Source organism: Oryctolagus cuniculus, chromosome 14 (genome assembly GCF_964237555.1).
Source record: "Oryctolagus cuniculus chromosome 14, mOryCun1.1, whole genome shotgun sequence".
Classification (NCBI taxonomy): domain Eukaryota; kingdom Metazoa; phylum Chordata; class Mammalia; order Lagomorpha; family Leporidae; genus Oryctolagus; species Oryctolagus cuniculus.
In genome coordinates, this window is record NC_091445.1 from 20746675 (window position 1) to 20890853 (window position 144179).

The 144179-nt window shown below is 40.2% G+C and overlaps 1 long non-coding RNA gene across 3 annotated transcripts; it reads right to left on the reverse strand.

The window, feature by feature from the left end:
• Positions 1-4591: 4591 nt before the first annotated feature.
• Positions 4592-78436, reverse strand: LOC127492781 (uncharacterized). Of its 3 annotated transcripts, none has more exons than XR_011381943.1 (4): positions 77835-78436; positions 76420-76539; positions 67253-76070; positions 4592-9048 (listed from the first exon to the last, which is right to left on the reverse strand). It is a non-coding gene; the product is annotated as an uncharacterized lncRNA (long non-coding RNA). The 3 variants fall into 3 exon arrangements; XR_011381944.1 differs by having other exon boundaries at positions 67253-67392; positions 77835-78425; XR_007922539.2 differs by having other exon boundaries at positions 67253-76539.
• Positions 78437-144179: the final 65743 nt, after the last annotated feature.

A 144179-nucleotide genomic window follows, 5' to 3' on the forward strand; every position in this document is an offset into this window, starting at 1 on the left:
CTGGAGCAACAATTTTCCATAATCTGGGGGAACAAGGAAGATACAAGAGGCTACCATGGTCATGTAAATATGACAACAACTAAAATGAAGAGGCTCCAACGGCCAGCATGAGACAATGTGCGCATCAATAAGGGTAATAGCTGCAACGCATCAAATATGTCTAAGTCCCTGAGTGCAAAATGAAATAAAAAACAAAAGAAAATTAAAAATGAATCAATCATCTTTGAATGGTGATAGGAATCAACTGTTTGATGACTGAAAAATAAAAGTAGAGAAGGAAGCATTTATCCTGTATTTCCTATTCAAACTCTACCTCTAGATAACAAAGAACAAAGTGAAACTCTCTTCTGATAAGTATTCCAACCAACATATCAAGAACAAATGCTTAAATTAGAATATCACCATTTTCAACTCCTCATAAATTAGAGATCAAATCAACACCATTAGTGTTTGCTAAAATTGTAAAAAACAGAAAACAAAATTGGGCAGTAGTCTGGCCAAAAAAAAAAAAAAATAAGTCAAAATTGACAAGTAGAAAACGCAGAGTAGCACTTTAAATGACACCATGCCCATGTGAACACAATCAACAATGTCGAAACTATGGGAAACTCTGAGACCAGTGACTTATTTTCTTCAACAAATAAACTACAACACAAATCAAGAGGATAAGAGGGAGAGTAAGTTAGATCATATTGAATGATGCACATAAAGGAAAATAAAGAAGGGTCTACAGGGGCCAGCGCTGTGGCATAGTGGGTAAAGCTGCCGCCTGCAGTGCTGGCATCCTTTATGGGCGCCAGTTTGAGACCTGTTGCTCCACTTCTGATCCAGCTCTCTGCTATGGCCTGGGAAAGAAGTAGAAGATGGCCCAAGTCCTTGGGTCCCTGCACCCATGTGGAGGACCTGGAAGAAGCTCCTGGCTCCTGGCTTCGCATTGGCCCAGCTCTGGCCGTTGCGGCCAACTGGGGAGCGAACCAGTAGATGAAGACTTCTCTCTGTCTCTCTCTGCCTCTGTCTCTCTATAACTCTGCCTTTCAAATATATAAATAAATCTTTTTTTTTTAAAAAAAAGGGGGGGGTCTACAAAACCTACCCTATTGAAATGGGAATTGTAGTTACAGAGGTATTCAAATTATGCTAATTGATTTAGCCGAATATGTGTTTAAGTGTTGTATTTTTTTTTTTGACAGGCAGAGTGGACAGTGAGAGACCGAGAGACAGAGAGAAAGGTCTTCCTTTACCACTGGTTCACCCTCCAATGGCCGCTGCGGCCAGCACGCTGCGGCCGGCACGCTGCGGCCGGCACACTGTGCTGATCCAAAGCCAGGAGCCAGGTGCTTCTCCTGGTCTCCCATGGGGTGCAGGGGCCCAAGCACTTGGGCCATCCTCCACTGCAATCCTGGGCCACAGCAGAGAGCTGGACTGGAAGAGGGGCAACTGGGACAGAATCTGGCGCCCTGACCAGGACTAGAACCCGGTGTGCTGGCACTGCAGGTGGAGGATTAGCCTATTGAGCCATGGCGCCGGCCTGTATTATTTGTTTTTAAGAGCAAGAATCCTGTTTTTTATTTATTTATTTATTTACCTATTTATGAGTTAGAGAGATGGAGAAACTCTGATACGGGATGCAACCATCTTTTTAAATTTATGATTATGTTTTAGTAACAAAGGTACTTCTTATAAATCAAATTCAGATACTCTCTAGCGTATTCAAATATACTGTCTCCTCCATTTGATGTAGGCATCTTAACCACAACACTAAACACCTTCCCCAAGATGTTCTGTTTTTCTATATTTGTATGTAATTAAACAATAGAGGAGGTTTGGTTTGGTTTTGTTTGTTTCAGAAACTCGTGTTTATTTTCCGGCAACCTCATTTCCACTTTTGCTTCAGAGCCTGGGAAGAGCAGCTTAGGGACACTCAGCGGTTGTTGCTACCCATTCGGTGGTCTGAGCAGTAGGTGCTGCAGCCCGGTCTTCAGTGGGGAACTGCTGAAGAGGCACAGAGGACACCTGCACACCTTCAGACCAGTCTGCAACCTCAGGTTCAGTAGCAGCAAACTCAGGAGCTGGAGCAGCCTGTGCACCCTGAAATGCCTCCTTGGTCACTCTTCTTTTTCAGTCTCTTCAGGATCTCTGCAGAAGTAGAGCTCAGGCATGACATGACCTTCCATGAGTGTTCACAGGAGATGATAGCATGCACGCACAGAAACTTCCGGACCAGCATCCACCACATCAGACCCACTGAGTAGGCACCCTTGTTTGCATGGGATGGCAATGTCCACATAGCACAGAGGAGGGTTTGTGTTACACAGTGCAATGGCAGGCAAGCTTACATAAGATGCCTCTGAGGCTGCAGGTAAGCCCTAGGATCAGTAACCACCAGAAGATGTGGCTCCCAGAAGGCTGCTTGGCTCTAGTTGGTGAATGTGCTGGGTGTGAAGTGGACAGGAATAGTAGTAGCTCCAACGGCAGCAGCAAGCTTCAGTACGGCCCTCCGTCAGTGTTCTTGGAGGATAGCACGCTGACATCAACAGGGTTTTCAATGGCAACTATGGCACCAGTTGCCACCAGTAGCTTCTCCTAAGTCCTCCGCTATGATTTCCACCTCTGTTTTACCATGGAATAGCAGGTAGTGAAACACTTTGTATTATGAACAAGTAGAAAAAGTGAATTCCAAAAAAAAACCCAGCATACTGCTTGAGATCACCACAGAGGCTGAGGCTGTCGGGACCGGAGGACTCAGACCCAGACCCGGGAGTCACAGGAAGAGCATGAAGTTCAACCCAAGCTCTGGACACTGCCTTGCCCTGGGGCACTTGCAATTGAGCCGGACACCAAGTAACATAGAGGTAAGCAGGAAAACCACAGCAATTGGAATTGAAGTCACAGGTGTGTTGTTTTTTAAAGGGTATTACAAAAATCAAAAGAGAAATCACATAGTAAATCAGAAAACATTTTTAAGGAGATGAAATATCAACTCAGACATGGAGCAAGCCTGCACATCAGTGCAACCCTGAGCTATGCCCTGACAATCTGCACACATCAGACCTGCCTGCCAAGGACCACTGCTTCCCAAAGGCTGAGGGTCTGGCTGATGTCCTCCTGCAGAGCAGGATCGTTTCCAGACCACAAAGCAAGTGTAATGACACATCTGAATTTAATGAGGAGAGTTTTCCTGGCTGTACAGGATATTTTTTAAAAGCTGCTTTAGGATATAAATGGACAAAAAAATATCTCCCAGTCTTGTCCTATAATTGTTAAGCACATGCTATGGGCCAGTTGACATCTAAAATATTTCACATTTTTCCCATTCATGTTCTTGTGACTCCAAGAAAAGAGATGATGATTGATTTTCATGCAACAAATATTTTTATTATTCTGAATAATCATTGTCTTTAAAAATCTCTTAAGGAGGCTGCAAAACCTCATTTGGTTCATAAACACTATTATTTCTTTGTAAGGATATTCTATATTAAAATCAGAGGGCACTATATAGGATCTCAAAAAGGATGACATTATTTCATTCCTTAAATATGTATTGAATCTGAACTTGGAGTCCTAGAATAAACATTTTCTTTTCCTGAATGAGGGCTGTCATCAACGAAACCTAATAATCAAAGCCTTAATCTCATAATATTATTTGTCATTATGTCATTATCAAGTCTTCTTGGTGCCCTTCAGCAGAAATAATTAAATCTTTATTACTCCTTAATGAGCTCTGAAAGTTAGCTCTATTTTGAGTGTGGGATGTGCTTTGGAGCACAAAATACTGTGAGGAGCAAGAGCCAACAAGACCAAATGGGGAGCTTTCTTAGAGGCATAGAGAATACACTGGTATTTCCAAAGTAAAAGTTTCATTTTCATTTTACATGGAGGAGCCCAAGAAGTAGACAAAATTTCCACTGATGGACAAAATTACACAGGAGCATCAGTTGCCTTCTCATGGCACTCCCGGTGAACTTTCTGAACTCATTACAGCATTAACAGGAAGAAAAAAATATTAATCTTATATAATTATAATAATGATAATTTAATTTTTCTGCCATCTGGATGCAAAATTGGGAATTCTGGGCATGGTTTTAATTAAAATGAAAATGATTGTTTAACATGGCAAATGGCAATTCCCTCATGTTAGGCTGGATTATAAAATGAAACCCAGCTATAATACGGACATTGAAATGAAGTTAAAAGGAAGGTGGAATATAAACTGCCATACAAATCTATAACAGGAAGAGAGAAACATAGAGAGAGACATATTAATATCAGATAAGACAGCATTCGAAGCCAAAGAATAAAACTGAAGATGTAGATTATATCTTTAAAATGTAATCTATACTAGATTTAAGATAATTCTAATTAGAAACCCAATATGGGTACATTTGCTGTTACCATATCAATATTTTTTGAATAATTTTGCAAAGTAAATGACTGAAAATTACAAAAAAGGAAATAAAAAAGAATCATAAATGATAAACAGAGTCCAAAAGTAAATTCAGAATATATGGAAAATATAATATATGATTAAAGAATCATGTTAATTTAGATGGAAATAGAAATAGATTATTTGTTTAATGAACATACTGGCAAAATTAGCTATTCATTTAGATAGACAGATTTTTACTGGTTAAAGTGTTCACATCCCAGATCAAAGTGACTGCATTCAATTCCTAGCTCCAAATCCTAACTTCTGCTTCCTGTCAATGCAAAATGTGGGAAGCAGCAGTGAGGGCCCAAGTACCTGGATTCCTGCCACCGCTGTGGGAAACCTCGGTTTCGTTCTCAGCTCCTGGCTTTGGCTCCAGTCCAACCCCAGTCATTGTAGGCATTTGAAGAATGACCCGGTCAGCGGGAGCTTGTTCTCTCTCTCTCTTCCTCTCAAATACATAAGTAAATAATTTTAAATAAATGAATAAATACAAAAGGAAATATAAATTTAGAAATAATATGTAAAAATATTTGAAAATCTTTGAATCAAGATTACTTTAGCAAGATACTAAATCTAAAAGGAAACACTCATAGATTGGACAACTGAAATATTTTTTATTACAATATGATATCATAGACAAAATCTAGAGAAACTGTAGGGAAACTTTTTTTACAACATATAAGATTAATTTTCTGTCTACAAGATATAAAGGTAACAATAGCTTGATACAAAAATAGCTAGAAGGAAATGCAACTCAATAAAATTTTTAAAAACATGCTCAACCTCATTAATAGTCAATAAAATGCAAATAAAACAACACAGGCATCACTTTATATTCATTTATGGAAAAAATAACTTTACCTACAAACATCCAATATTGCTGAGCTTGTTCAGAACCTTGGTCTGATTAATGGAACTGAAATCTTTATGAATATCAAGAAATGACTTAGGAACTCTTTCAAAAATGAATAAGGGTGAAAAAACATAACTAAATTCTGAATGTAATTTGCAACTGGATCTCTTTGCTAAGAAGGAAAGTTATTATGACATCTGGCAAAGTTTGAATCAAGATTAGATAGTATCATAGTACTATTTATTAATATCAGTTGTGTGATTCAATGTTAATTTCTTGATACCAATAGTTGCATTTGGTTAGATAAGGAGAATGACTTTATCTGTAGCAAATAGTCAGAGTATTTGGGAAATAGTGATGCTATTTCAGAACCTCCTCTATGTTCCTTGGATTTGCAACTTTCTCTAAATTTCAAATTGTTTCGCATATTCTTGGAGGGGTAAACGAATTAAAAATCTAACCCACAAAAACATAAAAGCAGACCTGTCAGGCTGTTCTTTACCAATGGAGGTTTTTTCAAGAAGTATATATGCATCGATAAGGTAAGAAATAATTAAATTATCACACATCTGTAATATATAGTGCTTCTTCACTATGAGAATTAATTAAAGCTGCATGTGTTGAAAGAGTGGGTGTTTGGTCTAGCAGTTAACACTGCTGCATTCGGTGTTAGAGTGCCGGGTTCAGTTCCCAACTCTGGCTCCTGACTGTAGCTTTCCACCAGTGTAGATTCTGGGAGGCAGCAATGATGGCTCAGATAGCTGCTCTCTTGCCACCCACGTAGGAGACATGGGCTGAGTTCCTGGCTCCTGGCCCCAGCTCTGTCCTTGGCAGACATTTAGAAGTTGAACTAGTGGATGGAAAGTCTCTCTCGCTCTCTCGCTCTCTCCCTCTCTCTCTCTCTCACTCTGGCTCTCTCACTGTAGCTCTGGCTCCCACTTTCCATCTCTTTCTGTCTCCCTGCCATTCGGATTAAAAAACGAAAACCCTGGCCGGCGCCTTGGCTCAATAGGCTAATCCTCCACCTTGCGGCGCCAGCACACCGGGTTCTAGTCCCGGTCGGGGCACTGGATTCTGTTCCGGCTGCCCCTCTTCCAGGCCAGCTCTCTGCTGTGGCCCGGGAGTGCAGTGGAGGATGGCCCAAGTGCTTGGGCCCTGCACCAGCATGGGAGGCCAGGAGAAGCACCTGGCTCCTGCCTTAGGATCAGCGTGATGCGCCGGCCACAGCGCGCCGGCCGCAGCGGCCATTGGAGGGTGAACCAACAGCAAAAGGAAGACCTTTCTCAATGTCTCTCTCTCTCTCACTGTCTACTCTGCCTGTAAAAAATTAAAAAAACAAAAAACAAAAAACACCTAAACCCTATTTGTGCTTCATTTCCACATTTGAACATGCTTGGTCTCATAAATGATCAATGCAGGGAGAAGACCCTGCTAAGTGCAGTAGCACTCCAATGAGCACCTTATCAAACCTATCTGGTGATTAGGTAAGCAAAGAGGAAGATACTAACCGTTTATGTAATTAGGTGCAAAAACACTTGAAGAGGCAAGTCATGATTTTCATTCATATGAAACGATTTCCCTTTTTGTTTAACAAACTAAACCCACCACTATAATGTAGTTTTGTTTAATATGTCGAAAATTTCCAAACTGCCACAATGTAACTGTGTGTTCCCATTCTTCATTCATTCCAATGAGGTCAGCCACATCCTAACTGTGTTTGGTTTAGACATTAACTTCCTACTGTTGTCTCCATGGGACAAATGGCAATGATGAACTGAAGTTCACTCCAACCAGAAAGTGTAAATAACAAGCTTATTATCCCTGAAAGAGTTATGAGTCCACCCTTCTTAACAAGCTGCTATTCTCTAGGGAACGTTCTGGTTAAATATCTGTCAATTTCAAGATTCAGATTGCTGACTCTGGTGTCACTGCAATTCAGACCCTAATGAACAGAAAAGCTCTGCTTCCCAGGCAGACTGCTGACCTGCTCATGTGGCACTATTTTCACCAGGAACATGCTGGCAACAGGACAACATCTGACATTCCGACAGTACCCAATATTGGTCAACTCACAAGGATCAGAAATTAATTCAGGGGGGCCAGCACGGTGGTGCAGTAGGTTAATTCTCCAGTTTGAGTCCCAGCTGTTCCTCTTCCAATCCAGCTCTCTGCTTATGGCCTGGGAAAGCAGTGAGAAGATGGCTCAGGTCCGTGGGCCCCTGCACCCATGTAGGTGACCTGGAAGAAGCTCCTGGCTTCAGATCGGTGCAGCTCTGGCCATTGCAGCCATTTGGGGAGTGAACCAACGGACGGAAGACCTTTCTCTCTATCTCTCCCTCTCACTGTCTGTAACTCTACCTCTCAAATAAATAAATAAAATACTAAAAAAAAAAGAAATTAATTCATGCTAACCTGAACAACTTCAGTTGTTTAGTCAATTGACTAATATGTAAGCAAATGAGGACATTCCATCTCCTCTTCTGTGCCCTTCTCTACCCAAATCGGTTTTGGCTTCTGTGCACTTGAATGCACATGGGAATTTGAATCCAAGCAGGAGAAATGCTAGTCTGAGTAGACATGCCAAAGCCCTAAGAGCCACTTCAGCTTTGTTTACATTCACTCTAGATTGATCATCATCCCCATCGCTCACGTTTTTCCTATAGTATACACTCTTGACAATAGCTTATTTGGCCACTTTGAAAAATAGTATTGCCGTTTGTCTAAGGCTCACCATTTGGATCTGTGATTCAAGGGCCTCAGAGCACACTCTTTTACTGGGATATGCTAAGCATTGATCACCAGCTGTGTGAGGGGAGACAAGAAGAAACTTTTCCAATTCTCCGTGAACATCAAGGGAAGGCACTCTGCATCACCACCAACTCTGAGCCTTGAGCTTTCTGCCCTAGGGGATGAACAGCTAGTTTTCTTGCATGGTCTGTGATAAGACACAATATTTGTAGTTTTCTGCTCAAGCGGCCTAATATAGGTAATGTTTTAATTTTCATTTTTCTCTTCATATCACATCATAAACAACTCATACACAGGCCTTATCCAATATTGCTATATCCCATCCAACACACACAAATACACTCATTAGTCCCTGTTCTGATGTACCGATCATCACAGATATAAAGTGATTTCTCATTAACTGTGCCTTAAAGTTTTCACACCTTTCTGATGCAAGTTTTCTTTATTTGTAAAATCAAATCCATGTTTGTGTTTGATATGTTTCTAGCAAATGCCGATTTCATGGAAACGAAACTCTTAAATAGTAATTATTAGAAGTGATAAAATAGCTACTCCTGTTCCATGAAGAGCAGACCCAACACACAATAAACAGCAAAGCTTTATAAAGGAGAGGATTCACCTAATCTGCTCTCCCACCCTTCAAGCAACCTCCCTCCAAGCCATGCAGGTTGTGTTAAGTGGTCAGTAAATATATACATAGAGTTAGGACAGGTTTAAGACAGTGGTGCCTTCTTTCTACATCACAGAATTCTACCTGATTAAAAACATAAAAATTTGTTGGATACCTTATAAGTATGTTTGTGGAGGCTCTCATAACAAAACAAAAACAAAAACAAAACACAGATGCAGGTGTGAAATGTACAGGTTTCTGTTCTCACAGCCTGGAGGGTGGAAGTCCAAGGACAAGAGGTGACAATGTGGCGATCTTCTGAGGACTTGCCTAGGACTGTCCTTTTGCTGCATCTTCATATTTTTGCTGCTATGTACACACATGCTCTTGATGCCTCCCTGTGGGTCTCTTCATAGAAAGACAACAATCAGAATTGATTAGGGCTCATCCTAAGGACCTCCTTTTATCTTAATTAGTCCTTAAAGGCCTGTCTCTCAATATAGGCACATTTTGAGGTATTGGGGGCTTAGGGTTTTATTCTTATGTATTGATGGCAGGGGTGGCAGTGACTCAATTCAGCTCCAACACATTCCTGCTATCTAGCAATTTGAAGGCAATGAAGATGATACAGTCCCCGTGTCAAGGAGGAGAGCGTGCATCCCATTAGAGAGAAGTTGGTAAACAAACTATAAGAATGTAAGTACTGCAAAATGGAACCTGAATATTGTTGTTAAGATTCAAAGAGAATAAAAGGTTTACTGGTCTGGCTCTGTGGTGCAGTAGGTTAATCCTCCACCTGCAGTACTGGCATCCCATATGGGTGCTAGTTCTAGTCCTGGCTGCCCCACTTCCAATCCAGCTCTCTGCTATGGGCTGGGAAAGCAGTGGAAGATGGCCCAAATCCTTGGGCCCCTGAACCCATGTGGGAGACCGGAAGAAGCTCCTGGCTCCAGGTTTTGAATCAGTGTGGCTCTGGCTGTTGCAGCCATTTAGGCAGTGAACCAGCAGATGGAAGACCTTTCTCTCTGTTTCTCCCTCTCACTGTCTGTAACACTACCTCTCAAAGAAATAAAGAAAATCTTAAAAAAAAAAAAAAAGAAGGTTTGCATACATTGGGTAAGAGTTCATGGAGCAGATGGGATTTAAGGATGTACTTTGCGAGTTCTTTGGGACAGGAAACGAATATCTAGACGTTAATGAAATGCCCTATGGGGCTTTAATCTTCAACATAGCCTTTAGGTGGTAGCTTTGTTCTTATTTTGAAAAGAGGAAAAATTGAGATTTAGAGCGTTCGGTTATAACATTGTATTATAATAGCAAACATCTTGAAAATGAAATGTCCGAATCTGTCTTATTCTACTTTGCCAGATGCAGAATTAGAAAATTCAGGTTTCAATAGAAAAGGATAGTATAAAAAAAACCTCCATAATGAGTTTTTCTAAGTCTTGCAAAAATTGTTTAGTATGAAAAAATCTATAAATAAAAAATATTCAAAAATACACTAAAAGACAAAAATATACTCATTTTAAGTATATCTAGACAAAATTACATTATAAAATTCAACATTATTTTTAATTAAAACCTTGAAAATAGGAAATTTCTTAACCTAACAAAAGACATCTACCAAAACTCTATACCAAAAATCTATCTAAATGATTAAGAATTAAAAGTATTCTGGGGCCAGCACCATGGCTCACTTGGCTAATCCTCCGCCCTCGACGCCGGCATCCCATATGGGCACTGGGTTCTAGTCCCAGTTGCTCCTCTTCCAGTCCAGCTCTCTGCTGTGAAGGAAAGGCAGTGGAGGATGGCCCAAGTGCTTGGGCCCCTGCACCCGCATGGGAGATCAGGAGGAAGCACCTGGCTCCTGACTTCAGATCAGTGCAGCGCCGACCATAGTGGCCATTTGGGGAGTGAACCAATAGAAGAAAGACTTTTCTCTCTGTCTCTCTCTTACAACTCTATCTGTCAAAAAAAAAAAAAAAAGTATTCTGTTTAAAATCTAAAGACAAGCAAGTGTCTACTCAGAATTTTACTGGATGTGGTGATCAAAGCTGTTAGAAAAAAAAGAAATAAACAGCATAAATATTGGAAAGCAAGGTAGGATCATCTGGTTTAAAACTTCAGTGTACATTTTACTAGAGGAGAATAGGTAGAGATTAGCAATGATGATAGAATATAGAGGTGGATGTAGCTGTTTGGTTGAGATGTTGGATTATAGATTAGCTGGAGAAGTATGGGATTTTGCTTTGTAACTTTGTATCATATTATCTACATATACTGAATATATTTTGCATATATTAAACATTAGAAGATAATAGTCTTTAAAATATGGTAAAAGTATGAATACTTACTCAAAAACAGTGAATTAATGTTTAACTTTTTTTCTCCTAACTGATCTCCACACATTTTCAATTTAGGCCTACACACGAAAACAAATCTACTGAATTCAACTTTGTCTTTTTCCAGCACTTGGATCTCTTGGAAACAAGCAAGCAGTAGCTAGGTAAACATAAACTATTGAAATAATCTTAGGTATTAGTAGTATTTCACATATATCAGAATATCTGTTCTGTACAGTTTTTCATTGTGAATCTTTTGGACCTCCCCACCTGTTTTGTTCCTCTCCTTATCTTGGTCTTTAAAGAATTCTTGAACTTTCCATCTGTTCTAAGGAAACACCATAGCGGATAAGTGCTTTTGTCTGGCTCATTTGAATAAGTATGTTCTGTGTGCCTGAATGGAACAGGGACCAAGGGAAGGAAGGAAAAGTGCCCTAACAACAGCCCATCTGGCTACTTTTCTTCAGTCATGCATAATTTGTAGATGTTGCTCTCTAGATAAGAATTCTCTAGATACCAGACGCTGATCTGGTGTACATTGCTGAATAATGCATAGTGCTAGCAGGACAAGTAAACAAACCAGCAATAACACATTACAGAAGGCTGAGTGCTGGATAGAAGTGCTAGGGGAGCACAAGTGAGAGGCACCTCTCTTAACGTGCGAGAGTTAAAGGAAAAGCACTTAGACCATTAATGGGTTGTTCACTGGAGGGATTTTATGTACACCTGTCTGTGGTCAGCAGAACACTGTCAGCCAAATTTGCCTACACCTAATCCCTGAACTCTGTGGATATTCTACATTCTATGGCAAGGGGGGATTGAGATTGTCAATGTAATTAGTATTGCTCATCAACTGACCCTAATAGGAATACAAAGATTATCTTGAAGTATCCAAGTCCTTTAAAGATAGAAGATGGAGAGAAAGGGGTCAGCGTCAGAGTGATGCAGTCTGAGACAGACTCACCTGTTGTCAATGGCTTTGAAGGTGGAAAGGGACCACAAGCCACAAGAAGAGGCAAACTTTAAAAGCTAAAGCTTTTCTAAAAAATCCATTCTAGACTCTCCAAAAAAGCTGCAACCCAATAATTCCTTGATTTTAGCCTAGTAATACCCACTTTTGAATTCTAAATTTCCCTAACTATAAGCTAATATAATTGTTTTAAGGCACGACCTTTGTGGGCTTTGTTAAGGCAGTCACAGACAATGAATATGATGACTTTTATCAAGGAAACCTGGGGTAATTCCTAGTTTTATGAACCATTAAATGAGAATGAATTCTTTAATTTGGGTTTCTGTAACTATTGGTATGATCATAATTTACTTTTCTGTTTCAGTCTTTAAATGACGAGTAATATTGATTGATTTTCGAATTTTAAACTAGCCTGGCATCCCTGAAAATAACCATACTTGGTCATTATTTCTTTTATATACTACTGTATTTAATTTACTATTATCTTTTTTTAAAGATTTATTTATTTTTTTAAAGGCAGAGTTACAGAGAGGCAGGGGGAGAGAGAGAGAGAGAGGGAGAGAGAGAGAGAGTCATCCATCCGCTGGTTCACTCCCCAGATGGCCACACTGCCAGAGCTGCACAGATACGAAGCTTCCTCTGGGTCTCCCACATGGGTGCAGAGGTGCAAAAACTTGAGCCATTTTCTACTGCTTTCCCAGGCCATAACAGAGAGCTGGATTGGAAGTGGAACAGCTGGGACTGGAACCGGCACTGCAGGAGGTGGCTTTACCCACTATGCCACAGCGCCAGCCCCCTACCATTATCTTGCTGCAAACATTTGCATCAGTGTTTATAGAAACTACTCAATCTATACTTCTTTTTTCCTTCAATATTTATTTATTTAGTTATTTGGTATCAAGAGAACGAGACATAATGAGAAATCCAAAAGATGTTACAGAACTGATGGAATTCCCCTGGAAACCAACTGTGCCTAGAGTTTTCTGAGCCCTGAGATAGGGGTATTTGTATTTTGTCTGGGAGTTCTAGTTGCAATTAGTGTGAATAATGTAGTTGTGCCCTAATTGGCATAATATTTGCTGGCACAAGAAGGCTTTGTGTAGTATTTGCTTCATTCTCTTTCTGCTAGAGTCAATATTTCTAACACCTGGCGTGTATGTCTTTCATTATTTATGGAAACTTTCCAGTCATTATTTCTGCAAACTTTATCCCCCCTTCATTCTTCTTCTTGATTTTTTTTTCTGGTGCTCCAATTAAACATATATTAGGACTTTTCTATTCTGTCCCTATTCTTAACTACTTTCCTATTTTCTTATACATCTAGGTAATTTCTTCAGATACATTTTCCTTTACAATAATTCTCAACTCTGTCTACTCTGCCATTAAATAATAACTTTAAAATTAATTTTTTATTTGAACATTTATAATTTTATTAGTCATTATTCATTTGTCAACATGGCTAGGCTATGGTATCCAGTTGTTTCATCAAACACTAGCCTATCTACATGTGCTGTGAAGCTATTTTGAAGACATAATTAACATTTACAACCAATGGCTCACAATAAAGGAGATTACCCTCACTAACATGGTTGGGACTTCCTCAGTTAGTTTAACACCCTCTGAGAAAATCTGGTTATCTAAAAAGGGATTCCTGCCCCAACTGTAAAAGAGAAACTCTGTCTGAGTTTGCATTCTTCCAACCTGCCTTACAGTTTTGAACCAACTCTGCAACAGTTTTTGTCTGTAAGCTGTCTTATGATTTTCAAACTTGCAAGCCTCCCCAATTATGTGAGCTATATAAGACTAGATAAATGGCAGACAGATACATAGGTAAATAGAAATTCAGATGATTACATCAATTTTGTTAGTTCTGTTTCTTTGAAGAATCCTAAGTAACTCAATTATCGAATTGGTGTGGACATTTTTAGTTTTTTCATGAATTACTGCTTTTATTTTGGTAAACAGTTCCAACAGAGTAATTTTGGAGTTTATATTTAATACTTCAAATTTTTTAATCATTTGAAAAACTAAATCTATTTTTGATTATTCTGGTGACTATTTTCCTTGGTGATTTGGTCACGTGTATATTTGTGACCTCATATTTAAATCTCATATTTATAATATTAAATCTCATATTTAAATAATGTGATCTCATATTTAAATAATGCACTTACCAAAGTTGAAGGTATTTTCTACCTAACAGAATTTTGCATTGGTTTCTGCTGGGAGCCAGGTAGTATTGTCTAACTGGAACCACTTCTACCTCCTTTCCTCTTCTCAGATTGTCTGAAAGCCACACATGCAGCTATCCCTACCTTAGGCTATTGGTCCAAGACCTAATTTTGGGATCATTGGGCTAATATCACATCTGAACTTAGATCATCAAACTCTGTGTTTTCTGATTACATTTTTGGCTGCGTGAGGACCCCCTACGCCCTGTGATGATTCTCACACACATATACACATATGTGCTTATCCATGAGCTTGTTATATCACAGCAGGAAAGCCCCCTCATAATTACTGGTTTGAATACTACCAGTAGTTCATTGCCAGTTCTGTGTATTTTCCTAACAGCTATACAGATATTTAACAGATAACTGGGTGGTTATGAAATGCAATTTCATGATCACTGAAAACATACAGAATTTGCTTGAAAGGGATATTTCAATACACTAAATTATTTTCTTTAATGCTTTGAGTTTGTTTCTAATAGAATGTCAGAGAATGTTGAACTTGACTGTAAAATAGTTAGAGGCCAAATAAAATGTATCTGTGGAATTATATAAATTCAACTGCAGGTGATGGATCATTTCAAACAGCAATGTTGAGGGTTGTATTTATCACCAGGACCTTACAGAGCCAAAAAGTCTGCTTGAAACATTTTTATACCTGGAAGAATCTTATTTTTGGTGACAGGGTGGGGATGGGGTACAGGGTAGGGGCAGAATAGTGATTGGGAGGACCATTAGCCAGAAAATAAAACAATTTTTCTTGTGTATGAATCACAGAACCATGGAAACTGAAGCCTGAAAATGACCCAATAAGTCATTTAATCCATCCTTCTTTCAAAAGAAAATGACTTCCTCAAGAATTTAAAGGAAAGGATCTTGTTTCATTTATTTTGAAAACAATTCCTTTAGGCCTATCTTCACTCTTTTAAACTATCCCAATTATATTATAATTTGAATGGCATAACAGTCATTCAAGATGCCAGGAGATAGAATGGTAGCATTCTGTTAAAACGTTTATAGAATGAAATATAGTTCAAGGAAAAAAGGTCCTATTACATAAAATTTAAAAATTTCATAATAGCCAATATTATAGACATCTTGTCTCAAATAAAAGAACGAGTAGCAAGTGTTCCAAATAGATTTAGATAATAAATCAATCATCCAAATCCTGCCTAAGCACACATAAGATATTTGAAACTTACAATAGACATTGTTAACTGCAGAGTAACCACAAGTAAGTGTAGACACTATCTTACCAGGCCACAGCCAAAACAAGAGTTAGTTGCTCATTTTCTCTTAGGATTGAATTGGCCTCCCTGCACCTGTCCCAAACCAGTAGTCATGTCCTCGGACTGCGAGTCCTTGTGACACGTCAGTCTGATATTGTCACATTAACTTGCAAAAATTTGGATAATTCTAATTCTCTCTGGAATTAATTCTTTTTTAACAGGCAGAGTGGACAGTGAGAGAGAGAGAGACAGAGAGAAAGGTCTTCCTTTTGCCGTTGGTTCACCCTCCAATGGCTGCTGCGGCCAGTGCGCTGCGGCCGGCATACCGCACTGATCCGAAGGCAGGAGCCAGGTACTTCTCCTGGTCTCCCATGGGGTGCAGGGCCCAAGGACTTGGGCCATCCTCCACTGCACTCCCTGGCCATAGCAGAGAGCTGGCCTGGAAGAGAGACAACCGGGACAGAATCCGGCGCCCCAACCGGGACTAGAACCTGGTGTGCTGGCGCTGCAAGGCGGAGGATTAGCCTAGTGAGCCGCGGCGTCAGCCTATGTCTCTTTTAACAGTTTTTGTGTTAAAGTCCACGGCGCTGGCTCTGGAATTAAATTTAAATAATTCTGCTTAGAATTCATTTTAAATCTGGCTTTCCAGTTTCATTTCCCATGTATCACTGTCCTTTCACATGTCTGGTCCCTGTGATTTGTTTATCTCAACCACCTGCTGTTTTCTAACCAAGCGCTTCCTTCTCCAGATTACTGGTCTTTGAATGTTTGCCAGTTGTTGGTCTCCTCCCCTACTCACAACTCTGTAACCACCTGTGAGGCTTTAAATATTCCCTAATGCTCATTTCAGCTCATACTATCTTTGAAAATTATCTAGGAGTCGTCCAGCTGAAAACAATCTCTCCTCTAAAGACTTCATGAATATTAATTTTGACCAGTTTTATAGCCTTCAGATAAGCATTGTATTTGAGACACTAGTGAAAATATGGTAACTTACTAACTTATGTGCTGTTGATTGTAGGAATCCACATAATAGCCATCTGTCTCTTCTATAGACTTTGCCTTGCCTGACTTCATTAAGTATCATCGTTAAGACACAGTTAGCTAATTTCTTATGGCATAGATATATTACATGAGCTACATAGGTATAGCTTCTGGAGTTGGAAAAATGGAGAGCAGAATCTTGGTTTATAACTAGCCCCTGACAATGTACTTAACTGCTTATCCTGAGTGTCATTATTATTAGCAAAATGTATTCACAGTTACATAAAGCTCAAAAGGGTTTTTTTGAGGATTAAATGGTATAATTCTATGTGAAACAATTAGGAAAGTGCCTAACTTACACATATTAACTATTATTATTAATATTAATTTTACATGATTTAGTTTTAAAATAAATCACTCTAAAACAGAATCAAACAGTGTACTAATATCCAGATATTTGCTAGAACTTGGAGACCATAATTGGATGTCAGAGATACCTAAATCTTTTCCATGTAACAAGATTTTAGGTGCTTAAATTTATGCTGATGGAAAACAATAGAAAGTCTTAAAATGATGCAAGAATACATCGCTATGGAATGGAAAAGGGAGCGGGAGTTGGGAGGGTTGCGGGAGGAAGGGAAGCTATGGGGTGGGGGAGCCATTGTAATCCATAAGCTGTACTTTGGAAATTTATATTTGCTAAACAAAAGTTAAAAAAAAAAAAAAAAGAATGCATCACTAACATACAGTCCACCTCATTCCCCTTCAATCTGTGGTCAGTCAACAAACTTTCCTTTCTACTAATTTTGTGTAAAATAATATTTAACTCAGGCAACCAAGAAATGGGAATTGGTTCCAAATTCCAAGATTTTATTTATTTGGAGGGAACAACACAATATATATCTCTATCATAAATATAATTTCTCCAGGGAAACCCCGCTCCATTATACTAAAGGCTTATACAAGTTTTACATTGTATGGGAGACCAAATTTGTTATTCTGATATTACAAGTAGCTAAACCCTGTTGGATTTGCTTCAGAGAGCCTCCCATAGCAACAGCCTGTGACATCTTATCTACCCTTAATTGGTTAAAAACCCTAGCCTAGCCTTCAAAGCCCTGCCCAATGTTTTTCCACAATGAATCATTCTAGGTCATTTCCACTGCTGCCAGAATAAGGAATGGTTTTTTGCCTAAGAGGGTTGCTTGGCACAAAGTAACCAAATGGAAATAACACTGTCATAGAGATAAGAACTACTTGATCTGTAGAAATTCACCTGAGCTGGGGCCAGTGCTGTGGCAAAGCGGGTAAAGCTGCCCCTGCAGGGCCAGTATCCTGTATGGGCGCCAGTATAAGTCCCAGTTGCTGCACTTCCAATTCAATTCTCTGCTAATGCACCTGGGAAATCTGAGGAAGATGGCCCAAGTCTTTGGACCTTGCACCCACGTGGGAAACCCGGAAGAAACTCCTGGATTCATATTGGCCCAGCTCCAGTTGTTGTGGCTATTTGCAAAATGAGCCAGCAGATGGAATATCAATCTCTCTCATCCTCTCTCTCTCTTTTTCTTTTTTTTTTTTACAGGCACAGTTAGACAGTGAGATAGAGAGACAGAGAGAAGGTCTTCCTTCCATTGGTTCACCCCCCCAAACGGCTGCTGGTACTGCGCCAATCCGAAGCCAGGAGCCAGGTGCTTCCTCCTGGTCTCCCATGCACACACACACACTCAACTAGATCTTCCTAAATAGGCTTTTCCAGCTATTTTACTAAGTGACTCTAGTATATTTTGAGTAGAGCTATCATTGCAAAGGGCAAATATACTGATTTAGCATGCACTTCTTACTACCTCATGTAGTTTATTTGTTAAATATGTATAAATCTAATGGAAAAGAGATCTTATATTCAGAAAAGGCTCTCCACTTAGTTCTCCTGACATGGACAGGAATCAACCCCTTTCCTCCTGGTTCACCTGGGATGTGACTGGAATTTTTCAAAAGGAGCATTTCTAGGTAGTTAAAGGTGTTGCAAGGACAGTGGCAAAATAAGAAGTAATACCTGAAAGTGAATGCTTTACAATCTACGGAAGTTCAAGGCTTTAACTCACTAAACAGTGGTTGACCCTTATTATATTTGCCCCAGGACCTTACAAAATAAAAATTCACGACATTTTGTCTTATTCATAACCAGTTTAAGATCCTAGACACAGAATGCAATGCAAAGGCATTTGCAATATAGACTGTACTCCTACCTTGATAGTAGCCCACAAACTACAAAGGATGTGATAGAGTCTTCCCACCAGCCACCAACCCAAAATAGAAAACAGAGAAGGCCACGTGCTAACTCAGGAACAACGGAAACATGCACAGTATAGGAGCAAACATGCCAGCCCACTTCAAAGATGTAAATTAGTTCTTTTGAAGAAGCAGATATTTGAGGCTCTAAATTACAATGTCAAATTAGATAGAAATCTTCAATGTAGCTCAGTCACAAAGTCACGCAGGCTCTTTTGGACTCAATACTAAGAGAGATCATATCACTGTGTCATAGAACAGAGAGATGTGATGTGATAGCACTTTCCAAATGGATGATGTGCCTGCACCTGGAATATAGCGTTCAATTTTGTGCTTGTTGATGCCCAAAAGATCTAGATAAATTGAAAGGAGCTCAGAGGAAGCGAAGTAAAAAAAAATGATTAGTGGAATGAAAAATTTGATGGATGGACTGTAGACAGAATGTGCTAAGCAAAGACCTTGAGGGAGAATATGTTGGGGAAATGCTACAGACACAAGTAAGTTTTATGCTTTGGATTGAACAAAGAATAAGGACATGGAGATAAATTAATCTGTAATATTTCGGAAATTTGTCAAATTAATGAGATGAAAGTATGAGTAAATCTATTATCTTTTAAAGCTTTCTAATTCCAAATTAGTGATCCTAAAATGCTACTCAAAGTGTGGTCCAGACAACCACAGTCTCAATATCTCTCAGATATATAGAATCTCAGGTCCCTACCCTGAATCCTGAGTTTAGATCTGAATTTTAGCTAGATTCCCAGGCAGTTTGTGGAGGCACATTAAATTTTGAAATGCACTGGTACCTTAACAAAAAATAAACTTCAGATAGAATTTATTTAAATTTTGGCTTTACTACTCATTATCTGTGGGACCATGAACAAGTTTCTTAATCTCTGCATACATGAAATTCCTCATCTATATAAGGGGTGTAATGAATTCCACAGCTGAGCAATGTAGTGAAGAATTTGAAACAATTCGTGTGAAATGTATATCAGCATATCCAGGGACCTGTACACTGGAGCACTCATAAATGGTCTGGTTGGCCTTCTCTGAAGGAAGAGAAATGAAAAGTAGAAGCAGTAGGAAAAGGAAAAGGAAGCAGGAAAGGTAAGACTGAACATGAAGTAAAAGATGACGTTCCAAAGAGCAACACAAGTGCTTTCCCAACTTTCATTTATGAAATTCAGTCTCCAAACCCTGAATAGTTTTTCTGCTTAATAATTCAATCTTTTTCTGCCCTCTCTCTCTTTCTTTGGAATAATTAAATGCTCTTTTGAAAGAACATTTTGGAATTTAAGCATTCTCCCAATGTCTCACATTTTAGAAAATTCACAAAAGGAGTGATTGGAGCCCTCCTTAACCTTTGGAGTTTGAGAGGTGGGAAAATAGCTCATTCATTCTCCTTCCTGCATATGCTGAATACACGTGCAAACTCTGCATGCAAACTGATGGATAAGATATACAGCAGCCATCAGAAGACAATAAAGTATGAAAATTCTATGAGATCAAATGCAGTTCTACTTGACACTTTGTTGTGGGGACCAGAACTAAGCTAAAGGATGTATGATGGAATATGAAGGAAAAGAATATCTATGGCCGCTGTTACAATAATAAGAAAGACCATTCAGGACTTTGGGGATGATGTGAAGACTAGCTCAATAGGGGAGACAGATAGAGCTCACATCATGTGCAGAAAAGATGGCTGGGGATTTGCAGCCAATGGGTAGAAGGAGGTGGTCAGTGCCTACAAAGTTATTAAGAAGAGATAGTAAGTTTACAGGATTCTCACTAACCTAATTTAGGATTTTTACTGAACCCAAGTCAGAGTCATCAGAGATCATGGGAGAGGGACTGAAAAGTTTGATCAGATATCAAGGCTGAGAGGTTCTCTCAAAATTCACAGAAGTATTTTTGCTAAAACTGAATCATGAAGGCCAAAGACAGGACCAAGGATGAGCTGTAGTTGAAAAGAGAACTCAGAGGAGCCTGACTATGGTTTGATAAAGGAAAGAATCTTTGTCAGAGTTAAGAGGCTAAAATGAACACACACACACACACACACACACATCCTGCATGGAAATTCAACTCTCTAAGCTACCACTGAACAAACTTTATTCTCTGAGGACATCTTAGCCACAAATGTAAGTAGATAAGGAGAAAGACCTTTTGGAATTCCTTCTGTTGAAGAAACTAAAAAAAAAAAAAATCAGGAAAAACCATATGAGCACAGATTAATTTTAAGATAAGAGGAATGCTTTGCTTTTGATGGAATTAACCAAAACAACACACAATAAAATAAACACACAAAAAAAGCACAAAACATCATTATGTCTTAGGGAATCTGGGGAGAATCAATATTTGTGTGTGTATGTGTGTGTGTGCATGTTTGTGTATATTAGAGAGACAAAGTGAGCAAGAGAGATTGAAAAGCTCTTAAACAATTCCAGAGAATGCACTTTAGATAGTCAATTCATTCAGGGTTTCAAGTTCCAAAAAAGTTGAGAAAGCAAAATGACACATTGATTTGCAATTATTTTGTACTCCATTTCTACTAAGATCACATACATAGTTAAGCGTGATCCTAAGGTCAATACTCTCGCGGTATATATGCAATCCTGATATTGGTAGGGCAATGATTATTGTCACAATTCAGAACACTCTAAGTTCATTATAAAATAGAAAATTTATTCTCATGTATTAAACATCCTTTATCATATAAACACTTTTTGCTACTAAAATGTGGGCCGGCGCCGCAGCTTAATAGGCTAATCTTCTGCCTGCGGCACCGGCACACCGGGTTCTAGTCCCGGTCGGGGCGCCGGATTCTGTCCTGGTTGCCCCTCTTCCAGGCCAGCTCTCTGCTGTGGCCCAGGAGTGCAGTGGAGGATGGCCCAAGTCCTTGGGTCCTGCACCCCATGGGAGACCAGGAGAGGCACGCAGCACTCCGGCCGTACTGGCCATTGGAGGGTGAACCAACAGCAAAGGAAGACCTTTCTCTCTGTCTCTCTCTCTCACTGTCCACTCTGCCTGTCAAAAAAAAAAAAAAAATAGTAAACTGTATTCCAAAGCACATCTTTTTGCCGACAGTTTGTAATTAGTGTGTGATCTAAGATGCATTCCCTTAAACTAATCCACATTGTTACTTTAATGCTTCTATGATGCTAAAGAACTCCTGAGACATAATTCTCAAATATTAGGCAGCCTCTCAAAACAAATACTTCATTTGAACACTCTAACAGTGAGATAACTTTGCTAAATCACTTCTTTTTTAAAAGACTTATTTGTTTGTTTTAAAGTCAGAGTTACACAGGGAGAGAAGGAGAGGTAGAGAGAGAGAGAGGTCTTCCATCCACTGGTTTACTTCCCAATTGGCCACAACAGCCGGAGCTGCACCGATCCGTATCCAAAGCCAGGAGCCAGGTGCTTCTTCTGGGTCTCCCACACGGGGGCAGGGACCCAAGCACTTGGGCCATCTTCTACTGCTTTCCCAGGCCACAGCAGAGAGCTGGATTGGAAGTGGAGCAGCCAGGTCTTGAACTGGTGCTCACATGGGATGCCGGCACTGCTTGTGGTGCTTTACCCGCTATGCCACAGAGCCAGCCCCAATAAATCACTTCTTAAGTCAGGGAGACGGTGGCAGCTGATTAAGATCTTGCATAGATTTTCTCACCACGGAGACACAAATTTGCATAGCTATTCATGTACTTTGAGTGAGAGCTGGTTGAGAAATTGTAGAATTTACAGTATTATATAAAGGTAAGGATCACGGAAAAAGGAAGGAAAGACTTGCCCACACAAATCCTCCCCCAAGTTCCAAGCAGTGCGGCTTGGAGAGAGACACCTCTTGCTCAGGAGAGGGAGAGGGATTGGGATTTGGATGCAGACCCAGCACCAGGCTCAGTACCAGACCTGCCATAGTAAACCTGTCGCCAAGCAGAGCCACACGGCCTGTGCCCCCAAGCCAGGAACTGTTTCCTGAGCGTCTGTAGTGAGTTAGCCAGGTGGCCAAAAGACTATTTCCATCACCTCTCCCCCAACCTTGGGCAGCACAGTGTGGAGGCAGAACTTACTCACAGGGGAATGGGACAGGAAAGTGAGCACAACACACATCCCAGAACAAGGAGATACATGGTGGCCTTTCACAGAAGGACACTAGGCACACAGCATCTGATGTTCCATTTCTCAAAACCAACCCTCAATCCAGAGGAAATTTACTCAATAGGTAAAGGGTAAGCAGGATGTCCCTAGCACTACCCTCACACCACAGACAACTGATGCAATTCCTATGGACAACTCCAGGGCCCTCACAGGTTCTGAGCCCAGTTAAAGGAGCTCCTAGGTTACCACACTGTCAGAATGTCCCAAAGAACTTAGCCACATTGTGTCCTTCTCCACCCAGGTTGTCGCTATACAGAGCCATCTCCATACCTCATTCACCCAGGGCTCTTTGAAATACCCTCTGCCTTAGCAACTCACTGAATAACAAGCCCTGAGTGACTTAACCCACAGAGGCCTGAAGAAGCAGATGAGCAGCTTTGCCCACCTACCTATACCCCTAGGAAGCAGCCAGGTAGCCTTTTCTGCCAGGTTCACCTGAATGAACTTAGCAACCTTGTTCATCTTCCTGTAGACCCAAGAAACAGTTAAGCAGATTGTTCTCTGAAACTTGGCCCACTGAGGCCCTAAGAAGTAGATACTCAAGCCTTGTCTACCCACCCTCAGTCCAGAACAACTGGGAAGACCTACCTAAACAGTTGGTACCCAAAGGTACTGACAGGTTACATTGTTGTAACCTGGCTCCTGTACAACCCTCAGACACTCACAGATACCTTGCTGCCAAGCATGTTGCATTAATTTACCTGGGCCTAGCAGGGTGGTCTCACACTTACAAGACTGACAGAAGCTGACAAGAGTCATGACACACATAACCCAGTGCACCACAAATAGAGCTACCAGAGAACCTGTCTCAGCTAAGGGAATTGCAGGGTTCCACAAACCCTGTAGCTGGGGCCTCCAAGACACCTACAGATATCACTAAGGCTCTAGATAGATGCAGAAGCAACGCAGATAATACATAAAGCACTCACCTTGAACCAAAGCTGGTACAGCATATCGAACTAACGTGCTAAGATACATTTCCAACATAAAGTCTTTTACTACAACAGCCACTCTATAAAATAAGAAGAAATTGATTCATCAAATGCCCAAAACTCAATGTAAGCACAAACTAAGCAGGAAAAACAAGACAATGTGATGCCTCTATAGAAACACAACTCTTTAGCAAAAACTTCAAAGAAACAGACATTCATGCAGTGCCAAAGAATTCAAAAGAATAATTTTAAGTAAACAATGAGATACAGGAGAATATAGACAGACAGTTAACAATATTAGGAAGACAATTCCAAGAGGAATGAGTGATACAGCAAAGAGATAAAGATAGTAAAAATGAACCAATCAGAAATCTTGGAGCTAAGCAACAATAAATGAAAAATACAGTCTCAGCAACAAACATGAGCAGATGGAAGAAATCACTTCTGAACTTGAAGACACATCTTGTAAAATAACCCAGTAAGACAAAACAATTGAAAACAAAACAAAAACACACAAATAAACATGACAAAAGAATGAAGACAGCCTTTGAGACTTACAAGATATCAGTGAGCAGCAAACATTTACATCATAGGTGTCCCAGAAGGAGAAGAGAAGAGATAAGGCACAAAAAAAAAATCATTCAATGAAATAATAGATGAAAATTTCCCAAGTCTTTGGAAATAAATGCATAATTAGGTCCAGGAAGCCTAAAGGACTCCCAACTGATTTGATCAAAAAAGATCTTCTCTGCCAAATTAGGAGAGAGAGAGGGAGAGAATTCTGAATACATTCACCGTTCCCTAAGAAAAAGATTCCCAGCCAAAAATATCAGCATACCCAGCAAAGCTCTGCTTCATAAGTGAAGGAGAAATGAAGATTCCACATCAAGCAAAAAGTGAAAGCATTCATCACTGCCGGATTGGTCCTGGAAGAAATGCTTGAACCAGTCCTCCAGTAGAATGAAAGAATGAGAACTGCTGTCATGAAAGCACTCAACAGGTACAGTTATAGACAGTGAGAGAGAGGGAGAGATGAGAGAAAGGTTTTGCTTCCGTTGGTTCACTCTCCAAACACAAAGGAGAAAGAGAAGAAAAATCAAATGAGTCATATTTTAATTTTATCTGGATTCTATTTGCTATATATTTAGTTAAGGTTAGAACTATTGTTTGTAACTTTTTTTCTGTTACTCACTAGATTTTAATATTATGATTATGTTGATCTCTTAAATAAGTTGGAGAGCATTTGTTCTCTATTTTCTGAAATAAGATATTATCATGCTAATATTTCCTCTTCAAATGTTTAGTAGAATTTACCAGTAGAGGCATTGTTTAAATCTCAGGAGAAGATTTTTAAATTAAATTTAATTTCTTAAATATAGATGTAGCTATTAAAAATGTATTTTCCTATGTCAGTTTTCTAAATTTGTATTTCTCAAGAAATATGCTCGTGTCACATAAGTTGTCAAGACTATTGACATAAAATTATTTAATATCCTTGCAAAAATAAAAATAGAGCTATCCTATTATGCAGAAGTCCCCTTACTGGGTATACATCCAAAATAAATGAAATCAGCTTATCAAAGAGACATCTGCATTCCCCTGTTTATTGAAGCACTATCCACAACAGCCAAGATGTGTCATCAACCTAGGCTTTCATCAACAGATATATGGAAAAAGAAAATGTGACATTTATGCAAAATAAAATACTATTTGACAGTAAAAATGTTGAAATCCTGTCATTTGAGACCACATGTATGGACCTAGAGAACAATATTAGGTGAAATAAATGATGCACAGAAAGATAAATACCACATGTCCTCACATTTATGTAGACTCTAAAAATGTTTGTCTCATAGAAGTTGAGAATCGGCTGGCGCTGTGGCTCAATAGGCTAATCCTCCACCTGCAGCGCTGGCACACCGGGTTCTAGTCCAGGTCGGAGCGCCGGATTCTGTCCCGGTTGTCCCTCTTCCAGTCCAGCTCTCTGCTGTGGCCCAGGAGTGCAGTGGAGGATGGCCCAAGTCCTTGGGTCCTGCACCCCATGGGAGACCAGGATAAGTACCTGGCTCCTGCCATCGGATCAGCACGGTGCACCGACTGCAGCACTGGCTGTGGAGGCCATTGGAGGGTGAACCAACGGCAAAAGGAAGACCTTTCTCTCTCTCTCACTGTCCACTCTGCCTGTCAAAAATAAAATGAAAAAAAAAAAAAAAAAGGAAGCTGAGAATCAAAGAGTGATTACCAGAGGCTAGGAAAGGAAAGGTTGTCAGGTGAATAGGGAGAGTTCGTCAAAGGATATAGAGTACTACAGTCAGATAGAAGGAACAAGCTCTGGTCGTCTACTGTATGGTTAACAATTGTGCACTGTATATTTAAAATTGACTAAGAAAAGATTTTTAACAGTCTTACTGCATAGAAATGGTAAATATTTAAGGAGATAAATTCTTGTAATTTTTTCATTACACAGTGTATATATGTATCAAAACATCACATTGTGCCTCATAAATATGTATGCAAAATCATGTCAATTGATCAATGAATTAGTTAATAAAATTGTTTACTCAGCTATAAAAACATTATTCCTTACTGAACCAAAATGTACTGTGAAAATAGCTTCAATTTACATTAAAATAAAATTAAGAAACACACATTTCATCAGCATAGAACCTAATACTCCACAGACACAAGGGAGATTTATACATCTCATAGGGAAATGGAATTGAGATAAATGTATTATAGTGGGAAAAATCTTGAAATGCATGCAGTTATTTTATAATATTCATTTTCCATGAACATCTGAAGACCCCTTTTGTGTCCTGGAGTTATACTTTCTTTTACAAGAAATTGATAAATGAAAGCTGCTTATTTCAGATAGAGTAAACTCTAATAGAAGAAATAAGCTATGCCTAGCATCTGTAGAATAATTAAAATCTGTAGAATAATTAAAATAATTACCTGAGATATAATAAATGTAAAATAATGTAAATGATGACAGTAAAGAAATTGAGTGCTAACAGTTCAGTACTTGATTTCCTATTGACAATCAATGGAATACAACCTTGATGTTCACTTGAGTATTTGATATATGTGTCATAAATAACATCATTTAATATTTCAATTTGTATATTAGCATTCAAGCTAATGGTAGGAAAGATAGCCTCATTTGTAAGTAAGAACTTCCTGCTTTGATGTTTTTTTCCCACTTGCACCTGTTGCAGTGAAAAATTCAATAAACATGGTGACAGTGTATCCAAGCATTTGTCTAATTCTTAGTGAAAGAAGGAAAACAATGACTTTTCCCAGATTTTAAGTGAGTTGATTACTTAATTTATCAAATACAAAACACATGCTCCTAAACGACTTGTACTTCAGCTCCCAGAATCCTGAAAAGCTAAAACTTTACATGCAAAAAAGATTAGAAAGATATTTGAAAAATTAAAGTCCTCAAGATGCATACTTTCACATGCACTTGAATTCCATTGTTTCTGTACTCTTTTTCATTGGGACTATTGCTGGGAAAAGCAGTTACTCTACCAAGCATTAGCAGGTCTTCGGGAATTAATTTCTCTGCTGCCATCACATTGGACACTGTTGTGATGTGGTCAGGTCAGTATAAGTGTAATGGGAGATGGGGATGTGGGGAGGAACCAGCGTGAAGTCCTTGCCTGACAGTGGATGCAGGAGCAACTGGATACAGGATCCAAGAAAACAGGAGATGCTCTATGGAGAATATTAAAGACAAGCCAGCCATGCTTCCAAATGAGGCTAGTATCTGCCCAGCAGGGAAAAAGACTTAAAGCAAAATATATCTTTCCTACCAGAGTGGCACTTGTTTACGTTCATCTGTAAGACCATTACTGTCTACTTCCAGCTTCCCGAAGAGCTCTCAAAACTAAATTGCTCATCAATCAACAAGCTCATTGTTTACTATGGTAAGAAATTCACCTTCTTAAAAGAGTCTTAGGAGTACCTTGGATGGACATTGCAAAGTCTAATATAACAGTGGCCATATGGGGGTCAGTTAAAGCCATGATAGTTTAAGACTGGTGAACATGGAGATGTAAGGGTATGAAAGCAAAGTTGCAGAGTACAGAGCAATTTTATGCCAACAGAGAAAACTGCTGAAGAGTAGCTCATTCACATGAATTTTCAAGAAAAACTTGAAATAAACAATATGGTATTTGCAACTTTATATTCAGGGACAAAAAGCTCTTGAAATAAAGTTTTTTTTAAGATTTATTTATTTGAAAGTCAGGGTTACACAGAGAGAAGGAGAGGCAGAGAGAGAGAGAGAGAGAGAGAGAGAGAGAGAGAGAGATCCTCCATCTGCTAGTCCACTCCCCAGTTGGCTGCAACTGCTGGAGCTGGCACCAATCTGTATCCGAAGCCAGAGCCAGGAGGCTCCTCCAGGTCTCCCACGCGGGTGCAGGGGCCCAAGCTTGGGCCCTCTTCTACTGCTTTCCCAGACCATAGCAGAGAGCTGAATCGGAAGTGGAGCAGCAGGGTCTTCAACTGGTGCCCATGTGGGATGCCGGCACTGCCTACAGCGCTTTACCCACTACGCCACAGGGCAGGCCCTGTAAAGTCATGTTAATGTATATCCTTCAGTTCTTACTGTCCTACGCCACAGGGCAGGCCCTGTAAAGTCATGTTAATGTATATCCTTCAGTTCTTACTGTCCTAAAGGAGTTAAGAGACTGACAGTCTTGCTCTTAAATATGTAACTGTAAGATCTTTGATTTGTTGTAGATCCGTAATATTCTTATATTTACAAGCTTCCAGAAGTTACTTACCATTGTCTATAGCCCTTGACAAAAAGTAAAATACATACTACTTCTTTGATGCTGGTCATAAATATTAGGAGAAAATTCATAATAAGTGGCCAGAAATTACCCATCAACAATGCCTCTGACAACATTGTAACCCCCAACTCACTATCTGAGCAAGAATGAGATTGCAGAGAATATGCTTGGTGTTGATTAATAGAGTTGTGTCTTGGTCTGTTTTCTTTTGCTTTAACTGAATACCAGCAAAATTTATAAAGGAAATATTATTCATTTATTATATTATTATTATATTATATTATTTATTATAAAGGAAATATTATTTCTTACAATTGTGAGGAAGGAACAACCAAAGTCAAGGAGCTGCATCTAGGGGAAGCCATCTTGCTCGTGGGGCTTCTGCAGAGTCTCAGGAATAACAGAGCATCACATGGTGGCACAGGATGTCCTGGCCTTGGCCACTCTTCCTCCTCGTTGTTGCATTAGAGGCCGCCTTTATGGCCTCACTGAACCTTAATTACCATCCAAAAATGCCATCTCCAAATGCAATAGTGTGGGGAGCAATCCGGACTGGACTGAGTTACTGGAATTAAGACTTATTCTATGCATCTGCTCTCCCACAATATGGCGCTGGGAGAGAAGTAAACAGCTTCCGCACAGCTGCCTCCAGTTCAACTAATAAACTGTAGGACTTGCTCCTGATTGGAGGAGAGCAGCGTACTCGGCGTGTGGGCAGCCGAGTTAGGATTGGCGGAGGAGGACTATAAAGGAGGAGAGAGACGGCATGCACGAGGAACATCTAAGGGGAACATCTAGCTGAAGGAACACCTGTGCAGCCCCCAGAGAGCCGGCCGGCGGTGTGCCGCTCCCCTGCGGAAGTGGGGAAAGCGGCCAGGGGGAACCGCCCTTCCACGGAGGTGGAAGGGACAGTAGCCAACCTGGGAAGAACCAGCAGCAAACCCGGGGAGGGCCGAGCAGACAGAAAGAACAGTGCAGGGTCCTGTGTCGTTCCTCCACGAAGAGGGGGAGCGACATAATGGTGCCGTGACTTGGATGTGAAGCCTAGGCAGGGTTTAGTGTCGTTCCTCCACGAAGAGGGGGAGCGACATAGTGGTGCCGTGACTCGGATGGGAAACCTAGGACGGATTAGGAAACCTAGGACGGATAGGAAACTTAGGAGGGAAGAAACGGGAAGAACTGGGAAAATATCGGAGAGAGAGACTAGCAAACAGCCTAGGGAAAAGCCGGACGAAAAAGGTGCCGGAAGAAGCTATTGAAAGCCTAGGCATAGACTCAGATACGGACTACGGGGGGAAGCTGGGAGAAATCTCTAAGGTCGAAAGCGAAAGCGAAAGCTAGAACAAACAGACTCGGATGCGGACTGTGGGGAGAGGCCAGGAGAAATGAGGGAGGAGTATTGTTGGAGGAAAGCTTGGGGAAACATACCGGGTAGAGAAAAATGTTAGGGAAATTGAAGCCGCGGGGGGCAGGCCGAGGCGGATACGAAAGCCACTTTGGGGTTCTCAAGTTAGCCCGGGAATAGGGGGCGAAAAGTTGAAACCAGAAGCTGAAACGTAAGCCAGATTGGGATCCGTCTGATTAGCCCGGGGAGCAAAGGACGGGAAGCCAAACCGTGGGGCGGAGACGTAAGCTGGGTTGAATTCGCCAGGCTAGCCCGGGGAACTTAGATTGAATGCTAGTGGCGGACACGTAAGCTACGCTGTGTGACTCGCGGAGGCTGCCGTGCGCAGAGAGAGCGTGCGGGGCACAAGTAGATAGGGAACGGGGCTGGCGCGAGGCCGTGGTTCAGACGCGAAAGGGTTAAGTGCGAGACCGCGGAGTGTGTGCACGCAAAGCCGAGCCGCGCAGATGAGGCGCGGGCTGAAGCGGCGCAGAGCCGGGAACCCGCCGGCGGGGCGAGGCGCCGGAAAGCCGCAGGGATAAGAGAAACAGAAGTTTAGAAGTAAAAGAGAAATAGGAATGCTGGAAGATAGAAGTAAAATGGGAGAAATAGGAATGCCCGGAGATAGAGAAATAGAGAAATAGAAAGGCCTCCCCTCAACATGGCGAAGAGAGGACCCGGATTCGGTTTGCCTGATTGATAGGACTTGTAAGAGCCTGTGACAACTCTAGCAAGTAGAGCAGAGTGTGTGCCACGGGACACCGAAGACAGGCGCGTATCAACGCCAAAAAATAAAAAGAAAGGGGGATCTGTGGGGAGCAATCCGGACTGGACTGAGTTACTGGAATTAAGACTTATTCTATGCATCTGCTCTCCCACAATATGGTGCTGGGAGAGAAGTAAACAGCTTCCGCACAGCTGCCTCCAGTTCAACTAATAAACTGTAGGACTTGCTCCTGATTGGAGGAGAGCAGCGTACTCGGCGTGTGGGCAGCCGAGTTAGGATTGGCGGAGGAGGACTATAAAGGAGGAGAGAGACGGCATGCACGAGGAACATCTAAGGGGAACATCTAGCTGAAGGAACACCTGTGCAGCCCCCAGAGAGCCGGCCGGCGGTGTGCCGCTCCCCTGCGGAAGTGGGGAAAGCGGCCAGGGGGAACCGCCCTTCCACGGAGGTGGAAGGGACAGTAGCCAACCTGGGAAGAACCAGCAGCAAACCCGGGGAGGGCCGAGCAGACAGAAAGAACAGCGCAGGGTCCTGTGTCGTTCCTCCACGAAGAGGGGGAGCGACACAATAGCTGGGTTAAAGTTTCTGTCCTCGTAACACTTCACAATGGAATTAAATTTCAACATGAACTTTGATGAGGACATTCAAACCTTAACAAGGTGATATTTATTACAACTGTTACATGTTGAGTTCAATTCTGGCACACAGGGATCACCAATGGTTTTAAACAAAGAAGGAAGATTCTTTTATTAAATGATAATCTGCATGATTGGAAGGCTTTTGAAAGGAAAAATCAAGAAAAATATCACAAGATACTTTTGATATTATAATGTCTCTCTTAATTAACCAAATATTTATTTTGTCCAAATAAGACACAAATACCTCTGCATAGACATGCCTGTGAATCAGTACATCTTATAACACATGCTGATATATCTAAACTGGTATCTACAGAGAGGCAGCTCCACGTTATACAAACGAAACAAAAGATCTATGAGTCCCAACTCCAGACGAGGAAATTTGGGGAAGGCTTTTAATAGTTCTAGCTTCTGTTCACTTGCTTCAAGATAGGAAAAATTAGAAACAGAACATATTTCACAAATTAGTTACGGTGATTTAAAGAATACTGCAACGCTATTTGAAAGTTATTTGGATGAAACTATATTAAGTAGTGTTATGATTAGTTTTGGGGGCAGGTATGTGCCCTAGTGGTAGACACCCACTTTGGAGTGTCTGGGTTCAAATCCTAGCTCCACTCCTGATTCCAGCTTCTTGCTAACTCATTCTTAGAGACAGTGTGGTCGCTCAAGTGCTTGGAATCCTGCCACCGGTGAGGGAGACCTGGGTCCAAGCTTTGGCACCTGCCCAGCCCCAATAATTATAGGCAATTGGAGACTGAATTAGCAGATGAGAGTTTCTCTCTCTCTCTCTCTTTCTCTCTCTTTATTCCTTTTCCTCTTCTTCCTCCTTCTCCTCCTTCTTCCCTCTCTTTCTGCTTCTCAAATAAATACATGAATAATTTTTTAAAAAAAGTTGATTCTATATAATTAGTCAACTTCTAGGAAGGTGGTAGGGATTCTCTTTCTTTACCTAGAGAATTTGATCCAAAATGAAATTCTAGGGTAATTGAGCTTAGTTTCATACTTACATTAAAAATAACAAAGAGTTATGAGTGGGCATTCAGTCCAGCACTTAAGAAACTACATCCTACATCAGAATACTCAGGTATTTCCAGATCTGGCTTCTGAGTCCAGTTTCATGTCCAGTGTAGATCCTGGCAGGAAGGAGTGATGGCTCAATTAATCGGATTCCTGTCACCCATGTGGGAACTCTGGATTGCATCCTCGGTTTCTTGCTCCAGTCCCATCCCAGCCCCAGCTATTGCAGGTATTTAGGGAGCAAACCAATTAATGGAAGCTCTCTGTCTTTAGCCTTGCTCTCAAGTGTAAAAAGAAGCGAAGTTTTAAAGTAATAATTAACCAAACATTAAAAAATAGTGTGTCAAAATAATAATCACATGAAGGATCAATAAAATATTAACGTCAAAAGTTTGAATTCAAATGCGTTAAATCAGCTGCATCATCTCCTTTTTTGGTAAGCAGGTTAGAAAAGATAGTTTTGTGTATGTAGTTCCTACTTCTTAAATACAATTTTTCTATTGTGAAATATGATTTTTACTGACATTTTCCTCACCTAAAACAGCACAATTGAAAATGTAATTGTCATTTTTCAGAGGAACTTGAGGTTTCAGCTTTCTCTGACATATCAAGGAAAAGAAATTGAATGCACAAGATAGCAATGATTGAAAGCAAGTGGAAGTAGGACTCTGTTTTTCAGTCTGGAAACAAGGTCACTCAAATTTCTGTATTTTGTCAGCCTCCAGACGATGAATTCATCCTTATAAATCAGACACTGAATTCTTCCTTCAAATTCCAAATTAGGCAGAGGTTGGTACCATGGTCAGCACTATGCAAGCTAAATGCAGCCAAAAGTTTTGGGGGAACACATTCTAAGAGCCTTACTCTCGACGCTGGTGAGGGGAAGAGCAAAGGAGAGGTTCACAGATGGCAGGGACTTACAGCAAGGAAAGTCAGCCCTCCTGAGTTGGACTGTGCAAGCTCACATTTCGAAATTCTTTTCCCTTTTTTATTCTCTTAAGATGTTTGATTAGCATGTACTATCGAACACTTTTATAAGGCACAGTGCCTCATTTCAGTACATATATATATATATATATATACAGTGTAAAGTAAGGAAACGGGCAATTAGCTTTTCCACTTCCTTTTCTCTCTTCTCTTCCAGTCTTTGCTAATACGTGGCTGTGAACGTCAGTTGTCCCCCTTCTGTGTGGAACACTACAACCACCCCAGCTACCACCAGATCATGGTTAGATGGAAGTTCTGAATTTCCTTCCCATCCCAGAGGTCTACCTTTGTCTCCTTTCCCCATTCTGGGTGCTCAGATTTGTCTGAACTTCAGCTTGCCTTCATCTTGCTGTTGCCAAAGGCCTTAGATCCCTATGAATTTGAAATAATGATAATGTCATCTCTGAAATGCAAACTAGTACAAAATGGACAAGTTCACTGGCTCAAGAAATGCCACATCCATGGAGATAACGGAGAATCTTCTATATAGCTTTGGTGTCTTTTTTCAGCTATAAGAATCTATGACAATAGAGTAACAGAAGAATTGCAATATTTGTTTGAATGGCCTTTTTCATGTGCCCAATCGCTTTCAGGAGTACTAGATCATGAGATCCTCTTCATTCCAATGCATAGTTGAGAATGAAACATTATTTTAATTTCCAAAATTTAAAAAATTGATATTCATAAAAATTAAATCTATTATCCAAATTCTGACAAAGACAAAATGAGAACTCATATCTGTTGCTCAAAGAAATCTTATGGTGAAGAAAATTCTATATTTGTGTAAAAATGTTAGCAATAAATTAAGAACATTTATTAAATAATAGTCAACCTTACTTCATGCAATATTTGTCTCTGGGGTAACTCATTCCTTCTGTGTGTCTCACTCTATCCATCTAGGCTGATCTGAAGCATCATGACCCAGTACAGTCTGGGGTGTGGGTATTAGATGTAGAGCATTCTATTAGATGAAGGAAGAGGATGTGAGTCCTTTGAGACTATATTGTTTATGTTCTTGGGAATCCACTCTTCTCACCTATCTCTTTTGTTCCTCCCTCTCTTGACCAGCATATCTTCCACAGCAAAAGAGGCTTAGACCTTTGCCCATTTCAGGAGAGGTCTCTTTTCCTTGCCTTCCTCTGCAAGGAGGATTTAATAAACAACTAAATGAGGTTTCCAGGATGTAGTGCACTGAAAGAAATGCTGCTATCATCCTTACACAGAGTCAAATCATCATAGAATCTATATTTTATTTATTTATTTGGAAGGCAAAGCAAGGGGAGGAGAGAGAGAGAGAGAGGTCTTCTACCCATTGGTTCACTCCCCAAATGGCTGCAACAGTTCTAAGCCAGGCTGAAGTCAGGAGTCCATCCCAGTCTTCTATATGTTTATGGCATGGTTTCAAATATCTGGGCCATCTTCTTCTGCCTTCCCACACACATTAGCAAGGAGCTGGATGGAAAACTGAGCAGCTGAGACTCGAAAGCAGCATTTAGACATGCCAGTTTGCAAGTGGCAGCTTAACCTGCTGTGCCAAAACATTGGCCCCACATATTGTTTTGTTTTGTTTGACACGTCAGAAAACTGAATTTACAGTGCAAACCAATGTCCTAAATCTGAGACGGGAAACTGCAAGAATAAAGCACTAACACTCGTTTTTATAAATTAGACACAACCCACAATCAGACCCCTGAAAGATGATTTTGTGAACACTAAGAGTGGGCTGGTGAGACTGTGGGAAGCCTAGCAAAGAAAACTAGGGCTGAGGGCACATTTTTGTAGATTTTCTTCCAGGAATCCCAACAGATGCTCACAGAAAAATCCAAAGAAGTCTTAGGAAAACACATATTGTTCCGGGGAACAGAAGCCATGAAAGAAGGAAAAGAGGCCGGTGCCTCGGCTCACTAGGCTAATCCTCCGCCTGCAGTGCTGGAACATCAGGTTCTAGTCCCGGTTGGGGCACAGGATTCTGTCCCAGTTGCTCCACTTCCTGTCCAGCTCTCTGCTGTGGCCCGGGAGTGCAGTGGAGGATGGCCCAAGTGCTTGGGCTCTGCACCCGCATGGGAGACCAGGAGAGGCACCTGGCTCCTGCCTTCGGATCAGCGTGTTGTGCCGGCTGCAGCACACCGGCTGCAGTGGCCATTAGGGGGTGAATCAACAGAAAAAGGAAGACCTTTCTCTCTTGTCTCTCTCTCTCACTGTCCACTCTGCCTATCAAAAAAAAAAAAAAGAAGGAGGAGGAGGAGGAGGAGGAGAAAAAGAAGAAGAAGAAGAAAAAGAAAAAGAAGCTTTCACTCTGGAGAAAACTCAGGTCAACCCGAGGAAAGGAATAGAGGGGGAAAACACCCGCTCCTGAAAAGGACCTGGATCCTGCACTGGGCTCACAGCTGTGTGCAGGGGCTGGGGAAGAGAACTGAGAAGACCACACTTTGGAGACCCAAGATTCAGTCCCTGCTTAAGTCTGAGGCTTACTCAGAACAACAGAGAATTCCCTGCCATAAAACTAGCAAACTAACATCCTTCAAATTACAAACCGTGACAGGGAGAGAATGGAAGTGGAACGTGAGCAGGCAAAGGGATCTTTTCTGAGGATAGGTGAAGTGCAGCACAGCATGGAGACGAGACATGGCTCAGGCATAGACATTCCCATGCCAGGCACAAACTGTGACTGCACAGGTCTGAAGCCATGGAACAAGAAGAGTAACTATAGGAGCGACAAACCTCAAACACAGTCTAACAGATTACTGTATTAACAGATAACTATATTAACCCATTGGAATTAATATAGAAATCAACAACAAAAAAATTTTGAAGCCTCCAAATATTTTGTAAAAGATTTATTTTTGCTTATTTGAAAGGTAGAATTACAGAGAGAGAGAGAGAGAGAGAGAAATCTTCCATCTGCAGGTTCACTTCCCAAAGGGGCACGACAGCTGGGCCTGGGCCAGAATGAAGCCAAGAGCTTGGAATTCCATCTGGATCTCCCATGTGGGCGGCAGGGGCCCAAGTAGTTGGGTTATCTTCCACTGCCTTCCCAGGCACATTAACAGAGAATTGGGACCTGAACCAATGCTCATATGTGATGATGCATTGCAGGCAGCAGTTTAACCCAGAGCACCACTACAGCAGCTCCCTAATCTCCAAGTATTTGAAAACTGAACAACATAATTCTAAATTACCCATGAATCAAAGAAGAAATCTCAAAGGAACCCCGAGTTTCTACTTAACAAAGCTAGAAGAAAAAGACAAACTGATGCTAAAGCAAACAGAAGAAAGAAATAAGAGCAGAAATCAGAAAACATCTTTATATCCATTTATTAACTGTCATTCAAGAGTTTGAAAAATGTTTTAAAATTAACATATACAATTGATCAGTTCAATCAAAAATAACTGACTGGGGAGAAAGGCTGTAGGAATTTTTTTATTATTTTTGCTATCACAATAATTAGAGCAAAATACATATGCTTGTCACCCTGAAAATGTACAAGTATTACATGACATATATATATATATATGTAGCAATTAGTATGAGCTTATTGATAGTTGCAAAGATCACAGATATGTTTTGTAATCTAATATGAACATTAGGCAACTTGATTATAGCAGCACACTCATGCCAATATTTTTAAGCACCTTCCTAATTTTCTGCTTGCATTTCTCTGGAAAGATTAGAATAATCTTGAGTTCAAGGACTACACATGCAGTTTCTTTTGACTGAGGCACAGAAACCTGTGATGTTTAAGCACACAATGATCTCTCAATATACATTTGTGATTGAGTTAGAGAAGTGATTATGTAAAGGTTATCTTATGAGAAAGGTATGCCTGAGCAGTTCTGGGAGCTGAAGAGGCACTGAAACTTTAGTACAAACATGACTGAAACTGGCTCAGTAGGGGAGGAAAGAAAGACAATTTCTTCCATTAAATGATATATGTAGAAATGAGTTATGCCTTAATCACTTTCTTATTCTAGGATCCATCCTCCAAAATTTTTAGTATCTCCTCTCTATGTGTTTTATCAGTCTCCTTCACTGCATACTCAATCATCTGAATCAGTAGCCATCTATTCCTTCTGGTTCTGCCCTAGCCTAGTGATTTGCAAATAATGAACACACTATCACTGAGTCTGATTAGATTTTGGTAATGATTCCGATTTTCCTTTCTTTTTTATTTTTTTAAAGATTCATTTTTATTTACTTGAAAGTCAGAGTTACACAGAGAGAGAAGGCGAGGCCGTGGGGGGGAGGTTTTCATCGTTGGTTTACTCCCCAATTGGCCGCAACTACCAGAGTTGCGCTGATCTGAAGCCAGGAGCCAGGAGCTTCTTCCAGGTCTCCCACATGGGAGCAGGGGCCCAAGGACTTGGGCCCTCTTCTACTGCTTTCCCAGGCCATAGCAGAGAGCTGGATTGGAAGTGGGGCAGCCAGGACTTGAACCGGCACCCATATGGGATGCCGGCACTGCAGGCGGCAGCTTTACCCACTAAACAATAGCTCCAGCCCCTCCGATTTTCTTTTCATACCTGGTATCTTCTCAAAAAAAAAAGTCCCTAAACATGTTTTTTTCTTTTTTTCATTAGCTTCTTCCCAGTATTTTTGCTCAGTGCTCTGGTGTTCTGGTGACAGCTTCCAGTTGACTAATTTGGCTATGGGAGTTGCAAAACGTCTCCAAGGCAAAATTAGTTCAAGTTGTGCAATGGATGAAATACTACTTTGGTACAGAGCAAGTCAGAAACAATTTTATTCTGAGCTCATAGGAGCCTTCAGGTAACAGCCTCTGGCTCACCTCCTCCTCTGCTTTTGGCTTTTCTTCATCTCTTCTGAGGAGATGTTTTCCTTTGGCTACAGGTGGGATTTAGCCCACATGTGTTCTTTTGGTTCTCGTCTCTGTCTTCTGTCTACCTAGAGCTTCGCAGGGAAGCCTCAGCAAACTGCCTTCTCAAGGATTTCTTTGGATTTGTATGGCTATGGGCTATTTCTCCTTTTTCCATCCTCTTGGGAGGGATTTGGGTGATGGCATTTCAGTTCCATAGCTAACCCAGTTGTTACTTGGACAAAGCTTCAAGAGATGCAGAGCTGATCTCCAGCTGCTACAAGGCTGTGGAGGCCCCGGGTTCCACTGAACTAAGCCCCTGGGGCCATCAGAGAGAGCCCCACAAAGCCAGCAGTGAACCCTGAGCAGATGGCTCTTGTTGCCTGTTTATACCTTACAGAGTTGGCTTCTGTAGTTCTCCTTTTAAGCTACATTTTGTCATAGACATTGAAGAGTTGAGAGAATGAATCAAGAATAAAGAGTTGGAGAGTCTGGGTACAAGGGAACAAAGCAGCTTGAGTGTAGGGCTAGCAAGTTTTCTAACAAGAATCACCATGCTTCTTTAAATCCCTGCTCAGTTGAAGATGAATAGCACAGATCAAATAAAAGTATAAGAATGATAGTCAATCAAAGAAAACAGAAGTTATGTATCCCAGAGGTCACCATTCTGAGGTTACTTTTGACTGGGGTCCTAGACATGGGGAGAACCCCTGCTCGAGGAAAGTAGAGGAAAAGCAGAAACTCCGTGTGGTCTCGTGGATTCTTGGCTTACTCTTCCATCTCAGCATGACACAAAACAGGACTTCTTTGGAGTTCATTTTTGTTACTGCTTCAGCCAGAGCTGTGTGATCCAGAGTAAGGCAAGTCCATCTCAGAATCAACGCCTCCGTTTAATCTGAATTTTACAAAGGAGACCAGTGGCAAGGGCCCTTTGGGAGGTCTGCTCTCAGCACACATTATTTCTCAGTAGTAGAAAACCACAGAGGGACTTGCTGGAAATAGGATTCTTGCCTTACTTACATGGCCTGATTGCCACCACATCTGACCAGATCCCAGGAAGGCAACATGTGATCAAGAAGCATCTTCTAAGAGCCCATGTTGTGGTGCAGCAGGTTGAGCTGCAATCTGCAACTTGGGCATCCCATATAAGTGCAGGTTCAAGTCTTGGTTCAAGTCATTTCCCATTCAACTTCCTGTGATGCTCCTAGGAAAGCAGCAAGTAATGACCCAAGCAGATGGCACCATGATACTTGTGTGGAAGACCCAGATGGAGTTTCTGCCTCCTGGATTCAGTGTGGTTCAGTGCCAGCTGTTGCAACCATTTAGGGAGTGAACCAGTGGATGGTAGATGTCTTTCTCTATGTCACTCTACTTTTCAAATAAATAAATCTTTTAAAAAAGAAAATAAAACTCTTCTATTACTAGCTCATGTTTGATTTGATCTCACTGAATCTTACCAATTTAGCAATCAAGCACAGAAAATATTCAGAAATTATAAAACAACTTTACTGGGTTGGTGTTGTGGGCTAAGTAAAGCTGCCACCTACAATGCCGGCATCCCATATAAATTCTAATCCATGTCCCAGTTGCTTCAGCTCCCTGATAATGGTGTGGGAAAAGCAGCAGAAGATGGCCCAAGCACTTGGACTCTGGCACTCATGTGGTAGACCTGGATGAAGCTCCTGGCTGTTGACTTCAGTCTGGCTCCATTCTGGCCATTGCAGCCATCTGGGGAGTGGACCAGCAACTGGAAGATCTCTCTCTCTCCCTCTCTGTCCCTCACTCTCTCTCTGTAATCCTGACTTTGAAGTAAATAAACAATTTTTTTTTTGACAGGCAGAGTGGACAGTGAGAGAGAGACAGAGAGAAAGGTCTTCCTTTTTGCCATTGGTTCACCCTCCAATGGCCGCTGCGGCCGGTGCACTGCGGCCGGCGCACCGCGCTGATCCGATGGCAGGAGCCAGGTATTTATCCTGGTCTCCCATGGGGTGCAGGGCCCAAGTACTTGGGCCATCCTCCACTGCACTCCCTGGCCACAGCAGAGAGCTTGCCTGGAAAAGGGGCAACCAGGACAGAATCCGGCGCCCCGACCAGGACTAGAACCCGGTGTGCCGGCGCTGCAAGGTGGAGGATTAGCCTAGTGAGCCGCAGCGCCGGCCACAAATCTTTTTTAAAAAGTCAAGTTTCCCATCAAGGTGATATGTACCAATGCCATCTCACTAGTCAAAATGATGTTTCAGTTCATAATTGATCATAATGATAGGATTAAGAGCCAAAGGGATCACATAAACAAGACTAGATAGACTGATAGAATTAAAAAGGAGAGAACGATCCAACATAGGAAACAGGATACACAGCAGACTCATAGAATGCAGATGTCCTAAAGAGCACTCTGGCCTCAGAATCAGGCCTTAAGGCATTTGGATCTGGCTAAAAAGCCCATGAGAGTATTTCAGGCATGGAAAACCAAGACACCCTGGCAAAACAAAACAAAACAAAACAAAACAGAAACCTAAATGAAAGATCTCTGTGAGTGAGAGAGTGAGATCCCAGCAGAAAGAATGGGCCATCAAAGAAGGAGGTACCTTTCTTTGAAGGGAGGAGAGAACTTCCACTTTGACTATGACCTTGTCTAAATAAGATCAGAGTTGGCAAACTCAAAAGGCTTCCATAGCCTAGGCAACTCATGACAAGAGCCTAGGGTGATTACTGACGCCAGAAAGAAGAGTGTCAATTGTTAAATCAACAACAGGAGTCACTGTGCATTTACTCCCCATGTAGGATCTCTGTCCTTAATGTGTTGTACAATGTGAATTAATGCTATAACTAGTACTCACACAGTACTTTACACTTTGTGTTTCTGTGTGGGTGCAAACTGTTGAAATCTTTACTTAATATATACTAAACTGATCTTCTGTATATAAAGAGAATTGAAAATGAATCTTGATGTGAATGGGATGGGAGAGGGAGCAGGAGATGGGAGGGTTGTGGGTGGGAGGGAAGTTATGGGGAGAAAAAGCCATTGTAATCCAAAAACTGTATTTTGGAAATTTATATTTATTAAATAAAAGTTTAAAAAAAGAAATCAGACAAAAAAAAATAAAAAGCCAAGTTTACTATCTATGATGGTAGCAGAAGGCACTATTAACTAAAGAAAAAATTCCAAGTTGCTTGGCCCTATTCCCCCAGCTGTAACAGTGTCCTGGAACTGTGAAACTTCCTCTTACACTACATTGTAGTTAGGAATAATGAAAAGAAAAAGCTACTTATTTGAGAAATAACTAATAAGGGAAACACATAAAGCAACAAAAAAAAAGGAAATTAGATTATTTTCTTACTTTGAGTAAGGGACTGTTCCAGATGTTTTCACAAATCCCAGGACACGTGCTGTTCATCAATTCTAGCAAATGTGTGGTGTCAGTAGAAAACCAAAGCTTTACCTTACATTTACTGCCTGGGGTTTCCATTTTTTCTCTGGCTTGGCTTCTACAATGTACAATCCATAAGGAATTTGTTTTTCTAGGTATCTTTGTTTTGCTGTAGTGGCACCTTACCCCCTTATTTCAGGGAATCAGAAAAAAAAATTCATGCTCTGTAATGAGCAGAAGTGGAAGAGGATAATCTATTTTTGGTAACCATATATTTTGTTTTCTTCTCTTGTTTTTTAAAATCTGAAATTTATTTCTCTAAAACCAATTAAGCACTAAGCAATTAACCTGGACTACATAACCATTCATTACAGGAAACAATTTGTGAGATCAAGAAGTGTGTGTTAAATCAATCATCAAGTTCTATCAAAACTGCTTAGGATGTCTCTTTATAATAATTCCATCTTTTGAATTGCTTAATGCCAGACATGAGAGAAATGTTTTACATAGAAGATATTTTAGATAGAAAAAAATAAATTCTCAGATCCTGGAAAATTATATAAGCAGTTAATTATAATTAAGTGGCTTATATTTGATTTCCAAAATGTATTGTATAGCAAATTTTAAAAATATGACTCTAGGAAACAAAATTTAACTTATTATTATGCAAGATTTGATACAAGGAATATATGTAAAAAAGGGACAGAGAAAGAAATCTGTGCGTTTTCCTTTTGTGACTTAAGTAAAAATAATAGTAATTTGGAAAATTATTTTCCAAAATGAAAATTTGGAAAAGAAATGAGTCTATGTGTTGATATGTAAATATAATTGCAAATGTGCTCCCCCTTTTTTAAATCACCCCTTATGAATAAGTGCTATTGTTCCCCATTTTCCTGTGGGATATGTCGGGTCAAATGTCAGCACTGGCCTCAAAAGGGTCTCTTAAAATCCTGTCTCTCCTTCCTCCAAGAGCAGGTGCGTGAAATAAACCAGCAGGCAGTCAAAGTTGAAATTACATTTGTGTGTCCTAAATCATGACATTCGGTCTCGAAGAAAAAGAAGAAAGCACAGATGTCTTTTTCACCAAAGGACCTATCTCAGTGGAAAAGGGCGGGGACAGGAAATCGCAGAGACACAACACATTCCTCTTTGCTCCAGCCCAGCGCTCCCACAGGCCTTCTTTGTATGGGACAGAATGGACACCAGACTCTCACAAGTGTCCCAGCCAACATCAGTGCTGCAGATTCTGTGTTCACTCTGCTCTCCTGACACAATCAAAATAGTAACATCATTCTGTACTTGATCATCATGAATCTCATTTCCTGGGGTAGCAGGAGAACGTTTTAGCAATTAAGAGAGGGAGGGGGGAGTGGATGGAGTCACAGATGTGTCCTCCTTTTGAACCATCCCTTTGAATACAAGACCAGTGTATTAGTCCCTGCATACATACTGATTTTCAACTCCTGTGTATTCTCAAATAAGTCCACCAACTTCCCTAGAATGAATGTTCAAACAATGTCAAAGGAAATGAATTAAATATCGAGAAATATAATTTGAACATTAAGATTCATTTGGGTCGTGCACCTGCATTTTCCTTCATTTCAAGTGTAAAATCCAGTCTATTTCCCAAATTATATGACTGGTTTATACTTGATTTTGATTTTTATGATTTAAATCGATATTATTAGCCTTTTGAAAAATACAGAAAGACAAAATAACTAAGCTTATACATGAAAAGTCTTCAAAAAAACTTGCAGAAAATATGCATCATGAAAGAACTATATATATATAGATTTGAAAAAGTATGTACTAAAATAAGCTTCTGTTTTATTTGAAATTTTCCACAGATTTTTTGAAGTACCCTTGTATAATCAATCTTTTTTTAAAGATACAATCTAGAAAGAAAATTCCCAATCTCGTCTGCAAAGTCTGTGAATACTAACATTTGTTTTTCCAGGTTTTTCATGTCTTATGTATCAGGATATTGTGCATACATGTGCATGCGTGTATACACACATATCAATCAAGATTCATACTCATACATGCTTAACAAAATCGATCCTTTTTCTGAAATGTGTAATTTAAATTATTTAACAAAATATTTTCACAGTGCCTGCTCCTACACAGGGCACGAAGGTTTAGACTCATCTTTCAAAGACTAAACACGGACTTGAATTCCCACTTCACTTTAGTGCTTTACACACTTACTCAGCTTTCCGATTCCAGGGTTTGAAAGAATGAGGAAAGGGGTGACTGCACAATGATATGTCCAGCAATACAGAAACAAGCTAAACCTTCTTAGATCTTAAAGGCCCATGGGTTTGCTAGGTGACAGTACCTATTGAAGCCCCAGAAAATCACCTGTTCTCATAATCCATCTCCATACAAAACAGACTAGCATTTTGCGTGATTTCCACAAGGATTTGCGAGTATCATTCTAAGAAGGGAGATGCGCTTTAAGTTATTCAGTATCTTCTCTGCTAAATCTTGTGAGGCAGACACTCAGATGCCATCACAGCAGATTGTTTAATTCAATGATATCTCATGATTTTTTTTAAATCAAAGAAGCTAAAATCAAACATTTAGGAAAAAAAGTCATCTTATATTGACTTCCTTAATTTAGAAACAAAGGAAACTCTGGTCTACCTCAAATGGGATTTATTCAGTGATAAAAAATGCGTATTTCTAAGTAAAAGAACTCAATCTGAAAAAGTTACTTACTATATAATCCCACTTAATGATATACCGGAAATGGCAAAAGTGTAAGCGATACTGCTAAGTTCAGTGGGCTGCCAGGAGTTTGGGAGAGTGGGGGAAGGACAAGTGTGCAGAACACATGGGGTGTCTAGTTCAGTAAAACCATCCTGTATGCTTTTATGATGGTGGACATAGGGCATTATGTATTTGTCATAAACCTGTAGAATGTGCAACACAAAGAGTGAGCTGTTAAGTAAACTGTATATTTTAGTTAATAACAATTTATCAGTGTTAGCTTTCCATTATAACAAATGTACCACACTAATGCTAGATGTTAACAATAGGAGATCCTGGCCCGTGTGTTGAGGGGATGATGGGATGGAGGGAGGAGATGGTTATATGGAAACTGCTTTTTGCCTGATTTTTTCTGTAAACCTGAAACAGCTCTAAAAAATAGTTTTTTAATACAAAAGATAAAAGAAAAATAAAGACAGCTTGAAGGTGAAGTTCTGCATTCCCCTAAGCATGTTGTTCACCAGCATCTGTGATAAATGCTTTACCATATTTAGAATTTTGCAGTTGAATGTACTACTGATCTGCTTTCTATCAAATTTTCTATAACAGTTTGGTAAATAATTTACTTCAGGTTTCTCTTTTTTCCAAAAGAAAATGCGGAATATTATGCTTAGGCAGAAAGAAAGAAAGAGAGAAAGAGAGAAAGAGAGAAAGGGAGAAAGGGAGAAAGGGAGGAAGGGAGGAAGGGAGGAAGGGAGGAAGGAAGGAAGGAAGGAAGGAAGGAAGGGAGAGAGAGAAGAAAGAAAGAAAGAAAGAAAGAAAGAAAGAAAGAAAGAAAGAAAGAAAGAAAGAAAGAAAGAAAGAAAGAAAGAAAAAAGAAAGAAAGAAAGAAGAGAAAGAGAGAGAGAGAGAAAGAAATAAAAAGTAGCTAGCACTGTTCCAGAGATGAGATGGCTTGTGCTGAATTAAGTTTCTCATTTCACTCCTCAGACTTGTTGGCATCAGTTTTGTCTTATTTATAATATAGACATTAAACCTGATTGTCCAGTTTAAAATCTGCTAGTTGCAGCCAAAGCATTTCAGTCAGACTGCATATTGGTAAGCTTTTTGCCTCTCAGGGATTAGTACTGAGATCTGGATTGCAAAGACTGGCTAGGCATGTCTGAGCTGGTGTCAGGAAAACGGGTTCTGATCCCTACATGTACCTTTATATAAATAAATGTCCTGGGAGATGTGAGCCAGGGTAAGACATTGGAAGATGAAATGCAGCACGAGTTGCATTTCCATTTGAGAGAGCTGTCAAGTTGGGATTGAGTCTATGCAGTACCGAGATGTATGTTCAGCAAAATGTCCCTGGCTATAAACCACTCAAGTATAATGAAAAGAATCTTCTCATAGATTCCTGCAAAAAGCAGAGCTCAAAAGGAATGGTTGGTTTTAAAAATATGCCTGCTCATTCGCATTACTTTTTAAAACAATATGCTATGTTACAGAGTCCCTTATATTCACAATACTGATATCACCTTTTGTGCAATTTCTTAGCTGGCCGGCACCGCGGCTCACTAGGCTAATCCTCCACCTAGCGGCGCGGGCACACCGGGTTCTAGTCCCAGTCAGGGTGCCAGATTCTTTCCCTGTTGCCCCTCTTCCAGGACAGCTCTCTGCTATGGCCCAGGAAGGCAGTGGAGGATGGCCCAAGTGCTTGGGCCCTGCACCCCATGGGAGACCAGGAGAAGCACCTGGCTCCGGCCTTCGGATCAGTGCAGTGCGCTGGCCGCAAAGCGCCAGCCGTGGCGGCCATTGGAGAGTGAACCAACGGCAAAAGCAAGACTTTTCTCTCTGTATCTCTCTCTCACTATCCACTCTGCCTGTCAAAAAAAAATTTCTTAGCTACAGTGAGCTAAATTAGCAAAATAGCTTTGTTTTAACTAATATTTAATCTTAACTGAAACTCAAATTTTAATTTAGCTAACATAGTATTTAGCCTTCTTATTTTCTTCAAATCATGAAATTCCATGATGTGAATACAACCTGAATGCCCTTCAACAGATGCATGGATAAATAAATGAGGTGTATGTGCATACAATGGAATATTATTCAGCCTTTAAAAAGGAGGAAATTTTGCAATGTGCAACAGCATGTACAAACTTGGAGGGCATCATGCTAAGTGAAATCGGTCATCACAGGGATATGATTTCATGTATGTGAGGCATATAAAATAGTCAAACATGCAGAAACAGGGACTAGGCTTCCAGTAGTGAAGGGACAGGGGAATAGGGAACTCTTCAGTTGGCACAAAGTTTCAGCTCTAAGAGACAAACTAGTTATACTATATATATATACTATATATAAATATAACTACATATGCATATTTATAGTTTAAACTCATTATACTAGAACTACTGCACAGTGTCTGTGGACAGCCACAGAAAACAATACTTTATGCTTAAAAATTTGTTAGGCAGGTAGATTTCATGTGAGGTGTTCTTATCACAATAACTTTTTTCTAAATATTTCATATAGATATTGAATGCCTTTGCAAACATTGGAACTATGCTGTCTCAGTGCTTGGGAGCTGGATCAAGATGACTAGATACTGTCCAGATTGCAGAAACTGTGATGCCTAAGTCTCTGTCAATTTGATGAGCCTCTATTGGATTATAATTTTAGGAGACCTCTTCTTCCCCAACAATTCCAGAATCAGTACAGAAATTAATGCTACAATTTGAATGTATTCCCCAGAGATTCTATATCAGAAACTTAAGCCCTAATGTGATATTGTTAGGAGGTGGTACCTAATGGGAAGTGTTTAGCTCCTGAGTCATCTGCCTTCATGATTAGATTAATACAGCCATTAAAAGCGTTCTCTGGAGCAGGATCACGTCTATCTATTTTTTGCCCTTCTGCCTTCTACCAAGTGGTGACCCAGTAAGAAAGCCCTCATCAGATGCCAGCATTTTGACCTTGTTCTTCAAAATCTGTAAAACTGTGAGGTTAGCAGCACACAATGAATCAGGAAAATAATGTGCTTTGTGGCAATCATACAAAAAGGCTAACACATACATAAAGGGCCTTGCAGATTGATTTAGTCCTGACTATATGCACAAATTCTTCTGCATACCTTCAATGAAATTGATTCATAAAAAATCCTACTCTTAACAAATCTCAGACTCAGTGTTGGTGCAGACTTGAGAAAGAATCTCAATCTTACTGATTCCCTCTTAAACGAGAGTTTTTCATCCATAGCACTACAAACATTGAGCCAGATAACTCTATGTTGCAAGGCACTGCCTTGCGCACTGTAGTATGCTTAGCAGCATCCCTGGCCTTTATCTACCATTATCCACCGTGTGACAGCCAAAAATGTCTCCAGACATGTCAGAATTTTCCTGGGGATGGCGGTAGGGGAGGGGCAATGAGAACTATTGCTCTAAACTTCACTGGAGTGTTTTCTCCCTCAAACTATTTGAACAGATCCAGTATAGGCAAACTGCTACTCAGTGAAAATTTCAATGAAACATTTATAAGCTGCAGCTACACTAAAATCAAGATGATGGAAATGTCATTTGGATCACTGCCCATCTTTATTTAACACTCTCCTAAAACAAAGACTCAGGTCAATGCTAAGATTGTCACAAAACTTCCCTGATCTCTCCTGAAATTTAAAAGTGACTCCCCTCACTCCCTCCTTCCCTTCCTCCCTGCCTCCTTCCCACCCTCCCTCCTTCCCTCCCTTCCTACCTCCTTGCCTCCCTCCCTCCCTCCACCTCTCCTTCCTTCCTTCCTTCCTTCCTTCCTTCCTTCCTTCCTTCCTTCCTTCCTTCCTTCCTTCCTTCCTCCCTTCCATCTTTCCTTCTTTCCTTCTCGCTTCGTTGTACCAAAAATAACTTAATACAACTCCTGCCCTGTGCCAGGGCTTCATTGCTCTGGAATTAAAGTGCTAAACAAAATAGAAAAAAAATCACTCTCTTAGGAAGTGTATATTCTACAATGAAGGTGAAGAATGACAGTGATTAAGATAGTGATAAATTCCAAGAAAAATAAAATATAAGGCAGAAGGATTGAAATTGTTAAAGAATCAAGTCCTCACCACGCACATGCTACCTGAGACAAGTGGTGAGGGGTCATAGCATGGTGCTGATGGGATAGCAGGCAGCCTGAAGGAACAGATGTGAGGGAGACTCCACAGTGCTCTACTGTTCACACAACCTTCTCTCACCCATTAGCACACAGAAGAAATGAAACTGTGTACTCGGGCTCTTCATACAGAGCTTGATAGACTTAGTGCTTAATGTATTTTTTCAATGATAGAAACATTTTTAAAATACCTATTCCAAGGCTAATCCTCCGCTTTGCGGCGCCGGCACACCGGGTTCTAGTCCCGGTTGGGGCACCGGATTCTGTCCCGGCTGCCCCTCTTCCAGGCCAGCTGCTGCTATGGCCCGGGAAGGCAGTGGAGGATGGCCCAAGTGCTTGGGCCCTGCACCCCATGGGAGACCAGGAGAAGCACCTGCTCCTGCCTTCAGATCAGCGTGTTGCGCCAGCCACAGTGCGCTGGCAGCGGCGGCCATTGGAGGGTGAACCAACGGCAAAAGGAAGACCTTCTCTCTCTCTCTCTCTCTCTCTCTCTCTCTCTCTCTCACTGTCAACTCTGCCTGTCAAAGATTAAAAAAAATTAAAAAAATAAAATACCTATTCCAAATATAAGTACCTTAGCTGTAACAGTCAGTAGGTTCCACTCAATTTCAAGTTTGTAAATTTGGTACTGCACAAAAATGTTTAAAAATTTATTATGTAATACTCTCCCTATCTACCCCAGCCACCTACCATCTGTCATCTGTATCTGTATCTCCTTAATTAAAGCAAATGTACTCATAACCAATCAAGGTTGGTTATGGTAAGATTCTGCCACTGTGTTCAAGGTTCTTCATTCTCTGTTCTAATGTAAACCATTGAGAACCCTTACTCAGGTATGAGCAAGTGTTGTTTTATTTCCCTCCTAAGTTTCTCTTCCTTCTGCCACTCACTTCGCAGAGAGACGTTCAGTCTCACCCCTTGAACACAGCTGCCCTGCTGAGGAGCCCATCTTCTTTGTCTCAAGGAACTTTTGATGAACTTGGGAAAAGTCCTCAGCCTCCTAGCCTGTGACAGCAGAAAGCTTGCTATAGATAAGCTATCTTTCTGAGATGACTCACACTCATCTGTGCTCCTCACAAAATATGGTTTCCTTCCTAACACTGGCTTTCCTTTCTCTCCGTGTGAAATTGTGAAACTCTTTCCCCCTGTGCTTTCAGTGTTCTGTGTGCTATGTCCCTGTTTTCCATCTGCCTGTTGCATAGCAGTGACAGGAGGATTGTTTCCAGTGCTTCTGGTGAGAGAGAAGTTCCCAGGCAATGACTGAGACAGAAGCATAACTCCAGTATCCATATTGTGCAACACAATATCCACCCTTCCTGCTGCAGCAACCCAGGATTTGTGTTCCCATTAGGATCCCGGCAGGAAATTAGTGACACATTAAGTTTGTAATATTTGTAATACTTTAATAAGGGAAATATTGAAAAAATATGGCCTGAGAGTAACAGAATCACACCAAAGTGTGTAGTAGCAAAAGGCTACTAATGGAACCCAGCGGTAGAGAGAAGGATGGAGTGAAAGCAGCAGATGGAAGAGATTTGGCACATGTTATCACAGCATCTCACCCCCATTAACCTTCTTCTGTCATTCACGTGTCTCAGATGGATTTTTTCAGTCCAAAATACTCATAAAATTGAGATAGTATAAACTATTGAAGCTAGTCAGGAGCGTCTTATAATGTAATCAAATTCATGCATGTGCAGAAATTAAATGTTTGTTTATTGTACAAATCTGATACCCAAAACCTGAGAAATATTCTCATTTTAGAGGAAAGCAGAAATCTCAAATGGCAAATTAACTTTAGGTCTTCTCTCAATATGTTATGTGATGCATGCATCTCTCTCTAAAGGGGTGGGATACATAGAAATAGATGTTTATCAAAGCTAAAAGAGTCAGAAGGTATGGATAACAGGTCATAGTTTCCTCAGAAATGCTCAGGCAGGATTTCAAAAATGTAGTCCAGTTCCATTTAATTGAATTTAATATTCCTCTTAACAATCTCTCTCCTATATAATATCATTATCACATCCTTTTTTAAATCACATCCTTATTTTTGTCCCAATATCATGAAAATTTGACTTGAATGTAATGTACATATAACCCTTCAAAGTCAAACTTCCTTGCAGAGCTACAATAATATCTTCTTTATTTGTTACCACGGGAGAACAATATTACTTTTCCAGATGTGATTTTGAACAGCCCTTGTCTCAACTGTTGAGGAACAGGTTTTTTTTTTTTCATACTATTTGTTGAACTCTTTACTTAGCATAAGGTTAATCTTATGTGTATAAAGTTATTTGAAAATAGATCTTGGTGAAAAATAAGAACGGGAATAGAATACGGAGGAGGGAGAAAGGTGGGAATGCAGGTGAGAGAGGGTGGGTCTGATGGGAAGAATCACTATGTTCCTAAATTCATATTTATGGGATCATGAAGTTTGTATACTTTACATAAATGTTTAAATAAATAAATGTTTAAATAAATAAATAAATGTTTCTGGGTTAAAAAATGTAGTAAAGAATGGAGCAGGAATTTAACTAGCAGTGAACGTGTGGTTAAGATGCCTACAGTCATATCAAAGAACTTGGGGTTCGATTTCTTGCTCCAGGTCTCAATTCCAGCTTCCTGTCAATGCAGACACTGGGAAGCAGTAGATGATGGCTCACTCGTGTCCCTGCCACGCACACAGGAGGTCCTGATTGAGTTCTCTACTCCTAGCTTTAAGCCTGGCTGCTGTAGACACTTGGAGAGTACCAACAGATAGGTGTGTTTCTCTCTCTCTCTCTCTCTCTCTCTCTCTCTCTCTCTCTCTCTGTCTCTCTCTCTCTCCTTCAGTCTTTTTCTCTCTTTCTTTCCCTTTAATAATAACAAAATGACCAAACTAAGTGGTGCGTTGTTGTAAATTTAAGGACTTGGAGGAATGGAAATATTTTTGAACTGTGTTACAAATTACCTTACCTACTTAAAATATACTTCAAATGTTATGGCCTTTTCTTGGTAACAAATAGTTTTTTTCTTTAAACATCAAGTATACTAAACTAAATACACTAAACCTCATTCCCCTCAACATAGAAGTAGAAGGGCTATTTGCCTGTAAAGGAAATTATTCCCAGGTATTGCATCATCTCATTCATTTATCTGCTTTCTATAGATTTTCAGTCCCCTTTATCATTTCTTATTGCCAGGCTACCTGGTTATTGTGGTGTCATTTTCTTCATAACTCAGTTTTATCCAATCATATCATGCATTTATTCAGTCAACAATATTTATTGAATATCTTCTAAGTAAATTTCAAGGAGACAAACCGAGTCAATTTAAGTGACTTTTCTAGTGAAATGTCCAAAGAAAAACTAAGTCATTTCAAAATATTGTGAATTTCCCACCACTGATGGCACCTAACCCAGATGAAAGGATGTCAGAGAAGAGGATGTTGTGCAAAGGTGTGACACCACATGATACAATGTAATTGTAACTAAATTTGTCACCAGATCTATCCTTTCTTACGGCCATAGACTTAACTCACCTTAACATGGAGTTAACAATACCTGAAGCAAAACCCTGCAATTGCTTATTTCTTGGTTTTCAGCTACTTCAAAAATGAGTGATTCACAGATAAATCCTTTATTCAGAAGTGAAATGATTTTAGATGTCATTACTTCAGGAAACATTTCAAAGTCCTTTATTCTGTTAATAATTTGTAACCGGCTTACTCAATATTACTAAAACAAACAAACAAAAAAAAAACGAATCAAGAGTAACAATGAGTTTTTGTTTGATTCAATTGTAAGTTAAACTATCTACAAAAGCCCTCCAATAATCAAATCATAACCAACCTCTTCAATAAAGATTTGACTGTTTACGAGAATGTTATCTGGGCCGGTGCTGTGGTATAGCAGCTAAAACTGCCGCCTGCAGTGCCAGCATCCCATATGGGTGCCGATTCCAGTCCTGGCGGCTCCACTTCTGATCTAGCTCTCTGCTATGGCCTGGGAAAGCAGTAGAAGCTGGCCCAAGTCCTTGGGCCTGTGCCCCATGTGGGAGACCTGGAAGAGGCTTCTGGCTCCTGCCTTTGGACTGGCCCAGCTCTGGACATTGTGGACATTTTGCGGGTGAAGTAACAGATGGAAGACTCTCTCTCTCTCTCTCTGTCTCTCTCTCTCTCTCTGTCTCTCTGTCTCTGCCTCTCTGTAACTCTACTTTTTAAATAAATAAATAAATCTTTTAAAAATGAATGTTGTCAACCTCCTTTTTGTCTGTTTGTTAGAAGATGAAAATTCTTCTCTCCTGAATTTATTTACCCAATATCTTGCCAATATTGATAGACACACAGTCATCACAAAGAGTGAGAATGAGATATCACATAATTATCACATAATGTGGATGTTCCATTCAGTATGAGAAACCACAATGCTTTGCATCAGACTCTGAATAGTAGAGGGGTCAGCACTGAGGTGAAGTGGGCAAAGCGGCCACCTGCAGTGCCAACTTGAGTCCCAGCTGCTCCACTTCTGACCCAGCTCCCTCCTAATGTGCTTGGGAAAGGAGAGGCAGATGGCCCAAGTCCTTGGGCCCCTGTACTCATGCTCTTTTTATTTTAACTTAAGTTTGCCAATGACATCTTGAAATGGCCTTGAATTTTCAATCTCTGTGTGAAGATTCATCACAATGAATGTGGAGAGAAAAATCCCTTGTAGAGTAGAAGTCTTCATGAAGCAATTTCATCAAAATGTGCTGTAGAAGAGTAACCACTTCATTCTATTTCTTCAGAAAAAGATATGTGTCTTTAACTGACAAAATGATAGCAATACAATTCCCCCTTCTCAGCACAGTCTGTTCAGACTGTGAAAAAATATTGTCAAAAGGCAGTCAATGGTGGGGCCGGTGTTGTGGTGCAGTGGGTTAAGCACTGCTTGGGAAGCCTGCATGCCATTTCAAGAGTGCCAATTTGAGACCCAACTGCTTTGCTTCTGATCCAGCTTCTTACTTATGCACCCTGGGAAGCAGCAGAAGACGGCTCAAGTGCTTGGGTCCCTGCCACTCACATGGGAGACCTGGATGGAGTTTCAGGCTCTTGGTTTCAGTCTGGCCCAGCCCTGGCTGTTGTAGGCATTTGGGGAGTGAACCAGTTGATGGAAGATCTTTCCCCCTCTCTGTCTTTCAAGTAGATAAAAATAAATAAGTAAACATGTAAAAGTACATATTTAGTGGTATCCCACTGCCCAGGAATACAAGGCTGGTGACATGGTGATGCAGGACCCCCCTCCCTGGAGGAGAGAGAACATCTCCTCCTCACCACTCTTGCTGCACAATACTCCACTGGTTATTAACAGCACTCTCAGGATCATGGTGCCCTCTCTCAACCTCCTTCAGGAGATGTAACTAGACTGAGACAGAAACAAAATATCAAGCACAGGGGTATAATTCTGCTTTGCACACACAACAGCTGGGTATTAACTACTTCAAAAGATTCCGTAGCCGGAAAGCTGTCTGCAAACACCGCCTCTGCGTGCTGTGATTAGTGAGGTGGTACCACTGCTCTAACCGAGATGAAGGCTTAATTGCATCATTACTCAAAGCTTTCTCTTCAAACTGCCCGAGGCCTGACATTGTGTTTGTTTTTCTTGATTTCTTCTTTTTATTATCATTATTATCATTGTGATTCCTAGTTTTTGGATGCTCACTCCTGAGGCTTATGTCTTTGGGGGCTAAAGTTGATTCACTTTGGCTACCATTTCCAAGCAGGTTTCACTCAAATGCAGCTTTGATAGGTGTCCTTGGGCCTCGTACCTACCCTCCACATGTACAATGGAAATGGGAGGTGGGACTGCTGATGCTCTCTTGAGTGCCCTTAATGTCCCTCTACCTCACTTTGTTCACAAGCTGAATCAAAAGATTTTCTGATATAAGAATTCCTAGCTATTTCCCTGATGTGCAGTCTTCAAAAAGGATCACTTAATAAATATGTATGGGATTTCTACTGAATATGAGACACCATGCCAGGTGCCATGAAATACTGAAAAGTATGGAAATGTTGGCTGTCTTCAGAGATCTCCAATCTGCTGCAAACTTAGGGAAAATTCAGTTAGTAATTACATTATAAAGGCAGACTGATTGTACAATGAAGAGAAGAAATCCTGAAAGAAGTTTAGAAGAGTGCTTTTATTAGGCTTCATTAATCTACAATTTATTTTTGAAGTAAGATTACAGTGATGATGATGGTGATGACATTAAAGTATAATTATTATTCTTATCTAGCAGAATGGTAGTTTATTTAGAAAGCCTTAGTGTGTCAGACTCACTTTCCCATTTGATGCACAAACTCACTCTTTTCTCCATGTAGCATATAGGTCACCACTCTTTATTTGGCCAATAAAGAAATTGAGTCATAGGAAGTTATTTGCAGAATTTTTAGACTACTAGCAGAAACTAGTTCTCCTGAATCCAATTTTTTAAGATAGACTGTAAATAGTTCTCCAAAGACTCAAACTGCACCACCTTTAGCTTTCCTAAGGTTTTAATTATTAGAATTCGAAACAACTCTGTATTATAATCTTTGGTTTCTTAGGAAACAGATTCTGAGGCAGTCATGCACATGCATAAAGCTTAATGGAAGTGCCCTTCAGACTACCTCCAAGAGAGTGAGAGAACCAGAGTTAGGCAAGAGGAAAAGCTGAACTTAAATACTATTGCCACAAGGAGTTTTAATGCTCTTTCTTCAAATATGTGCCCTGTTGAGCAAATGGGATTTGGTGCTATGTTACATCATCTGCCTGCCATTGAAAGCAGGGTGCCCTCTAGAGACAGTGTAACATTGGGTCAAGAAATTTTCTTTAGCTGGTGCAGTTCCCAAAGAGGTACTCAGCAATAGCTAGCTAGCAGCCAATTATTTGATTGCGTGAACCTTCCAGGAGTGGAGGTCTAGGTAGCAAATCACAGCCTCTGACAGAACTAGTCACAAGCAACTAAATTATCCTGTGAAAGAAAGTTCAATATCTTAACACGGTGTAAGTTTATTTCTTCCTCACAAGGCAAATCCAATGAACGTGAGCTAATTCTCAGGGGCAGCTGTCTTCCCTACAGGAATGATCCATGTGGATCCACCTAGCATCATCATGATTTCCACATGTGGCCTCCACAGTCTGCAAGGACTTTTCATTATCTCAGTCTGAATGACTGGCCACTGCTATGCCCAGATTACTGGCTACAATTAATCACATGGACCTGCAAGATCACTAGGAAGTTTGTACTACAATGTATCCAAGGATGAGAGGAGAAATCAGATAATGGTCACTACCAAAAATATATATTCACGTACTCTTCTGGGATATCAGGATAAATGATGCTGAAACATACATATCAGCCAGTCAATCAGTCCTTATGGATCCTGTTTTATGTTATAGTATCACATTAGGAATTTCGACAAGTAGCATGTTGTAGAATGACCACATGTTAAATATTGAGATGAGAGAACAGATCACAACTGCTGTGTAAAAGAAAGTTGTTCAAGGCAGTATATAATTGACAGTGAAACAGTGACTATTGTTAAATGGTCTAAGAACATAGGGAAGAGATTTCAAAAGGGAAAGAGTCAGAAAAGACTTAATGCAAATGATGAAAACTGAACTGGATTCTGAAAATTGAAAACCCTGTAGAAAAAGAGACATGTGCCTCCACAATTAAAATCAGATCTGCTTCTGGACCTGCTATGGTTTGTATGTCTCTTCATGTCTTGGCTTTGCAGTTTGACCTTGGAAGGATGCTGATCATCTGCTGCTCTAGCTGACATGCTCCCTGTTCACTTCTCAAAGCTTAAGTGCCAACCTAAGTCTCCCTGATAAGGTCAGGAAAATCAGCAGGGTGCCTGAGGGACTTACTCCTAGAGTAGATGTAAAGGAATGTTGTAAAACAAGCTGGTATCTCATCTCCCTGTTGGATTTGTAAATGTATGAGATCCCTCCTCCATCTGCTGCCCTGGGTGGAAACCTCACACTGCGGTTTTTATCCATCCGACTCGGGAACCCTGTGTATAAATTACTGAGGAGACACAGCTTCCTTCCTCCTTTGCTCTCAGGATTCCTTCCTGGTTTGGGAGGAATCATGCATTCTCTCATCCCTGAGGCATCCATGTTGGAATTCCACTGCCTCTGTGACAGTGTGGGGAAGTGGGACCATTAAGAGGTGATCAGATCACGAGGGCCCGACTCTCATGAACTGAGTGATGTCATTATTTCAGGAGTGGGGTAGTTATCAGAAGAGTGGATTCCTGACAAAAAGTGCTGAGTTCACAGTGGTTCCTCTCTGTCACACACACTCCCTCGCCGTGTGATCCCCTTCATTGTGTCATAATGCAGTGAGCAGGTGCCTGTCAGATGCCATTGTTGTACTTGTAGACCTCCTGGCTTGCAGAACTGTAGGAAATTCATTTCCGTTCTTTATAAATTAGCCAGTCTTTGGGATTCTGTTATGGCAGCAGACTATGAGCAAACACAATACTTCTCACAGAACTTTTCAGATGATTCTTCTTTCTGAAAACGGACATTATCAGGACTATGCTTCCATAATTAGTTCAAAATTGTTCTTTAGGGTAAGTACAAGCTGATGGATGATAAAACTTCCTTTCACAAACTGAGAAAGATTTTACTGAATTGCAGGTAGGTGAGATGGAAGTACCCATAGCAAAAAAGCCCTGGGCTAAAAATTGCTCCTTAATGTGTTGCCCAATGTGAATTAATACTATAACTAGTATTAAAACAGTATTTTACACTTTATGTTCTGTGTGGGTGCAAACTGATGAAATCTTTACTTAATATATACTAAATTGATCTTCTGTATATAAAGATAATTGAAAATGATTCTTGATGTGAATGGAATGGGAAAGGGAGCGGGAGATGGGAGGGTTGCGGGTGGGAGGGAAGTTATGGTGGGGGGAAGCCATTGAAAACCGTAAACTGTGCTTTGGAAATTTATATTTACTAAATAAAAGTTAAAAAACAAACAAAAAATTGCCTACTGAATTCCACTCTCTTTCTTTTAAGACCTAAACAACCTAAATTCATCAATTCCTAGAGTGTTCCTCCCTAACACCACTCACTTTCACCAGAGTAATTCCTGACATTACTGTAATTCCTCCCTGCCACACCTCCAGATATCTCTCATTTGATCCATGACTTTTTAATAAAATCAATTCATAACATATAGTAAAATTTTCCTTACCCGGTTTTGTTGGGGAAAAATAACTAAAATATACACTTGCTGTACCAGCTGTTCTCTAACTTAATCCTCACAATCCCCAAAGTTGGACAACTTTATCCTCATTTTATATATTATGACATTGAAGTTTAGTGAGTTAAATCACTTTTCTCTAGATTAGAGTTAGTTCAATTGCTTGCCCTAAGTGTAATTCAAACCTGCATCTGTTTGATTCTATAATCCACCATCTTTTCACTATACAATTCCAAACAAGTCAGTAATTCTTTCAAAGTCAGCACACAGATCTCAGCTTTATTCTAAAATTTTTATAAAGCAAACCTCATTTTGAATTTTAAAGTAATTTAATTTCTAAAGTTCCTAATAGACAACTTCCTACCGTGTTTGCACCACATGGCTGGGTGTAGGATGTGGACTCTCAGAACCCACATTACGGAAACTCAAAGGTAATTCGCTCTGTGACTCCCCATTGGTAATCTGTAAGAAATTAAGCTAAGACCACCCAACTTGTCATGCCTCAGTTGTTACTGACCTGAGCCATTCTCACATCAATGGCCATAAGGTAAAACATGATGTGTTCTATGCTCACCCTGCTGGACAGTGCTGTTGCTTTTGAACATTTTGAAAAACACATGCTCTAAAAGCATCTGCCCACATTGCTATGCAACAGCAATTTTCAATGGCCCATGCTCGAGATGAATGGAAACCCAGGATGTGTCCATCACATCTTGCAAGGCCCTGGAGATTAATGGGACCAGATGTTCCCAGGAGTTGTGGGGAAGGAACAATGGAATGCCTTTCTGCTCTATCCATTTCCTTCCCTCTCTTGTTTGCTGGAACAAATGGCATAATATAACGTTGTGCATAAGCAGAGCTACTCCATGTAATTCAGAAGGTGTTACATCTGAATTGCTATGTGACCATATAAACAATCAGGGACCCCCGCAGGAAATTCCAATAACCTGTTTTATCAAATAAATAAACAAGGAGCAATTGGCAATAAAATAAAAGAGTTCAGGCATGACCCATGTGACACTCAGCAAAGATGTAAAATTTTAGAAACTCTGTATGGGTGATGGGAGTATGAGTTTCAAAAACAGGGATGCAAAGGAATGTGAATGTTGAGCTACAGTGAAAAATGATCAACTGTAGTCTCCTGAAGTGACCTTGAGGAGACAATCTGTCCTGAAATTCACCGTCAGAGGCTTGTCTCTTCCAAAGCAAAGGAGTACCCAAAGGGCCAAGCCAAGGAAGCTCTCAACACTTGCCTTCAATGCCCTGCATCTCAGAGAAGCCGTAGGGAAGACGGAGTGGAGGATAAGGAAATGCAATCATGCCTCTCACCAAGCTGATGGAAATCCCCCCTGTGGTAATCACTAGGCAGCTGTGGAAGAAGAGCATTTAATCTAAATGTAAAGTAGGGCATCATGGGGACGGTCCAGGGTTCAGTCCACCAAGGGGAAACGAGGCTTCTTACTCGTCCCTTCCCTGGAAATGAATCAATGTGTTCAGGGTTGAAACTCATCAGCGCACCCCTGTTTTCACTCTCCCCACAAACAGATAAGAAGTCTGTAATTTTGACTGAGAATGAACACCCTGCACACTCGATGATTTGTGGCTGATAATGCAATTGGTTCCAACAGTGTGATGTGAGCTCACACACAATGTGAGCAATCAATTCATGAAATAACATTTCTTCAGGTACAATACTGCTCCTCCACGGCACGCATGAAGAATTCTGGGCACAAGGCAACTCTACCACAGGGGATCAGCTGCTCCATTGTTGAGAGCTTCCTTAGGAGCTGCATCAAAAGGTAAAAAGGCCCAAGAAAAGGCTAATTTTTCCTTATGAGGAAGTTTACAGAGATAATTAGGTATCATAGAAACTAACTCTGCAATTCAGAGAGCAGCTTCTAAGGGACTCCCCTTTCTTTTTTTTTTGACAGGCAGAGTGGACAGTGAGAGAGAGAGAGAGAGAAAGGTCTTCCTTTGCCGTTGGTTCACCCTCCAAAACAACTGACGTGCTGCAGCCGGCGCACCGCGCCTATCCAAAGGCAGGAGCCAGGTGCTTCTCCTGGTCTCCCATGGGGTGCAGGCCCCAAGGACCTGGGCCATCCTCCACTGCACTCTCTGGCCACAGCAGAGAGCTGGCCTGGAAGAGGGGCAACCGGGACAGAATCCGGCACCCCGACCAGGACTAGAACCTGGTGTGCCGGCACTGCAAGGCGGAGGATTAGCCTAGCGAGCCGCTGCGCCGGCCAAGGGAATCCCCTTTCACAGCAATGCTAGGCTATTCATCTCCTTGCTCTGGAAACTTAATTCTGTATCCAAAATGTTGCTTAGCACGAGACTTAAAGCATGAAACATTTTTTCATATTTTCTCCCTTGTCCTTATTGACTGCATTTCTCTTTGGAAGAACCATTCCCAGGCCTGAAGCCTCCTTCAAACTCCATGTCCGGGGATTGGGGGGCAGCGGGGGCAAGGAGATCCCTCCTCCTGTCTGAGACTTCTCATTGGATGCAGTTGAAAAGAAAAGAAAAAAAAAAACATAAAAACAGGCACAGGAGGCTGCAGAGGGCTGATGGTCTCTTCTGCTCATCGTGCTGGAATTCTTACCTGGGCCAGACTCTCAAGTGCAGGGGACTAATTTGAACAGAAGAAGGTTGCATGATTGGAAAAACTTGTCTTTCCGCCTCCTCCTCCCCTTCTCCTCTTCCTCCTGCTTTTTCTCCTCCTCCTCTTCCTCCTCCTTGACGCTCCTTCTTTTCTCTCTCACTCATTTCTGTCTCTAGTATCCGTAGCTCTACCTCCCTGTCCGTCCTCATCTCACTGGTTTTCCTACAGGCGATAGAAATTCTCTTCAGTGCCTACAGGATCATGCATTTCAAATTCAATGCCTTGACTTGGTCCACTGCTTCAGTGACCAGTAAGCTGCCCAGTCCTGAAGCTCCTATTAAGAAACTTACAGTTATACTTTGCCAGTCCTACAGGTGATATTTAAATTTCTCATCTCCTTCATTCCTGCCTTATTTCCTAACATTACCCAGCTAAAGAAGAAAAAGGCTCTTTTTATTAAATCTCAAGATCTACACCTTGGTTAAAAAAAAAGAAAAAGAAAAACTATATGAAAATGCTGGAGAGTGTGGGTATTTAGCTCAGTGGTTAAAACACCACTTGGGAAGCCTACAGCATCCTATACTAGCGCAGTGCCTGGGCTTGAGTTCCAGCTCCATTTCCAGTTCCAGCCTCCTGTTAATGTGCACCCTGGAGGCCGGCGCCTCGGCTCACTAGGCTAATCCTCCACCTTGCGGCGCCAGCACACCGGGTTCTAGTCCCGGTTGGGGCACCGGATTCTGTCCCGGTTGGGGCACCGGATTCTGTCCCGGTTGCCTCTCTTCCAGGCCAGCTCTCTGCTGTGGCTAGGGAGTGCAGTGGAGGATGGCCCAAGTCCTTGGGCCCTGCACCCCATGGGAGACCAGGAGAAGTACCTGGCTCCTGCCATCGGATCAGCATGGTGCGCCGGCTGCAGCGCGCCGACAGCGGCGGCCATTGGAGGGTGAACCAATGGCAAGGGAAGACCTTTCTCTCTCTCTCTCTCTCTCTCTCTCTCTCACTGTCCACTCTGCCTGTCAAAAAAATAATAAAAAAAAATTAAAAAAAATGTGCACCCTGGGAGGCAACAGATGATGGCTCAACTACCTGGGTCCCTGTCACCCACATGGAACATTTGGATTGAGTTCTAGCCTCCTGGCTCAGCCTTCACTGCTGAAGGCATTTGGGTAGTGGACTAGCAGTTGGAACATCTTTCTCTTTCCCTCTCTCTTCAAATAAATTAAAAAACAAAACAAAACAAAACAAAATATTGTTAATGCCGAATACAAATTTGAGATTTTAGTTAATGATACCCTACTACATGTTGTCACCTATATTTATTCACTAGATTTGTTTGGCTTTTCTGCACTTCAGAGCATTACATAGGGAAAAAGTATGAACTGGTGTTGGACCCAATGATCTTTACATAGAGTGACTATTCGTTTCAAATAAGAAAATGAGAGTAAGGTAGAGAATGGTGTTAATATGGATACTGGGACAAAATGGATGTACCAAGGCTATTCCAGGAAATGGGATTTATTGGCCTCTGTTTCTATGATGCTTGCCAACCTGAGAGTGTCTATGAAATCTCCACTGTCTGTTGTTTTGTTTGTTTTTTTTTTTTCTTTCTCTCTTCCTAATGAGGTTCCAATGCAGCTGCCTAGCTTAAATGAGAAGCTCTATTAACAAAGTTTTTAATTAACTCTTAAAGCTGTTTCAAGTAGATTAAAATATCTGAACCATGTCTATGACCATGCGTTTGTTTATGTCCTCGTCTTTTCTCTATGAAATTTCCCTAAAGGGGGTATTTTACTTGCCAAGAGGAGCGTTTGAAAAGTTAGAGACCCCAAGTGACATCAAGATAATTACAAGTCGAATTGCTGTGTGATCAGCACTATGTGGGAAGCTGCCTCCCATCTCCGCTTCATTTTGGAGCTGACATAACCATCGTGTGTGGTATTGAGAACATCTGCTCCCAGGATTCCCAGGGAGAGAGTGTCATGAATCACTGCTCCCAAAAAGATGCACATTTTTGCTGAGTTGACTTCAACTTCACTTGAGCTCTTACAAGTCCCTAAAGATGTATTGAAAATTCACTCGAGGGTGTTTGCAGTAAACAAGTAATGTTTTATAACCGAAGACTGACTGGAGTTGCCATGTCACTTCAGAGAAGCAAGACGACGGGGTCTCCCTTGGGCAGGGCGTATAATTGTATTCTCCCTTCCCTCTCACAGTGCTCAGTATTACTTGGAAAAGTCCCAGGGAGTCTGAAATGCAAAACAGCTATTTTCTGCTATCAGTGAAGTTGCAATTTTATTTTCTAAGAAGAGTTACATATCTCTTTTTTTTAAAAAAAAAGAACAAAAGATAGAAAGAGAGAGGAGAGGAAGGAAGGAAAGAAGGAAAGGGAGAGAGAGAGAGAGAGAGAGAGAGAGAGAGATTTTCATGTCCTCAGAAAGTTTATATTATTTCTTGACAATAAGAATTGTCATCCTAGCCAAATCCTGAGAAACTAATAATTTCCTCCACTCTCTGGGTGACACAGAAATACCCTGGATGAAAATGTTATATTTACACTAAGTTAAAGTATTAAAGTCAAGGAACCAAGCCAGATTGCTTAGATTCAAGTTCCTAAAATGGCATGGGATGAAACAGCAACTCTTTATCCTAAATTATTTCCCTTTCCTTTGGCATAATTTACACGGTAGATAAATTATAGCCAATATGATTTAACCTAGCTAACAACATAGTCTTATCTGATTAGAGGGGCAGCAAAATTAAAAACAAGATACTATAAAAGCTGTTTCTGCTGTTTGTTCTTCATATTTCTCCCCAGAACGGGATTTTCATTCTTATTCCTCTGGTATTGACACCACTTCATATTTTCTCCCAATTATTGGGAACAACTATAAACACAATGTAAAATTTCTAGCAAATTAATTCTTATATAAACTTGTCTTTATTTTAGAATAGTCCTGTATTTATATAAAAGTTGTTAGGATGGCACAGTGTGTTTAGGTATACCCTGGCTCAATTTCCCCTCATGTTAGCATTCTACAGTACTATTTTTGCTCAATTTGTTTCACCTTTTGTTATCAAGAGCTCAAGCAGTTGCATATCTGCATTGTTTTGTTGCGTATCTCCTTACTTTTTCATACTATGAGATGCTCCAGGCACATATTTTATTTTCTCTATCACAGCTTGTCAGGATCCCTAGTTTCTATTATAGAAGAATGGTACTAGAAATAAATGTCTTAGGACAAGATGAGCTCAGTACTCATGGCATATCACTGCTTCTCACCCTTCTCAACAAACAGCTGAAAAATACATGAATTGGTTCTCAGCCAGGTATACATGCATATCTGTAGCTACTCTTTTATTTATCAATTCCTACCTATATAAGTTAAACAAGAGATCACACTGCTGTCTCTGACTTTATTCCAGCATCACATGGCTCATTCCAGCCTTATTGCTGTATTATCTGTAACCTCCTACTCCAGTAATGAGAATCCTGGCTCCCACCCTCACCATCCTCTAACTATTTACCCAGTCTCGGTACAAATATGCGGCAGTTTCAGAATTGGTAACCCATAACCCTTGAGAAAAAAGCTTTATCAGCTAGAGTACAAAGTTCCCATACATTTTCCTTTATTTTTAGTCTTATAGTTTCCAGTTGAATCACAATTTTCCCAGGTAATTGAAATCAGAGCCTTTTTCTCTCCTTCAATGAGTTTATGTTAAACATGTGTCATATTGTTAGAATCTTTTGCCAGTTTACATTCTGTCTTATAATCTCTGATCTCCTGATTAATATATGGATTTATTTTTAGTGTGCATACATTAAGATGCACTACTAGGTAGAGTACAGATCTAATGGTCATAATGAATGCACAATGACATATAACTGTGAGCACATTACCATGGAAATCAATCCCAATATGCTAGAAATAATCCCTTGTGCTTCCTAATTATAAGCAAAAAGCTAAATTTTCACATATTTAAAAGTTTCCACCTGTATTACTTTTTAAATTTATTATAAGATCCTTATTAGCAACTAAATCAAAATGCAAGTACAAAGTACTTTCCATTTACCATCTACTAAATAGATTTAAATATCTTGCTGATATTTTATTGAAGAAAAGAATAGAAAATAATTCAAGAAGAAAGCAAAGAACAAGAACAACCATCTATGTTAAGGATTAGAGATGGCTCCATGAGCAAATTGATAGCTATCCCCCAGTTTCCCAGGTTTGTTTTGCCTTCTGTGTTTCTACAGCAAGCTACCTTCACATTCCTTACTATAAGAAAGTGAGGCATTATTCCGGCCAGCGCCATGGCTCAATAGGCTAATCCTCCACCTTGCGGCGCCAGCACACCGGGTTCTAATCCCGGTCAGGGCGCCGGATTCTGTCCCAGTTGCCCCTCTTCCAGGCCAGCTCTCTGGTGTGGCCCGGGAAGGCAGTGGAGGATGGTCCAAGTGCTTGGTCCCTGCACCCCATCGGAGACCAGGATAAGTACCTGGCTCCTGCCATCGGATCAGCGCGGTGCGCCAGCCACAGCGCACCAGCCGTGGCGGCCGTTGGAGGGTGAATCAATGGCAAAAGGAAGACCTTTCTCTCTGTCTCTCTCTCTCTCACTGTCCACTCTGCTCACTCTGCCTGTCCAAAAAAAAAAAAAAAAAAAAAAAAAAAAAGTGAGGCATTATTCTAACATAGGTAGAAACAAAAGAGTATGTCGTATGTCTATAGATATTTCAATAGGAAAAGCAGTAAGACTTGAAATGGGGAATAGGGATGGGATGTTTTCCCGGGTCTCCTACTGAAGTCATTCTGAAAACACAACAAATATCACTTTGTGCCATACCATTGAGCTATACAATCATTAACCTACATCCCAAAGAAAACTGAGAACTAAAATGGGAACAAATTGCTTGGTTTCTTCAATTTTCCTAAAGGCCCAGACTTCGTTCATAAATGTAAGGACATTTTCCAGAGGTCCAATGACATTAGCTTTGGAACACTTGGGGTGTTTCATGTCTACTGTTGAGAAAGTTGGAGGAGCATCCCAGATTGTAACTAGTCTTTCAGTTCTGAGAGGACCTCTTTCTCATCTTCAAGTGTTCTCATGACTGACTCTAAATATATTACACTTCTATGTGTGAATATGATCATGTACTTGTATCTTATTGAGATTTAAAGCACACACCAAAAAAATGAACAGGTCAAGTGGACAGGTTAAGTTACTGTTATGGCTGTTTGTATTCCCATCAGCAATGTAGGAGAGTTCAAATTCGTCCAGATTGTCACCAATACTTGTTAATATTAATATTTTTCATATTGGCCATTCTAGTGGGTATGTAATAGTACATTCATTCTCAGTATCTGTGGGGCATTGTATCATTACCACCTTGAAGACCTATATCCATAGATGCTGAAGTGCCTTAAAAAAAGTTACCATTGAAATTCACAGTTTCATTTCATGTGTCTTCATAATTTCTTCCATTAAGTCACTTAACTAATTTAGGAATTTAAACTGAATAAACTCAACCATTTTGTTTTTCCATATTTAGTGATCCTGATGACTGCCATTATACAAAAAAAATTTCTGAAAATTCATCTAATACATCTAAAATTGTATGAGATAACATCCAGAACAAAGTCTTTTTTTTCTATTGCCATGTTAGTTGCATTGTTTCCCTTATTTAGCACCAGTCTTGGACTATATTTTTAACAAATGAAATTTCGTGCAAGCTGTCAATTCAGGATACAAAAGGATTTATCTCTTTTAGAAAGCAATTTCTAACCTCAAGATTAGTTTATGTCACATATCTTTTTCCTCCTAAAATACAGAAGACATCTAGGGCATTGGATGGGAACAAACCAATCATTTTGGGCTATCAGTTTCTCATGAATACTGTACTGCGTCTGACTAAGAATTTGAAAAGATCAGTCATGTTCTGCTGGAAACTTTGAATGAGACAGAGAAAAATGTATTATCTATTGGCTGGGGGGAAATATCTTTGGACAAAATCAATTTAGAAGCACAGAATGATACAGATTATGCTAGTACTCAGTTGTCTGATTTTTCACTTTTTTAAAAAAAGATTTTTATTTATTTATTTGAGAGGTAGAGCCACAGACAGTGAGAGGGAGAGACAGAGAGAAAGGTCTTCCTTCCATTGGTTCACTCCCCAAATGGTTGCAATGGCTGAAACTGCACCAATCCAAAGCAAGTAGCCAGGAACTTCTTTCAGGTCTCCCACATGGATGCAGGGCCCAAGGACTTGGGCCATCTTCTACTGCTTTCCCAGGCCACAGCAGAGAGCTGGATCTGAAGAGGAGCAGCCGGGACTAGAACTGGCACCCATATGAGATGCCGGCATGACAGGTGGAGGATTAACTTACTGCGCCACAGCTCCGGCCCCTGATTTTTCACTTTTAATACAACAAAGTCCAGACGTGGATGATGGTTTAGTAGGACCTATCATGTAATTAGGTATGTAAGGACTGCACAAATAGCCTTATGCATTAAATTTCATCTTACTGGGAGAAGTGACCATGAGCCATAAACATTCTCTCGCACTTGGGCAGCTACCTCAGGTAATGCCTGTGACCAATGAGAAAGTATTAGATGAACTTGTAGTACTGAACATGGAGAATTCTTCCTAACAGTATATATTCCTATCCCAAGCACCAGAGGGACTTCCTATCTGCTCCTCTCATTTATGGCATTGCTTCCTTATGTAAGGCTCATAGCACTTCCACACTCCCTCATCTATCCCACACTTTACATGACAGATGTGGGACAGAGCACAGGGTGACAAGCCAGGAGTGCTTTGCAGAGTAAACTGTCTTCCTTCCACTAGGAGAATAGCTGGAAAATAGGTTAATGTAAATCCGACAGAACACTGAGGTTGGTGTTGCAAAGGTTCGTTTTCAGGATCTCAGTCTTTCTACGCTTGTTAAGGAACTTGAGGCAGAACTACAGAGAGATGGAGAGAGAGGAGAGCTAGAGACCAAGAGAGAGATAGAGAGAGAGAGAGAGAAGAGAGAGAGGAGAGAACGGATGAGATAGTCCATCTGCTGGCTCACCTCCAAATGACTGCAGCAGCCCAATCTGGGCCAGGCGGAAACCAGCAGCCTGGATCTCTATTCGGGTCTCCCATGTGGACTGCAGGATCCCAAGCACTTGGGTCATCTTCCACTGACTTCCCAGGCACACTATCAGGAAGCTGGGTAGGAAGCAGAGTATCCAGGTCTCAAACTGGCAATCCGATATGGGATGCTTATGTTGTAAGTGGTGACTTAACCCCCGTGCCACAAAGCCAGCTCCTGCCCACTTTCTTGTAAATCTTAAAAACATGGTTATTGATTTCCTTGTAGCTCAAACATTCTAAGATAATGCTTTTATATGAACAAATTATATATAGTGAGCAATAAAAAGATTTTCTCAAAATGTGTTATTGCTGAAATAATGCTCAAGTGTGATGATATGTTAATCTAATGCCACTTAGATTATTCATAAAAATTAAGAAAATTTCTTGTCTGTGTTTCTCCTCCATGTTCCTGCTTCTTTACCATCCATTATAGCATAACAGCCAGTAATGAAGTGGAGCCACTCTGGCCAATATTTTAAAGTCTTGAAAATCCCACCTGTAGTCATTTCCTTCTGCTGTGAATCCTCCTAAAGACTGGTTTGGTACTGTGCATTCTGATTTTCTGGAAATATCAGTTTTTCCTATGTGGAAGTGGTTCACATAATCAAGCAAGGAAATTTGTTCCTTTAAAAAAATGGTCTATAAAGTCCAGTATTCAGAAACTGCGCAAAAATATACACATTTGGTCTGAGATTTCTGAAGTGGTTATAGTCTTGGTGTGTCATGACGGAGAGAATTACCTTCATATCACAGAGAACAACTATTATTAATGACTCCAGAAGATGGTATGGGTTGGCTCTAAATATCGAGTCTAAAAGATGGTACTACAATTCCACAGATATCCTGAATCTCTGTGAGTCATAGGCTCAGTGGGATCATCTGCTTATGGCACACCTGTTGTTTCAGTGTGGCTTCAGCGTCCTAGGGACTCACTCTTCCTCAAGTCACAGGAAGTGCAGGTAGCCTATGCAGTCTTTCTTCAGTATCCACAGAGATTGGTTCCAGGACTTACATGGGTTACCAAAACCTGAAGATGCTTAAATCCTCTGTATAAAATGACGTAGTTTTTGCGTAGAATGCATCTACCCATATACTTTAAGTCATCTCGAGTATATGTACAATACTTAATACAACGTGAATGGTATGTAAATGGTTGTACAATGTGTTGTTTAAAGAATGGTGACAAGGCCTAATTACATAGTATACACCAGTAATGGCATACCCTCCTGTGTCTTATGTTGCTTGAATCCAGAGAGGCAGAATCTGAGCATGGGGCGGGGGTGATTATATAATATTTCATACCTGATCCTGGCCTTCCCAAGGACGATGGAGGTGGAAAATAATTGGTGAGCAAATGAGCAGACATTGCGATTAGAAAAGGCAAGAAAATGGCAGAATTGAGTAGTAGCAGTGTCATAATTACAACCTCCAAATCTTCCAGAAAAGGAGATAATGAGAGGCTAGCTAGGGAGCCAGAGCGTGGGCAGAAACTACTTGGCTGTTAATCAGCAAATGTATGGAAGACTTCTGAGACAAAAAATCTATGGGAGGTGATGACCAACTGAGAATTATTTGAGATAAGAGGCTGCTGTGCATGGATTTGAAAAGAAGGTTCATTATATAATTTTTAAAAAAAAAAAAAAAAAGCCCCACAATTGTGTGGAGAAAAAACTTTTCCTCCACAAACTCTAAAACTGTGCCATTGAAGACAAGACTCTAAAGCTATCAAATGAGTTGGAAATAAATCACTTAGGCAAGGTGAAGAAGATTACTGAGTTTAATATAGCTATCAGGAAATTGTTTCTTATTATCTCAACACCAAATTTCAAGTGACACAAACTTAGAATGAGTGAAAATATATCAAACACACAATCCAATGTCAAAGGTGTGGCTTCACAGAGCATTCTTTTTGCCACTTATCTTTCTTAGCCAGCGTTTAATCAGCTGGGATTATCTTTAAGGATCAACAATTTATTTGGGTAATAGATCCCTTACAAATTTGTATCTCAGGGTTGGGTGGAGGGCGTTCCCTCCCCACGCATTGCCAGGTCCCTATCACCTTTCTGAGCTCATGCAGAGTCTGCCAACGTGGCGGCGGCGTCTTCCCAACACCTCTCACCTTCCGTGGGTGACTGCCTTAGTCACAGCCCTGATGAAGAGTCTTTATTGTTTCCCAATCTCTTCCCTGACCTTGTTTATTTTAAACAAACCACTCTTCCTCTTTACCTTGACGATGTGTCTTAAAGTTGCAAAGGCAAAAAAAAAAAAAAAAAACTTTCAGAAACTAAATAAGCAATAAGTACAGTGCCCACTACAACAATCTTTTAAATTTAAATAGCATTGAAACCTTGATTCCATGTGAGTGAAAACAAGGCATGATGGTCCCCGGTATCATCTGCTTCCTTCCTCAGTGGATGCTGATGCTCAGACCTTACTCCAGGCCTGATGGGCACCAGCTCCAGGCACTTCCTTGGCTCAAGGATCTTTTATCTCTTCCTCCTAGTCTTTTTTCATTCCAGTCCAAAGAGACTCTGTCCTGGGTTTTGTGACATGTCAGCTACATGACCTTACTTCCTGAGTTTCTAAGGGGAGAAATGTCCATTCACTGTCAACTCCTTTGTCATTTCTGAAAGTCAATGGGTTGCAATGGTTGTATACTATCCCTATTCAGTTTACTCATTTCTCCTCAAAAATTTCATAGAAATGCATATTATGAAAAATTATCCACAAATTCTTTATATATGTGTATATATTTATATATTTATATCTATTAAATATTGCTTTATATTTTCCAAGAATAAGTATATGCCAAGAATAAGTATATTCCAAGAATAAGAATATTCCAAAAATAAACTTACAGTAGGACAAGGAAAAGTCCTTCTGGGACAGCGTGAGGAGTGACAGTGATAGTGGTACAGTGCATGACACAGCAGGGTCACCCTGTGCAGTCACCCGTGCTACGTAACACCACAATTTCTGGCAGCCACACAGAAAGCTTCATACAGCTTGTCCCACTCACAGGTCCTGCTGTCTTGTATGGAGTTCCTTTTAAGTTAGTCTGGGCCCATCTCATGCACAGGACCCTCATTTATGTTGTCAGACTATCTCAGCCTGCTTTTAAATGCCAGCCTGCTACTCTGCCTGTTCCTATGTCAAAGTTTCTGCCTCCACTACATCTTCAGCCAAGCTTTGTTTCCTCACAGAAAAGCACCTGTAGGCCTCAGCTCACTTCCAGAGAAGTTTCTAAACTCTGTGCTCAGGCTCAGAGCTCTGCCCAAGACCCCAGCCAGACCCTCTCAGGTGCTACATACAATTTCAGCCAGATGTTGGAAACACCTTGGGAACAGCTTACCATCACCAATGTACAGAGGAAAAGCATCATTGTACTAAGAATGAGCAATGATTAAAATAGCAAAATTTTTTGAGAAAGAAATTCACATTTATTTTTCCAAAGGTTAGTTTTCATTCCTTCAAAGAAGGTCCTTCTGAATGCTATGTGCTTATAACTTAGTTAAATATTTAAAAGCACAGTAATCTAAGGACTCAATTTTAAGTAGATGCAGATATAATCACTTTCAGCTAGAATATGAAAGTCATAAGAAAAATGTTGAATGTCACAAAAGAGAATTTCAACTTGGTAAGTTAACAAGAGAAAAATGTAGAATGGGTAGCTAAGCAACTGGGGTTGCTGAGTTCATGAGAGAATAGAGAATAACAAAAGCTTTAAATACCAACTAGACACAGTGTGGTATTTTTCCAACTAGTAGTTGTTTTTGAAAACATCATGGAATATTTCAAATATATAGAAGATAGAATTTGCAATTAGGAAAGTAACTAATTAAAGGGTGCTTATAAATTTATTCTAGAAATAAAAGTGAATCTCACCCCTTGAACTATACTGACAGATTACTTGAATATTCTGGTAATGATAATATCAATAAGGCTGTATATTTTTAATTAGGAATGACATGTCTCAATATAAATGCATAAATGTTTGCATTTCATGTTTATGAGTATTAATTGTACTATTCTCTCAGACCTGAACCATGATGATGTCACAACAGAGTAAAACCATAGGGAGGTTATTGACTAATAAGCTTTTTCCGGTTATCTGCAAGTATTAACTTTGTTTCCAAAAGAAAACTAGATTGACTATAATTACTAAATCTTCAAAATTAGAGAGAGATGATTTATGAAGTATCTGCCATGGTATCCATGTTTATCTTACAGAGAAATTTCCATTCTTCAAAGATTCCTTTCCTATAAAATTGAACTAAGAATAGATCTTTCCCAAATGAAGATATTCTTTTTTAAAAGATTTATTCATTTATAATTTGGAGCACAGAGTGACCGATAGAGAGAGAAAAGGATCTCTCATCCTTTGGCTCACAACGCGACCCAGAGCTGAGCCAGGCCCATCAGGACCAAGAGCTCCATTTGGGTCTCTCATTTAAGTAGCAAGGACTAAAGCATGTAGATTGTCTTCCACTACTTTCCCAGGCACATTATCAGGAAGCTGAATTAGAAATATTGCTATATGGATGAAGCCAAGACTCGAGCCAGTGTTCCAACGGTGCCACAATGCAGGCCTCAAATAAGATAACCTATCTAATAAAGATATCCTATCTAATAAAGATCATAAAACCCATTTAATGGTACAGGCATAGCATTGATTAGTAAAGCAGAGAGATAATATTTTTGTGAAAGCTATAATCAGAAAATGTTCTGGGGGCTGTCATTGTGGTGCGTTGTGTTAAGCCCCACTTTCAATGCCTGCATCCCATGTCAGAGTGCCAATCCAAGTCCTGGTGGCTCTGCTTCTGAATCCAGCTTCCTGCTAATGTGCCTGGGAAGGTAGTGGAGGATGGCTCAACTCCTGCTACCCAACATGTGGGAAATGTGAATGGAGGTCTTGGCTCTTGACTTCAGCTTTACCCAGACCTGACTGTTGCAGCCATTTGGGAAATGAATAAGAGGATGGAAGATTGTCTTTTCCTCTCTCTCTCTCTCTCTCTCTCTCTCTCTCTCTCTCTGACTCCCCCTCTCTCTGTATAGCTCTGCCTTTCAGAATAAAAAAAAATTTTTAAATAAAGTTTTCTAGGCATGCCAGTCTTGGTAAGCATCTCCTACAAGCACATAAATGTATCTACTGGCTGTTTCCTCCTACACTTCTTATCCTGGAAGCCTAGATCTTAAGAATAGAACCCCTGTCTTGAAACTGAGAAACTTCTTCACCATCCCCAGTGTTGGGACTCACCCTGAATTGCACTGGAGGTCACCCTTACCTCTGCATGTTACCATCTGAGCTCTGTTGCCATATTGAACTGCTTTCTTTTCTGGTTTTCTTCTGTTTGTTCGTTTTTTCCCCTCAATCACACATACCACCCATTACAAATCTCAAAAGCTTGGCTGGAAAGTAGAAATATGCAATGCTTGACAACTCATTAGGAGCTCTGAGTTTATCCATAAAAATCTGAACATGGAAAACAAGGAGGAAGTGAACAAGTTACAAAGTGCGTGTCTCTCCCCACCCAGAGCTGTGAGCCCTTCTCACTGTCCTAGACAGGGATCCCCTCATGTTCCTTGAACCAACAGACTGTGCATGCTCAAGTGTCTTAGGCCTTAGACCTTCACAGGGGAAGGCCACCAGGATGGACACTGCTAACGCTGTTCCTGCACATCTGGTTACCTCCTGGCATTACTCAATTAGATTTCTGAGGCCCAAAATACAACAAACTCAAAGCAGTTTCTTCATTGAGTAAACTTTGTGCAAGAGGAACAGGCTAGATGGATGAGGATTTTTAGGTACACTGTTTCAAAATAATTAATTGCATGAGTGGGGCTGATTACACAAATAAACATTTGGTGAGAAAAGCAAGTCACACCCTATATGCTAAATGATTCCACCCATCATCTGTTCCCAGGAGGATGAAAAGTCTGTGCCAGAACAAAGTCCTGGCAGGGATAGAACCTAGATTTGACGTTACAGCAGCTGTCAAAGAATAGATATCCATGTTAATCTTTCTGGACCCTTAGTTCCACAGCCAGAACATGATGCAATCATCTCTGAGCTCAGCACTTTTCATCCTTGTCACTTCCCTCCACATCAACTTTGCTTACCAATTACAACAATGTCTTGCGAGTATTGAATCATAATGTCTCACATTTCATAGCCTCACATACAATTTAGAGCATCAGAAATAACTGCAGCTCTAAATGGGGCTCCAGGTGTTCACAAAGTTCACAGAGCAGAGTGTTTGCTGCAGCCTGAAGAAGGGACTTGGGATTCTTGCATCCCATATCAGAGTTCCCGGCTTCCATCCGGGATCCTCTTCTTATTCCAGCTTCCTGCTAATGCATACCATGACAGGCAGCAGGTAATGCTTCAAATACTGGAGTCCTTGTCACTCACATGGCAGACCTAGATTGAGTTCCAGCCCTGACTTAGGCCTAGCCCAGCCCTGGTTGTTGTGTGCAAATGGGGAGTGAACAAGTTGCAAAAGAGACTTCTCCCCCCTCCCTTTCTCTCTGTCTCTCCAATGAACAATAATTTTTTTAAAAAATGGACAAGGTACTATTCTATGCTAGGTGCCCCAGAGGCAGATTGCCTGTATGAATTGTGGCTGCATTCTTTATTAGGAGAGTAACTTCAGTTAGCTATTGAATCTCCACATTCTTTAGTTGCCTTATGTGTGAAGCAGGAGTAATAGGACTATTTATGCCATAAAGTTTCTAGTGAATTAAGAGAGTTCATACATGCAGGGAATATGGAAGAGTGCTACACTCATATTCTTCACTACGCAGGCATTAGGCTCTTGTATTTTAGTGTCAGTACTTTGAAATCCATAGTGCTGTACTTCACCTTCTGAAATTGCAAAATGGCGTAAGATGCAGGTAAATGAAAGAACATGAAACGTGCCTACTATCGGTAAGAGTAAGAGTAAGATGAGAATAAGGAACTTCTGACTTTAGACAATCGTTTATGTCGATTTCTAATTCATGGGAAGAGCTAAAATACATACCATGGAGTTGAACAAGGTGAGGGCATGTTATTGTTGAAGAAATACCTGAACCAACTTCCCTGAAGATAAGACATTTCAACCGCCAAGTCACGTCCATCACAGGAAACACGCTGCGGTTTCTGTCCTGGGCATCTCCAGTCTCTAGTCCCAGGCGTGGTGATGTCTCCCTCAGCCCTTTCACTTTGCCAGGGCTCATCTTATCCACTCCCTGACTTGAACTTTCACAGAGAAACACGAACTCTGCTTGAGCAGCAAGTCTTCACACTGTAGATTCAGGACCTTCTGCACTCTTAGGAATTACTGGTGGTGGGAACTGAGCTGCAGTGGGTTCAGTTGCCTCTTGGGACATCCTCATCCCACATAGCAGTATCAGCTCCACCACTTCTGATCTAAGTTCCTCCTAACGAGCCTGGGAGGCAGAGGATGATGGCCCAAGTACTTGGATCCCTGCCATTCACATGGGAGAACTGAGTGGAATTTTTGTCTCCTGCCTTTGGCCTGGCCCAGCCCTGTCTGTTGTGGCCATTTAGGGAGTGAACCGGTAGATAGAAGATTTTTCTCTCTCTCTGTTGTTCTGCCTTTCAAGTAGATGAAAATAAGTAAACAAAATTAAAAAAAAAAGTTAGCTGCTTATAAAAGAATTTGCCACTGAATCCATAGGTTTTTTTTTTTTTGGTGTGGTTTATATTTATCTATATTTAATAAAATCTAAATTCCAATTGAGAATTTATAAAGTATATATTTACTCATTACTTATTTATTCAAATTAAAATAACCATGATAAATCCATTACATGTCACTGTCACTGTGAATGACATATTTATGAAAAATTACTATATTTTCAAACTCAAAAATTCAGTGAGAAAAGTGTTACTTTGCATTTTTACCAATCTGTTAAATGTTTCATAGGAAAAGATAACTGGTTTCTCACATCTGCTTACACAGGTAGTCTGCTACAATGTTACTACTTATATAGCCTCTGGAAAGCTCTATAGGACATGTGATAAATGTGAAAAGGGAAAATAATATCTTAGTATTATCATGAAAATTTCAGATCCCCTGAAAGTATGTGGGGGCATCTCTAGGGTTCCCAAAAAGAAAATCACTGTCGTTGAGAATGAATTTGCTATTTAGCAAGTATTTACATGGCTGTACACTGCACTGTGGAGTTTGCAAATAAAATAAGATAGACAAAAGTTCAAAACATTTATAACCTTACTAAGGAAATGAAACATACACATACTCAAAATTAAATAACAGTATAAGGTAGTTATTTTTATTCTTTCCTTTCCTGTAGAATGCTAAGAAATTATACATGTTATCTCCCTACATGAGACTGTAGGCCATCAAATTAGGGGGAGAAGTCATAATAGTTCCTAGGGGAAAATATCACTGTAGACTGAAAAGACTTTAAGAACGGAGAAGGAACTTTAATTGGGCCATGAACAGTCTGTCAACCATAAACGGGGATTAAATACTGGGAAGCGGCTTCAAACAGCATGCTATGGTGTAGTGTATTCAGGGTCCTTCCAAGAGAACCAAGTGGTAGGAGAGGAAAACACATACAGAGGCAAAGTGCAAGAGGAGATTAAGATTAAGACTTACTTTCTGAATGGCTTACATTTTTCAAAGAGGATGTGTGTGGGGGGAGAGAGTGAACTTCTCTACGTAGATAATGGGAACCACAAATGCTTGTGAGCACTAAAGTAACATGAAACATGTCTGGTACAGCTAGGGGAGAAAGAGGATTGGAAAAAAGGAAGAGTAAGTTAGAAAGTGATGGAAAAATACAGCCATGGCATAGCCATCCAAGAACATTTTCAGGATGGTTTGATTTTGTGGATAAAGATAAATGATGTCTTCCACTACCAACTCACTCTTCTCACAACACTAACCAAGATCTCTTGCTATACAAAGTTGAGAAAGATGGGAAAGTGTGTATCACAAACACCCACACAAATTGTGAACAATAGCAGTTTTCAAATTCCATAGAGTGCCTCATAAACCAGTCCTCATGGTTTTACTATTATCCAAAAATTTCATAAGTTATGGGCTTTAGCTCCTACCATGAAATACCTACCCTGAGAGGTACTTGGGGCTTACAATGTGATTGGCATCTACTGCTGGTTTCTAGGGCATGCTGTTCTTAGGAATGTTCATCTGCCCTTGTATTTTCCATGCCAGTCAATAGCGTGGGTTTCTAAAAAATAAGTGGTAAATGGGAAATTAATATTGGTATTAGCAGTTATCACTTTGTTCTATCTATTAAGTGATTTTTTCAATAACAAAATATTATTAGTTATCATTTATCTAGTTTTAACTATGGGTCAGATATTTTTCTAAGCCATAGCAAGATTTCTTTCCCCAAATTCTTTTCCAGGTATGATACTTAGTGAGTCTTTTTTTTCTATGACATTGGCTGGAACTGCACATATGCCACATCAAAACCACATCAAACTGCAGGAGAAAGTGGAAAGCTGGGACTTGTAGCTTTCCAGATGTTCCAGTAGATGAAATAAGAAGTTGTTCTAAGTGACTTTGATGCTAACAACCACAGAGGGTTTTTTTTAAGATGTATTTATTTATTTGAAAGTCAGAGTTACACAGAAACAGAGAGGGGGAGATCTTCCACCCACTGGTTCACTTCCCAAATAGTCATGGCAGCCAGGGCTGGGCCAAGCTGAAGCCAGGAGCCAGGAATTCCATCCAGGTCTCCCACATGGGTGGCAGGTGCCCAAACACTTGACTCACCCTCTACTGCTCTCCCAGGTGCATTAGCAGAGAGCTGGAATGGAAATGGAGTAACCAGGACTCGAAGAAGTGCTCATATGGGATGCTGGCATCACAGGTGTCAGCTTAACCCACTGCACTTCAATGCCAGCCCCAACAACCACAGTTTGTCACAGCACCATGGTTGGCAACATTAGTGCTTCTGTGGGCTCTGGTGCTTTTACCTTGTGGGTCTCTTCCTCTATAAGAGGAAAACAAGCAAAAATATAGAATAATTTTTATGGTGACAAAATTAGAAAGACAAATACTTGTATATTAAAAGATACTGTCAACCGAAAAACTTACTTTTTTTCTTGATTTTCAAATAAATTAAATTTTTATGGGGCCCTAAAATTATTGTTAGTTATAAACCTTCTGTGTCTAATGGATAAGTTTGTCCAGACTCAAGGCACTATGCAGTAAACATATTTGGCTCCTGACCCGTCTACTTTCCAATGTCTTCCTCCCTCTGTTATCAGTTCTTATGCTTGTGTGTTTTCTGATGTCAAATTTCTGTTTTGTTTTGTTTTTCCATAGCAGGAGGCAGTTTCCCCTAACTGCCTCCTTGGTTTTGGGCTATGATCTGGGAACAATTCAATCCTGTCTAAAAGGAACACTAGCTCAGTAGTCAGGTGTTCTTTTCACTTCAATGCCAGCCTTATTTCTGGAAGGCAGAGTATCTTTTATTCCTCAGAAAAACTAATGCTATTTTTCTCAGTTACTTACCTTGTTATGATGACAGGATGCTTCTCTATTGCAAAGGAACACATCCCCAAGCTTTCCAGATTGAAACTGGCTCTGCTTTTCACACTCACTCTGTATTAAAACTGAACCTTCCTGCTCATGAGTCAATGACCTCTGCTATTCATAGCCATTGTTTCCACTTCTGCCTGACCAGGTCTCAACCATGGCTGACTCCAGATTTGTCTGCCATGCACTTATTTGAGAAACTGGTAAATGAGACACAATTCTTAGTTGCATGTGCCTGAAATTAAAAAGAAAACTTGGTGAGTGAGATCCAGCGGAAAGAACGGGCCATTAAAGAAGGAGATACCTTTCTCTGAAAGGAGAAGAGAACTTCCACTTCAACTATGGCCTTGTCTAAATAAGATCGGAGTTGGTGAACTCAAGAGGCTTCCATAGCCTTGGCAGCTCATGACAAGAGCCTCGGGTGATTACTGACATCATAAATAAGAGTGTCAATTGTTAAATCAACAATGGGAGTCACTGTGCACCTGCTCCCCATGTAGGACCTCTGTCCTTAATGTGTTGTACTATGTGAATTAACTGTAAAACTACTACTCAAACGGTACTCTATACTTTGTGTGTCTGTGTGGGTGCAGTCTGTTGAAATCTTTACTTAGTATATATTAAGTTGATCTTCTGTATATAAAGCTAATTGGAAATGAATTTTGATGAAGAATGGGATGGGAGAGGGAGTGGGAGATGAGATGGCTGTGAGTGGGAGGGAGGTTATGGGGGAAAAAGCTGCTGTAATTCAAAAGTTGTACTTTGGAAATTTATATTCATTAAATATAAGTTGAAAAAAGGAAAGTATTTACCAAAAAAAGAAAGAAAACTTGGCTAAATTGAAGTCATGAATTTTATTTTTGACTAGCAAGTGTCAAATATTTAAAGGATTTTATTGTCCTTCCTCTTTCCCTCCCTCCCATCTTCCTTTCCTTTCCTCCCTTGCCTTCCCTTCCCTTGCCTTCCCTTCCCTTGCCTTCCCTTCCCTTGCCTTCCCTTCCCTTCCCTTCCCTTATACCTTTCCTTCCTTCCTCCCTCCTTCCTTCCTTCCCTCCTTCCTTAATTCCTATTTTGCTTTTGGCTGTGGTTCTTCAGTGTTGTCAGGGTTTCCTTCACAAACCACCAAAGGTTTATGATCCAGCAACTTAAAACCAAGCCAAAAACATTCTGTACCAAGATTTGGAGTACTCTCATTGACCTGTCTAGAGTCAATATGTCATAGTTCAGACTCTAAAACAATCAATATCCCTAGAAATGCACTGTATTTCTATACCAACCAACTTGAGCTGCAGGTCCACTCTTGAAGCCAGGAGTAAGGTTGGCCCCCTACAAATCCATGGCTGGGAGCAAGGGTGGAACAGTTCACCAAATGAGTATCAAGGGGATGTATCAGTAGCAAGGATTCTCATGATGCAAGCAAACCTTGTTATTTCTTTTATCACCTTTTTACCCAGTCACTCACCTCTTGCCCAATGCCGAATTTCATGGATACTGTGTTTTGCCTACTTGGTTAGATTTCCCGATATTACTTAAAGATCTAGTTGACTGCCAGGATTCCCATCCATGAAGATTGATTTAGTTTTGTAAAGGCAACCAACGCCGCACCTGTAAATCTCCCTACTATTCATCACTGGAGAAACTATCTGCAGATATGCACTCATTCATTCATGGTGCAACTCAATACCATTGTTCTGATAAAAAACCAATGTATAAACTGTAAGAGTTCAAAGTGGTTGGCAAATATCAGTGTGAAAAGCAGCCCTAGAAAACACTGTAGAAAAGACAAAAATTTGGCCAGTGCCGCGGCTCACTAGGCTAATCCTCCACCTGCGGCGCTGGTACTCCAGGTTCTAGTCCCGGTTGGGGTGCCAGATTCTGTCCCGGCTGCTCCTCTTCCAGTCCAGCTCTCTGCTGTGGCCCTGGAAGGCAGTGGAGGATGGCCCAAGTGCTTGGGCTCTGCACCTGCATGGGAGACCAGGAGGAAGCACCTGGCTCCTGGCTTCGGATCGGCACAGCGCACCAGCTGTAGCTACCATTTGAGGGGTGAACCAATGGAAGGAAGACCTTTCTCTCTGTCCCACTCTCTCACTATCTAATTCTGCCTGTCAAAAAAAAAAAAAAAGACAAAAATTTACCTCTGGCTCCAACATTTAGGGTCCAAGCTGAATGACAGCAATTGGGTACATTTTTCCAAGCTTGGAGAGTTGAGTGGTAAAGGAAGTTTGGGGCTAGATAATGACATTGTTGCAATAAGTAAAATAGCGAATATTAAATTGAAGGCTTATACTTAATAAAAGTATAGAAAGTTACAATGAAATTCTATGGACAATTTCAATAATTGGTTACTCTTTTAAAAAACATTCAATATATTTTGCATCCTGCAATTGTGTCTGTGAGTTATGACTCAAGAATCAGTCCAGTGGTTTTCATGAGCCTTTGGACCTGGCCTCCGACCTCTGAGGCTCAGAGGAAAATCCACTAAGTGATGCAGTGATATTCTTCCTCTTCAAACAGAGTAGGAGCCAAAGTGTCCCTCTCTCAGGGGATGGACAGTTGAGATGTGAGGAATAGAGCAGCCCCAGTCATGTACGTATTGTACAGGGCTGCATTTCAAAGGCTGAAATAAGGTGAGTATTAGTGCCCCGGGGAAGAACACTCTCCTTTATTTCATAGACACCTGTTCTCTCCCATAAACAGGTAGAAGGAAACAGAGAATTAAAACCAAGAGTAGCATGAACATACCAACTCAACCTTTGGGTGTTCAAATCAGACAAAACCCTAACAAGGTCCATTGAGAAAAAACTAACAACTAACTCTTCACATTTGACTGCAATAATTTTATTTCCCTCATTGAAAGAGTCAAGTACTTTTCATCACTAATAAACAAAAAGCCTAAAATAAAATTATAATCTTTGTATTAGATTACATTATACTATATTTTACTGCCTTTTTTAATTTATTTTTTTGACAGGCAGAGTGGACATTGAGAGAGAGAGACAGAGAGAAAGGTCTTCCTTTGCTGTTGGTTCACCCTTCAATGGCCGCCGCGGCCGGCGCGCTGCGGCCGGTGCACTGCGCTGATCCGATGGCAGGAGCCAGGTACTTATCCTGGTTTCCCATGGGGTGCAGGGCCCACACACTTGGGCCATCCTCCACTGCACTCCCTGGCCACAGCAGAGAGCTGGCCTGGAAGAGGGGCAACCGGGACAGAATCCGGCGCCCCGACCGGGACTAGAACCCGGTGTTCCGGCGCCGCAAGGCACTGGCCACTACCTATGTTTTTTAAAGATCCAAGCTTACAGCCCCTAATGATTATGAATTTGAATTCTATCCACAGAAAAATATTTCTAGGAGGCATACTAATTTTCAAAGATATAAGGAATCTCACAGATAACATAAATGAATGTCTATAAAATACTGGAAATTGTTTTGTGATGTCAGAGGAGCTAAAAGTAAAAACATCCAAACACTAAAATCATCAACAATATAAAACTTTTTTAAACCTTGGAATACATTAATCTTGATTTATCTGGTTGTGTGTGAAAGATAAATGACTGACAAAGGCTATGGCATTAATGGAGGTTTTCTCTAGAAATCAAAATATAATCATTGGGCTCTGTCTGGGGGCCAAATTACAAACAGAAATGTTTTCCATAATTTTCCAAGTTTTCTTCCTTCATTTAGAGTCTCACCATGAGTACTCACCTAGGCCAGTACAGGACTTTCATCTTAGATTAGTCTCTAATCCTCACAATGACCCTATGAGCTAGGTCTATGGGACTCCAGTTTTCCTAAGGAAGTAACAGAGGCATCCAGAGGATGAGTACCTGGGTCAAGGTGAACACAGCTACTAAGTGACCCATTCAGATGCACCCTGTATTTAGACTCTGTGTGCTTCACCATCCTTGGTGGTGCATCATGCAGCCTGGTACCCATCACCCCTTGGAGCTGTTCCTCAGGTTTGGTAAATTCCAAAGGAGGTGCAACTGGACATCAAAGAACACAAAGGACTGGAAATTATGCCACAAAATGAAAAAGAACTGAAAAGAAATAATTGGCCTCTGGGAGTGAGATCAATTAAGAAGTCTAGGACAACAACTAAAGCTTGGAAATTAAAGCCAATAGAAATAATGGGAGCTTGGATCCTGACCAAATACAGAGAGATCATCTTTGCAGTTCTGGATAAGTACAACAAATTGTTAATTGAAATAAAATAAAATCAATCATAGTCCTTTGTATATTGGGTTAGGGGTTCACAGGCCAAAGTATACAAAATGAATCACAAGTTATCATTGAGAATAATATTCACTTTATAATACTCAAAGGCTCATTTTACAGTAGGGACAATGCTTCATGCCCTCTACATCTTTATGCCAGTGATATACATGGTAAGAGCCATCTCACATTGCTCTGAGTATTAGTCACACGTTGTGATAAAATAAGGTATTTTGTAAAAGGGATTTCAAAAAGATAATGAAAAATAGAAGCTTAAAATAAGCTCATTGTGGTGTGAAAAATTGCAATCTGCATAGTTTTTTCATAATACACATTTTTGTGTTTGGAAGACCCCTCATATATTATATGTGCGATCTTTTCATACTGTCAGAAAGACTTTAAAAAATTATTTTTATGTAAAATCTTTTTACTTATTTTTATTTATTTATTTGAGAGGTAGAGTTACAGAGAAGAGAGAGAGAGCGAGAGGTCTTCCATCCACTGGTTCACCCCCCAAATGGCTACAACAGCTGGGGAAGCCTCCTCCAGGTCTCCCACATGAGTACAGGGGCCCAAGGACTTGGGCCATCTTCCACTGCTTTCACAGGCCATAGCAGAGAGCTTGATCAGAAGTGGAGCAGCCAAGACCCAAACTGGTGCCCATATGGAATTCCAGCGCCATAGGCGGAGGCTTAGTCCACTACATTACAGTGCCAGCCCACTGCAAAGTCTTTTTGGAGATGGCTAATGTCTGCCACAAGGCTGCACCTAATCTGCAATGGAGGTAGAGTGAAGAGCTTATAGTTTCCAGGGGCTGGCACTGTGGCACAGTGGGTTAGCACCCTGGCCTGAAGTGCTGGCACCCCATATGGGTGCCAGTTCTAGTCCTGGCTGCTCTTCTTCCAATCCAGCTCTTTTTCCAATCCAGCTCTCTGCTACGGCCTGGGAGAGCAGTGGAAGATAGCCCAATTTCTTGGGCCCCTGCACCCACATGGGAGACCCAGAAGAGGCTCCTGGCTCCTGGCTTCGGATCAGCACATCTCCAGACCTCTCTCTCTGACTCTACCTCTCTCTGTAACTCGGTCTTTCAAATAAATAAAATAAATCTTTAAAAAAAGAGTTTATAGCTTCCAAATACACCAGGCAGTCTTTATTTTTTCACTCTCTGCAAGTTCATTCTCCTTAAATAATTTTTAAAAATTTGTAATTAGCATGCAATACTTGTAGCCTATGCAGATTTGTTAAAACATTCTGTTTTGTTTATTATAAAATATATGATAAAAACCCTATATAATTAGTATATTATGATGTCATAACATTTGGAGCTTTAGACAGTGGAAGAACAATTAATTACCTGTTGAATTTCAATTTGCAATAAATATTGTGGCTCAGGCTGAGATACTGGAATGTAATTTGCATGAAGAGACAGAAGCTTTGTGTGTCTTATCCATCAATGTATCCAGGACACTCTCAGATAAATAAAAGACGCTGCAAATGCTTCCAGAAGTAAACACATGTAAATCCCCATGAGATGATCGTGGGGGTACACACATTGTGGCTTCCTAGCACTCCTGTTGTTCTAGTGGACTTTGAATCCCTGTTCAAGGTAAAATTCAATCTCAGAAAGTCAAGAAGAACTTCAAGGACAGACCTTTATATTAGCCACATTATTTCTTACTGGTCACATTAAGCAAATGCATGTTCATACTAAAAATGCATGAATATGTGGAGCAAACTTTGAAACTGTTTCAGAATAGAGCATGAAGAAAATATGCCCAATAACTAAAAACATCCCTAAGAAAAACTTCTCTATAAACAAAAATCATGTCAAATTAAGACCAGATTTTTAGTAGTGGAAAGTGTAATATGATGTACTACATAGATGTTGCATCATCTTTTTACAAAATAATTAAAGCAAAATTGTTGCTTGCAGTTCTACTCCCACAACATAGGGATGATTTAGAATCAGGATTTGAACCTAGTTCAACTAACACTAAATAGTGACATCATCATACCACTGTAATCCTAATTCCTCATCCTCAATGAGGGAAATATATATTCTTTCTCGGCTCTGAAAACTCTGTCTGTGCCATGGCTGACAGACATAAGTAAGATGCTCACATGCAGGGACCATTTTATTCTTCTTTGTATCACTGAGCTTAGCACAGAGTTTGGAATACACACACACACATACACACACACATACTCAGTAAGAGAATGGAGAATAAATGAAGCAAGAATTATTTAAGGAGCCCCTAGGCAATGACTGTTAATGGTTGCTGAACAAATGGATAGAGAGCTGTTCATAAACTCTAGAATATATGAATCAGGTTGAAAACACCTGGTCCTACTAACTAATCTTAATATCAGAGAGAAGGCAACGGCACAGTAAAGGCATCCTGAGGTTATGAAAAAGCAAGCACACAGCAACTCTTACAAAATATGAAACATTCTCTCCAAAAGTCAGTCTGCATCCATTTACCCTTCTAACCTCCCTATCAGTTTGCAAGACACACAGAGACAGAGGACTATGTTAAATGGCAATGTGAAATGCTATCAGCAAATCCAGGATGTGGGAAAATAGACAGATTTCACCAACAAATAATTTATAAGGAAATAAAACAGAAATATAATCTGTATGAAAACATGGAATGTGGAAAAAACATTGTAAAAAGAACAGAGAAAATTGGGAAAAAGTGAACACTGAATACAGATACCACTAGGAATTATTTTTAAGTCTGATGATATTCTACTTACCTTAAAAACAAATGAAGCAGATGCCCTTATCTTCTAGAAATTGATACTGAACTATGTGCAAATAAATTAATATACAATATTTTTTACAATGAGATAAAGTGAGTGGAGGTATAGGGGAAAGAAGATGAGCTATGTATTACTAATTATCGCTTGATTGATATATAGGGAGACCTAATAATTTTCTTTTTACTGTAAATGTTTGAGAATTTTTCCAAGCATAATTCAAGGAACATAAAGCTCCAGGCACTGTATATAGTGCAGTGTAACATGTAGTGAATGTTAGCTAAAATAGAGATTTCCATGTATCTGTTCTCTGTGTATGTGTATGTAAGGATACTTCAAAAAGTTTCCATTTCTCTTCTAGTAATAAAAAAAAAAGTTTGAGTGCACTGAAGGAAAAACAAAAGAAAGTATACACTGGAGAGGATACAATACCTGCCAGATAAGAAGCAAAATGAGCACTACATTTAATCCCCGTCCCCTAAAGGAACTTTAAGGAGTCCAAGGAAATAGAGCTCAGACAGACAGCGGTAACCCTAGTGGGCTAAGGAGAAATAGGTCTCACTGTCAGAGAGATCCTGAAGAGAATGCACTCACAGAAGGGAAGAACAAAACCAGCATAAAAGTTTCCATCTATTGAACTTGACTGCTGAACTTCTTATGGATAAGACACAGCCCAAATCCCAGGAGAAGGCAACAGCCAGAAGGCAGAAATCTCCTCTGTCTCCCAGTTAGGCGGAAATGTAATTTGGTTTTTAAGTCTAATCAAGTTACAGAGTTTCATAAAGACCTCAGGCTTTCTAGCAAATTCACTGAAGGGCCACACCTCAAGAACAAAGAGAATACCAAGGACCGTGCTTTAGACTAAAGACAGAAGTCAAAGCAGGCCCACACTAAACCACTCTAACACCAGCCATCCACAGGTCAAGATGATTGGACACCAAATTATCCCCCTAAGGAACAAAACTCAACAAAATTGAGATTTGCTGCAACATATAAATCCACGAGTCCAACATATAGTCAGCTAATGCTAGATGTGCAAGCAATGAGGAGAATCTGACCCACGATCAAAAAGAAAAAGAACATCAGTAGAAACCACCCCATAAATGGCACAGCTGTTTGTATTAGCAAAGACTTTAAAACAGCTGTTATAAATATGTTAGAGTGTTTATAGGAAAAGATGACAGAATGGAGAATCTTGGCAGAGAAATGGAAAGTATGAAAAAATCAAAAGTTTGTTTTAAAAAAAAAAGGGATTATTTCACTTACAAATCCATCAACCAGTAAATAAATGGAGATCCCAATGCGTCTGAACAGGTCCTGTGTGACAGCACATTCAAGGACAGGGTGAGAGATAGAGGCCTGTGCTGCCACATTCAGGGAGCACCACCCACGCCCTCCTCTCTTCCTGCCTTGCAGGCCTATCGTTGGGTCAATAGCTAACAGACAATAGCTCCTGGGTTCCAGATCAGGCAGGTGGCTTCCATGCTTCCATAAGTGACTTAAATTAAATATTAACCACAGCACTGTTGAATGAGAGCAATAGAGCCCTTACCTCCTTATGCTGTGTTATATTTAGGAAGGCTGCCACACATATCTACCCAATATCCCTCACAGTAACTTAGAGAGTCAGTGTGCCATGACCTTTTTGTAAAATAACAATGTCCCTTGGATAAGAAGGTTTCAAAAGATGTCCATGTCTTCAGAATCCATAAAGAATCGCCAGACAATGCGTTGGGAAACCGCCAAAGCTTCATTAGAAAGAATGGCATCAGCTCTGAGCTGGGGGAGCCTGAGCATATGGGGGTACCAGGTGATCTATTTACTTTGCAATTATCCAAGACTGCATGACTAAAAGGTAATTGACAATCCCCCAGGGACTGGATGTTTATTTAGTTCACAGTTTCAATTTCAGAATCTGGCCTATACCCATGTCTGATCTCAGAAACCGCAGAAAGAATAAACTGAGCCACAAATCCTCACAAACCTAACTCCAAATTCTACCGTCCTCCAGAATTTCTGAGACTGACTTAACATAGCTTCAGAAATCACAAAATGCTTCTTATCAAGCCAGGCTTTCAAGCACAAAGTGTCATGTGCAACAGCATCGTCAGTTCAGAAGACAGCACCCCCATCTGGGATGTCTCGCCTGGCTTGCTTAGAAGAGGCGTGGATGTCTCAGAGGAGTGAGCGCACGTGAGCCAATGTGCAAAACAGAAAGTTGATCAGGTGGTTTAGACAGAATGCAGAGGCAACCAAAGTTAAATTTTGTCTTCCTCCAAACAACACCTAAATTCATCACTGAGAAATCTGTTTTGAACTCCTTTCGACAAGTAGCATCATTTAAAAAGCTGAGCTTCTTCGGATCCATATAAAAAATTTCAAATCAGTTGCTATGGTGTAAAACAGAAATATTTATCATGATTTCTCAAAAATCATGTGGTAAAAAAACAAATTTCTCTATGATATCTGTATCAAGGGAAAGAAGTATATATTTATGATGTCTATAAAATGTCCTCTATTATATCTTGATGATATCTGGGTATAATTTAGAGAAGAACTTTTTGTAAGTTGCCACTTGGAAAGATACAAATAAAAATGATCAACTCTTTTCTTCATAGACCGTATTCCAGCTTAAAAATCCAATTTCAGTATTCAGGCACACAGAGTAAATCTTATATCCCTAGGGGAAATGTTGATATAACATAGAAAATCTACTAAAATTGTGAACAACTTCACAGCAGACATTGACTTCAAATAAAGCTCAAAAAGGCATCAGAATTTATCATCTTTTAAAAATCTTTATTCATTAAAAAATTTTAGAGAGCAATGAATTATGGTCCTGATATGTAGGAATATACAGTTTATTGCTGTGTTTATACAATAAAATATTGCTGTGTTTACACAATAAAAATTTACACAAAAATTTAATTTCTAAGAATTAATCAGGAGATGCCATTTATTGATTTACATGCTTTGTTTCTAGGGTAAGATTCCATCCCTCTACGTAATTAATATGAAACTTATAGGAGAGATCTAAATTAAATTATTTCCTAAAATAAAGATCTAGAAGGTCATTTCCACTGACTTTCTGGGAAGGTCATTGGCCCTTCAGACAGGGGCTTCTAGTCGCTGTAAGTTGTGTGTGCACATTGTTCTAGAAGTTATAAGTAGTCTCTCAAGTGACTCAATAAAGACTAGGCATTTTGTTCTTAGTCAAAACTACTGCTGTTAGAAATTCGTATGGCCACTGCCTAAGTGACTGTCCTCAACCAGCTCTTCTGTTTGCCCTGCAAACTTCCAGAGCAGTCTGCAGGCAACTTGACATTATATTTTAAATACATGGACAGAAGATTTATCAGGTAACGTCAAGGTGGCAACATTTAACTAAGTCAGTTTCACAATGAATAGAGCAGAGGCACTGTGTTCTGAAACAAAGAGGTGATTTACACTATATAAGAAGAGGAAAACAGGGTTTTTTTTTGTTTTCTTTGTCATAAGTTTCAATGTAGAAGTCTAGTTTTCCTAAGTTTTCTCCTCACACTTCCCTGTTAGAAAAAATGTATGTCCTGACAGTTGATCTTTTCATAGTAGGAAAGGCTCAAATGAATTGCAATTGAGAAAAATAATGTGCAATAAAAACCACATCACAGAATGACAAAAAAAAAAAAAGAGAAAAAAGCATTGAATGAGAAAGATCCTGTTGTTTTTCATGGCATTTGTAACTAGCTACATGCAGTTTATTTGTTCTCTCTGTAATGAGGCCAGATGTCACTCAGAATGAATCTTTCATTCCTCATGCAGTATCCAGACTGAAACAAAATGAGGTTTATCTGCCGCAGGCGGGACAAAGAGCGACCGTGGGGGAAGTAAGGCAAGATCTACATAAAGTAATGAGAGTAGAATTATTGATCGTGTCTCTTTGGATCTGTATTGCTTTCAAAGAGGGGGACAACATTTGTAAGAAGGGTGGGGGAGGCGGCCAGGAATGCAAGATCTAGAAATGGCTGAGCTCATCTGCATTCAGTCATGTTTGAAGGGGAAAGTCCAGGGAGTAACAGACTGCAGGCCAAGAAGGCCACAGAAGAGGAGCAGCTACTCAGACTGCGAGGTCACATGACCCTGGAAATGTGTCAAGGACTCAGGAGCTTGCAACGTTTCCCTGCACCTCCCTGAAAATTGGGATTCAAAAGAAAGTATAACAGCTGGTAACAGAATAAGAACACACCTACTGTGCAGATAGCTCTAGCAACATTTGTCATAATTAAGTAATGGGTTCAGTGACATACAAGTGATAAAGAAAAGGCTCAAAACAGAACTTCTGTGTCCAAGTTAATTTTCTATCCACCTTAGCACAGTTACCTTTGCAGCACGAGAAAAAAAAACAAGTCAGTACATTCAGGGTTAAACCGTCACTGAAGATGCCTGCAGTACACAGACTGCAGAGTGGCTGGCTCTGTCCCAGCTACTGGCGCTTCCAACCCCAGCTTCCTAATGATGCATCCGGGAGGCAGCAGATGACGACTCAAGTAGCCGGGCTCCTGCTACCCACGTGGACTCAGATGGAGTTCCAGGCTCCTGCCTTTGGCCTGGCTTAGCCCTAGCTGTTGAAGGCATCTGGGGAATGAACCAGTGGATGAAAGCTCGCTCTTTCTCACTCTGTCTTTGTCTCCCTCTCACTGTGTCACTATGCTTTTCAAATGAATAAATAAATCCTCTTTCTTCTCCTTTGTAATTGAATTCAATCCCATTTGATTGCTATGAATTGAACACCTGCTATATTTTAAATTTATGCACACTAGGAATATATTTATAAAACAGTCTTTCCTTTTTTCAAAGACCTTTAAAGTAATTCTGTAAAGAAGCAGCAGATAAATATAGAGGTAGAAATAAATACTAAAATATATATGTGAAATATATATATGTATACACACACACATTGAATGTAGAGATCTGTTCTTATATACTTTACAACTTTTGTAAAACTGCCAATTATGGATTGATTGTAAGGAAATTTAAAAGACATTTCTCAGTCTTATCTGGTGATGATAACAATGATAGTAAAAACAACAACATTATTGGATACTCTTATTAAACATTAACAGGAACCAATCATTCTTCTAAATGGCTTTATCTATTAACTCATTTAACCCTCACAATAACTCTCTAAGAGAGGTAGCATTAGATCTATTTTATAAGTAAGGAGGTAAAATAATTTGGTCAAGTTCATACAGCTGATAAATTGCAGAGTCAGGATTCAGACCCAGACAGAAAGATAGCCTCGTAGATCAAGCTGCCTTATAAAATATTAAGCCCCAAATATCTATGAACCTCAAAAACTATCAGTTTTCCTTCTCTTACTAAATCAGCAATGAAGGCAGGCAGCTGTACTTTCATATTTAAGAAAAACCGAATTTTTGCCAGGCCGCGACGTGCACCTGAGAAAATCGGGCCCAAACATCAGTTCCTTTTCTTTAGGTGACTGTGCTTTCTAATCTGGGATTCTTCATCCTGACCTATGATCTTGACTAAATGGACTACGCCGATGCCTGTGTCGATGGCAGCTGCCCGTTGGCGAGCCCACCAACCAAATATCTGCAGCAGCGAACACTCCCAGTACTGAACGGTCACAGACGGATTGCGCTGAAACCAGATCCTTGAGAAGCTGGTCGATGGAGCAGCAGAGTTCAGATGAAGTCACCCAAGAAGGGAGAGCACGTCTCGCTGGAGCTCACCTTCTAGAAGCCTCCCCTTGGTCCTTTACTACTCTAGTATCTGTAAAATACATCCCATAATTTTGAAGAGAATAAATATGTCTGTCTTTGCAACATGAAGCAGTCTAATTAGCACAAACATGAAGAAAATGATTCCAATAGAATTCGAAGAATTTTTCTTAAGGAAATCCCACTTTTTAGGCTTAAACAGGTCTGCAAAATGGCACAAAATATATGAGAATACATACACAGTATTACATGCTTCACTAGAGTTGCCACTACTGTTTCAAAAACTAAAACATCCTCCAAAACAATAGAAAATGAGTTCTCCCATATAAGTCAAAGCTAACCTAACTCCAGTCCCTGCTTATAAATTCTGGAATGAATGAGCTAGAGAATAAGACTTCGTCAGTGTTGGTCCCCAATATGGGCTGTCATTCTTTTCTGTCACTGCCACACAGTTTCCCTTTTTGAAAGTGAACCCAGTTAGGGCAGGTAGCCTGGAGGTTAAGGTGCCACTTAAGATGTACATGTCCCACATCCAGTACCTGGGTTCAATTCCTGGCTCTGGGTCCTGACCCCTGATGATGTGGTCCCAACAATGTCATGGGTGATGACTCAAGTTTTGAGTTCCTGGCTCTGAGATTTGGTTGCAAGCATTTGAGAAGTAAACCAGCAAATAAGAAGCTTCTGTCTTTTTCTTTCCACACCCCCATCTCAAATTAAAAAAAAAAAAAAGAGCCCACTCAGTCTAACATGCAGGACCTTGCCTCTTGCCGCAACAATGCCTTGGCTGGTGTGGTGGATTCCTGACCAGGCCACAGCCATGTGCTCTGGAATCCCAAAGATACAGCAGTTGAGTTTACATGCATAATGCAACAATTGTTCAGAAAATATATCAGCTCTATCAAGAGATGGGTCAAGAAAAGGCTTCTAGTTGATTTCCCTTCACATAGATAAAATGCAAAGGGTACTTAAATGATTCTTTAGAAAAACAAGAACTGTTGCAGAGTAAATTGCAATTTTCAATAAAAGAAAAAAAAAATGGGCTGACGCTCCCTGCTACTGTGCCTGGGAGGGCAGCAGAAGATGGCCCAAGTGCTTGTGCCACTGCTACGTGGGAGACCTCTATGAAGCTCCTGGCTCTTGCCTGGCCCAGCCTCAACCATTGCATCCATACATGTTGGGCATTTTAGTCTTCTCTTGAAAAATATCTATTCAGGTCTTTTGACCATTTTTTAATTGACTTGTTTGTTTTATTGCTATTATTTGTGTTCGTTACATATTCCAGCTGATACCCTTATCAGATATGCAGTTTGCAAATATTTTATCCAATTTTGAAGGCTGTCTCTTCACTGTTGATCATTTCCTTTGCTGTACAGAACCTTTTCAGTTTGATATAATTCCATGTCTCTATTTTGCTTTTCTTGTCTGCGTTTTGAGGTCATATCCAAAAAATCCTTAGTCAGACCAATGTCATAATGTTCTTCTCCCACGTTGTCTTCTTGTAGTTTTCTAGATCCATGTCTTACATTGAAGTATTTGATCTAGTTTGAATTGATTTTTCTGCATGGTGTGAGATACAGGTCAAAGTTCAACCTTTTTACATGTGGATATCCACTTTCCCAACACCATCTAGTGAACAGACTGTCCTTTCCTCTTTGAGTATTTGCACCTTTGGGAAAAGATTGTAAATGTGTGGGTAGATTGTTGGGCTTGTTATTCACTCTACTGATCTTTATGTCTGTTTTCTGCCAGGGCTGTGCTGGTTTGGTTATTATAGCTTTGTGGTATGTTTTGAAGTCAGGTATTGTATGTTCTTTTTACTAGAGATTGTCTTATTCTCTCGGCTATTTAGAGAGGCAGACTTTACAATTGCTCCACACCTTCTTTTGTGGTTCCATCCAAATTTTTGGTATTTTTTTCTGTTTCTTGAAAATTATGCTTGGAATCTATTAAGGATTACACAAAGTCTGTAGGTTGCTTTAGGTAGTATGTATATTTTAACAATAGTAATTCTTTCAATCCATGAACATAGGATATCATTAAATTTGTGTCTTTGGGTCTTCTTCAATTTCTTTCATCAGAGTACAGTTCTTTCAGTGTGCAGGTCTTTCATCTCTCTGGTTAAATTTATTTCTAAGATTTTTTTGTAGCTTTGTAAGTGGGATTATTTTCTTCATTACTTTTTTAGGTTCTTGAACATTTTTAAAACTCAGTTTTTTTATTTTTATTTTTAACTTTTATTTAGTAAATATAAATTTCTGAAGTACAGTTTATGGATTACAATGGCTTCCCTCGCACTCACACCCCTCCCATCTCCTACTCGCTCTCCCATTCCATTCACATCAAGATTCATTTTCAATTATCTTTATATACAGAAGATCGATTTAGTGTATATTAAGTAAAGATTTCATCAGTTTGCCCCCACACAGAACATAAGGTGTAAAATAATGTTTCAGTACTAGTTATAGCATTATTTCACATTGGACAACACATTATGGACAGAGATCCCACATGAGGAGTAAGTACACAGTGACTCCTGTTGTTGACTTAACAATTTGACACTCTTGTTTATGGCGTCAGTAATCTCCCTAGGCTCTAGTCATGAGTTGACAAGGCTATGAAAACTCAGTTTTTATAACTATCATTTATGGAAGTTTGATATCAATCTTTTATACTTCTATTTCTCTACTTAAATTTTTTAACATATAAAATGCATTTGTAAAAACAATTGTAAGTACTCTTGCTGCTTTTCCAACATCTGCATCAGTCTTGGGATGGTCTTGATAGATTTTTTCTTTATAAAATGGATCATCTTTACTTCTTTGTATGCCTGGTATTGTTTGGTTGGATGTCAGACATTATCATTTTATCTTATCAAACATATAGAAGAATCAAAAAATATGATCATGTCTCAAAGAAGAGCAATTAACAGAGCTCAACCCTGACATAACTCATATGTTGCAATTATCACACAAAGACTTTAATTGTTCTACTTATGCCCAATACTGCAAAGGAAAATATTGACATAATTAAATAATGGGTGTGAAATAGCAGAGAAAGGGAAATAAAAAGCACAAATTTTAGAACTAAAATATGTATCAGATGATAAGAGATGTACAGTTTGGGACATGCTCAAGCTGACTTGCCCCAAATGGTAGAGTTAGAAACATACCAGGGGACTCCAATTTAATCCTATCAAGGTGGCATGTACCAATGCCATCTCACTAGTCCAAGTGATCAATTTCAGTTCACAATTGATCATAATGAAAGTTCTAAGAGTCAAAGGGAGCACATAAACAAGTCTAGTACCTGCTAATACTAACAGATAGAATAAATAAAGGGGAGAGTGATCCAACATGGGAAGCGAGATACTCAGCAGACTCATAGAATGGCGGATGTCCTAAACAGCACTCTGGCCTCAGAATCAGCCCTAAAGGCATTCCAATCTGGCTGAAAAGCCCATGAGAGTATTTCAGGCATGGAAAGCCAAGACACTCTGGCAAAAAAAAAAAAAAAAAAAAAAAAAAAAAAACAAACACCTAAATGAAAGATCTCTGTGAGTGAGATCCCAGTGGAAAGAACAGGTCTTCAAAGAAGGAGGTACCTTTCTCTAAAGGGAGGAGAGAACCTCCAATTTGACTATGACCTTGTCTGAACAAGATAAGAGTCGGAGAACTCAAGGGGCTTCCATAGCCTTGGAAACTCATGACTGGTGCATAGGGAGATTACTGATGCCATAAACAGGAGTGTCAATTTGTAGTCAACAACAGGAGTCACTGTGCACTTACTCCTCATGTAGGATCTCTGTCCTTAATGTGCTATACATTGAGACTTAATGCTATAACGAGTACTCAAACAGTATATTTAGCATATTTCACTTTGTGTTTCTATGGGGGTGCAAACTGTTGAAATCTTTACTTAATGTATACTAAACTGATCTTCTGTAAAAAAAAAAAAAAAAATTATCAATTCCCAACTTGACTCTCACTGGGATTAAACATGACAATAGGTCTTATCTGATTTCATCATCATTTAAAAAATCATCTATTATTTTTCACTTTATGTTTCTGTGTGGTAGCAAACTGTTGAAATCTTTACTTAATGTATGCTAAACTGATCTTCTGTATATAAAGAGAATCAAAAATGAATACTCATGTGAATGAAAGGGGAGAGGGAGTGGGAGAGGGGAGGGTTGCGGGTGGGAGGAACGTTATGGGGGGGAAGCCATTGTAATCCATAAGCCGTACTTTGGAAATTTATATTCATTAAATAAAAGTTAAAAAAATAAAAAAAAATTTGCTGATTTGGTGATGGGGAAAGAATCTGTGTACAAGATAATATATCAAAATATTATGCATTCTGATAGAAAATAAATTTTAAAAAATAAAAAGCCTGGCCAGTGTTGTGTTGCAGCTGATTAAGCTGGTATCTGTGATGCCAGTATCCCATATAAGCACCAATTTGAGTCCCTGCTGCACCACTTCCAATCCAACTCCCTGACAAAGCACCAGGAAAAGATGTGGAAGATGACCCAAGTATTTGGGCCCCTGCCACCTACTGGGAGTTCAGGATGGAGTTCCAGGATCCTGGCTTTGGCCTGGCCCAGCCCCATTTGCAACCATTTTGGGAGATAACTGGAAGATGGAAGACCTCTCTCTTCCTCTGTCTCTGTCACTCTGCCTTTCAAATAAATAAAATAAATCTTTAAAAAGCCTCTGGATTCCATGGAAGAATATAAAAAATATCATTGGAGTTCCAAAATGAGAAAAGAGAGAAGAGTTGTAAAAAATATTCAAAGGAATCATATCTAAAGTTTTCCCAAATTAGGTAAATATATACATGCATAAATTCAACAGTAGAAATATGAAGAAAACAGTGCCTAGATAGATAAAAACTAAAGAAGAAGGGTCAACTCTGAAGGCAGTGGAGAATAAGAAGTAACGTTACACACCAGGAAACAAAGGCTTGAAAAGCAGCAAAGTCCTTCCTTAGAAAGTAGGCAGTTTAGAAGACAGGAAGGATCATTTTTAAAGTACTGAGAGAGCAAATCTCTGTTAGTTACTTCAGACCAGGGAAAACATGATATTTGTCTTTTGGGGACTGGCTTATTTCACTAAATATAATAGTTTCCAGTTGCATGCATGTTTTTGCAAAGGACAGGGTTTCATTTTTTACAGCTGTGTAGTACTCCATTGTGTATATACACCATAATTTCTTTATCCAACCAAATATTGATGGACATCTGGGTTGATTCCATACCTTAGCTATTGTGAACTGAGCTGCAGTGAACACGGGGGTACAGATAACTCTTTCATATACTGATTTATTTTGGTTTGGGTAAATTCCCAGGAGTGGGACAGCTGGATCATATGGTAGGTCTATATTCAGATTTCTGAGGTATCTCCATACTGTCTTCCACAGTGGCTGCAATGGTTTACATTCCCACCAACAGTGGACCAGGGTACTTTTTTCCCTACATCCTTACCAGAATTTGTCATTTGTTGATTTCCGTATGAGAGCCATTCTAACTGGAGTGAGGTGAAACCTCATCATGGTGTTGATTTGCATTTCCATGATGCCTAGCAATCCTGAGCATTTTCTCAAGTGTCTGTTCCCCATTTGAATTTCCTCTCTTGAAAAATGCCATTCAAGTCCTTTCCCCATTTCTTAACTAGATTGTTTGTTTTGCTGTTGTTGAATTTCTTGAGTTCTTTATAGATTCTGGATGTTAACCCTTTATCAGTTGCAGAGTTTGCAAATATTTTCTCCCATTCTCTCAGCTGCTCTGCACTTTGCCGAGTGTTTCTTTTGCAGTGCATTGATATAATCCCATTTGTCAATTTTGGCTTTGATTGTACTTCTGAGGTCTTTTCCAAGAAGTCTAAGTGTTTTCCAATGTCTTCCAGAGATTTCCCAGGGTTCCCTAGCAATTTGATGGTATCAAGTCATAGATTGATGTCTTTTATCTATTTTGAGTGGATTTTTGTGTAGGTGTAAGGTATGGGTCTAGTTTCATACTTCTGCACACAGAGCTCCAGTTGCCCCAGGAGCATTTGTTAAAGAGACTGTCCTTGCTCCAGGATTGGTTTTAGCTCCTTTGTCAAAGATAAGCTGATTAGTTGGGTAGATTGATTTCTGGAGTTTCTATTCTCTTCCATTAGTCTACACATCTGTTTTTGTGCCAGTACCAGACTGTTGTGATTATAACTTCCCTCTAGTATGTCTTGAAATCAGGTATTGTGATGCCTCTGGCTTTGTTTTACTTGTATAAGATTGCTTTAGCTTTTTGGAGTATCTTGTATTTCCATATGAATTTTAAGATATTTTTTTTATCTAGATCTGCAAAGAATGTCATTGGTATTTTGATAGGGATTGTATTGAATCCGTAAATTACTTTCAGTAGTATGGACATTTTGATTATGTTGATTCTTCCAATATATAAACATGGAAGATTTTTCCATTTTAATTTCTTATTCTATTTCTTTCTTTAGTGTTTTGCAATTTTCATGGTATAGATCATCAACATCCTTGGTTAAATTTCTTCCAAAGTATTTACTTCTTTTTGGAACTATTGTGAACAAGACTGATCTTACAAGTCCCTTCTCACCCATGCCATTGTCCGTGTATACAACGACTATTGGTTTTTGTGCATTACTTTTATGTTCCACAATTTTACCAAACTCTTTTAAGAGTTCCAATAAGGCCGGCACCGCAGCTCACTAGGCTAATCCTCTGCCTAGTGGCGCCGGCACACCGGGTTCTAGTCCCGGTCGGGGCGCCGGATTCTGTCTCGGTTGCCCCTCTTCCAGGCCAGCCCTCTGCTGTGGCCAGGGAGTGCAGTGGAGGATGGCCCAGGTGCTTGGGCCCTGCACCCCATGGGAGACCAGGAAAAAGCACCTGGCTCCTGGCTCCTGCCATCGGATCAGCGCGGTGCACCGGCCGCAGCGCGCCGGCCGCGGCGGCCATTGGAGGGTGAACCAACGGCAAAAGGAAGACCTTTCTCTCTGTCTCTCTCTCTCACTGTCCACTCTGCCTGTCAAAAAAAAAAAAAAAAAAGAGTTCCAATAGTCTCTCAATAGTCTTTGGATTGTCTAAATATAGTATCTTGTCATCTGCAAATAGGGATAATTTTATTTCCTCCCTTCTAATTTATATCCCTTTAATTTATTTTTCTTGCCTAATGGCTCTGCCTAAAACTTCCAGGATTTTGTTGAATAGCAATCGTGAGAGTGGGCATTCTTGTCTGGTTCTCGATCTCAGGGGAAATGCTTCCAATTTTTTCCCCATTCAAAAGGATGCTGGCTATATGTTTGTCATAAATTGCTTTCATTATGTTGAGGAATGTTTCTTCTATACCCATTTTTCTTAGGGTTTTTATCAGGAAATGATGCTGTATTTTATCAAATACTTTCTCTGCATCTATTGAGATAATCATTGAGATAATTCAGTTTCTTAATGTAATGTATCACACTTATTGACTTGTGAATGTTGAACCATCACTGCATATCAGGGATAAATCCCACCTGGATAGAGTAAATGATCTTTCTGGGGTGTAGTTGGACTTGATCAGCTAGTATTTTGTTGAGGATTTTTGCATCTTTGTGCATCAGGGATATTGGTCTACAGTTCTCTTTCTCTGGGTTCAGAATTAAGGTGATTCAGGCTTCATAGAAGGATTTTGGGAGGAATCCTTTGCTTTCAATTGTTTAGATAGCTTGAGAAGAATTGGAGTTAGTTCTTGTTTAAATGTCTAGTAGAATTCAGCAATGAAACCATCTGGTCCTGGGCTTTTCTTTACTGGGAGAGACTTTACTACTGATTCAGTTTCCATCTTGGTTATTTCTGTTTAGGTTTTTTATATCTTCATGGCTCAATTTAGGTAGCTTACTCCTAGGTTTTCCAATTTGTTAGGTGACAGCTGTTTTTAGTAATTCCTGATGATTCTTTTCATTTCTGTGGTATCTGTTGTTACATTTCCTTTTTCATCTATGATTTCATTGATTCAAGTCTTCTCAGTTTTTGGTTAGTCTGGCCAGTGGTGTATCAGTTTTGAATATTTTTTTTAAATTAACTCTTCATTTCACTGACTTTTGTATTGTATTTTTGTTTCAATTTTGTTGATTTCTTCTCTAATTTTAATTATTTCTTTCCTCCTACTAATTTTGGGTTTGGTTTGTTGTTGTTGAGATGCATTGATAGCTCAATTATTGGGTACATTTCTGATTTCTTTATGTAGGCATAGATTGGTATTAACTTCTCTCTCAACACTGCTTTTGCTGTATCTCATAAGTTTTGATATGATATATTGTCATCTTCATTTGTTTCTACAAATTTTTTATTTCCCTTTTGATTTCTTCTATGATTCATTGCTCATTCAGGAACGTGTAGTTCACTTTCCATGTGTTTGCATATGATCTAGAGATTCTTGAACTGTTGATTTCCAGATTCATTACATTGTGGTCAAAGAGGCATGGTATGATTTTTATTTTTTTAATTTGCTGAGACTTGCATTATGGCTTAGCATGTGGTCTATCCTAGAGAAAGTTTCATGCACTGACGAGAATAATGTGTATTCTGCAACTGTGAGGTGAAAAGTTCTAGATATCAGTTAGGTCCATTTTGTCCATAGTGTCAATTTGCTCTCTTGTTTCTTTGTTGATTTTCTGTCTAGTTATCTGTCCATTGATGAAAGCAGGGTGTTAAAGTCCCACATTAGTATTCTATTGGAATCTATGTCTAACTTTAGATTTATTAACATTTTTTAAATAGCCAGACATCCTGTAATTGGGTGCATAAGCATTTATTATAGTCAGATCTTCCTATTGAATTGATCTCTTAATCATTACACAGTGCCCTTCTTTGTCTCTTTTAACAATGTTCATGTTAAAGTCTATTTTCTTCTGATATTAGAATGACAATGCCTGCCTTTTTTTGCTTTCCATTAGCATGGAATTATCTTTTTCCATCCTTTCACTTTCACTCTGCATGTATCTTTGGTGGTGAGATGTTTCTTGTAGGCAGCAACTAGATAGATCTTGTTTTTTAATTGTCCAGACTGTCTGTATCTTTTTTAACTGGAGAGTTGAGTCCATTTACATTCAAGGTAACTATGGATCAGTAATGGCTTGGCCCTGCCATTTTTCCATAAATAACCCTATTGTTTACTTTGGATTTATTTTACTTCTACTGCCTTCTCATTCTTTCATAATGATGGGTATCTTTGTGTTTCTGTGTAGCACTTCCTTAAGCATCTTGTAAGGCTGCCTCACCTGCTTCCTTTCCCCTACTCTCTTTCCAGCCAGACATTCCATTCTGTTCAATGAAGAATTTTTTGTTTATATTTCTTATTATAAAAAGGGATTTTTTGTTTTGAATGAGTGAATTCAAATAATGAATTTAGATTTATGAATTTATATAGGCAAATAGTATTTTTGTGATTCTAATCTATTTCAATAAGCAATGTCTTTAACAGCCACCTGTATTTGCTACAAGAACATAATTCATTATTTCTTACCACTACATAGTATTCTTTGGTGTACATTTACCACATTCTATTATCTGTTCTGTCAGGGTTGGTTCATTCAATTCCCATCTCCACAAAAATTGCACAATAAAATTCCTTGTATGTGCCACTTAATGGATTTGCATGCAGCTTTCTTTGGGATATATATTGAGGAAAAGAATAGTTTAGACCTAAGGTGTGAGAAAATGTGCTTTGAGAAAGTCAGTTTATACTGCTCTTCTGAATGACTGTACCAACATTTTTCATTATTGTTTGGAGGGCAGAGTGACAAAAAGAGGGAGAGAAAGGAAGAGATAGAGATTTCCCATTGACTGGTTCACTGCCCAAATGTCCCCAACAGCCAGGGATCAGTCAGTCTGAGGTTAGGATCCAGAATTCCATTCAGGTCTTCCACATGGGTGGCAAGGACTCAAATACTAGGACCGTCATCCACTGTCTTCCCAGGCACATTAGCAGGGAGCTTGACTTGAAATGGAGTATCTGGGACTCAAACTGGCTCTTGTAATTGTATGGAAATATCCCAAGCTACAGCTTATCCCACTGCATGACAATGCCTACACCAATTTCACCAGTTTTATCTCTCATGATCAAGAAGTGTGGGTCCCTATGTCTCTACAACTCTGTCCACAGAGGACATTACTTAGCTTTCTACTTGTTGCCAGGTGTTTACGTATAAGTATCATTCCTTTAACATGCATTTTTCATCACTACAAATGAATTTGAGCATCACTTTGCTTGGTAGATTGGAGACGCCTCTTTGTAAGCTGTCTTTCAAATCTTATGCTCATTTTTCACTCGGTTGTTATAGAACACTCACAAAACTGGTTGGAGGAGTTATGGAACTGCTGTAGAACTCCCTGAACTGGGTCTGTTTGCTCAATGCACAACAAGTCAATCACTGACATCAGGGTGGTAGAAGAAATAAGGTTTTTATTGTAAAGTATAGTACAAAGAGCCAGGCAGCTATTGCTTAATTTCTAGAATCTCCAAGGGGTAGAAGTGAAGGTTCTTATAAACTGAAGTTGAGGTTGGAAGGTGCCTGTTCAGCATGTATCCAGGTCCCGGGTTGGTCCTCCGTGCTGATTGCCTTCCTTTGATTTGTGGAGATACCATATTTTTAGGGAATGCTGATGATGGCAAAGTGGCCTTTATTCAATGTAGAGACTAAATGCAGATGATTGTTACTATTTTGCTCTGGGCCAGGAAAAAAAATTTCCTTAAGGTAAGACTGAATATCAAGACATCATCCATAGGGGAAATAAATGACTTTGTGACTAGATATCAGCTCCTGGTCAATTGTAGTCATTATAAATGTAGAATTGCAATTTCCCCCTCTGTCATTCTGTCATCTATGCATTATTTTTGTCTGTCATTTTCTTCACTGAGCCTTAATTGTGACAAATTTAAATCTTCTTAGGATTTAAGGTTTAAGAGTTTGGTTTAAAAAAATCTCCCTTGTTCCTATATCACAAAAATATTCTCCTGCATTTTCTTCCATTGCTTTTGACAATGACTTTTTACTTATAGATTTTTAATTAGATATACATTGTGAGGTACTCTATCGACATAGAGAGCTAGTTTTCCTAAAACAGTCATAAAATATGCTATTCAGTCCCATAGATTTGTGCAAAACATCAAAATATCATTGTGTTAGCAAAAAGTAAATGCTAAAATATCTACTTACTACATTTCAGTAAAATAATAGATTTGCGTCTGAAAACTGAGCAAGGAATGATGAAATACAAGTTTGATAAAATGAAAATTTGTAAACAGAAACGTCCATAACAATTTACAAAGCAATCTAGGATATTCAATGCAAGGATTGTTTCCACAAAAAAAGTGAGCCATCTATCCCAGGAAGCATCTAATAGGAGGCTGATTATCTACCTACTGGAGCCCACATAGTAAGTCTGTGGTTGATAGCCTGGTCCTCATTTCTCTCCCGTGCAAAATAGGATCAGACTCTCCACTCTCTAAGCACACAAGAGACTATAATTCTGTAATTCTGTAATTCCATGCCATCTACATTTTTTAAAGCTTAAAGAAACTGATTTTTTGGGTCCAGTCTTCTCTTCTTTATAATATGCACCTGCTCCGGGACTTTATAAAGTGATTTCGCATATATCTTCATATACAAAATACTCAAAGAGCACATTGACTGCAGCACCTGTGTAAATGAAATAAATTATTTCCTGCATTGACACTCACTAGGCATAACATTGCTTACCCTTCCAAGCTTTTAGACCAATCTCTTCATATCCTGCAAGGTTTTCAAAGAGTCACAGACATATGCTTGCAGGCATAAACCGCAAAATCATGCACACTGATTCTTTGGGAAAACAGCTTTGTTTCTTTGCTTGGAACTTACTGAGGGTTTTGTGTGCATAGTCTCATCAAGTACCCACTAGATATTTCTACAATCTACTACTTCTTAGGATATTCTTTAAACTCTGATTACATATAAAAATGTTATAAATGGTATTAGAGTAAAATGTCTGTAAGTCCTAATTTTAAATATTACTCATGGGACAGAAGAAAAGAGAAAGGGCATCTCTCAAATGCTAAAGTCAGTGGCTGAAAGACCATACCCTGTCCTTAATATAGGAGACTGAAAAATATAAACAAATTAAATCTGACATTATTTTATCTCTGCCTGAGATCTTAGTGATATAGCTCAAGTTAGAGAGGTATCCATGGATCCCCATTCAAATCTGGGAAATTCTGAGGACAATAAACCCATTACTAATGAATAAGTGCATTTGCACAATAATCGTGTTGAGAAGGTTGCATTATTGTGATATATTACTCTCTGCTCTATTTGAGCCAGCGTTATTACATTGCAATGCAATGACTAGAACAACAGTACAATGCTGTTTGATTTTCTAATTATGATTGAAGAATGCCTCCTGAGCCCAGCCTCCAAGGCTTCTCTTTGGAATCATCTGCAGCTCACTCACGCTGCTTCTCATGCATTATACATCACACCCATATGGCCGTGTGAGATGGAGGGTCCCTAGAGGGAAGTTCCATACTGCTCTTTTCACTGCCGGAGGAGAAAGGTGGGAAAACAAGAAAGAAGGGAAGACTGGGAGCAGGGAGACAAAAGGAAGAACATTCCTGTCAAAGTTCAGAACCCAAACAATGAAGCATTGAATATTAATAAACGTGCATATTTCAAAATAGGTTAAAAAAGGAAGATTTTAAATGTTTGCAACAGAAATGTTAATTAGCCTGATTTGATCATTCCACATATATTCCTGAAACAAAACATCACTTTGGTACCCCATAAATAGAGATAATTATTAGTTGCCAAGTAAAAATGAAATTATAAAAAATGAAGGGGTGGGCATTTGGCATCCTAACAGTTGGAATGACTGTGCTCCACATGAGAGTGCCTGGGTTCCATATCTGTCTCCAGCTCCTGACTCTCACTTCCTGCCAATGCAGACTTTGAGAAGCAATAGTAATGGCTCAGGTAGCTGCACCAGTGCCACCCACGCGGGAGACCTTAACTGAGTTCCCAGCTCCATTTTGCCTGTATCTCCCTGTCTCACCAGACACGGTGACAGGATGGGAGCTCGCTCTCTCTTTGTGTATGTGTATCTCTGCCCCTCAGATAAATTAATTTTAAAATAAATTTAAAAGTTAGATAAAAAATTTAAAAAATTAAAAATCCAGAAGTTATTTTGTGTTTAGGTTTTTATAGATAAGCCTGAGCAAGGGAGCTCCTAAGAAAGGTTGTTCTCTGCATCTGTTGGTTCCTCATAAGTGCCTCAATTCTATCATTTGTTAGAATAATAAAGACCTGGAGCTATTTGGCAAAATGATTCTATGCAGTCAAGGTTTGGTTTTTGTGGAATCATTAAAAATTGATACTTAGGGGCCAGCGCTGTGATGTAGTAGGTTAAGCATCTGCCTGCAGCACCAGCACCAAAGGGTGCTGGTTCACGTCCTGGTGGCTCCTCTTCTGGCCCAGCTCTCTGCTTTTGGCCTGGGAAAGCAGCAGAGGACAACCCAATTGCTTGGGTCCCTGCACCCATATGAGAGGCCCTGAGGATGTTAACGGATCCTGGCTTCAAGTTGGCCTAAATCCAGCCATTGCAGTCATTTGAGGAGTGAACCAGTGGATGGAAGACCTCTTTCACTCCCTCTCTCTGTCTGTAACTCTGCCTCTCAGATAAATAAATAAATATTTTTAAAAAAAATTGAAAATTAAAATCCATCTATGAAATCTAGTCCATCCCAAAATAGTTTCTTAAGTTTGATTAAACATGTATAATTTAAAAGAAAGTATAGATGTATAGCGCCCCCAATGGTGCTCCTTTGAGCACAAATAACAGCATCAGTTTCTCTGAAATCGACCAGAGATGCAACTCTTGAGCCGTTCTCCACAGAGCAGTACACCTGTTCTCTAAGTAAAATGAATTGAAAGCTGCCCCTTTTTATTTGTCATGTTCATTTCTATTTCTCTGGCCTGGGACCAGTTTTCTTCTTTAAAGACCACTTGATAGAATCAATAATAACTGAGCCCTAATCATATGCTAGGTACAATGCTAAGTACTTAAAACCTATTGTGGGGAGCAACTCGGACTAGACTAAGTTACTGGAATTAAGACTTATTCTATGCATCTGCTCTCCCACAATATGGCGCTGAGAAGGGAAACAGCTTCTACACAGCTGCCTCCAGTTCAACCAATAAACTGTAGGACCTGCTCCTGATTGGAGGAGAGCAGCGTACTCGGCGTGTGGGTAGCAGAGTTGGGATTGGTGGAAGAGGACTATAAAGGAGGAGAGAGACAACATGCACCAGGAACATCTAAGGGGAACATCTATCTGAGGGAACACCTGTGCAGCCCCCGAGAGAGCCGGCCGGTGGTGTGCCGCTCCCCCGCGGAAGTGGGGAATGTGGCCAGGGGGAACCGCCCTTCCACCGAGGTGGAAGGGTTGGTAGCCAACCCGGGAAGAACCAGCAGCAAACCCGGGGAGGGCCGAGCAGACGAAAGAACAACGCAGGGTCCTGTGTCGTTCCTCCGCGAAGAGGGGGAGCGACATAATGGTGCCGTGACTCGGATATGAAGCCTAGGCAGGGCTTAGTGTCGTTCCTCCATGAAGAGGGGGAGCGACACCTATTATTTTATTGATTTCTCATATCAATCCTATAGGATATGTAGTCATATTCTCTAAAGAAAAGAAACTGTTATCATTCCTATATTTATAGAAGGCTCCATTCTCTATATTAAATGCTTTCATTTAAATATTAAAGAGCATAAAACACAAGTTTTTACTTTTGTTCTTACAACTGTATTCAGACATACAAAGAGAGTGCAATCCCACTTTAGCCTGATGAATCATCTTAGCCACAGAAATATACACAGCCTTGAATCTTGAAAGGCCATTTCTTTAGTGTTTACTTTCCTTGGAGGGAAAACAAAACTAAACAACGACCACAGAATATTTGTCTCGCAATATTAATGACTTTTCAGCTAACAGACTGTAACATGTCACTTCACTCCCATTTTCATTTTCAAAACCTTCCCATACATTGGGTTACATTGTTTTCAAATACAAATGTTAATTTTCCAGCTACATATCTGCCTTTTACAAAATCTTTACAAGGAACTTGATATAGGTTAGCAGCACAGCATTGATGAAAGAGTCATGCAAAGTGTTCTGAACAGGATCTCTGTATTTATTTTGAAATGAAGTAGGACTCCAAGGAGGCATTGCATTTTACTATTCCCATAAAGGTGATAAAGAATCTTTATTATTCTGGCTTCTTGCCGCTGCCCCTATGTAGTGCAAGTGAGTTTCAGGTCGCATTCTCTCACCCTGATTTTCATCAGTGAGAGATGAATCAGTTTCTCCCTCGCAGCCAGGCTAGGGCTTGACCTAGGCCTGGTGCATCACCTAACACTTACCAGAAAGGATGAGAATAAAGATACACCTGTTTCTCAAAGTGATCAAGCATAAAATTGTTGTAGTTTATTTACTTCAGATGCACAGAGAGAGAAATCAAGAGTGAGAGTGAAAGAGAGAAAGAGAGCCCCCATCTGTTCATTCAACTCCCAAATGTCTGCAACAACTGGGGCCAGGTCAGCATGCAAAACAAGAGGTGGGAATTCAATCCAGTTCCCTCACATGGGTGTCAGGGATCCAACTACTTGATTCAGTACAGCTGCCTCAAGGAAGAATCTGTTTGTTCCTCTTTAGGGCAGATGATTCTCGGGAAATATTTGTTCAAATACAGTAGGAAAAGACAAAGTTTGGCACAGCTGCCTGCATCACATTTAGGGGCAGGTTCATGTCCCACCTGCTCCACTTCTGATCCAGCTCCCTGTTAATGGCTTGAGAAAGCAGCAGAAGATGGCCCAAGTGTTTGGTCCCCTGCCACCCATGTGGCTCCTAGCTTCAGCCTGGCCACTGAGGCCACCTGGGGAGTGAACCAGCAGATGGACTGTGTCTCTCTGTGTGCCTTTCTTCCTCTGCATAACTGACTTTCAAATAAATAAACCTTAAGCTTTTCTTTAATTTACAAAGACACAAAAACATCCCACTGCTCCATTTTTTAAATTAGGAAATGAGGACTCAAAACCCCATTTAGTTAGTATAATTGTATGGACTGCAGTTATTTTTCTTTTATCTGCATTTACCATCAGATTGAGTGCAAGCTATGAAACACTTCATTTATCTTTACAATCTCCCACAATCCTACCAGTGATTCCCATAAGAACTGGTAATTAATAGATTATAATCAAATTTATTAGAAAATGACTGACTAGATAGATAGATAAAAGAATGATTCCACAAAATCACAGAAAAGAGAGCTTTGGAAATTATGTAGCTCAACAAATCGGAAGCTTGATTGCTTTAGACACGAAGAGCAGAGGTTTGAAGTCTGGATAGAGCAGAGAACCTCTGCTCATGAGGCTTTCTGCTAATCTATACTGAACCCTGAAAGTTATCAAGGTAACCAACCATGAAGTGCAAAGTAGGGCTTGGTGACTGTACATGAATAGAAAGTGACTTGGACGGCGCTGTGGCTCAATAGGCTGATCCTCCACCTAGCGGCGCCAGCACACAGGGTTCTAGTCCCGGTCGGGGCGCCGGATTCTGTCCCGGTTGCCCCTCTTCCAGGCCAGCTCTCTGCTGTGGCCAGGGAGTGCGGTGGAGGATGGCCCAAGTGCTTGGGCCCTGCACCTCATGGGAGACCAGGAGAAGCACCTGGCTCCTGGCTTCGGATCAGCGTGGTGCACTGGCCGCAGCGCGCCAGCCTTGGCGGCCATTGGAGGGTGAACCAATGGCAAAGGAAGACATTTCTCTCTGTCTCTCTCTCTCACTATCCACTCTGCCTGTCAAAAAAAAAAAAAAAAAAAAAAAAGAGAAACAAAAGTGACTGAGATACATCGGAAAAGACAAAAGCCGCAAAGCAAGGTGAAACAGACTCACAACCACGCAGACGGACTTTATGACTTGGTAGCCCCACCTTGTGGTGCTTTGCGTAAGTTATCTACAACCTTTTAAAGTTCTGTTGCATTTTCACAACTTTAAACAGCTTGTTCCTGTTTACCAGTTGCTATGTACTCCAGTGTCCATCAGTAGGAAACCAGTTAAACAAATTATGATGCAGGCGCTTAACGGACTGCTACACAACGGTCACAGGAAATGCATGAGGGTGAATTTCATACACATAGTTTTTTTAAGAAGTAAATAGGAAAAACAAAGTGCACAAAAGTGAGAATCATCTGCTACTAAGTCTGTAAAATATGGTATAGGTAATTACATATACGATGCTTGGAGAGACAAGAATATATTAGAATATATAGACACAAGAATGCAAAAGTCAGTTGACATTAGAGAAGAAACTAAATGACTAGTGATAAGAATTGGGCATGCATTTTGTTGTATTTCTCTAGCAATGTTTTAATTTCTTACTAGATACAGATAGTAAAAGAGAAAAATGGAAGTAAAGGGCTAGATGATCATAATCTTGTGAAATTCCATTATTGACATTCTTGAGATTCTTCAGTCTTAGCAGGAGTGTTTGAACACCAATAGTCATCAACCAACAAAACAAAAAGTAAAGATGATATTAGAGGTTACAATTTGATTCGAACTGCGCATTCTGTCTCAGAGCTCAGTGCCTGACATCAAGTAATCAATCAATCATGAAACCTAATACTAATGAATGAGTTACAGAAAGGGGTCTCTTTCACCCTCCTCCACTGACCAGAAACTCTTCCCCAGGTCCACTCACAGCACCTCAGAGATTTCAAGTCAAAAAGAAAAAAAGAAATTCTGCTTATATTGTATTTTCTGTTTTGAAAATATACTATATCACCTTCTTAATTAAGCCCCCTGTTAGACTACCTAGCAACATTATTATACACATGGTTTGATATGAGCATTTGAATCAACCCATGAGACTAATTGTGCTAGACACATTTTCTCCAAATGGCAGGTGTAATAACTCTTGAGAGTAGGGATTTCCGAAAGGGAGCAGCTGGAACAGTAAAAAAGATTATGTGGAAAGAAAGTCATACCCTTGAACAGGAAAATGTGCCCAGTGATCTAAGTGCACACCCTGAGGATTGGCAGCAGAAGGGCATAAAATATCTATGGCTGCCTTAAATCTTTGTTGGAGTGATGTGACGCTGAAAATTAATATTTATCAGATCTTGTTGAATTTACCATACATCTCCAGGAAAAAGGGGAAAATTCCATCCATATCTCCATGACACGGCCCTGATGATGGAGCAAATCACATGGCAGAAGGATATGTGTGGTGGGAAGTATTATTATAGCCATCTTTGGGAAGTCCAATCAGACACACCAGTGTGCTGCAGAACTGACGCCAAGCACTCACCTGCTGTTTTTACTGAGGTCCGTGGGCTTAGGAGTTGGAAAACCAAGCCTCAGCTCCCTTTAATACCCTCGTATCCTGCCTTCACCAAGTCTTGTAATGGAATCATCTCTGACCAACATACAGAAAATACTGTTCTACATAATACTTTTGAAAATGAAAAGAATGGGGGGGCGGAGCCAAGATGGCGGAATAGTGAGGGCGCGCACCGATAGTCCGGGAAAATTTAGTTTAATAAAAGGGGAGTTACGGTAGCCACAGAAAAAAGAACCAGGAAAATATTGCAGGGGATACCCTTCTGGATGGAGCGGCTGTAAATCGGAGGACCTACTGGGAGAACAAGGTCACCCACTGCGCGGAAGCCAAGTCGCGGGACCGAGCCGCAGAAGCCCCAGGGTCTGCGCGCCAGTGCTCCAAGGGGAGTGCATGCCACACAGACAACAGTGGGGAGACTTGGGACACTCAGGGCTCCGAGTCCACACATCGGCGCTGGAAGGGGAGGTGAGCTCAATAACCCGAGACATTGGTGGGGAAACGGGGGTCAGAATCTAGAGGGGGGCCGGAAAGTGCAGCAAACTCACTACCGGAAAGAAGGAAAAAAAAGCTTCGGGGTTTCTCTTCCCCCTAACCTTGCAAAGGTTACAAGGCTGCAAGGCTTAAAGAATTCCCAAGAGACAAAGAGCAGGCCTCCTCTCTGGATTTACATATCAATGGGGGAGAGCTAAGGAACTGAGTCACTACAATTCAGTAGCCTAGGCAACCCAGTGGGAGTCCAGAGGAGCCAAAGACTGGAAGCTAAATACCATCAATTCTGCACAGCCGTGCCCTGCAGTGTTACTTAACCCCTGAATAAATAAAATAAATAAATAAATAAAAAGAGAGAGATTTACCACGCATAACCTGAGGGTGTCACCTTTGCACACCCTTAACCAGGAAGAACCAGGCAGAGCTCTTAGGCCGCACCCATCTCAAGCCTCCAAGGCTCCTCCAACAGCAGGCAGTCCACTTAACACGGACACAGTATAAAAAAAAAAAAAAAAAAAAAAAAAACGAAAAAAAAAAAACAACGCACAGTGACCCAAGAAGAATTAACTATGCCGAGTAACAAACACAGAAATAGAGGGAGCAAGATCAACGATGACACTATGATGCCTCCAAATAAGCAAAACACCCCAAGCCAAGAGTATGAAGATGATGAGATAGAAGAAATGCAAGATACGGATTTCAAAAAATTTATGATAAGAACATTTAGAAGTTTTCAAAAGCAAATCCCTGAACTACAGAAATCCTTAATGGACAAGATTGAAAATCTCTCTTGTGAAAATGAAATTTTAAGAAAGAGTCAAAATGAAACTCAGAAACTAGTAGAACAGGAAAGTGTTATAGTGAAGAGAAATTAAAATGAAATGAAGAGCTCAATAGATCAAATGACAAACACATTAGAAAGCCTTAAAAACAGAATGGGTGAAGCAGAAGAGAGAATATCGGACTTAGAAGATAGAGCACAGGAAAACATACAGTCAAACCAAAGAAAAGAAGAGGAAATTAGAAATCTAAAAAATATTGTTGGGAATCTACAGGATACTATTAAAAAAACCAACATTCGAGTTCTAGGAGTTCCTGAAGGCATGGAGAGAGAGAAAGGATTGGAAGGCCTTTTTAGTGAGATACTAGCAGAGAACTTTCCAGGTTTGGAGAAGGACAGAGATATCCTAGTACAGGAAGCTCATAGAACCCCCAATAAGCATGACCAAAAGAGATCCTCACCATGACACGTGGTAATTAAACTTACCACAGTGAAACATAAAGAAAAGATCCTAAAATGTGCAAGAGAGAAACGTCAGATTACTCTCAGAGGATCTCCAATCAGACTCACAGCTGACTTCTCATCAGAAACCCTACAAGCTAGGAGGGAATGGCGAGACATAGCACAGGTGCTAAGAGAGAAAAATTGCCAGCCCAGAATATTATATCCTGCCAAGCTCTCATTTGTGAATGAAGGTGAAATAAAGACCTTTCATAGCAAACAGAAATTGAAAGACTTTGTGGCCACTCGTCCGGCCCTGCAAAAGATACTTAAAGATGTGCTACACTCAGAAACACAGAAACACGGCCATCAATATGAAAGAAGGGAAAGGAAGAACACCTACCAGTAAAAGAGCATGGGAAGCTCAAAGCATATACTAGAAAATATTTCCGGGAAAATGGCAGGGCAAAGTCACTACGTATCAATAGTCACATTGAACATTAATGGTCTGAATTCTTCAGTTAAAAGACACCATTTGGCTGACTGGCTCACAGAACACAACCCAACTATTTGTTGCCTACAAGAAACACATCTCTCTAACAAAGAGGCATGCAGACTGAAAGTGAAAGGTTGGAAAAAGATATTCCATGCCAACAGAAACCAAAAAAAAGCAGGTGTAGCCATATTAATATCAGACAAAATAAACTTTAATACAAAAACTGTTAAGAGAGACAAAGAGGGACACTATATAATGATTAAGGGTTCAATTCAACAGGAAGATGTAACTATTATAAATGTATATGCACCTAATTACAGGGCACCGGTCTATTTAAAGGATATGTTAAGGGACTTAAAGGGAGATTTAGATTCCAATACAATAGTACTGGGGGACTTCAATACTCCACTCTCAGAAATAGACAGATCATCCGGACAGAAGATCAACAAGGAAACAGCAGATTTAATCGACACTATTGCCCAAATGGATCTAACAGATATCTACAGAACTTTCAACCCTACATCTACAGACTTCACATTCTTCTCAGCAGTGCATGGAACCTTCTCTAGGATTGATCACATACTACGCCATAAAGCAAGTCTCAGCAAATTTAAAAGAATTAGAATCATACCATGCAGCTTCTCAGACCACAGCGGGATGAAGCTGGAAATTAGCAACTCAGGAAACCCCAGAAAGTATGCAAACACATGGAGACTGAACAACATGCTCCTGAATGAACACTGGGTCATTCAAGAAATCAAAAGAGAAATCAAAAACTTTCTGGAAGTAAATGAAGACAACAACACAACATATCAAAACTTATGGGATACAGCAAAAGCAGTATTGAGAGGCAAATTTATAGCAATAGGTGCCTATATCAAGAAATTGGAAAGGTACCAAATAAATGAGCTTTCAGCGCACCTCAAGGACCTAGAAAAACTGCAGCAAACCAAACCCAAATCTAGTAGGAGAAGAGAAATAATTAAAACCAGAGAAGAAATTAACAGGATTGAATCCAAAAAAACATTACAAAAAATCAGCCAAGCGAGAAGCTGGTTTTTTGAAAAAATAAACAAAATTGACACCCCATTGGCCCAACTAACTAAAAAAAGAAGAGAAAAGACCCAAATCAATAAAATCAGAGATGAAAAAGGAAACGTAACAACAGACACCACAGAAATAAAAAGAATCATCAGAAATTACTACAAGGACCTGTATGCCAGCAAACAGGAAAACCTATCAGAAATGGATAGATTCCTGGACACATGCAATCTACCAAAATTGAACCATGAAGACATCGAAAACCTAAATAGACCCATAACTGAAACAGAAATTGAAACAGTAATAAAGGCCCTCCCAACAAAGAAAAGCCCAGGACCAGATGGATTCACTGCTGAATTCTACCAGACATTTAAAGAAGAACTAATCCCATTTCTTCTCAAACTATTCAGAACAATCGAAAAAGAGGGAATCCTCCCAAATTCTTTCTATGAAGCCAGCATCACCTTAATCCCTAAGCCAGAGAAAGATGCAGCACTGAAAGAAAATTACAGACCAATATCCCTGATGAACATAGACGCAAAAATCCTCAATAAAATTCTGGCCAATAGAATACAACAACACATCAGGAAAATCATCCACCCAGACCAAGTGGGATTCATCCCTGGTATGCAGGGATGGTTCAACATTCGCAAATCAATCAATGTGATTCACCACATTAACAGACTGCAGAAGAAAAACCATATGGTTATCTCAATTGATGCAGAGAAAGCATTTGATAAAATTCAACACCCTTTCATGATGAAAACTCTAAGCAAATTGGGTATAGAAGGAACATTCCTCAATATAATCAAAGCAATCTATGAAAAACCCACAGCCAGCATCCTATTGAATGGGGAAAAGTTGGAAGCATTTCCACTGAAATCTGGCACCAGGCAGGGATGCCCACTCTCACCACTGCTATTTAACATAGTTCTGGAAGTTTTAGCCAGAGCCATCAGACAAGAAAAAGAAATCAAAGGAATACAAATCAAGAAGGAAGAAGTCAAACTATCCCTCTTTGCAGATGATATGATTCTGTACTTAGAGGATCCAAAGAACTCTACTAAGAGACTATTGGAACTCATAGAGGAGTTTGGCAAAGTGGCAGGATATAAAATCAATGCACAAAAATCAACAGCCTTTGTATACACAAGCAATGCCATGACTGAGAAAGAACTGCTAAGATCAATCCCATTCACAATAGCTACAAAAACAATCAAATACCTTGGAATAAACTTAACCAAGGACATTAAAGATCTCTACGATGAAAATTACAAAACCTTAAAGAAAGAAATAAAAGAGGATACCAAGAAATGGAAAAATCTTCCATGCTCATGGATTGGAAGAATCAACATCATCAAAATGTCCATTCTCCCAAAAGCAATTTATAGATTCAATGCAATCCCAATCAAGATACCAAAGACATTCTTCGCAGATCTAGAAAAAATGATGCTGAAATTCATATGGAGGCACAAGAGACCTCGAATAGCTAAAGCAATCTTGTACAACAAAAACAAAGCCAGAGGCATCACAATACCAGACTTCAGGACATACTACAGGGCAGTTGTAATCAAAACAGCATGGTACTGGTACAGAAACAGATGGATAGACCAATGGAACAGAATTGAAACACCAGAAATCAATCCAAACATCTACAGCCAACTTATATTTGATCAAGGATCTAAAACTAATTCCTGGAGCAAGGACAGTCTATTCAATAAATGGTGCTGGGAAAACTGGATTTCCACGTGCAGAAGCATGAAGCAAGACCCCTACCTTACACCTTACACAAAAATCCACTCAACGTGGATTAAAGACCTAAATCTACGTCCTGACACCATTAAGTTATTAGAGAACATTGGAGAAACCCTTCAAGATATTGGCACAGGCAAAGAATTTCTGGAAAAGACCCGGGAGGCACAGGCAGTCAAAGCCAAAATCAACTATTGGGATGGCATCAAATTGAGAAGTTTCTGTACTGCAAAAGAAACAGTCAGGAGAGTGAAGAGACAACCAACAGAATGGGAAAAAATATTTGCAAACTATGCAACAGATAAAGGGTTAATAACCAGAATCTACAAAGAGATCAAGAAACTCCACAAAAACAAAACCAACAACCCACTTAAGAGATGGGCCAAGGACCTCAATAGACATTTTTCAAAAGAGGAAATCCAAATGGCCAACAGGCACATGAAAAAATGTTCAAGGTCACTAGCAATCAGGGAAATGCAAATCAAAACCACAATGAGGTTTCACCTCACCCCGGTTAGAATGGCTCACATACAGAAATCTACCAACAACAGATGCTGGCGAGGATGTGGGGAAAAAGGGACACTAACCCACTGTTGGTGGGAATGCAAACTGGTCAAGCCACTATGGAAATCAGTCTGGAGATTCCTCAGAAACCTGAAGATAACCCTACCGTTCGACCCAGCCATCCCACTCCTTGGAATTTACCCAAAGGAGTTTAAATTGATAAACAAAAAAGCGGTTTGCACCCTAATGTTTATTGTAGCACAATTCACAATAGCCAAGACCTGGAACCAACCTAAATGCCCATCAATGGTAGACTGGATAAAGAAATTATGGGATATGTATTCTTTAGAATACTATACCGCAGTAAGAAACAACGAAATCCAGTCATTTGCAACAAAATGGAGGAATCTGGAACACATCATGCTGAGTGAAGTAAGCCAGTCCCAAAGGGACAAATACCATATGTTCTCCCTGATCGGTGATAACTGACTGAACACCAAAAAGGAAACCTCCTGAAGTGAAATGGACACTATGAGAAATGGTGACTTGATCAGCATAGCCCTGACTGCTAATGGACAACTTAATATATTATCCCTCTTAGTATTTTTTTTGTCTGTTCTACTTAATATGACTGGTTTAATTCTGTAATTATCACACAGTTATTCTTAAGTGTTGAAAATTAACTGAAATGTGATCCCTGTTAAACATAAGAGTGGGAATAAGAGAGGGAAGAGATGTATAATTTGGGGCATGCTTGGGCTGACTTGCCCCAATTGGTAGAGTTGGAAACATACCAGGGGATTCCAGTTCATTCCCATCAAGGTGGCATGTGCCAATGCCATCTCACTATTCCAAGTGATCAATTTCAGTTCACAATTGATCATAATGAAAGTTCTAAGAGTCAAAGGGAGCACATAAACAAGTCTAGTACCTGCTAACACTAACCGATAGAATAAATAAAGGGGAGAGTGATCCAACATGGGAAGTGAGATACTCAGCAGACTCATAGAATGGCGGATGTCCTAAATAGCACTCTGGCCTCAGAATCAGCCCTAAAGGCACTCGGATCTGGCTGAAAAGCCCATGAGAGTATTTCAGGCATGGAAAGCCAAGACACTCTGGCAAAAAGATCTCAGTGAGTAAGATCCCAGTGGAAAGAACAGGTCTTCAAAGAGGGAGGTGCCTTTCTCTGAAGGGAGGAGAGAACCTCCACTTTGACTATGACCGTGTCTGAACAAGATAAGAGTCGGAGAACTCAAGGGGCTTCCATAGCCTTGGAAACTCATGACTGGTGCATAGGGAGATTACTGATGCCATAAACAGGAGTGTCAATTTGTAAAGTCAACAACAGGAGTCACTGTGCACTTACTCCTCATGTAGGATCTCTGTCCTTAATGTGCTGTACACTGAGGCTTAATGCTATAACGAGTACTCAAACAGTATATTTCACTTTGTGTTTCTATGGGGGTGCAAACGATTGAAATCTTTACTTAATGTACACTAAACTGATCTTCTGTAAAAAAAAAAAAAAAAAGAAATTATCAATTCCCAACTTGACTCTCACTGGGATTAAACATGACAATAGGTCTGATCTGATTTCATCATCATTTAAAAAAAAAATCATTTATTATTTTTCACTTTATGTTTCTGTGTGAGAGCAAACTGTTGAAATCCTTACTTAAGGTATACTAAGCTGATCTTCTGTATATTAAGATAATCGAAAATGAATCTTGATGTGAATGGAAGGGGAGAGGGAGTGGGAGGGGGGAGGGTTGTGGGTGGGAGGGACGGTATGGGGGGGGAAGCCATTGTAACCCATGAGTCGTACTTTGGAAATTTATATTCATTAAATAAAAGATAAAAAAAAAAAAGAAAATGAAAAGAATGAGTACTAATGCACTAATACTAATGAATGCTAATGTTCTGTCCTTGATGGGTCTCTCTTCCTCGATCTCTATGGGAAGTTATCTCCCCTGTACAGTTGACTTCACAGTGTCACTCCTATGCGAATGAGTGATTTTCCAGGATACAGGAGTAGTAACAAAGCAGCTCCAAATCAGAATCCCACTGTGGAGGTTCTTCCAGCAAAACAAAAGCTAGAAAGAACAGGATTGAGAATGTTGGGAACATATGAATAGATTATATATCAGAAAACACTGTAATAACTTTAAAGATTTCTGAAAGTGATAATTATGTTTGAATATGTAAGAGAATAATCTGGCTATTAGGAGATAGATGACAAAATATCTAGGGGTAAATGATCTGTGGCAGGGGAAGAGGGCAAGCATTGAAACAAAATGGCAATAATTCATAAACTTACCAAGGGAACCATGTGAGTTAATTATGTACTATTCTTACAACTTTTGCAGGGTTGCAGTATTTAAAATAAAAAGATAGGAAAGCACTACTATTTTTCTTTCCTTTCTCCTCTAAGAACCACTGGCTCAAAATCAGGTTCTGCTTTAATTTTCTCCAATTGCTCACCTGCACTTCCCTATTCCCAGCTCCCAGACTGGCATTTGGGATGGGCTCACTCCTCACTCATAATCAGCTAGTCACCTGATCCTGATGGCTACTCGATTCCCACTTTCATTGTCCTGGCACAAATCCTGATTCACTTGGATCATAGAAGTTGCCATATTTCAAAACTACTTTCCCATTCTTTTTCCTCTTTCCAGATGCTTTTCTAAAATAGGAATATAATCATGTATCCCCAACCTGGGAAGAGCCTTCAATGCTCCACATATACAGACCACATCATACTCCTGTTCTTCCCAAGCCTTCCTCTACCCCAGTGTGTGGCCCGTACAAGAAATACCCATTTACAAGTATTTTCAAAATGCATTTTCTCTTTGTTTCTGTGACACAGTAGCTTAGGGCTGCTACGTTAAATCAAGGATAGTTGTATTCATAAGCTTCTCCTTAGCAGTTACTGAAAATTTAACAACCATCAGAACCAGAACTGAGAATACTGATTTATATGCCTGGTTGTCTAAGGAATGAAGGTACTGTGAACAGCTTACAATCTGCATGGCAGGAGCCTGTGTGAACAGATGAATTTCTAATATGTTATAAGGGATTAGAAAATGTCATCTGGTAGCATCATTAATCCAAGATTAAAAATTACCTAACAGTTTCAGATACCAACCATCTATTACGTTGCTTCTTTCTTATAAAAGCATGCCAGTGTGAAATTGATTAACACCTTTCTCTAATCTGTTCGGCCCTACCACCTGTCTTATAAATTATCATTATCAGTCAGGGATTGGGGTTAGTTTCCCTGTCTTCAGGAGAGGCAGACCCAGAGAGAGTAGTTTTCTGGTCTAATGACCAATTTTTTTAACAGGTACACCCATACCTTCTACAGATGTGGTAAGCATTCTGCCTACAAATTGTGATGCTTTCACAGGCAGTGAAATGATTTTCACTCTGAAGTAATTTTAGATTGAGATATTTATCACAGAATATCAATATAAAATAAATTGTGGCTAAATCACCTAGCTAATTTCCTAAAAAATGGGAAGTCCATGTCAGAAAAACTCATGCATATATCTAATTCCTCCCACTACACTCTAAGCCCCTTAAGATTAGGTTAGGACTCCTACCACATCCAGAACACACACACACACACACACACACAAATACATATATACCTTCACGCATGCACATACCTAGTCCAGTGCCATGAGCATAGTAAATGCTTAATATATATTGCAGAAGTTAATAAGTTAACTTTTCCATCTTGTTTTTTCCCTTAGTATGTGCTGGATATTTTATCAAACTCAACCCTCCAGTGAATTTTATCTGTCTACACTAGCAGGTTAGATTTGTGGAATTACAGAGCTCACAGGTAGCTTCAGGGTTCATTGGCTGCAGCTCTATACTTCTCAGATGAGAACACTGAAGTTATAAGACATTAATTGAGAGAGTTATCTAAAGCCATGCCAGGCAGGGGTGGCAAATGTAGAAGTAGCCTCAGTCTTGAGTTCCAGGAATCTCCTCTCTCAGTCACACTAAACTGCCTCCCTTCAGAGCAATCCAATGAAATAGTTAAAATCAACTATTTGAACCTTATTTTATCTGCTCATTTTCATGCAGAACATGTCCTTTTTGCCTTCAAATGAAAATATGAATATTTATGTAAGACATACATAGAATAATCTGAATATCTACTAAGGAGGTTACTGATGGAAAGATGCTAATGACCTTTGGCATTATCAGAATAAATAATGTACAGAGAGAAAGTCTTTGAGATTTTCCCCAAATTATCAGTGCAAGGATTTATTAAGCAAATTTACTAGCTTGCACAGAACTTGCACAGAATGCAAAGACAGGAGAGGAAAAAGAAAAATAATATGTTGGCTTTATTGAATCATTCAGAAACCATGATGAGAATCAGCTTGGCTAGACTTCGTGTGGCACAGAGATAAAGAAATACTTTGCATCTTCAAAGATCTAACAGCCTGGTGAAGAGAAATCTAGTTGCTTATTCCCTGTGAAGCACATAAGGACATCCATCACATTCTACAGATGGAAGAATATTTTTCGAATTGTCATATCTTAAATGTGTAATGGCAACAGAATTAAAAATGTCAATGTATAAATAATTGATAACCTCACTCCTTCCCCACTTAAAGAAATAAGTATATTTCTTTAAAAAATAAATTCATCCATTACTATGTGATTATAAATATCAAAGAACTGTCTTGAGACCCCAACAGGCTGGGTTTCAGAGACTGATCTATGAGCTCTGGTGTGACTCTGTTGTGGTTCAGCAACGTACTCTTCCCCAAGGCTTGGGGATCACTGGGTTCACCTGCTAGGAAAACTTACCAGGAAATTCCTCAACTTGGAAAGAGAGGAAAAGGAATGACCACAAGGAAATCTGTATGGGAACCAAGAGATTTTCATTCCCAACTGTGTTCTTTTCCTTGGAAGGCTCAGTTAACCTGAAGGTGGAGTTCCCTATGGATTGCAGGGAAGGATGTTGATAGCAACAACCAGCTACCACTAGTTCACTGAAGGTGTTAAAATCTGTCTTACTGGGGCGAGTGACTAGCCTAGCATCCAACACCAGAATACCCGAGTTCAGTTCCTGACTCCAGCCTCCTGCTAATGCAAGCCCTGGGAGGCAGTGGTGGTGGATCAATGGATTAGATTTCTGCCATCCATGAGAGAAAGCTGGATTGAATTCCCACTTTTGGCCCAGTCTTGGATATTGCAAGCATATGGGGAGTGATCCTGCAGGTGGGAGCTCTCCATCAGTCTGTCTGTCTCTTTCTCTATCTCATAAATAAATGAATAATACTTTAAATAAATAAATATTTATAAATAAAAAACAAATGTCATACTTCAGCACTGATTAGAAATCAATACATGTGATTTGATAAGTTCTTTGAGCCAGTCAGTTCTAGGAAATCAAAAAAGGAAATGCAGAGAAAAGCACAGATGTGATTATCCTCAAATAAGTGATGCTGCAAAGTAAAACACAGCTATGATGATGAAAACAATAATAGCTAATACTTATTAAGACACTCTGCCCAGTTGGTCGCTGTATTATCATATCTAATTCTCCAAATAACCCTCTTAGATATATATATATGACTATCATCAGGCTGCTATCTTCTTTTGCTTGAATGATCACTTCCACAGCACTTTGTGGCTAACCTCCGCCAAGGCACCTGACACATTCTCCCCTGGTATCTGAATTAAACGTTCATGTATTTCTTTTACTTGATTATAAACACCTTGAGGGCAGAAACTATAATATTAAAATAGCAGTGCTTGCCATTAAGTCCAAATCAATAAATATTTGCTAGATTGGATTGAAATAACTAGTTGAAACCTAGGTTGTAAGTGTGTAAGAAAAATATTACCTGAGAATGAGTTAGCAAGCCACCTCTCAAACTCCAGGTGTTTTTCTTGATCACCATGACATCAAAGTGGATCTCAATTTGAGCTAATTTGCTGATTCTAGATTTCTGTTGTACCATAATTTTAGAGTGACAATATTGTCACCTGTTTCTCTTATGCCAGCAGGTGGGATGAGTAGGAATCTGCAGTTATCAGGGCAGAGTCCTCAGCATGGAGCTGCTAAGTAGCCAGGTATGGACATCCAAGGTTAAAGATGCAAAATTCATGCAAATATAACAGGTCGGTGTGGGGGACTTTATAATTCTGGAATCATAGAAATATCACTCTAACAAACATGGATAATGTTCTCTCCCTCATTAGCCCTTTCATTTCATAGTCATTGTCCCGGATCATAGCTTCCAGTGGCTTCGTTTCTGATAACATATAGCTGGCTTTGAACCACATTGGAAAGCTGAGTGGTGACTTTCAGCAGAGAAACACACTTGTGGAATGCAGGGGACTTTCTCAGGAACTTTATTGAAATCTACTGCTTGCATATTTATATATGTGACAGCTGCAAAGTCATTGTAGTCATTTTCTGCCACACCCAAAATGATCTTCCAAAAAGATGTGCACTACGTTATTATTTTTAGATGAAAGAACTGTACAGAAAGTTTTGCTATTGCCATTGCTCCAACAATGTGGAAGAGCAGGTTAAGCCACCACCTGCAGGTATCCAATATGGGTACTGATTCAAGTCTCAGCCACTCCACTTCTGACCTAGCTCCCTGCTAATGTACCTGGGAAAGCAGCAGAAGATAACCAAAGTGCCTGGAATCCTGCACCCACATGGGAGACCCAGAAGAAGCTCCTGGCTCCTTGCTTTGGCCAGGCCCAGCCCAGACTGTTGCTGTCATTTGGGCAGTGAATCAACAGATGGAAGATCTCTCTCTCTCCCTCTCTCTCTTTCTCCCCCTCCTCTCTAACTTCTCTGTAACTCTGCCTTTCAGATAAATAGATAAATCTTTAAAAAAAAAAATAAAGGAAGTTGTTCTCCACTGTGGCGCAGACACATACAAACATGCAAAACTGAAACAAAAGTTTTATAAAACAGTGCTCACCTTTATTCTGTGGAACAAGTTTTGATATTGTCTATGAAACATTGCTCTATTTTATGCTTTCAAAGTGTTCTTCGAGGGGCCAGCATCGTGGCATAGCAGCGGGTTAAACTGCTGCCTGCAACACCAGCACCCTATATGGGCGCCAGCTTGTGGTGTCACGGCTGCTCCAAATCCAGTCCAGCTTCTTGCTAATGTGCCTGGGAAGGCAGCAGAAGATGGCCCAAGTGTTTGGAAGATCCAGATGGAATTCCAACCTTGGCTATTTCAACCATTTGAGGAACAAACCAGCGGATGGGGCATCTCTCTCTCTCCTCTCTTTCTCTCCCTCATTCTGCCTTTCAAATAAATAAATGAATGAATCTTTTAAAAAATGCTTATATGGAACCAGTGCTGTGACACGGAAGGTTAATTAGCCACTTGCATCATCCCATATAGATGCTGGTTTGAGTCCTGGCTGCTCCACTTCCAACCCAGCTTCCTGTTAATGTGCTTGGGAAAGCAAGTGAGAGATTTGGAAGAAGCTCCTGGCTCCTGACTTCGGCCTGGCCTAGCCATTGCTGCCATGTGGGGAGTGAACTGGAGGATGAAAGATAGACTCTTTGCTCTCCTGTCTCTGCAACTCTTTCAAATGCATTAAAAAGAATGCTCATCACAACACAAAATTGTTTTCACAACCATTAATGGGCCATAGCCTTTGGATTTTCTTAATGCCATAAGCATTGAAGTGACAATTATTCAAACTGGGCTGTCCTTAAGTATGTCATTTTCTCCAGAAATTTCCAAATATCATCACCTCACACTTCAGTGAAACCTCAAGATTTGCAGTTATGGTAATGAACGCTTTGCCTGTAAAAGTGATAATGTACTCCACATTTCAGGTGTGGGATATACTGGTTTCAATTCAGAGATGTAGACCCAGGCAACTTTTAGGTACAGACACATATACTGAAATTTGTTTTTCCACAGAGAGTTATTGAGATAAACAGTGAGGTAAGAGGCAGAGATAAGAACAGAGATTATGAGATGTAGCTGAACAAAGTTAAAAGCAATAACTAATCTCTCCCTCCCCAGTGCCAGTGAATGGGATCACCTGGCCAGGCCTTTCATTTAATTCCCTGCCTATCCTTATGGAGAGAAGTGAAATCCCTCTGCAGACAATGTCTGCTTGCATTCTCCAAGCAGAAATTAATAGAGCCAGTGTTGCGCAGCAGCAGGCTAAGCTGCTCCTTGGAATGTCCACATCTGATTATCAGAGTGCCTGGTTCAAGTCCCAGATCCTCTTCTCCAATGTCTTCTTGCCTCTAATTCAGATGAAGAAGCATTCTAGAAAAACTATGTTTATTCCATAAGAATTGTACTTCAAAAAGCTCATAGAAAATGGAATTGAGATATAAGTCTATTTTGGCACAAAAAATTTGTTGAAATCCATGTATATGAGGGATTTTCAAAATATTCATGGAAATTATATATTATGACAAAATTATGCATGGATTTTAAGATTTTTGCATCAAAATAAAATGACATTTAATTTTTCCATGAACTTTTAAACATTCCTACATGTTCTTCCACCTCATATTTCCAGAGTCTTCTGGGTCATATCTAAGGGCCTATAATTGGTAAGAAAGACCTCACTAACCCAGCCAATCTACCCATCCCACCTAACTCCTCAGCACTCAGCACTGTGGACAATTTGTCCACTGAAATACAGATGTGTTGACCTCTCTGTCTTTGTTAATGGTATTCCTCTTTCAAGAAAGCTTCCCCACTGCCTCAGCACCTATGCAAATCCTACCCTGTACTTAACAGTAATCCAAGTCTCACCCAAACTTCCTCCTGAGGCACTTTCTAGCCTAGGAGTTATGTTGGACTTGCTATCTTTTGCTGCATAGCGGTTATTCCAAAATGGATAATTTGAAGCAAATATTTAATCACAATCACTGGTATTTCTCTTTGTCTCTGTGGGTAGGAATTTGCAATCAGGTGTCCAAGCAGCCCTGGCTCAGTGTCTTGTGAGGTTACAGTCAGGTGTGGACATCTGAAAAATTGCTTGTGGCTGGAAAATCTACTTCCAAAATGGCTGCCTCACGTGGATGGCACGTGCTGGCTTTGAGTGAGAGATCTCAACTCCCTTCTTTTGGCCCTTTCCACAAGGCTGCTGGAGCAAGACATGCAAGCTGGCGCTACCAGGCAGAACAGTCCAAGAAACCAAGGTTGAAGCTGAAACGCTTTTCTTGTCTGGGCTTCAGAAATGCTAAGTCCTGCACCACCACTTCTGTAGTCAACAAGTAACACCCATGTAGCATTCTTCTAGTGATGTGGGTCCACTCTGGCCTGAGATGTGGGTTCTACAGCAGGACTGCATTTCAGGAGCCAAGGAGTTTGGGGAGCCCTGCACAATGTGGCAACCACAGTGTTGATTGTAAGAAGCTCCCTCTTTAGGGCTCTGCTCCTACCCACTATTTAGAATGCTTAAGGGTTCCACAAAGTCTCCCCTAATTATTTCTGGAAGGCTCTCACATGGATTCAAGCACAGAGTTTTTCCAGATGCCACACAATTATTGCCATTTTTATTTCTGTCTTTTGTGTTGAAGTGTGATACTCAAGCTTCAGGCTTATCAGATCTCATAGAGGTCCCTTCCTTGTAGCTCTGGCACAAGCCCTGACAATGACGATTGAGTGTGCACTATATGAGAGTCTTGCTGGGTTAAAGCCCTCTGTGGGGTCCAAGGTTGCAGGTGCTATGGAGGCCGCCCTGTGCTGCATGCCTCCAGGAGACAGCCGTGCTGGGCTGTCACTTTTCTGTACAGGTAGGGGACAATCCCCACTCATGCTCCATTATAAGAATACTGAGCTCTCCATTTTTCAGACTCGGAGAAAATACTTCTCTTCCAAGTAATGCCTGATTTTCTCCCGCGTTTGGTCTTGTGTCCTCTGAGGCTAAGCGACAATCTGAGTGACAGACATAACAGCGGCTCTTTCTCGCCTATACCTGTGATAGTGTTGGTTCACCCATGTGCCAGCTTTCCTTCTCCGTGGTTGTCTCCCTGGGAGGTTTGCTTGCATAAAAAAAAAAATCTGCCTTTGGTCGCCCTGTGCAAGGGTCCTAAACTGCACTCAGTTCAGGCTCACCTGGGACTTGTGCTACACTCCTCCTAGTAACATCCCTACAAACCTCTACCCCCAGAAATGGACCATCTTTATTTTGAATAAACTGACCTTCTGTGGTTTTGTTGATACAGGAAGTGGCCAGGAGGCACCTGTGTAGAGGCTTCGGGAAGGTCTGACGACAGACATAGTACAATCCAGCTCGATTTAACATCTCCCGTGAAAAACTGATTCCGGTTGCAAGAGCCTTGTCCACTTCCTCGTGGACAGGTGCTGAAATCAGACAGACTAAGACTAAAAACGTAATTCATCCACAGAGCAGCTAAGTACACATGGTTGTTACTACACTGAAGTTTCCTGAATTCACACGGATATGAGGAGAATTTCATAGCTGGCCTCCCTCAGTGAAGACTCCAGGACCTAAAAAGAGAGTCAGAGACAGATTCACACAGAGACAGAAAGGGCAGACATGCTCAGAACCCCCAAGCTTGGCTTCATGGATTTGGTGTATGTCACTTCTACATCAGAACCTGACAACATAAGAGGTTTGAACCATATCATGGTATTTATTAGGAAATTCTAGTGAGTGTTGGGCTGAAACAGACCTCTTTACAAAAATAGCATGTGACAACTCGGTGGATATCAACTTAATTTATTGCTTTAATACTGAATAGCAAAATACCAAATATACCCAAAATAATTGGTTGTTTAAAAATCATGTTTGAAAACAGCCTGTGATTACACTGTAAACTGCTTGTTAGCTTAGCAGTGACAAAACAAGACAGTTTTATATGAAAATGGCTTTACAAATATCTTTGCCAAAATTCAGGACTTCTCTGGAATGACTTGTAAAAAAGGCCTTGCATAAAGACATACCATGAACAAAGCCACCAACTTAATGTTTCAACATGTGTGCTTCTTTGTCGTGGGCTGAATAACCTATGCTTGCCAAAGATGTTGCAGCTTCATCCCTAAAACTGGAGAAGGAAGGTTTGCCTTAGATGTGATTAAGTCAAGGATCTAGAAATGGGAAGACTCTTCTGGATAAGGAGAATGGGCCCAGTGTGACCACAGGGTTAGGAGTTGTCAGAGTGAACCAGATGGTGAGCTGAGAGCAGGGGGACAGAGAAAGAGAGTTGAAGATGCCACAGTGCTAGCTTTGAAGATAGAGAAAACAGCCAAGAGCCCAAGAAAGCAGATGGCCTCTGGAGCCTGGAAAAGATACCTAATCAATTCTCCCTTAGAACTTCTAGAAGGACCCAGTCCTGCTAACCCCTTGACTTTAATCACTGATCTTGAATTTTTGGCCTCTGAAATGGTAAAAAAATTGAACCAGCTATTCAGCCTAGTGGTTAAGCTTCTGGTTAAGACATCTATTTCCCACATCACAGTGGGCTTGAGTTTGGGTCCCAGCTCCTAATTCTAGCTTCCCACCAAGGCAGAGTCGGGGAGGCAATGGTGACAGCTCAAGTAATTGGGTTCCTGCCACCACAGTGGAGATCTGGAGCCAGTGGATGGAAGTGCACTATCTATCTATTCCAATTATATATATATATACACACACACATGAATTGTGTATGTTATACATATCTTATATATATATACACATATGAAATAGAGAATCCATTTCTGTTATCCTAAGCTCATAAGTAACTTGCTGTAATTCATTAAAGGAGTAAGAGGAAATGAATATATGAGAATATTTCAAAAAGTTGGTGGAAATGGAATTAAAAGATAAGTATATGATGGTTAAAAAATTACAATCTGCATTTTTATAACACACATTTTCCACAAACTTTTGGAAGCAACTTTAGATTAGAAAACAAATAGTAATCAGTCTTTCAGCATTTTTAGAAGTATATCAATGTGAATTGTAGAACTTAAAGCTTTTTTAATAAGTGTGTTTACAGAACTGTTCTCCAAATATAGGGAGAGGTATATTTTGTGCATGACAGAAAAGGCCTACATGAAGGAGCCAATCCCTCTGGGAGACAGATCCTTCTTCCAGTGAACATGGGACTAGGAAAGCAATAAGGACATCAACATCAGCTGCAGCTCACAGCCTCCACCAAGGGACAGCAAGCGGCCAGGTCCTTGCACCAACCATTCTCAGGATCTGCAGAACCTGAGGGCATAATCACACTGTATGGCAACCCATGCAGTTTGACAGGTTACACAGAGGCTGTATCCTTGAAGAGAATTAAGATTATTCACCCATTTCTGCAAATAAGTACAAATTAGGGAGCAGAGAACATATTGGTGTCTCCCATAATGCAGGCTATGCACTCCAAACCTTCCCTGAATCTTCTTATTACGTGCCAAATTGACCATGAAATGAAATTTCAAACAACGTTCTTAGAAGTCACATTAGGAAAATTACTTAGAAGCAAAAGTACTGATTTTACAAAGTGTGTATACCTCCCACAAAAGTACTCCATATAATCTCAAAGAATCAGAACTAATTTATGAGACAAAGCTTAAACATATGTCTACTCACTGGGACTTTAATTTTTTTACTTAGAGAAAGGAATTTTATGATAGCATTTAGAGATCTTATGCATGGAAGACAAAGGGCAGACAGAACTCCTTACTAAAACAGGAGAGTTTTTCAAGCAGACTTTCTAAAAAAAATCCCAGAACTAATAGACTTGTGTGACAGCACACTGGGAGAATGCAGCAGGCAGGTGGGGAGTGAAGTTGGTGGGCAGAGGGCACAGGATTTCAATGGCTTGGCTGGGGATGCCCAGCTCAGGATAGGACTCATGGCTCAATGGGTGAAAAGTCTAGAAGCTAAACCAGAGATGTGTGCTGTGCACTGCCTCCCTCTGTGAGCCCTATTCTAGCTAACACTAGAAAGGCTCATCATCAGGGCTGTTGTACCTATTATGCGGCAAGGAAGGCACTTCAAGCGTGGGTGCCCCACATGAACACCACTATGCAAGCTGAGTGTTGCTGTGGCTTAATGTATACCATGAATCTGGCAGGCTCTTGTCCTGAATCCCTTAGCACTTCATAATCTGTGGTCTTCAGAGATAAGAAGACCCCAGTACCCCAACTGATTTTTTCATTACTACAATGAAACACCTGAGGCCGACTATTTTATCAGAAGAGAGGACTATTTTTGGTATATGGTTATAGGGGTTCATGGTCTAAGACTTCGTGTGTCCCATTCATTTGCCCTCTGGAGATGTTTTTCTTGCTGGCAGAGTTCCGAGGTAGCACAGGGCATTGTATGGCAAGAAAATGGGAGAAATATGTCCATGTCTTTGTCTCTATCCTTATAAAGCCACCAATATTTAATTATGGGGATTCCACCCTAACAATACACTCTCAGCACTCCCCAAAGCCTTGCATTTAAATATTGTAACTGGTGGCCGGTGCCGCAGCTCACTAGGCTAATCCTCCGCCTTGTAGCACCAGCACACTGGGTTCTAGTCCCGGTCGGGGCGCCGGATTCTGTCCCGGTTGCCCCTCTTCCAGGCCAGCTCTCTGCTGTGGCAAGGGAGTGCAGTGGAGGATGGCCCAAGTCCTTGGGCCCTGCACCCCATGGGAGACCAGGAGAAGTACCTGGCTCCTGCCATCGGATCAGCGCAGTGCACCGGCTGCAGCGCGCCGGCCGTGGCGGCCATTGGAGGGTGAACCAACGGCAAAGGAAGACCTTTCTCTCTGTCTCTCTCTCTCACTGTCCACTCTGCCTGTCAAAAAAATAAATAAATAAATAAATAAATATTGTAACTGGTTGAATTTCCACTCTCTTAGTGCCAAGAACTTATGACTTTGGGATTTAAAGTCCTGCTCGAGTTAGAGGGCCAAAGCATCTTCCAACAATAGCACCTCCCATGATGAACCAGAGCAAACTTGGGCCTCTACCTTCAGAAGCACCTGTCCCACACAGGGACCCTCATGAAGCTGAATTCAGGAGGTCATGACGTCTGTCCTCTAAGGCTTTTCCTCATTTTCCTCCATCATCAACTTCTCCTTGCTATAAAGTCCGATGCCGTCATTATCATCTGGGCAATCCACAGACTCCACTTCTTTGAGCATCGCCAATAGCACTTCCGTCTGTAGATTTTTCTTCTGTGACCATCCATCCCCTGGCAGGTGTGCTGCCTACTGGGACATGTATTCATAAACTCCCTCTGCATTGGCAGATATCACAGGATAGTGATGATGATGCAAGGTTTCTTCTTATTTTTTTATTTTTGACCAGAATTCAAAGACCCCTCTGGGCACATAGCTCTCCATCTGCAGACACAAATAGAAGGGGTCTGCAGGCCCTCTATCTCTGCAGTTCTTCAAAAGCTGGAGAGGTTTGCCTGTGCAAGACAACTACAGCCCAGGGTGAAAGCCGTGAGAGAGGGTGGATGCTCCACGTCGTTCTCAGAAGCTGAACCTGGGCAGCCTAGGGCTACGTGAAACAACTCTGCTGCTTAGAACAGTTCAGACTTGCACAGCCATCAAAACCAAGTGAAAACATCTCTCCAGATGCTTCCCACATATTTGAATTTTTATATTATTCCAGGCAACTCCCAGGCAGCTTTAATTGGATGGTACCTTTTCTAAAGGCCTGGTCCATGGCCAAATCTAAAACTTAAATGACGTTTTAACATGGTGGATCGATTCTGATTGCTTCAAGTCTCTCATCTGAGGCACTCACTCACTCAGGCCAAGCACCATGGAAATAAAATTCCTGCTTTACAGGATTATTTTGGAGATCTACACACTTGTGAACAAGAGACAAGCAGTTCTGATTTTCAAAACCCCCAACAATCTGGGCTGTCCAGTCATTCTTGTGCTTGTCTGAAGTGAGTACCACAAGTGCTCAATTTCCTATGTCATTCACATATTAGAAAGGAATTTATTTTATATTGACTCAAAAAAATCTTTGAGCCTTTGGCATCCCTGTCTTCTTCAACCTGATTTTCGTCTCCTCTGACTTATCTCTAAACCAGCTTCAGAGTAGAGGCCATCTTCCCTCCCCATCACTGAGCACACCTGGGCCTGGGTCCTCAGATCTTGATTATATTCATGGACACTTGCCTCACGAGGAAATGGGAATTTCTGCTCTCTAGACTGCCCTTGAGATATGAAAGCCAGGTGCTGTTTCATGATGGTCTAATCTCATCTCTGCAGCCTGCAGTAGTGAGGCTGAGGTAGACACACTGAAGCCCTGCTGGGTAAGATGGGAGTCATTTTCAAATATTTCAACCCTCAAATCATTCATAGGTCGAATTGCATAATCTACCATGCAAAAGTTGCATTTTACAAGAGGCAAACCAACAAACAAAAACAGTAGAAGAGGTTGCCCAGAACTCCTCCACCTTCTCAGTATGAAATCCGTAGAATATCATCCTGAACGACAGCTCTAACAGTGTAAGGGCTAACAAAGCCTCTTGCTGTCACTGTTTGCTTCCTGGATGTCACCATAATTGCTTTTTCCAGGGTTTTCCTCTCCTCCATGACTTGCTGGCACCCAGGTGGCAGTGGGCCACTCACCAACATGCTGCACCTCACCCTGCATCCTGACCCTTGTGTCTTAGCCACTGTTCCACTGCCCACCAATGAATTCTCCTACTTCTGTGTGCTATTAGGCACCTGAACTCTGACCAGGACTCCTAATTTAAAGCCACTCTGAAAAGCAGCATTCAAATTCTTTGACTGTTATATTCTATTGTCTCACCTTCAGATACAAACCTATGGCCATCTGGAGTCCATTACCTCAACCATGTGGCAGAAAGAATATCCCCTCAAATTGATTCCACTGTAAGAAAAGAAAAATGTGAAATATGTAGCCAAAAAAGCAAGCAAGGACAGGACCAGGCTACTTTGTTTACAGGGTCAATTGCAAACCAATCACGTGGGGTCCTGGTTCAAAACTGTTGAGAATTTCAAGATGGTGACAGAAGAGCATTGAATCAAGCCTAGGATGCTTCTGAGCACTGATGCCTTGTGCAACTCCATAATCAGAAGCCAGCCTGATTATGGGAAATCATGTTCCACTTCCCAAATCACCAGTTTTCACCAAGGAAATACCAGAACATGCCAAGACATTCTACCCAACAATCCACAAGAAGCTGTGGCCGACTCCAACTAGAGAAGAGCATCTGCAGATTATGGGGCTGGGGTCTGATATTCCTCAGAGCCTGGTCTATGACTGTCACACCTGGGCTCTTACACTGAAAAAGAAATCCTGGTCTGGGAAGAAGTTCCAAATACCTCCCGTCTACTCCCAACTTGCTTATACTTGTTCTAGTCTTTGTACTTTCTGACTTCTGGCTGCCTAACTCAGCTTTGATATCTGATTCTGGCACCTTGCCTTTGGTAACCAGAAGCCCATTCTGACTTCCCAGAATGTAGTTTCAGCTCTGACTGGTTTCAGCTCTGCTGGCTGTGCAGGTTGTTTTTTTTTTTTTTTTTTTTTTTTTTTTTTTTTTTTTTTTTTTTTTTTTTGACAGGCAGAGTGGACAGTGAGAGAGAGAGAGACAGAGAGAAAGGTCTTCCTTTTTGCCGTTGGTTCACCCTCCAATGGCCGCCGCACCGCGCTGATCCGATGGCAGGAGCCAGGAGCCAGGTGCTTTTCCTGGTCTCCCATGGGATGCAGGGCCCAAGCACCTGGGCCATCCTCCACTGCACTCCCTGGCCACAGCAGAGAGCTGGCCTGGAAGAGGGGCAACCGGGACAGAATCCGGCACCCCGACCGGGACTAGAACCCGGTGTGCCGGCGCTGCTAGGTGGAGGATTAGCCTAGTGAGCCGCAGCACCGGCCTGCTGTGCAGGTTTTGATATCCCATGTCTCACGAGACACTTTCTGATCCCTCCCCTTGTTCCATGCAATCTCACTGGCTATAGAGAGTCCTCACTGTTCACTCCACTTTTGATCATGAACCAGGAAACAATATAACCATGTGTATTCATCACCTTGTAATTGCTTTCTTCCAGAATGATCCATAAGAAAACACAATGATACTTTCTTTGCTTTTCTGTTTATCATCTTGCAATTCTCTTTTCCTAACTACTATGACACTGTGCTCTCTTTCTGTTCCCCACACCTCACCCAAGTGCCTTCTCATCAGTTCTTCTCCTTCCACGTTCCCTCCTCCATCTGTGGTATTACAACTATCACTTTCTTTGCCACAGATGTGGGGAGGGCAGTGCGCATTCCTGAGCTCTCCTTGCTCTTCCATGACTTTCCCACCTAACTCTCACTACCTCATACAAATTCATGACCTCCAAATTTTTATCTCCACCCTCGACTTCATCCCAAACTTCAGATTTCTGTATTTTACTGCCTTCTACACATACTCATGTCTTGTGCCTATCAAATTGTCACATGTTGATATATTCCCTTACTCGAAAAAATAGTCATTTCCTTAGTCATTCCCATCTCAGGAGGAGGCACTGTCAAATTTCTCATGCTAAAGGCTAAGCAGTCATCATTTATTCAGCCCTCTTTCTTACTTATTTAATTCAGTCCATCGGTAAGGCCTACTGGTTCTATTTCCAAACATATCTTTTATCAATAAGCATCTCTTCAAAGTCTCTGTCATCTCACTTATCTGAATCCCATCAATTCTTTTCTGAATTATATCAACAGCCTTCTAAGTTATCTTTCTATACTTTTTCTCTCTAAAATACACTTTCCAAATAGGACCAGAGTGATCTTTTTAAAAAATTAAATCATATAATGTAATTCTCTACTTAAAACTCTGCAGTGGTTTCAGAATAAAGTCTAAATGCTTTACCCATATCACACATCCCTGCTTTACTTCAATCTTACCACTCTTCCCTTAGTCAATTTCTTCAATAACATGGCACTTCTCTCTGTTCTCAGTCATACCACAGGGTCTTTGAACTTGCTTTGCCTCATTATTGGAATTTTCCCCCATATCTTCTCATAGTTACAACTTTTCTCGAAATCATCTTGTAAAAGTATTTACTGACCATAATATCAAACGTTGCCTGTCCTACCACCTCATTTTCCCATGCCATGCTTACCCCTACTTATCTTCCTTCCTTCTGAATTCCCTTCCTTCCTTCCTTCATTATTATTTGTATTTAGTGTTTGTTTATTTACTAGGGCAGAGTCTCATTTTTTCTTTGTTCAGCCTATGTCCTGAGCATTTAGAAAAGTCAGTGCATGCTATATACTCAAAACACATTTGCTGAACAAACAAATTCAAAAAGTTATGAATGATGATGTGATCCAATAGTATGTGGGCCAGTAAACCACACCCCATAAGCCTAATCTGGCCATCACCTGTTTTGGTAGATAAAAGTTTATTGGAACACAACCATATGAATTTGTTTGCAAATTGTCTGTGGGAGTTTGCACCTACAACAGAAAAGCAGAGTATGTGCCACTAGAACCATAAAGCTTACAAAGCTGAAAATATTCCCTATCTTGCCCTTTACAAAGGTTTGCTGATCTTTGACAACTGTCTATACCTGGCTAAGTTGACATTCATCCTAGAAGAAACAGACAGGAATGCTCTCTGAAAAAGACAAATTATTCTGCCCTGAATCCTTTAGGATTTTACTCCTGTCCTCTGGAGTTCACATATCTTTACTGGGGTCTCCAAGGTACTAACCATTCCTGTTTAACCAGTGCAGTCAACATGATGTTGTCAATATAATGGATCAATGAGACATTCTGTGGGATGTCAGAGAATCAAGATCTTTTTGGAATATATTACATCAGAGGGGATAGTGCAAACATAACCCTGGGGCAAAACCATAACTGAATATTGTTGCCCATCCTACATGAACTTGAACTGTAGAACTAGTCCATTGTCTAACTGAATAGAAAGGAAGGCATTCTCCAAATCAGTGCCTACTTTCATCTGCTTAAGGTCTTATTAATATATCTCAGTCATACTCTCATATTCGACACAGCAGTTTGTAGAGTATTATTGTATTGAACTTGTGGGAGTGGAATTGAGTATTACCCAGTATTTAATTGGGCTTTCCAGCTCCTACAGAAACTATCTGAATCCTGGACAATTAAATGGTGAAATAGTAAAGACCACCACTCCTATGGTCTATAATTGAACATTAATCTCCATCATTGCCTTCAAGATGTGTAATTTTGAAAATTTAGTGTCTTGGTCTGGAGGCAGGAAACAGCAGTTTCAGAGGTTCACACTTAGCCTTGGCCTTCATCACTATGACAACTCTCACCCACAGGCCAAGGAGTCAGATGGGTATCATCATCCCACTGCTAAGAACATCATTACCTATTACATTACTAGTGGCTAGGGAATAATAACAAGGGTTCTACCCATGGACCCAATAGTCACTGCTAAGGTTGTCCTTAGCAAGGACCCCATTTATGACTTAGCTCCTAGTGCTCCATGCTCTTATGATGGGAGGTGGGAAGGACCATAAAATGCTTTGAGTCTCCTGCAGATATCAGCTCAGATTCAATGTGCAATAATTCTCAAAATGTCTTTTTATACTCCTTTCCTCAATGTACAAGTATTTGAGTAAGTGACTACTAGAACTCTGGGAGATGAATGGAGGGATCATTACAGTACATTCCTGCAGGTCTCTCCACATGGGGAGTATGACCACTTCTGTCAGTGGTAGCTGTATTTGAAAATCAGCTTATGTCTGAAAATTGAGTATGAACTTATGATGGTTTACTGAAGTGACTGCTCTTAACTTCCTATTTTTCTATTTTTGCCATTTCTGGTTGCAGATATGAAGTCACGCTCTCGTCGACTGACCATCTATTTTACCCCTATAAACACTGTCTTCTATTAATCGTCGCTAAATCTTGACTTCCTCAATATTTCCGGTTGTTACAGTAATTGTGACCTTCTGGTGTGTGGCTTTAAACAGAACCCCCATAGTGCCTCCTCATCCACATGTGTTCAAAGATCCCAGATCTGTGAGCCCCTGTCCTGCTACCAGCATGGTCTACAGAGATCTACCTGAGAAACCTCCAGACCATTCCTCATGGTCTTGGAGTTGAACATGCTCATCTAGTGGATCTTCTGGACTTTATTACAATATATCCATCCCAGGATATATATTACAATATATCCATCACATTTCATATTCCTTTCTCTTCCATATATCCATACTTTGTGTGTGATTTTGACTAGACTCAGCAAGGATCTTTGATTTTCCACACATCTATTAGTCACCCTGGCAGTGAGGTGGCACCATTCCCTACAGTCTTATCAAGGACAATACCACCAAATAAATAAATTTGTAATTATTCTGCTTTATATTCTGCCCCCCCTTAATCAAACAACCTCTAATTTAACATGATGTCTAAGTCCAAGCACACTCAGAGGAAAAGCCATGTGAGGACACAGTGAGAAAGTAATCATCTGCTCCCAAGCAGAGATCCCTCACCAGACAGCAGTCCAGCTGGCAGCTTGATTCCAGAACTTCTGCTATTCAGAACTTGAGAAATAAATTTCTGTTGTTTAAGCCTTGCAGCTTGTGGCATTCTGTTATGACAGGCTATGCTGACTAATACATTACTCCTATCTGCTTTTTCTCTATGGACGGGAAGAAGTTTTTTATAAGCTATGAAAATAAATATTTAACTGTCTGTTAATCACCCTGGTTTTCCAGTATACCTTTAAAGGGTGTCAGTACAACCTAGTAGTCATCAAACAATGTCATCACACTTGAAGGAGGTTTTCTCCACATATCTTTCAAACTCCTGAGTCTTTGCACCTTCAAGGCCATTTCTGTATGCTAGGACATTTTCCAATGGCACATTTGCAGACATATTGTGTCAGGGATAGTCTATGCTGCAGGTTCCATTTAGGACAAGGTCTTCTTTGTCAGGTAGAGATTGAGTCCTTCTAAAAACTCATCATGCTACCTGACTTCCTGAATTAGTCAATCCTAGTATCATGTATGTCACTTGAGGTCCTCCAGTGAGCCAACATTGAGACAGGATTAGACAGTCAAGAAATTTCTTGCGATGGACCTGTAAGAAGACAAGTGAATATAGGAATGGACAAGAGTGCTGACCCTTGAAAAGGGAGGAGGAAGAAAAAGTTAATGATGATCAGCCTCTAAATACAGTGCAGTTCTGAGAATGTCTTGGCAAAACCAGTGAGCAGACCACAAGCACAAATTACTCTTGGAGGAATGTCACATCAAGCATTCATGGTCTGTTAGACATATTCTCACTGAGATCAATAATTGAGTCACAGCAGCTTGATTTGTTGATTCAAAGGTATAATCACTGGGCTGTCAATCAACTATGCCTCCCACTTCAAGTCCTCAATTTGAGTGGTCCACTGCTATGGTCATCTTAGTGTAGGTATTAATACTTTTACTTGATTGAAGGGTAGGGCTAGAAGTCTTCTATTTTCTCACTGAAAACCATTGATTTTGCTTGCCAGTCCTCAGCACTACATTTCCCTACCTCCTTGAAGTTGACTCCATTCTGGATGATGGAATAAGCACCTTTTCTATGCTTGGCCCTGTAGATCTCTAACACCCAGTCCTCCACTCTCTTTCTAATTCTTTTTTTTTTTTTTTTTTTTTTTTTTTTTTTTTTTTTTGACAGGCAGAGTGGACATTGAGAGAGAGAGACTGAGAGAAAGGTCTTTCTTTGCCGTTGGTTCACCCTCCAATGGCCACTGTGGCCAGCGCGCTGCGGCAGGCGCACCGCGCTGATCCAATGTCAGGAGCCAGGTACTTATCCTGGTCTCCCATGGGGTGCAGGGTCCAAGCACTTGGGCCATCCTCCACTGCACTCCCTGGCCACAGCAAAGAGCTGGCCTGGAAGAGGGGCAACCGGGACAGAATCCGGTGCCCCGACCGGGACTAGAACCCGGTGTGCCGGCGCCGCAAGGCGGAGGATTAGCCTAGTGAGCCACGGCGCTGGCTTCTCTTTCTAATTCTAAGCAACATGTTGGTCAAGCATTGAAGAAGCCAGAGGATGGCTGTAGAGGTTGGACCTCTGAGTGCCACTTTGAGGAGAGACATCAGACTGCAAAAGACTATGTCAGTGAGCAAGCAATAAATCCTGAATGATGGAAGGATCTGGTATTTGAAAGCCACTTATTTCAATAAGGCTTATACTTTTGTTCCACCAGTTAGCCAACTTTCTTCATAGAAATATTTTAAAACAAGAAGTGCTTAAAAATTCTACCTTTATGACTTTTCTAGAACCATCATGTGAAATATATATTGGGAAGATTAAATGAAGAGGCCATGGAAAACCAAAACTAAATGACTCCTTGCTTATCCTACTTTTTTTTAACTAAAAAAACTGAAAATTTTACATTCACATTTCACAATATATATGAAAACAACACTTTTTTCAATGTCTCTTCTTCCCTCAAAAACTACTCTCTCCTTGATAAGAAGGAGGAACAAGACTTCTTTGTCATGTTATTAGAAAACACATAGAAGTCACAGTATCATGATCTCCTGGTGAAGGAGAACAAGGGATATAAAAGTGATTTAAGGAAGACTTTCTCTCCCCTTTTGAGTCTCTTCAAGTCATTCTTGGACAAGTGGATATCATTATGGGACTGGAGGGAGGTCTCATCATTGGGTGACCCAGAATCACTGATATGTGTCCTCCCAAGGGCAGATTCACTGATATCACCCCAGGACATGGAGAACTCATCATTGGCATAATGGGAGGGAAGATATAAGAGTGAAGATGATGTGAGAGACTGGTAGAGTGGTAGGATCATCCCCCTTGCAGGAGGAAGAACAGATAATAAAGTAGGAAGTATCTTCCCTTGCTGAAACACAGGCATTGTTTTATCAGCCAGGGTCTAACCGTGCACTTCCACTTGTGTTTGGTAATAGTTTTCACAGCCTCTTTGTATTTCTTACCACAGCAGTCTTTCTGTATTTCCTACCACACCTGTCTTTCTCACAGGAGAGAATGGCTGAGTAACAGCAGTCACAATAAAACTTAGGTGTGTTGCTCTGGGTTGTTGGAGACTCCATTCCCATCCTATTTTGTAAGCAATAAGTAAACCAAATAATGAAGTAAAGTTCTAAGAAACTAAGGTAATGTACACTTTTCAATTTCTTGAGGTCCACTTGCAAAAAGCACTAATATTCTCTAGAAATGTCTTCACTAATAGTAAATGACCACATGTTCTAACTAACATACAAATCATCCTGTTCAGATGATATCTGAAGCACTAAAGCATTTTAAATTTAAAGGATCTCTCCAATGACATGTTAGCGAAATAAGGCTTTACTTGTTATCTCCTTAATGACTGGTGAAATGCGGTGCAATGTTGCTGGACTCTGAGAATGGTAATAGAAAATCTTTCTAAACTCAGTGAAACAGATACAATCAACTTTATCTTCAAGGCATCCTAACTTTAATATATAATGGTTGAATCATCTTTAAATGATGTGTGAATCTAAGAAGCAAATGCCAAATCATACGTGAAGATACATGAAGCTATTTATAATCACTTCAAATTTTTGTACTCCACCTGCTCATGAAACTGGAATCTTAACAATTTGCAAGTTGCCACAATTTCCTGTGTTTAGCATATTAGAAAAAGTTTTTATCTCATTTCATGCTTTAAAAATCTCTGGTCTTTCTCATCTGTCATCTTAAAGATACAAATCTCTGTTAATTCTAATAATATTTCAGTGGTTCCACTTTCAGCAATTTCTCCAATAATTACACTTTGATTGACTAAACAATCAGTTTTAAAATGTCTTCATTTCTTTAATTTATTGTTTATTAATAGCTGAAGAGACCAATCATAAAATATAAAGGAATAAAACAAAGCAAATAAAAATATTTGATGATAACTGCAAAGAGTTAAAATTGGGTGGTAAATTGGAGAATGACTTTGGACAGTGAGTCTATTTTTAAGATTACAAAGACTGAGAACACAGTTTCTGGAAGAGAGATTTAAGCTATGATCTTAATGATTCAACTCAGACAACCACCTGAAGATCAAGTGAACTGAGGTCCATAGGAAGGGCAGCTGTGCAATAGTTCTTGGGTAGAAACAAACTTGCATGATTTGATGGGAGGGAAGGACAGACTGGTGGGAACACATTATTCAGAGGAAATAGAGACAGATGGAAGGATCCCATACAGCATTATAATTTTAGATAGGTTTGTGGTTTTATATAAAGTTTGCATTGTATTCTAGACAATCATAGGCATCCTTGGAGGGATTAAAGCAGAGTATGGTATAGAATGATTTATATTTCCAATTTGAAGGAATATTTAGTGATGGTTCTTAAACAACAGCTGAGTTTTAGACACTCATGGCCATTACCAAAGCTGGTACATTAACAAAACCTTTCAAAGATAAGGGGCAACTTTCCCCCTAACAGAAGACATATTAATTCACACATAGAACTAGAATATTTTGACAAAAATCTAAAATGTTACTAATATGTTATTAGTGCCTATGTTGCATATAAGAGAATTAGATTACATTGGGTAAACAGACTTAGTCAAGATTGCAATGAAATTGAGAGAAGTAAAACCCATGTGTTCTACACCTGTCTTTTCAGTTCTAACAACATTAGACCCCACTGTGCTTCATAAGAATGAAGAATGTCAATTGTTGAAAGAAAGAAGAGAGGAGGGGGAGGGAAGAGAAAAGTGGAGGAGAAAGAAGAAGAAAAAGAAGAAGAGGAGGAAGCAGAAGAAATGAGGGAAGGGTAAGGAGAAGAGGGAAAAATTTTCCATTAATTGATTCAAGATAAAATATAAAGCTTCAGTAATCTTTGTCTTAATTCAAACTGCTTTCACCCAGTAAAAAAGATGTATCCAGCTATCTTTGTTCATTTATTTATTTTCATGATTCATCCATTTACATTTTTCCAAATTAGATATGAGATATTTTAAAAAAAAGTATAGAATATTGTAGGAGAAAACAAATAGAAAAGGAAACAATGGGAAAGTGAAAATGTGGTTAAAAAATAGGTTTCAGTTACCAAGGAAAGGCAGCACACTAAAACTTAGGAGCCTGGCTTCATCTTTCTTGCTGGCTAGTTCTTGTGAGGATCATATGTGATTATGCAAACAAAGCATTTAGAGATGAATGTAAAGTGTTATTCTGACCATGCTGGAAAAAGACACGAGAGGTAAATATAATTACCGCCATCTAAAGTATCACAGTGCCAACAAGACAGCTATCTATCCAGTTTAACGTGACAGATTGACTACAGACATTTATCTTTTTCACCCTAAACAACTTTAAAAATGACAATAAATAAATTTTAAGAAGAAAGTGGACAAAAAGCAATGGAAAACATATTAAGCAAGAAATTTCGACAAATTTTTGGAGAGCAGAGAAAGGTCAGGAATCTCATAGCAAGTTCAGAAAGATTCAGAGAGAAACACCATTGACAATACACTGAATTAAATCACAGAAGGTTCAGGAATTAGTGTCACTAAGTCAACCGAAGAGGGGTAAGAGCCATGGAGGAAAGCAATCATTAAAACCATTACAAAAAAAAAATAGTTAGATGTCTTATCTAGAGGACTGCTTGGCCTCACCACAATCCTTCCCCCAAAGTCTCCAGGCCCAGCAGACAGTGGGAATGAAGAATGGAACTTAAAAGCCATGGGAAAGGAATGATTAAGGCAAATGTCATCAATTGAGAGTGGGACTCTCATTTTCCTACTCTTACCCATGGAACATTAAAAGCTAGAAACACCCTGATGGCAGAGACTCAAGGTGTTACTCACTGGGAAAACTGAACAGGTCCAGATTTCACACACACACACACACACACACACACCACTTGTCATTGAAGAAAAGCTGATTCTCACTGTAGAGATGCCTACTTTTGACAAGTGTCATTCACATGTTCAGGGTTTGCTGCTCGTCTCCTCATCCTATATAAGGAGGCATGAGTTACTGGAGATGTGCAGAAAAAAAAACAGAATAAGAAAAGAAACAAAAATAGGAAGAGAATCAAGAAGAGACAATGAAGAAACAATAAAATTTCAGAATCCTACACTAATATCCTAAGAGATTATATCATATTCCCAAAAATGAACATTAACTTTCCTCAGAAGAAAAATTTGAGAACAAAAAAGTTTCTGAAAAGTTTAAAATATATCTAATATTGTAAAATTGATATCTAAAATTTAAGGAAACTATCAGGGTAGTAGAACAAGAACTCAAGTTGATAGAAATAAAGAAATAAAAGATGAGAAAATTAAAAGGCCATTTTAGGATTCTCAATACCCAAGCAATAAGATCCTGAAAGAAGAAACAACAAAGACAAAAGGGGAAATTGTTTTCCAAAGAAAAATATAAATATGTGAGAAACTTTCGCAAAACATAAGAACATTAACTCCAGAAAGAAAGGGCTCACTAAATATCAACACAATGAATTTTTTTGTCTCTTGGCAGCCCCCATATCCGTGCTGGGTCATTTGTGTGGTGGATGCATTTGGTCATGCATGAGTAGTTGCTGACACAACTTGCACAAGTCATTTTTTTTTTTTTTTTTTTGGCGGGGGTGTGTGGGTGGAATTGGGAAGGGCTGGGATTCAGCTCGGGAGCTCAAAGTTTCTTTCTTTCTTTTTTCTCTTTTTTTTTTCTTTTTTTCTTTTTTTTTTTTTTTTTTTGACAGGCAGAGTGGACAGTGAGAGAGAGAGGCAGAGAGAAAGGTCTTCCTTTTTCCATTGGTTCACCCCCTCAATGGCTGCTGCATCCGGCGAACTGTGCTGATCCGAAGCCAGGAGCCAGGTGCTTCTCCTGGTCTCCCAGGTGGGTGCAGGGCCCAAGGACCTGGGCCATCCTCCACTGCCCTCCCGGGCCACAGCAGAGAGCTGTCCTGGAAGAGGAGCAATGGGGACAGAATCCGGCACTCCTACTGGGACCAGAACCTGGGGTATCGGCGCCACAGGCAGAGGATTAGCCTATTGAGCCGTGGCGCTGGCCAACACAATGAATTTTGAGAAGTCTCTAGGGACCAGTGCTACAGCATAGTGGGTAAAACCATTGCCTGCCATGCCAGCATTTCATATGGGTGCCGGTTGGAGTCCCAGCTGCTTCATTTCCAATCCAGCTCTCTGCTATGGCCTGGGAAAGCAGTAGAAGATGGCCCAAGCTCTTGGGCCCTTACACCCATGTGGGAAGAAGTTCCTGGAAGAAGCTCCTGGCTCCTGGATTCAGATTGGCTCAGCTCCAATTATTGTGCCTATTTGGGGAGTGAACCAGCATATGGAACATCTCTTTCTCTCTCTTTCTCTCTGTCTTCCCCCTAACCCCCGTCTCTCTTTCTCTCAATTTCACTCTCTCTCTTTGCCCCTGCCTTTGAAATAAATAAATATTTTTAAGAAATAACTTGTGGGTCTGGCGCCATGGCTCACTAGGCTAATCCTCCACCTGAGGCACCGGTACTCCAGGTTCTAGTCCCAGTTGGGGCTCTGGTTCTGTCCCAGTTGCTCCTCTTCCAGTCCAGCTCTCTGCTGTGGTCTGGGAGGGCAGTGGAGGATGGCCCAAGTGCTTGGGCCCTACACCCACATGGGAGACCAGGAAGAAGCACCTGACTCCTGGCTTCAGACCGGCACAGTGCTCCGGCTGCAACGCACCAGCCATAGCGGCCATTTGAGGGGTGAACCAATGGAAAAAGGAAGACCTTTCTGTCTCTCTCTCTCTCTCACTGTCTAACTCTGCCTGTCAAAAAAAAAAAAAATAAAGAAATAACTTGTGGGGTACAACAAAAGCAGTGATAAGAGGGAATTTTATAATAATTGGTGCCTATATCAAGAAATTGGAAAGGTAGCAAATAAATGGGCTACCAATGTATATCAAGGACTCAGAAAAACAACAAGAAACCAAAACCAAAATTCGTAAGAGGAAAGAAATAATTAAAATTGGAGATAAAATATATAAAATTTGAACAAAAGAAATGCAAAAGATCAGTGAAATAAAGAGCTTGTGTTTTGAAAAAATGAACAACATTGATACACTATTGGCCCAAATAACCAAAAAAAAAAAGAGGAAAAAGACCCAAATCAATAAAATCAGAGATGAAAAAGGAATTGTAAAAACAGATACCACAGAAATTAAAAGAATCATTAGAAATTACTACAAAAAGCTATATTCCAACAGATTGGGAAACCTAGAAGAAATGGGTGGATTCCAGGACACATACAACCCACCAAAATTGAAGCATGGAAGCCAGCACTGTGGCACAGCAGGTTAATCCTCTACCTGTGGCACCAGCATCCCGTATGGGCACCTGGTCTATTCCTGGCTGCTTTTCTTCTGATTCAAGTCTTCGTTATGGCTTAGGAAAACAGTAAAGGATGGCTCAAGTCGTTGGGCCCCTGCACCCTTATCAGAGACCTAGAAGAAGCTCCTGGCTCCTGGATTTGGATCAGCTCAGCTCTGGCCTTTGTGGCCATTTGGGAAGTGAATCAGCAAATGGAAGACCTTTCTCTCTATCTCTCCCTCTCACTGTAACACTACCTCTCAAATTAACAAATAAAAAAAAAAACTTTCAAAAAATTGAAGCATGTAGACACTTACATTGTAAACAGAACAATAATGAAGACAGAGATTGAATCAGTAATAAAACCTTCCCAACAAAGAAAACTGAGGACCAGATGGCTTCACTGCTGAATTCTAGCAGAAATATAAAGAATAACTAATTTCCAAATGTTCTCAAACTATTCAAGATGATTGAAAGGGAGGGAATCCTCCCAAACTCTTTCAATGAGACCAGCGTTACCTTGATTCCTAATCCGGAAAAAGACACATAAGGGAAACAGAACTATTGACTGATATCCCTGATGAACACAGATGCAAAAATGCTCAACAAAATACCAGCTAATTGAATTCAACAACACATCAGAAAGATCATTCACCTGGGCCAAGTGGTATTTATTCCTGGTATGCATGGATGTTTCAACATTTGCAAATCAATAAATATGATATATCACATTAAGAAACTGAAGAATAAAGACCATATAGTTATCTCAATAGATGCAGAGAAAGCATTTGATAAAATACAACATCCTTTCGTGATGAAACCTTAAAGCAAATTGGGTATAGAAGGAACATTCCTCAACACAAACAAGACAATTTATGACAAACCCCTAACCAGAATTTTATGGAATGAGGAAAACCTGGAAGCATTTCCATTGAGATCTGGAACCAGACAAGAATTCCCATTCACCATTGCTATTCAATATATCCCTGGAAGTTTTAGTCAGAGCCATTAGGCAAGAAAAAGAAATCAAAAGGCTACAAATTGGAAAGGTAGAAATAAACTATCCCTATTTGCAGATGACATGATGCCATATATAGGAGAACCAAAAGACTCCACTAAGAGACTATTGGAACTTGTAGAAGAGTTTGGTAAAGTAGCAGGATATAAAATCAAAAAACAAAAATCAATAGATACACAGGCAATGCCATGGCTGAGAAAGAACTTTTAAGATCAATCTCATTCACAAAAGCTACAAAAAAAAACAAATAACTTGGAATAAATCTACCTAAGCATGTCAAAGATCTCTATGATGAAAATGACAAAACATTAAAGAAAGATAAAAAGAATATGGAAAAATCTTCCACATTCATGTGTTGGAAGAATCAATATCATCAAAATGTCCATACTACCACAAGCAATTTATAGATTCAGTGTGATCCCAAATCAAAATACCAATGACATTCTG